We start from the raw sequence: 144,179 nt of genomic DNA, 5'->3' as shown, positions 1-144,179 counted from the left end.
TTTTCTCAGATTTGACTCAGCTTGCCTTACCTTCAAATCATTACTTGATGAGTGGATTCACCAGTCTAGCTAAATCATTGCCTACATGTGGCAAGTTTGCTGAATGAGTATTACTTTGTTTAGTACTTAAAACTTCAACTATTTACAGGAGAGAATAATACTTAAGACTCTAAAGGTTCACAAAGATGAAAACAGGAGTTGCTAAGTTGGAGGACTGATCATCCTGGTTGTTCCTTTTTTCATGTCTTCTCATCTGCTTTCTCTATTGTTCTGATCCTTATTCTTTGTTTTTTTTTTATGGGGAGGTAAAGTTTGGGATTTAAGTTTCTTTTTATTTTAAGGATCTTTTCATTGTTGTTGTGCTTGATGTAGCTGTCCTCTTCATTTATTTGTAATTCCAACTCATTGCTTCTTAGAGCTGTTTCTCTCCCTCTGGCAGTAGGCCAATGGTCTGAAGCACCATCAAAGGGATGGCATTTCAACATGGTCAGTGATTTCAAATAGCCATGTTCAACGGTGACATGCAATGAATAAAGTAAGTATGATCCAGATAAAGATTGAAGAAGATGGTCAGTGCTGCAGCACAATGAACAGATAAGTTGGATGCAGACAAAGATTACTTGAGAATGTTGAAAAGATGTTTGAAAGAGCTAAACCAATCTAGATGTTTCGGACCTTTGATAATTCTAGGGATGTTGGTTGTTATAGTTGCATGAATGCAACTCAGAGCATATTGATTTAGGTGTCTCTATTGATGATATGATGTATTTTGAGATCCAGGTAGAGATGCAGACAAATATTAAAGAAGATTATTACAGAGAGATTGAAGATATGATTGGTTTTTTAAACCCAAAGCTTGGATTAGTTGAATGTTATTTCATCACTTCTATATTTGACTACTCTACACTTCCATTACTGGAGTAAACTTAGTCAAACTGCCCCATTTTTCTGAGTTCATGACTAGCAGACTAGGTAAACTAGCCAACTTATTGAATAAGTAATAAGAATGAGATGTGTTAAGCTTTTTATCATCCTAGCGTTGAGCTATTTTTCCACAGGACCTCCCCTACAGTATCGTCACCACAGTAGAGTTTAACCACCAAGTTCGGGTTGGATTGGTTTGGTTCCTCTACGCCTAGGACACCAGAATATCAAACCATGAACGAAGAAAGGCATGAGAGAAAAGCATATTGGCTTCATTATTCCATAAACCTTAGCTTGGCCTTCTTACTCTTTGAATTGGTTATACTAATAATCAAAACTGACTTTGTACCTAGGTGGAAGTTACTGCTTTAGAATGATTTGGAAGTTGTTTTGTTATTTTTTTCTCTATTTGAATCTTGATATGATGTTTTCAATCAAATGATGGGGGGCTTCAAGTTTTCGTATATGGTGACGGTGATATGAGAGATTCTTGTTCATTTATAAAAATCTTAATTGTTTGGTAAAATGTAATATGTAATGTAGGTTGTTCTAATCTTCTTATTTCTTGGGTCTCTTAATTTTAGTTACTGATGTAAAGTTTTTCTGATTAACCACTTCTCAGGCAATCACAGGAGAGGCAATATTATCAAGATGTGAAAAAGTACGTAAGATGTTGGAGCTGAGTCTAACTCAAATACAGAATGTGGTTTCCCTGGCGTTGGCAGGACAGGTCTGTCCATCTGCATCCTTCTAAGCATTGTTTCCTCATTAGTTGGATTTGGAAGTTACACTGTTCCCCCTGCTCCACAGTAGAAAATTAAATAATTCGTGAATTAAGAGATATTAGTATAACAATTTTGTAACAAAAAAGAAAAAAAAAAAAAACTCTATCTACCCACTCATATGTATACAAAACATACACAAGGACATTCTTGTCACAAGGATCTGATTCATTTCTTTTTTTTTTTTTTTTCCCTTAAGAACAAGAATCTGGTTTTTTAATCGTCCATTATGATCTCTGTCCAACCTGCACCAAAATAAGCTCTTTCCACCTCTGGAAATTCTTGTCACTTATGCCTGGTCCATGGGATATGAACCAACAACAGAACAGATTTTAGTGATTGGACAAGTTTAACCATTTACATGCAAAGCCCATGCTTGGATTCATGGTTGGAGGTTTTGATCGAAACCGAAATCTCTAAGTTTTCTCAGTTTCGAGCTTCGCCGAAACAAAAACCAAGGAGGCCCAGGGTCGAAACCTAGTGTCGGAATCTTGAAACGAGATCCGGCACGTCTCGGTTTCAGGCCTGACCAAAACCAGCTCCGAAACAGAGATCTCGATCCTTGCTTGGATTGCATTTTAATGGAATTTCATCTGCTGAAAACCATCTCATTGAATTCTACAATCTCCTTGCTAAGGGATAGCTGGTCGTAGCTAAATTCCCATAGCCATTTCGTGATAATGCTTAATGAGCACAGATGTCAATCCTTCAACCATAAGCAATGTAAAAAAAAAGGCCATTACCCAGTGCTGGTCCTGCCTGTGCGGGATCCTGGGAGGGGTGAGTTTAGAGCAGTCCCAACTGTTGGGAGAATATCAGAATAGTCCCACACCGGTTACTAAGGATGTCAATTTGGAACCGAAAACCGAAACCAAAACCGACCGTTTAAAACTGTACTGTATTGAACTGAAGGAGAATCGGTACGGTTTTGGTATTCAGAAAAGACATCTTCTTCGGTTCGGTACAGTAAAACCATTTGGTATGTACCGAACCATACTGAATTGTCTGTATTTTAACCAAACCAAGGATACCGAACCGAAACCGTACCGATTGACACCCTTAGTGGTTACCCTTGAGTCCTTCTGTCCCTCCAAGTAGTTCGAGCTTTTGGGTTTTTTTATTTACATGGTATTAGAGCCAGTTTTCTCCAATCCTATTGCAGGTGTCTCCGGACCTGCCTCTGTTCATCCGTACCCATGTACGCAGTTCCGGGCTGCCTACCCGTGAGAGGAAGTGTTGGGAGAATAGTCCCACATCAGTTACCCCTGAGGCCTTCCGTCCCCTCATATACTTGCGAGTTCCTCCACCCATTAGTTTGAGCTTTTGGGTTGGATAGCTTTTGGCATTTTAACGCAAAGTGGTCGCCCTTAAGACTCAAACCCGGGCATTTGCCCTGGCAACCCGAACCTTTTATCATTGTTCTAAGCAATATAATTATCCCAAAAAAGAAAAGAGAGGAAGCAATATCACTGTGAGCACAGGTTAGCATGGCATTGTGTGACTGTGACAAACATTTGTGTGCATTGGATTCTTGCCACTGAGTAATTCTGCCTTGGGTATTCCTTCAGCAGAATTAAATTGAACGGGTGGTCTAGATGTCTGAGATATCCTTTTCATTGTAGTGAGTTAAATATATGTGCTGAGAACTCACAGAAAAAGTTGTTGGATGATCAGTTTTTATCCTATGTTTAGTTATCTTTAATGACTAAGGGCTATCTTAGATTACCTCACTAACTAGGGGCTATCTTGTTTTCTTTCACTATGAACCAGCTTATTGGTTGAGGTATATAACAACTTTTGGATTTTGTTGCAATACTCTGATGACTAATTTGCTTAGATTTCTGACCTATTATTCTTTAAAAGAGTCTGATAGTGAGATTTGTCATCTCTAGATATCTGGAATTGTTGACGATCTTCGGGATGCTAAATTTCTCATGGAGCCTTCTGAAGAAGAGGCTGGGAAGGTTATGCTAGCTTTGCTTCGGCGGGACCCAATCGCATCAGATCCCATAGAAACTTCAGAATTTGTGGCATTTCAAATTGCTGCATTGAAGTTGCAGCTCACATCCCCAAAGGCTCTCTTGATAGAGAAAAGATCTATTAAAATTCTTCTTGGCGAAGTCTCCGATACTGATAAGAAAAAGGAGAAGATCCTGAAGTACCTACTTTATATTTTGAGGACGTACGGAAAATCAGTTCAGAGCGAACAAAAAGATGTAGCTATTGTTCAGCATGAGGATTCAGATGCATGCACTAAATCTGCATGTAATGGTGCTGTATGTGATGAGTCTATTGAACTGGAACCACATGTTCAATATGGGTCTGATGAGGCTCAAACTGATGCACGTAGGACGCCCATTCCTCCTCAGGAGTTCAGATGCCCAATTTCTTTGAAACTTATGCATGATCCTGTCATCATTGCTTCCGGTCAAACATTTGAAAGGATGTGGATTGAGAATTGGTTCAGTGAGGGACATGATACATGTCCAAAGACCCAAGTAAAGCTGCCCCATTTGTCAATGACTCCAAACTTTGCCATGAAGGACCTCATTTCCAAGTGGTCTAGGAGGCATGGGATCCCTATTCCTGACCCATGTTCAAAGTCAACTCCTGGGTCACTTAGCTCATGGAAAACTTCATCTTGCAGTTCCATTGTTAGCTTTGGAAGTTCTCTGAATGATGTGACTTTTCCAATTGATGTCAGCGGTGTTTCACTTGATTCTTTGGATGCTAGTTATGCTTCTGATTCATCACATGTTAAGATTGTAGATGCCTCGAGTTTGGTACCCCCTCGGATGAATAGTGGTTTTCATGGATGCCAATCTTCTGTGAACTCCAATAATTGGATTGGTTCAGTATCTCTCTCTAAACTTGCTGAACTTCCATGGGAATCACAATGCAAAGTCGTGGAAGATGTTAAAAACCATTTGAAAGAAGATGATCAGGCATGGTTCTATTTGTTTTCCGATTCCTCTGTCCAATCATTGATTAGATTTATGGAGGATGCACGCAGTCTGTTTGATGTAAAAGCACAGGGAGATGGAGCTCAAGTGCTTTTGGCCTTGTTGAGTGAGTGCAGGTAAGTTTTCTTTTAAGTTTCAAACCTCAACCAGTATTGTTCCTATTACAGCGGTGTTGAATGTTTAGATTCTAACATTATGTTTTTAACCTGAAAAAGTTATGACTCATTTAGTATATATGTAGGTTGGTTTTGCTGAATCGAGGAGTGACTTGATTCAGATTGAAGGTACTAAAAGAGCTAGGGGAAGGCCTAAAATGACCCTAGGAGAAGTGGTGAGAAAAGACATGTATAGTTTAGGTCTTGTTTCTAGTATGCATCGAATAGAGCTGCTTGGAGGGCAAGGATCTGTGTAGACGACCCCAGTTAGTTGTCTTTAGACTGATTTGTAGTTGTTTTTAATGTGTTCCCCTTCTTTTATTCTTATTATTTATCCTTTCTTTTATTTTTCTGTGTGTGTGTAAGGATCCGTGTAGCCAACCCCATTTAGTTGGGATAAGGCTGAGTTGTTGTTGTTGTAGATTGGTTTTGCTTAGCTCAGACCATGCTATTTGGTGAAGATGTGAGTCAGATACGTAACCTGCACTGTTTTTAGATCTACTTTGGGATTGCAATGACTTGACTGAATCTATGCACACCGGTTTTCTATCTTTGCTCTGATTTTTCTCACAGTTTCATCTCTGTTTTGGAACTTTGCTGTATTTGATTGTCAACTGATATATAAATGTGTTTATTTCTTGCAGAAATGAAATACCATCATTGAGTGAACATGAGTTCCATTTGTTGGCGTCATTTATCGATTCCGAAATTTCTAAAGAAGCTCTTTCCATCATTGAAGTCCTGTCGGTCCACCAAGATTATAGATCCAAAATCATGGCATCTGGTGCTATTCTCCCCATCCTAAAGATCCTTGACACCCAAATCAGTGATTCCCAGGTCTTTGCTGTTAAAATACTATATAATTTGTCACTGAACAGAGACATTGGTTCCGATATTCAATCATTGGGGTGCATCACAAAGCTCGTTCCTCTCCTGGGTGATAGCTCACTTGCAGAGTATTCCATAAAAATTATCAGAAACTTATCCAACACTGTAGGTGGAAGGGTTGCCATAACTGAAAACAATGGATGTATAGCTTCCATTGCAGAACTACTTGAGACTGGCTCTCATGAAGAACAAGAACATGGAGTGGCTGTTTTCCTTTCTTTATGTTTGCAACGTACTGAATATTGTCTGTTGGTACTCAGAGAGGGCGTTATCCCACCTCTAGTGAACATCTCTGTCAATGGCAATGCACGAGGAAAGGAGAGTGCAGTGGAATTACTTCGGCTTTTGAGGGATGTCAGATCTGGTGATTCTTTAGAAAATTCACTTCCTCACCCTGGAGCTTATCTTGAATTTTCACAGGATAGCAACAGCTCTAAAGAGAAGAAACCATCTTACAAGGCTCCTGGATTTTTTAGAAGGAAATTGAAAGAACTGTCCAAACCCAGATCTTTAGCTCTCTTCTGAGCCACAGGTGACTGAATGGTTTTGTATTGTGGAGTAGATCGAGCAACTTCTGGGAATGATTTCCTGTACAAAATTCAAAGGATTCAACTAATTTATCTGCTTATCCAGGGGAGGCTGAAGAATATCTTTTTAGCAGGTACATCAGTGGGTTAGTGATCAACTTGGGCTGATAAAAATAACTTCTAGCATGCATTTTTCGTCCGTCTTGTTATTCATGTTTGTTTTGGCTGGTTTTGCTGGCTTGATTCTTAATAAATAATGTACAGTCTTGCTGTGTTTTTGTGAATAGCAGGTTTTTGACACAGTAGTCAATTTTTTGCACCTCTGATCTGTATTAGGATGCTTTTTCTGTTAAGATGTTGAATGTAACAAATTATGTTCAGATTGGCGTTGTGATTTTGATGACATGAATGTTTATAGTCATGCAGCGATGCAATATTTGAATGCCGACAGTGTGTTGAGTATGCACATATGAATCTTAGACCTCTTCAGGTACCCATATGGAGGATGGCAAGGCGTCTGCGGATGTGTATCTTTATCATGTTTGCCTTTAAGGTCTTTTGCATTCTCACTCATGTTCAATTTTAGTCCTATTAGCCTATTTTTTTCACTTTCAGGCTTTTGAAAATGTGTAGAACACTTATAGTAATCTGAAAAAGATTGTAACACCACACCCTTAAGTTATTGTGAAATGCCAACCTTACGTTTGACAACCAAGACACCTCTCTCTCTCTCTGTGCATGGGCCGGAACAATGTGGATCATATGGGACGATGAGTCACATTTCTTGTTTCTCTACCAGACCAAGTTTCTCTTCAACCAGTGAAGACTCACTGTCCATGGAATGTTATAACCTCTCTTCTCCCTCTTGCACGAAGTCTCAAAACTGCCCAAGAGTGCCCAAAGAGTCATCAACAGCAAATCAGGTGAAGAGATACTTCTTCCACCTAGATGAAGGAAAACTTTGGTCTTAAACTGCAACATCGGCGGTACAGTCACAGCTCACGCCTATCAACCCCTCTCAAAACCCTGAACAGATAAAACGATTTTCCCTCAATCTTCACGGATTTCTGCTTACCCACCCTTCTTTGATTGATCTGTTGATCGATGTCTAGATTGGTCATTGAAAGAGGTACATTGACATTTGTTTTGGTTGGTTGCCGATCTTCGTTCACCCCGCCCTAAGAATGATAGATCAAGGCAATTCAAGTTCAACTTGCTAGTTTTGAACTGAAATTGGATCCACCCTCGGATTTTTATCCTCTCAACTGCTATGAGACTTAGAGGATGAACTTTAAAGGTGCATTGGCCTAGTGCACCGTCGGATGCACAAGTGAGGTGCACCGGGCAGTGCATAACACTTGAGAGGATAAAGATCCCCCACCCCCCTCTTTACCAATATAGCGAGTTATATAATCATTTATCCTCTTATATATGTGCATACACATTGATAGTCTTGGATTTTTAAATTTTTTATTTTACCATTTGGATAATTCTGATTGAATTGATACTTGACATGTGAGTAAAGAACCTTAAATTCTACTTATCTGATCATAGAATTGATGTCAAATCCATATATTTCAATTTGTCCTCTTAGACCATGACTACTTTCCATCTCGAAGTCTATGGGAAACCATCAGTTTTTATCTCCATGAGAGATGAGATAAAAAAAAGTTTTGAAATTATCAAATTTATTTGTTTGCAATTAATTGCAGGACTAGAAGAAGATAAGCTCCCAATACAAGTGGGAGTAGATTATGCTTATGCCTTTGGGGTGGTGGTTGAATGTTACCTTCTTGCCTTTATTCGGGCATCTAAAAGCCTCTCCCAATAAATCATGGCATCCCTTTCCTGATGATTACTGGTTAGCAATTGAGACATTGGCAGCATTTAATTATTGACTGTTTTTATCAATGTTGTCCCTTATTGTGTCATGCATTTATAGGTTCTGGAGCTATAGACCCACTTTTAAAGGTTATAGGTTAAAGGGATTTTCAGTACAATCAAATCCCTTTTTAGCCCTCTGATTTAATCATACTCTTCAGAATTCTTTGATACTCATTAAGAGATATGTGAGAAATAAAGGTTGAGGCTTTATTTGAGTCTTCAACTCTTCTGAGATTTTGGCTTAAGCTTGACCTTTTTCCATGGTATGATCAAGCCGAGGCTCATTTGTGTCTTGATTTTCTGAGGATGGGCTTGGGCCTTCATGACCTTTTTCTTTTGGTTGGTATGGGCTTCATGACTGAACTTCTGGACATTGTTTTCATGTCAAATAAAACTACTTGGGAGTTGGGTACCCATTCCATCGTTCCTTTAATTAGTAGTGTTTCATTTTAATTGAGCTGGACATGTTATCCACATCATTATTAATTATGTTATTCAAATATCAGTCCAATATGAATACCATGTCTCTTTAACTCATTATAGAGTTTTGAAAAATTTGAGAGTCTGAGAAGAGAGTTCAACATGAACTCAATAGGAACCAATGAAAAATTATGGGAAAATTAAAGAACATAAAATGGTAGGGTACATAGCCAATATATGGTACCAAATCTGAGAGATGCCATATTGAGGAGACCCAAATATATTAAAAAGTTAGATTGCCAAGTCATCAGTCCACGTGGCTGAAAAGTGTAGGCACGATGGATAGGATTCTTACTCAAACCATGATTGAACCTTTTTCTTTATGGGACCTTTTTTTTTAAGATTCTGAAACAACTTACAAGGTATTAATTCTGTTGCTCTCTCTCTCTCTCTTAAAAAGTGAAGGACTGATTTTTCCCACATCCGTGGTCAAGGAAGAATCCCTTGCCCAAGGGGTTCAGATGGTGAGAGAAGGTATCATGTAACAGTAGAGGTATTATCGATTATTCGTAAATAGGGGGGCAGACATTTATGCCGTTGATGACTACATTTTTCTTGCACCCACCATGCAAGAAAACTTTCTCCAAAAATGAATATACTTTCTTTTTTTTTTTTTTTTTTTTGGGGGGGGGGGGGGGGCGGAAGCAAAAGTGAATATACTTGGATAAGCATGAGTATGCCTCTTGTTTGATCCTTAGTTAGACGCCTTAATTTTTGATTGAATCGCTTCTGAATGCTTGCCTCTCATGAACATTGGTTCCCCAGAGAGGTAAGCACATGTGAACCAACAACTCAAGCTCTTCTTGTGCGGCTACCTTCAGGTGTTGAAAAACTCATTGATTCCCGATGCCGAGCTACTACTGGTATAGTTTCCAATCCCAACCATGGTGCACGTAAGCTTAGAAAAGGTGGACAATGACCCTATCTCAAATTTAGCTGAGAATTCCCAGCTTAGCAATAACTATCTATCAATCCAAGCGGGAAATGAACCAACTCCTCGAGTCATGGTAGGGAATTGAAAAGCAAAATTCTTGGATCATCTCAATGGGTTCGAAAATCACATGTTTCTCCGCATCAAAGTTTGTGCGCTGAGTTCAGTTTCGTAATTCTGGTGAAAGATAGGTATATTACCTCATAGGAAGCCAAAATGTTACTTGGATCCTCCATTTACAGAAAATGAAACGCAGGTTAGGTCTAGTTGTAGGGCAAGTAGAGACGTGACGCTTGAAGGCAAGTCGGAAATCAAAGTAATGTTGGTTAACTGTATTTTGAAATACAAAAAAAAATAAAAAATCATTAACTTATCAAATTATCAATTGAGCCGCTAGCTTTAGCTAGCACGCCCAGTAGTTTTTCAGTCGGGCGAGACCCCTCTCTTCTTTATTATGTCAATATGGTATGTTGAATCTCTTGTGAAGTTGACTTCACTTGATCGTATCTACTTCAACTTCACCCGACAATTGGGGAGTGCGAGATATTTCTCAAAGCTGGACTTGAAAGAAGAAGAAGTCTCCCTCCCTAGCTTTGTAGCCAGGCTTCGCCGATTGAGATATAGCCTCCCCGGCGATTGAAGGGGGAATTTTTAATCCCCATGTACTTATTGGTCTGGAAGTCTTCCCACCACAATATCTCAGTAGTTCTGATAAAAAGCAATACGAAGGTCATCCAGACATTTTGCCTTCTTATCTCTAGGCAAACCTTATCTACCTCATGAAATTCCTCCCTGGTGAAGAGACGACATAGAGGTACCGAATATTTTTAAGTCAAGAAAAAGATTTTGCAACAACACTATTCAATTACATATACATGCCACTTATTAAAAATTTATTTTTGTCTTCCCCTATTATGCTCATGCCACTAATTAAAAGAGCTAGGGTGTTTCCTGCTCAGATCTCATATGGCGTGTTCGGATCATGGTTCGTAATCTCAGATCGGATCAGATCGGTATTGGTTGAGGTCGATCCCGAGATTTGACCAATACAGAAAGGTTTGATTGGATCGTTCTTTGGATCGGTCGATCCGACTAAATATTTATTTATTTTTTTATAAGTTTTTAACTTTTTTTTTTTATTTTTTATCTAGATTGATATTGCCCGATACTGACCAATACCAATCGATATTGATCGATCCGATCCGGATAATATTGGCCAATCCGATCCCGAGATCAAAACATCTACTAACTTTGGTCGATACATGACCCGATGCATAAAAAAATGATTTTGGGGGGGTTTTTTGACCAATCCGGACTGATTTGTACCGATCCGATCCCGATCAGAAAAGGTTTTGGCAATGACTGATACCGAGTCCGATACCTGGATTTTGAACCTTGGTTCGGATCAGACGCTGTGTCCTTATGAGGTTATTTTTGTGAGGTTGGCAAATGAAGTAAAATGAAATAAAATAATACTTTCATGATGTATTAAGCATATTTTTTCGTGGGAAAAAGTCTCTCAGCAAGCGGCGTACCCTACACCTCTACACAAGGTATTTTCATTAATTTTTTTGATAAGTGAGAAAAAATGAATTAATAAATTATGTGTGAGGGGTGTAAGTTACCCTTGTTCAGAGAACCTTCGAATTTGGATCCTCTACTGCCTAGGGTTGAGTGGCCATTGTGCTATGCTCAACTCATAGGCCGCCACATGGATTTTATGTCAATCCAATGGTTAGTAGACAACGATGAATTTTAAGCGGTAATTTTGAATTTTAAATTGAGTTCATCTACCAACAACAGGGTTGGCATAAAATCCACATGACGACCTGTGAATTGAACGCAGCATGAAGGCCGCAAAGGATCCAAATCCAGAATCCTCTCCCTTTCTTCATTTAGGCTTTGAATATTTTCATATAATTTGGTCCTTTTAGCATAACCTTTATTGTCCAAAAAAAAGAATAAGTTGGACAAGAGAGACTCATTACTCATATATTTTCTTTATGTTTTCTTGATTCTTGATTGAAAGAGGTTACAAAGAAGTACTAATAATTTGCTTCTTTATGAAAAAAAATAAAAAGAGAGTTTCTAGGAATCCAGCTGGTTCTCTCAAACTCATATTGACTTTGCTAAAGTGCTATGATCGATCATCATCATAACTATAGACTTTCTTCCTCCCCGCGTCTTTACAGTTGGAGAACCCAATCAACTATGTTGAGACTTCATTCCATTGAAGCACTGTAAGGGGTCCCAACAGCATCTTTAGCAGAATTTTAAAGTAAAAGTTGACAAAGAAAATGACTAAAGTTTTACCAAAAAAAAAAAGATCCCCCTTAAATCGAAATAAGTCGTGTTAGAATATCTTAAGCCACGTAGAAGATGAAGTTTGTGTATAATAGAGGATGAGAGTTAATGATAAAACTCATATGCCCAAGAATCTAATCAGGATCACATCATGGTGGATGAAGAGAATATGGGCGACGAAAAAAATTTCTCCTTTCAAAAAAACTAAGATCAATTAAATTCCTTACAAGGGAAAAACCCATGATTAGGCAATAAATGGGTTGATATTGTTTCTTTAATCTTCATCCTAACATGGTCAATTAACTTAATTTTTTTTCCCCTCACTTTGTTTTATTAGGATTAATGACAAAGTAATATGAATTTGCTCAAGCTAAGCCTTGTGCTCAACATTGTATTCTAAGTTCGTAACATGTTTTTTTTTTTTTGTCAGAATATTATCTGGGACCGGAGAAACCCCTAAATTTTATTAAGATAAAAAACCAATAAGAATAAAAGAGAGAGGGGACATAACCCGCCTTACCCCAACCTATGGAAAAAATCACTCTCAACACGAAACAAAATAAAATGTTAGTCTATTATAGTTTCAGAATATCAAATAAATCCATGGATAGGTATAATTATTGACTATTCCATTGACTAACCACAGTTTCTTAAAATAATTTAAACTTTAAGTCTACACTTAGTCAATAGATTTTTTTTATTACTCTTCATTACACACCTTAGAAAACCATCTTAAGATATATTAAAATAAATGAGCTAAGGACTAGCTGAATATTCTACTAAAGCTATGTCATAGAACCAGAGATTTTGTTTTGTTTCTGGGATCAAGTCTGAAAAGAAGAATAATTCAGGATTTTAGATACTATTACATTCTAATATTTACTTAGGGGAAAGGTTTCATACACGGTCATGTAAACCGTGTATATGAGAGGGTGGGAGTTTCAAGGCAGTAATTAATGGGTGGGGATTTATGACTTTTCCAACCGTTTGTGAGAGGAGAGACCCTCTCACAAACGGTTTACACAGTCGTGTATGAAAACTTTTCCCATTTACTTATCTAAGCTTATTTTATGAACTCCTATGCTTATTTGATATCCTTATAGTGCCATTACTAGGATGTAATTGATTTTAAAAGCAAATAATGCCCCAGTTGTTCTCCTTGCTTTCTTACTCTACAAATTGGAGACATTGTATTGTTGTTTGGACCAAATTTTCATTCACCCATAGTGAACAAAGAATCTCTTTACCCATCATTTTTATTATTAGTATTGATGTTACGATTTAGAACTCGAAAGGAAGTTTTGGATTTCATCTAGGACGGGAAATTAATTATGATCACCCTCAGAGTTTGAGAGAATCTTCTCAATGTGTGGATGAAGAAAAACTTTTTCGTTCGCCTTATTTTGAATGATAATTTATTAAATAAATTGCAGATGAAAACTGACTCCCTTTGCCATGTGGCAGATTGTAAAAGAAAAAGAGCATCTCAATGCACGAGGCTCCCGCTATCACAGGGTCTGGGAGGAGCAAATGTATACAGCCTTACCTCGTTTCACGGAGAGGTTGTTTCTTTGTTTTGAGTGTTTTGAACCCGTAACCTGATGGTTGCAATAACACAACTTAACCATTGCACCAAGATTCGCCCACTATGGGGCATGATCATATAGAAACAATGGCCCTAGCTATGCCCGGCCAGTCTTCCTAACAGCAAACATGGACACTCTTTTTTAAAGAAAATGTTTCTGATAATTAGTTTCATGCCCTAATAATATTTTGTAACTAGGACAAAACAAAGTATTAATGTAACTTAATAGACCATGTTTTAGTGTTGGAATACACACTAGACAATTGTGGAAGGGAGAAAGGGTGTTAGGAGAGGAGACAATATTCCTCCTACCAACCAGATTACAAATCAGATGCACAAAAATATAGACACCAAGTGTGTGGGGACTTCAATTAGAGTCAGTCATGCACCTTAATAGTCTTCTCCTTAACCTTTTCCTGTTCTCTTTTATGTTAATGAGTACTTCATTTCACATTTCTCTTTTCATGCAAATGGAGGAATGGAGTGTGGAAATGCCTGGCTTTTGCTTCAAGTTTAAGCACCTTGTGCCGCGGCGGCGCAAGTGCTACTGATGGAAACACATTGCATCCTCATGAAGCAAGCCCTTCATCTCTCTTACTAGCTAGAGAGGTCCAAACTGAGAAGAAGAAGAGAATAGAAGGAAGGATGGGAAGTTAATGGTTGGTACCACAAGGAATCAGGAGAAAAGGAGGGGGGAGGGGGTTGTGGGGACAAAAGGAAATGTTAAGAGAGATTGATATGAAAAATGGTCTATTGGTAGGTGAATGGTCAGCCTTCAAGACTCAAGAAATTGGGGGGACAAACCCATATGAAATTATGAGGGTGGGATTCAGATCCTCCCAACAATATCTTAATCTATGGTCTCCTGTTCCCATCACTTATCCTTTATTGTTCCTAAGCCTTCTTCAATCAAATTCCAAAATTAATATCAAATGTTATAGTTTATTAGGCAACCACATCACTTGCAAACATTTCATACCAAAATCTATTTCCAAACCTTTTTAAGTCTAATTTAATCTTGTCTCTCCTTAAGCTGATTAGTTTAATATGATCACCAACTTCTTTCCTACCAGACACACACCTACAAAAGCCAATAGTATCACATTGTGCATTAATGAGGCATCTTAAAGAGTTTATTTATATTCTCTTAATACTTTTAAGGGAATTTTTTTTTTTTTTTTGGTGGGAATTCTTTATTTTCTTCCTTTGATTGGCATATGCTGTCTTTGACTACATTTTGACTCATCCACATGCAAACTATGGAGAGCTACAATTCTTTACATACAACCCATGTCTCTTCTTAACCTAGTACTGCTTTTTATTTACTGTGGACTGTGAAGAATGAACATTAATTCTCTTTCTGCTACTCAGATTTTATTTTAAACCCCTCCACCCCCCTCCCTTTGTATCCAATTAGATTGATTAGTTTAATTGGTGTTCGGTGAGGCTTTAATTCAACCCAATTAGTGACTGAATCAATTCTAGTATTGCCAACAAATCTGATTGATGTATGTGTCTTGAATTCTTCTATCCGTTTTGAAGTTTGCCCTGCTCTGACATTTTTTCGGTGGTGACCCGAAGACAAATTTTTTGGAAGTCTGTGATGATAGCAGGGGGTTTGGGTCGATAGAGCCGACCTGACTTGGAGGAGTATTACTGTTTGTGTGTGTGTGTGAGAGAGAGAGAGAGAGAGAGATGTGACATTTGGGCATTTACGTGTTAGGTTTTTTTAGGGAGAGTTCTTAGTGTGAATTCGGTGTTCTTGAGAGATCTCCACTGTAATTTTTTTTTTTTCTTTCATTACATAGTGAATTATTTTCATCTTCGCCCGTGAACGTAGCACACCAAATTGGTGTGTGAATCACGTTAAATCTCTGTGTCATCCTTGATTGAATCTATTTCGTTTCTTCATATTTCTTGGGTGTTTGCGTTAACACTGATCTAATTAACTAGGATCAGATCCTATTAACATCACATAAACTTGTACAATATTACAGAAAAAGATCTCTCTATAGAACATGGTTTTTTTACTCAGTAGAAAGCATTCTAATGTGACAATTTTGACCATGGATAAATTGTTTATGCCTTAGATCGGCCATGGTGCAATCTAGCTTTACGAGCCTTCACAATCATACAGTACGTGCACTATGTATTGAATTTTTCTCTTTAATATATTCAATGCTCTAACTGTTTTCAAAATTATAGTTCTAACTTTTTAGGTAGCATACATGAGTAAAGCCTTTACCATTGGACAAGAAGGGATCAAAATGACCAAAACACCCATGGTTCTAAGTATCGATATCATATCGCCCGTATCAGGCAATACGTACCGGTTTTGATAGTCACCGATATTGATATCATGTTGATACCATATTGATAGTACGATACGGATAAGGGGTAAAATGGTCAAAAAACTCATTTTTTAAGAAAATTCAGGGGTATATTTATCCGACACAGCTGATCCAAGCCGATACCGTATCAATATCATATTGGTTTTGCGTATACCCATTCCGATACCGTGCACTAAAACCATGAAAACACCTCTTCCAATCCTTTTTTTTTTTTTTGTCAGAAACGTGTAAGATGGAGATATGAAGAAAAGGTTTTAAGGAGTGGTCCAGTCACATTAAGCCACGTGGAATAAAGGAGTGATAATGTGGCTATCCCAAATTGGGTGAGGCTTGAAGCCTGGAACTACAGAACTCAATCAACTGAACTGGGACTCTTTCTTTCTCTTCAGAGTTCAGTCATGCAAGCTTCCAACACATTCATTGTATTATTATGGCCAGGCCGCCAGGGATATACTGCATTAAAGAGCTTCTTCTCTAAAACTGGTAGAGGGAAGTGAACTGAAAAATGCCCATGATTGAGGGAGAACCTCCATCCATGCAGCAACCACAGCTCTTTGGTTCTCTGTTTGTGTGTGTGTGTGTGTGATCAGAGAGAGAGAGAGAGACCTGCAGCTCTTTGGTTCTCTCGAAGCTATAATATTAATGTCTGTGGGGTTGGGAGAACGAGGATTACTCTATATACCTTGGATCTGCTGCTGTGTCCTTACTCCACCCACCCCCCCACCCCCCACACCACCACCACCTGTCTTAGTTCTCCTCTCTTATCTCTATTATGATCTTCATTTATCCAAGGAAAGGATAAGAGATAAGGGTAGATATAAAAAAATAAAAAATCTAGACAAAAGATGGTTTCCAACAATATTTGCAAACAAACAAATCATTTTTCAATACTTCCAATGAGCTCAGAGTAGGGGTGTCAATGGGTCGGTTCGGTCTGGTTTCGGTTCGGATTTTTCGGTTTTAGTGTGACTTTTATAGAAATTGAAACCGAACCATTAAGAAATGTTCGATTTCGATTTTGGTGCGGTTTGGTTTCGTGTCAGTTTCGATTTATGATAACAGGTTGATATCGGTTTGGATTCGATTCGGTACCGATTTTATATAACTAATTAACTAGTAAGGTCCGGTTAGTATTATTATATTCCAAATGCAACAACTAGTATAGAGATTCCCAATTCATATCTAACTAGTAAATGAATTTAAACACAAGTTCTTACAAGGGTTGGTTCAATATTAAAACATAAACGAATATAGGAAACTAGTGCAATGGATGCTCTATAGTAATTATTACAGAAGCAAGTTTCCTGGCATTAAACCATGATCGCATATAGGATGAGAGAACATCCATAAAATTTATTTGATCTCAACAGGTCTAAACGCTTTTAAAACTGATATAGATAGGTACATAAATCCATAAAATTTATTTGATCTCAACATTTTATCGGGTTGGGTCGGTTCGATTTGGGTTCGGGTCTAACGGTTTGGGTCACCGGTGCACCGTCAGGCTAGCCCAAACCGACTGCTCTCTGGATCCACAAACCAAATCCGAACCAATAAGAGATCGGCCCGGTGTGGTCCGGGCTCGTTCAGGCCGATTTTATCGGTTCGGGTTGGATAATGACACCCCTAGCTCAGAGTATCAGAAATTTTTTCAAATTTTTGTGTTTTAAAATCTAGGTGTGTAGAAGAGATGAGATAAACTTAAAACCCCCCCATATCTAGAGTTACACTCTCTCTGATGCTAACTGATGGGTCTCCTCAGTCAAATCTATATTCAAGAAGATGGTATATAGCTTGGATGAGTTCATTCTTAAAGAGAACAAGAAGAAATGAAGTTAGAGACAGAATTTATTTCTTTCCTGTTCAAACCCACGTAGCAAATGATAGAGAAGAATTTAGGGAAGAAAGAGAGGGACCCATTTGCCTTTGATTTTTGCTTAAATCTTGTGTTCATGTATGCAATTTGGTGGAGGGAGAGAGAGAGAGAGGATAAAGTAATGGGTGGAGGTATACGGGGACCCATGAAAGGATAATGGATGTAGCATTCATCCTCTCTGGATGTGTTCCCACCAGTGGAAATTATACCTCACTCTCTGAGTTCTGGTTTCAAAGTAGTTGTATATACACAGTCACCAAAGATACATTTTAGAAGTTATAGATCTAAAGCTTGATCCCACATTGACAAGCTCATGTCATTTCTTGTCTATACCTTCTCTTTGTTATAAATAATTGGTACAACATGTCCATTTATAGATCCATTTTAAGTATTATTAACAACCTCTCTTTGGTGATTGTTTGCTTGTAAGTAACAATAACTCAAACTATGCATCAACTAATTCTCTCCAATCTCATCAACTCTCTAAGCCACATATTTTCTTATGGACCACCCTATCATGGAAGCCTATATATCTATACCATGAACTCTTTCGATCAAGCTCCCAAATTTAGGTATAATTTAAAACAACACTCTTGGCTAATACTCGAAGTCAGGCACAAATTGAAAAGAATTAAAATTTTCCTTCATCCATCTGAATCTCTTCACCATTCGTGATGTGATGCTATAATAACCTTCTATTAATAACCTTCTATTCTATAAGGTCCAAAATGATCTTTTTCAGTCTAATCAAATGATCAAATCTCATGGGTGAAGAGATTCTCATCTCACTAACTTTTCCCAATTGCATTGTATCATTGCGTATATTTGATGTCATTGTCTTCTTAAAAAAAAAATTATACCACGAAACCCAATCAAATTTGAAGATCTTTTAGGAAGAAAAACCTTGATTTCCAAGACATTTTCATATTAGTAAGTAATATTATTTTGCTGGAAAAGATTGTTCTATTTGAAAGCGTGGCTCCTACATGCTACGCTAGCACAGGGTCAATAGAAACACACGAGAAAGCATCAATAGGGGTAAAATTTCTATCTTTCTTAGGGGTAGGATGGTCATTTAACACCATCGTGGTTTGTTTTTTTTTTTTGGAACCTAAGATGTAGAACTTTATGGCATTTTTCATGGAATTGAATGCTTAGAATGCATGCAAAGCGAAGGTTTTGATGTATGAGAATTACGTACGTACCCATAGTTCCATACTATAATATACATTAATTAAAGAAAATTACAAAAGAGGAGGTTTAGAAGTAATGGTAATTAAAGAAGGGGATCTCATCTATCATTTTATTCCTTGTAAGGACCGGAGAGCGTAAACCCCTTATTTACCCGGAGAATCTTTTCGGCTTTTTCTTTCCTCTCCGCTCTGCTGCCCTTGACCTGCCCAACTTGGCAACTACTACCAGTGAAAAGACTAGTCTCCGTTTACGTCTGCCCACGTCAACTTCCACGTAATCAGATATGACATGTCAGAACTGAAGCATCAAAATCTGCCACGTGTAGAAGCCCACGTGGGTAACGACGTAAGAAATCGCCGAGCCTCCCGCCACCCTTCACGGCTTCACGGGGTGGTATTTTAAACGCCCAGATCCCAATACCCTTAATACTATATCCGTTTCTCCGTTTTCTGGACACGCCCACGTGTCAGTCATGTCAGTGGGACCCATCAACCCAGAGTGGCTCTCTGCCCTAGTCTCCCTTATATAGTCTTATCTTTCTCTCTAATTTATTCCGGCGAGTTGTGTCAGAATCCGGCGCTTTATGTCAGACGCGGAGGCGATCTTTTTTAAATTTATATATACCCCCTCAGTACTCATCTCTTACAAGTTCTTTTTTGTGTTTCTGCTTCTCTCTCTCTCTCTCTCTCTCTCTCTCTCTCTCAATCTCAATCAAGTTGACCCAGAAACGAAAGACGGTGACTGGAGCTTCAATTCCTCTTTAACAGAGATAAGGCAGAGGAGCAGTTGAAGAACTTCTGAGAGTATAACACCACCACCTCTTTGGAAGACATACGTTTGGCATGAAAGCCCGCAACCCTTCATAATCTCTTAGACTCTTACACCACGACCCTTTTTCTCGAAATCCCAATATCTCTTTCTTTCTTCCCTTTCTCATTATATGAATAGAGATTTGTTGTCGTAGATGTTACATTGCCAATACACTCCTGAGAATCTCGCCGGAAAAGTTATGGACCTCGCTATGCTGGAAAGGCAACGATCCCAACTGAAATGGCAGCAGCAGCAGCAGCAACAATCTCAATTCCCTCTGCAACAACCTCAACAGAGCTATTTAAATGAAACCCAATTCAGTGATTTCTCCCAGCAACCTCATCCGACGATGCAGCAGTTTCAGGACTTGATTGACAATGATCCAGCTCTTCGAGAACTGGTGAACCGGACGATGAAGGCCGACCCTTGTTCAGAAAATGGTTGGCCGGAATTGGGGAAATACCCAATACCCAGAACAGGGTTCGTGTCTCACTCTCCTCCTACTGAGATGGGTTACTCCATTTCCAGAACTGCGAGCTGTCCACCGTCCGTGGCAGAGGAGAAAGGGAGAGAATCTGTGTTAACGGCTTCGACAATTGGAAGAGAGAGCTTCAAGAAGAGGAAATTGGATAAGGCACACAACCCAAAGGTGTGTTTGTTCCCAATTTCTTCATCAATCTCTATTTAGCTATTTTTTCTGTTGTGGGCTTTGTGGTATTGGTTTGTTTATTAATAGAAACTTGTAGAAATGAAAGGCAAAGTTCTATTTCTACATTAAGAACAAAGGGGTATTTTCTTGTAGTAATCAATTACCCTTTCTGGCTTGGTACCCAGGTTGTTGCAGAGGAAGCAAAAGAAAAGAGGGCTAAAGGAGATGAAGAGGTGGAATCTAAGATCACAGAGCAAAACAATACTTCTACCACCACCACCACTGCTGCTGCTAACAATAACAACCGTGAAACTTCTGCTGATACTTCAAAAGAGAATTCAAAAGCATCTGAGGTTCAAAAACCAGATTACATTCATGTCCGAGCACGTCGTGGCCAAGCCACAGATAGCCACAGTTTAGCAGAAAGAGTGAGTGAAGGAACCCTCTTTGTTTGCCATTAGTATGTTTGTTTTGTAAATTCAGAGAAGGGGAAAGTTCTAAAACTACACGTTATCTTATAGGTGAGAAGGGAAAAGATCAGTGAGAGAATGAAGTATTTGCAAGATTTAGTCCCTGGATGCAACAAGATCACAGGAAAGGCTGGAATGCTTGACGAAATCATCAACTATGTTCAATCTCTCCAGAGACAAGTAGAGGTATTAGATACACCCACAACTTAATTTGTTGTTCATTGTATTCCATTTTCATTTAGAGTCTCCTTATTCATTAATTTCTTGATAATCAAATGCAGTTCTTGTCCATGAAACTTGCTGTTGTGAATCCAAGGCTTGATTTTAACATGGACAACTTATTCACTAAAGAGGTGAGTATATAGCATTCTCACTCTATTAATGTATATATATTAGAATTATTTCAATCATCTCATCTGATAATTATAATTGTATATTGATGAACAGCAGGTGTTTCCTGCTTGCACTACTAGTTTTCCTGTGGGGATGTCTTCAGAACTTGCAAATCCAGGTTACCTTCAATTTAATAATCCAGTGCAGCAAGTGGTATCATGTTGTGGGTTGGATATGGCAATAAATCCTCCGGAAATGACAATTCGAAGAACTGCTAGCGCTCCTGTGTCCACAGCACTGGAATCCTTTTTAGATTCATCTTGCTTCAATGTAATTTCTTCTTCTTCTTAGATACTTCATTCCCCTCCTTTTCTCTTCTTTTTTTACTGTACAAAACCAGCTTCTAATGTCTGAGAATCACATTTCATTACAGCAGGTTCAACCCTCTTCAACTTCTACTTGGGAGACCGATTTACAAGGCCTCTATAATGTGGAATATCAAGGGAGATCAACTCTTTTCCCATCCCAACCATTCCCAGGTAACTTTTGAACACATTCTGTTTTTTTTCTTCCATCTTTTGATTGAATTGTTGTCATTAGTTGTTTGTTTGTTTGTTTCTTTATTTCCAAGTAATAATGTCCCATTCCCTCCTTATTTGATTTGATTGAGTAAATTAAAAAGGACGAAGGATAAAAGGGTATAAAGAGAGTCGGAAGACCTAAGAAAAGCCCTCTTGTGATTAAAGATCTTCCTTCTTATTTTCTCTTCTTCATACTTAATACCGTCTAATTGGCTTTGCTGTCACGATCTACTAAGATTCAGCCTTGTGTCGCATCGATTCATCTCTCAAAAATCTTTAAAAAATAATACCATCTAATTATAATTATACTATGTTGAGATATTGAGAGTTATGGTGGTATAGTCCACTCCCATGCCATCTCCACCCAATGCCTTAAGGTTTTTAGATCGTGAATTGAACTAATATTTCGTAGGCTCTCCCACTTTATTTAACATATATATTATTTTGAGTAATGGAGGCAATAAGTTTTTCGTTTGGGATTTCGTTTCACATAACTTGCAGAGGAATAGAATCTAATGTGTGTGCATTGATGGTTTTGGCAGGCACCTTGGAAGCTGCTAACATTCTAAAGATGGAGATGTGATCTATGGATGATCATGGTAGATATTTAAGGTGGGGGAGCAGATAACATTTTATATACACTCAACCCCCCACGTGGACATCCCCTGATTCTTTTCACTCTTTTTTTCTTCTCCTTGTTTTCTTTCTTTTTTAAGATAAGCAGGATATATATGTGCCATTGTATGTATTTATGTATAATTGCAGCAGTTTAGTAATAATAAACAGCCATCTTATACGTTATTAACCATCAATGTTTCTCCTTCATGCATTTCATACCTGACATTGAACAATGAAGACATGAGAGAGAGAGGACCACAGGTACGAAAAAGGTCGATGGTGACAGAGGAGGAGAAGGTGAGGAACACTGAGAGGGATTGCAATTTGCTAATGGGTTGTGAGAGGTTAATAGATCGAACCTCTAAGGTCCCCATTTGAGGTCATACATCCAGAGTAAAAACCCGAAATTATCAAATTACTAGCAATCTAATGATCTGTGTGTAGTGAAATTCCATTTTTTTGATCCTTGATATATATAGTTGAATTCTATCAGATGTAAGGGTGAGAATTCTTGGAGGGTCTAATTCAAAACCTGACATAACTCTCATCTCCTTCATGTGTAAGTGGAATGAGGCGTCACAGTAGACGTGGAAAGATAGAAAAGAGAGCGTCCCAGTGCATGAGGCTCTTGTTACTACAAGGTCTGGGAAGGATAAATGTACGTGAAAAGATAATACGAGGAAAATATATACTCTGATACCATATTGGAATATCCATCTCAAAATCATATGTTATTAGCAGGTGAAGAGATCAAACTAGTATATAAAAAAAGCACCATAGACCTGAACAAACCAATATAAAGGAACTCTTTATCTCTCTCAACAAGAATGTGAGATCACTAAGAGTAAGAATGGACGGTGGAAGGTGGTGACCACTCAAGGGCCTCAAAGGTTGTGGGTCAGTTGAATGAGCCCAAGAGTCACGGAATTATGAGCCATCCTTGTAATATAAACAACCATAGACCCACACAACACAACTACTCTGTACTCTTACCTCTTTGTCATCTCTCATCGGTAGACAGGATAGGGACGTTTCTTGATTGAAACAGAAAATATTCCTGGTTATATATATGTGATTTGTCTCTTGGAAACTGATCAAGGATCTAATTAAGCTACCTCATTAAAATAAATTGTGCCTTCCATTATTTCAGTTCATATTCATTTCTCCTGTATTTTTCTTTTTAAAAATAATCGTGTTCCTCTTTCTAAAATTGTTGTTCATATCTCTTCTAAGAACTGGAAAAAAATATGTCATCATAAGATTTTAAAGTTGTGTTTGGTATGCATTCTTGGAATGCATTCTAGTTCGATTGTGTATTCTTGTCGCCTAAATTTCATCAGTCTCTTTGGATTCTGGAGTCTTGGACTCACCACTTCTAGTTGTTTGGAGCTGAAACTTAAACTGAGATGGACGGGGCCCAATGGATTTTTTATATTATATGGATCCATCACCTAGAGTCTACAAATAATGATTTAATTTAAGGGTAGCGGTAGGGGTGTCAAAACCTAGCCTGAACCAACGAAACCGAGTCAAATCGATTGAAACTGAACCCAAACCGAAACCAATATGAGCTTATTGGATCAGATTTCGGATTGGGGTTTCTGTGATATTGAACCGAACTTAAAAAATCGGTCAATCGATATAACCCTGTAAGAAACTAATACCAGCCCGAAATTCCAAAAAAAAAAAAATTTGTTCACATTTCTTGAATATATTTACGTGGCAAACCGAAACCAGCTCAAAACCAAAACGAAGCCGGTGCTCCCTTATTGAATCATGTTTTGGATTCATTCATTATCACATTGAAAACCGGTCCAAACCAACCGATTGACACCCCTAAGCAGAGATTTCCCATGGCGTTAAAATAGGAAATTGCACCAATTAGATAACAAGAGACCAAATCATTCATTAACGAGCCTTTATTTTGTCTAAAGAGAGAGAGTGTCAGTGTGAACACCACGACTCATTATGTATGAAAGAGTATAAAAAATAATTCACATTCTAGCATGGTGGAGAATAGAGATAATTGTCTCTTAATTTAATTAATAAGGGAGAAAGAACGCTAACTGGTGCTGTGCCTCGACGTGTACCTACGCCCATACACAACCCAACATGAAAAGACCAGTGTACACTTGGGCCTTTCCACCTTTCCACGGGAAGCACCGGTCTTTTCACACTGGGAGGTACACGCTAGCGTTCCTTTTCCCATAGATAATTTTCTCAAATGTAATTTGCTAATATAGATTAAGATTAGATAAAAAGCGAGCTGTCCCTTTCCATGCATCTTCTCCGTTGCCTCCAAATTAAGCTTTGCCTTAGTGGGGAAGAAAGGAGCTTTTCAGTTGCGGCTATGAGGGCCTTCCAGATGGCTGTTGCGCCTTCGCTGCAACTTCTCTCTTGTCCTTGGATTCTCCAAAAGAGCTTTTCTCCCTTCTTTTTCTTTACAAAGTAAGTCGTGAATTGTATTGGATTTATTTCTACCAAAACAAAAAATTTGTATTGGATTTATAAGTCCTTTCCTGCCTCATCCAAATCAAGGATATCTAAAGATTCTCTTTTCTCTGTTTGGATGGTGAGAGATGATTTGCCCTTTCCATGTCTCTCCTGGGCCCCACTTCCTTTGGTGGTAACTTTCATTATTTTCCTCCCCCCATTCATCTTTTGAAGTGTTTCATCCAAAGTTTCAAGTAAGCTCCAAACAGAATCAGTCCAAGCTCCAAAAGTGGGTATATCCTCACTCAATGCTGATTTTATTCCTGAGTCTTTATTATATTAACACTAATTACAATGGATCATAAGGTATCTGGTTAGAGCCCACCATTAACCTAAAGTGCATGGTTTGGTGTCTGATTAGGGGCCTAATGTTTCCTTAATGCTTCAAACCTAAGATATCTCTGGGGTCAATAACTAAGATTACGGACCCAAATTTGTGGGATTTCTTCTGGCCCATAACTAGATTAGCTTTGTGCGGCTAATCGCGCAAAAAGTGAGACAGATTAATGACTAACATCATTATTTATTATAGAGTTATAATTTGTTTCATATAATAGACACGGGCTGGCGAAATGACCATCCCACCCCCATTTTGGATACCTGGGCATGCTCCCATTGGCCCAGCATTGGCGTAGAGGCCATGGGACCAAGCAGCGTTCTCTCTCCCAATATTTTACGTCGGACTGTCGCTGATTTGGGCCAGGCCACCTATGAGCTAACCCAAGGCCTGCCAATGCCCAACCCAATTTATGAGCAAGTTGGGCTAGGAAATCACTGATCTCAGCTGGATCAACTGAGTTTGAATTCCCGCCCCCCCCCCCTTTTTTTTTTTTTTTTTTTTTGTCTCGCCCAACTTTTAACTGCTTCCATGCTTGTTTGAGGCTAAATTTTTTCCAGTGAGAGTGGAAGTTCACAGTCGGTTTAGGGCAGAGTTTGAGGAATCAGGATTTGATAGACCAAAGCAGCCTATTTAGATCAGAATTAGATGCAGCCCGTACTGATTCCGGCTGATCTGGAACAGTATTTCTAGGGATTTTTGGCCGATTCTTTCCGATTCAGATCGGAATCGGCATCGGCAGCCACCAATTCTGATTATTAGACCCTTGGTTTAGGGATGGTAGTGGATGGCACCAGTCCTGTTTAGTTCTATATAGGGTGAGTATGGTATTGTCCAAGCAGGTGGTGGGTGATAGGCTCATGTTATGGGCCTTGAGCATTTATGGGCTGTCCACTTCACCACCATATTATCACCTTCTGGTGTCCAATACGGTTGGCCCATAACATTCGCTGGTCCAAAACATAAGCAAAATCAAGCTCTTTGCTCCCCTTAGTTGGGCTTATGGTGAACAGTGCACTTGTTTTGAAAAGAAACATTAGACCCATAAGGGGGATTGGGGTTTGGGTTTGAATTAGAATTTGGCTCTTTGGGTTGGGGGGAGGGGGAGGGGGGTGGACTTAGGGTTAGCTAATTAGGCCAAGAATTTTTGGGCCACTGGTTGATTAATGCGCTTTGGATATGGCTTGGCCTAAATTGTCATACTTCAATGGGCAAGCCACACCAATTGATGTGCGGAATCGATTTCATCCATAGGAGACTCAAAAGGCCAAGGTAGAGAGAAAAATGTCAGAAGGAGAGAGAATGTTAGTTAAGTAAGAGGGCATCGAAAGAATCACCACATTATTTACTTGAAAATTTTCACTTCAAAAAAAAATTAGATGTAAAATTTTAAATGTTGGAAAGTGTTGCAATGTTGGTTTTTTTATGGAAACAAACATTATTAAACTTTTCAACATGTAAAATTTGCCGTGGAAAATTTTTCAGGTAAAATTTTATGCCGAAACAAACGGAGCCTAATTTTATATAGCTGGGTAAACAAGTAGTGTAAGACTTTAATTGTATGATTTTACCCTACTTTTTTTAATGGAAAGAAAATTAGATTAGCAAAACTAAAAATCATGAACACCAACCCTAACAGTAGTCATTAGCTTGTTGGTTCTAGCCTTAGTAGCCAACCTATGAGCTACTAAAATAGTTTTCTTATTCTTTTTCAATATAGAAATAGATTTAAAAGTTTTGATCAACAAAGAAACATCATAGAGTAACAAATAATTTTCCCAAAGCCATCATTCGTGTGATCCATGTATTAGCCAAGTCACCACCTCCTGACAATCTATCCAAACTTTTGTGCATGCCCATTCCTCCTCCTTCGCTTCCTATAAGCCTTGATGCAGTCCGCGAATTTCTAATTCTAGAGGACTCCCTACAAGGCCATGATTCATGTAGACTACCTCAAATGGAAAGTTTACTAAAAAAATAGAAGCCCATCCTGTTGCACCAATAAGAGGCTCGAAACTACCATCACAAATTAAGATAGAGGAACCCTCATTTGATAACTTCCGATATTGCATTTCATAAAAAATAAAAAACTTTCGATATCATAAGAGTTAAAGATGAATCATTATTGTAAGACAAGTTCATAGGTTTAACTGGGATAAAGCTTAAGATCACAAGCCATTTGTTAATCAGTTGAACAATCAACATCGGATTAGGTTTAGCCTCATGAAAAATAGCAGTGCATTACGAGCCGTCCAAACAAAATAAAAAATAATACTATAATAACAAGAACCGAAAGAAGAATATGTTTTTCAGATTTCAACATGGAAGAATCTAAGATGAAGGATTTAGCCAACTCACAAAAGAGAGAGTGAGATGAAATATTCAGCCCTTAAGCCTAAGGGTCTAGCAACCAAAATTCTTTTGGTGAAATTACAAGAGAGGAACATATGCCATTCATTTTCAAGTTCTTTATTACAAAAAACACAAAGAAGATTTTTTTTTTATACGAAAAACATAAAGAAGATTCATAGTAAGAAAACAAGCTACTTTACTTTTGGTATTTAAAGCACCAACCAAAACTTTCCATAAGAACAGTCAAATTTTTGGATGAACTTTCAAATACCATGTAAAATTCCATAGCCTACTAGAATTGAGATTCACAACAGTACCATGTTGAGTCCTAAGTAACCCATTTAGCAACTATTTTAGTTGAAAAAACATCATTTCTACCAAAAGGGCAAATCCATAAATCATTTAGATGATGTCTATTTTAAGGAATACAAAGAATAGCAGAGGCCTCATGCATTGAAAATAATGATCAAACAAGAGTAATATTCTAATTACCATTCTGAATAAGCTCATTAACATGTGAATAGAGGGGATTAATCATTTGAGATGTAGATGCTCTAAAATTATTCAAGAAAAGAAAAAGGATCAAACTAGATCAAAATATTAGAACCATCACCAACTTTTCAACAAACTAATTGTTGAGGAAAATGAAATATATAGAGAGATACCATTCCAAAATAGATAGCACTTCTTTACTAAAATAGAGGGATGCAACATACTAGTATTAAAGAAATACTTACCTTAAGTATCTTAGCCTATGATTGATTAGGGTTTGTACGGAGTTGCCATACCAACTTAAGAAGCCCTTTTTATGGACAGCTAACAGCCGAAAGCCTAAACTCCCAAAAGGACCTAGGCCTACAAAGCACATTCCATACAACAAGGATTTACTTATACCAACGATGACCAACCCTTTTCCAAAATCCAAAGTTATGGCTTAAAATATATATTAAAAGGAAGTAAAAAACAAGACATTCAATATATTGGGATAGAATTAAGTATATTTTATTAAGACATATCTCCCCGCTTGGCATAGTAAAGGAATCTGTCAATTTCTCAATTTCCTCTCCACCCTAGGAACACGATGTTGTCGAACATGGGATTTGTATCTAGGAAAAAATATAGGAGTACCTAGATAGGTAGCATTATCAGAGATAAAGACTAATCCCCATGCTACTCATGACCATATTCCCAATGTCCTCCCTGCACGATTACTAAATATCACACCATTTTTTTCGAAATTAATTTGTTATCTACAAAAGTCTTGAAAAAGATTGAGAATAGCATTCAAAGTTGATATGTCATTCTTAATAGCTCTACAAAGAAATAGAAGTATTATCAACAAATAACAAATGAGTAATTTCTAGACAACTCTTTCAATCTTAATACCTTTAAACCATTTTAGGTACTTGTATACTTTAAAAAATTCGTGACAAAACTTTCATAGAAATGATGAAGAAATAAGGGCTAATAGGGTAGGGGTGTCAATTCTAGGCCCGGCCCGTCAGGTTTGACCGAGCCCGCCCGATTAAAACCGGGCCCGATTACTAAACGTGTCGGGCTTAAGCCCGACATGTTTAGTAATCGGATGGTCCCGGTGTGGGGCCCTAGCTCGTCGGACGTCCGACCGGATCGATCGATTCCAGGCCCGACCTAGACCGTCCTGTTGCAGCCCAACCCAGCCCGACCCTTTAACTTATAAACTTCCCCTCCCCTTCCTTCCAAATTTCCTTTTTTTTTTGTTTGTTTTTTTGTTGGTCTTTGACATTTATTAATTAGATTTAGATACATTTAACGTAGGTGAGATGAGAATTAGTTTTAGTTTTTAGATCTTACTTTGTGAGATGTGTTTCTATTTGGTGTTGTGTTGCTATTTTTTTATTACCCTCTACTTAGTTTGTTAGAAGTGTTTCTATTCGGTGTTGTGCTGCTATTATTTTTTCCTTTACTTACTTTGTTAGATGTGTTTCTATTCGGTGTTCTACTGCTATTTTAGTTGGCATAAGTTTTATTTGATTTTGAGTTGAGGTGTACAGTGAGTGTCCAACGGTGTGATGGTTTGAACTTAAAATTCTGGTTGCATGTCAATTAGTAAGCCCACACCATTTAGAGACCGTTTAGAGTTAAACGGCTCATTAACCCGTTTTAGACCCGATTTAGGCCCGTTTAGCCCGAATAAGGCTGCCCGATTAAAGACCGAACACCGATCAATCGAAATGAAACCATACCATGCCCACCCAAGGCAAGCCCGAATGCCTAAACGGTCGAACACGATGCAGCCTATAAAATTGGTGAGGCCCGGCTAGGCCCGACTGAGACCGACCAAGCCCGATCGATTGACACCCCTATAATAGGGCATCCTTGTCGAAGGTCTTTAGAAAGCTTAAAAAACAAAACTACTATCTTCTAGCTTAATAGAATAGGAAATTGAAGAGACAACATAACTAATCATATCACACCAGGTTTGACTCAACCATAAAAACTTAAAAGTAACAAGTAAATACCCCCACTCAATCTTATCATAAACTTTGGACATATAAAGTTTAAAGGCGGTAGACTTCCTTTTTCCTCTATGATTTTTTTTTGTAAAAAATGAAAAATTTCATGAGTTATAATAATACCCTATTATTAAAGAAGTTTCTACTCTTAAACAAATGTTCATCTAAAACTCTCGTGGCGATTTCTGATGATGAGTGAGACCAATTGCACCCCAAAGACATGTGGTTCTTGGGATCTAGATCCTCTACTACCAAACTGTCCAGTAGGGCCCTGCTATCGAGACACAGCAAGGTGGGGGAATGATCGCTTTACCCCTGCTAGGCAGTCATTCCCCACCTCGCTGTATCTCGGCAACATGATCCTGCCGGACAACTCGGCAATAGAGGATCCAAATTGAGGGGGGAAAAAAAAAACCAGCTTCCCTGATTGGGTAGTTTACAACGGTTACTGGATATCAGAGTAATTATGGAAAGAAAATGGGGCTGACTGGGTAATATCTGTAATATGGGTACTGGTTTCAGGGTTTTAGGCTTTAGAGCAAGAGAAAAGACTCGGTTTTTCAAAACCAGCAGCTTTCTTGCAGTTAGCAGCCATGAAACTGAAGCATTTTCTGTTTTCGAAGCTTGCGAACAGCAATCTATCGAGATCCACGAGGGCATTGCACTCCGTTTCACCTTCTATTTGCAGAAATTCGACCACTACAGCAAACTCCATTGCTCTTTCCCTCCCTCCTCCAGAAGACTATGGCTTCTTCTCCCTTGTCAATAACCCTAAACCCTCAAATTCCATCCCTTTCTCCTTCAGATATCTTCATTCTGCTCAAGGATCCCAGCTCGAAGATTTGGATAGTGAATCGGATTCCAGGGAGGAGGATGGACTCATGAACGAATTCTTGTCCCGATTCGTTTGGATAATGCGCGGGAAACTCTCTGAAGTGTATCCGGATTGCGACAAACAGACCATTGACAGTATGCTTTTGATCATTGTTGAGAAGGTTGTTTCGGAGATGGAGAAGGGCGACCTCGAGACGATGCTTGGAGCCACCGCAAGCATACCATCGCTTGATTTCAGCGAGGATTTGTGGAAAACGGTCTGGGAGGTCAGCAATTCGGTCCTCAGTGACATTAAGAAGGAAATGAAGAAGGAAGAGATGAAGTGGTTTCTCCAATCCGAAGAAGTTAAAGAGATGTGCCGATTTGCTGGCGAAGTGGGCATTCGTGGAGACATGCTCAGGGAGCTCAGGTTCAAATGGGCTCGAGAGAAAATGGAGGAATATGAATTCTATCAGAATTTGGAGCATGTGCGAGAAGAAGCCCGAGCCCATGAAGAAGCAGAAAAAGAAAGCAACAAAGCCGACGGCACAGACGAGGGGATTGTTATGGATGGAGATGTGGCGCAAGAGAAACCCAAAATCGTTGCTCTTCCACGGAGACGGGGGGAGATTAAGTATAGGATTTACGGTCTTGATTTGTCAGATCCAAAGTGGGATGAAGTGGCTGATAGAATTCACGAAGCAGAGACGCTCATTACGCCTGAAGAACCCAAGCCAATTATTGGGAAATGCAAGCTCGTTACTGAGAAAATCCTCTCTCTGAAGGAGGAAGAGGATCCGTCTCCGCTGTTGGCCGAATGGGTAGAGCTTCTCCAACCAAGCAGAATTGACTGGCTTACTTTTCTTGGCAAGTTGCAGGAACGCAATATGAGTTTGTACTTCAAGGTTAGTTGCTTCATTTTCTTTTTTATTTTGAATTGTCTAAAAGGAGAAAATAAAATTCCTTTGATTTTCAATCCCGCTATCTGGATTGTCAAAATTTTGTCATGTTTTTTTTTTCACCCTTGAAGAAGCTTATACCAACATGCATGCAGAACAATTAGTTTCATGTTGTTCGATCCTTATTTTTATTGTTGGGTGCTTGTTGTTACCCTATTAGTCTACAAAATAATGTTCCTATGTGAAATTAATGCCAACTAGTTAGTGTAAACATACTTGCTATCTTACTCTGTAATTTTGTGAAATCATACAACAACAACAACAACTCAGCTTTACCTCAACTAAATGGGGTTGACTACGTGGATCCTTGCCCTCCAATCAGCTCTAATTGAGGTCATACTTGATACAAGGCCTAAGCTATGTGTGTCTTTCCTCACCACCTCTCCTAGGGTCATTTTAGGTCTGTCCCTGGCTCTTTTTGTTCCTTCAATCTGAATTAAATGAATTAAATCACTCCTCCGTACTGGGGATCCAAAGGCCTGTGTTGAACATGGCCATGCCATGTCAATCGACTTTTACTTAGCTCATCATGTATCGGAGCTACTCCCAAATCAGCTCTAATATGGTCATTCCTTATTTATCCTTCCTAATTTTGCCACTCATCCATCTCAATATCATCATCTCTGCTACATTGAGTTTAGCTATATGATGCTTCTTAATTGGCTAATATTCTGCACCATACATCATAGCCGGTCGTATAACTCTCCTTTAAACTTTTCCTTTATTTTTAAAGGAATATGTCGGTCACACAACACTCCGGGTGCACCTCTCCGCTTCATCCATCCTATTTTAATTCTCTGTAAAACATCTTCTGCTGTATCACCTTCTTTATTTATGATCATCTTTAGTCAGCATTAAGTTTTGGTCTTCTACTGAAGGCTTGATTTATATCTAGAGATGATAATTGTATTGGGAAGACATCTGTTCTTCATCTGACCTTACTTATTTTCAATTATTTCTTCTTTTAAGGGAATTTGTATCTCCGTAATCAATATTATATCTTAATCATCTGTGTCCTGATAGTCTTGATAATGCTTCCCCTGTTCTCCATATAGAAACATTTTTTTAGAACAGCCATCATTACTTCTAGCATTAGCATTATAACCGGATTAGACCTAGGAACATTAAGTGTTTATATTTTTCTGGAAACCGATGTTATTAACCCCTGTTACTTTCATGATGGCAATTTTTCTTTTCTTTGTGGCCTGTTACTAACTTTAAATGTTATATTAATAATATGGGAAGGCTTCTCTGAGAAAGCGGCATAGAGGAACACTCCAATGAGGTGCGACAAAACAGTATCATACATTGGAGGGCAGTGAGATTATTTCATGTGAGGAGGAGACAGATAGACACATAGGTGCTAGTGTGCTAGTGTATCCTGCTCTGGTGGTAATAATATTTAATTTTTGGCATGTCATGTTTTAGAATATAATCCTTTAATCATAACATTGTGAAAGTTGCAACCAGGAGCTTTGATAAAATCATTCTCATCTTTTTAAATCACTTGAAATCTGTTACTGCCATGCAAATGGGCTGCTACGTTGCACCTTTCACCAACAATCACTTATTCAGTGATTGACATTTGAATTTTGAGTTGAAGAACTATTGATGAGCCCAGAGTGAAGTTTTTCTCAGAAATAATACTTTGCACCTTTCACCAACAATCACTTATTCAGTTATTGACATTTGAATTAGAGTTGAAGAACTATTGATGAGCGAAGTTTTACTTGGCAATAATTTTTCAGCAATAAATGTATCACTGCTTTTCTTTGAAATGTGGTTTGATCACATTCAACTTTTGGTTGCATTTCTGCCCTTTTGCTTGTGGTGTTTATTCAGTTCCAGTCATAATGCAGTGCTAACCTCGAACCATTGAGATCCAGTCGGAGATCAGCTTGTGACAATTTCGCAGGGAATAAGGACAAACCGGAATTGAGAGAATTCAAATATCAGAATATCAAAGGATCTGACCTGGTCAATATACTGATTGAGCATTCTATTAGATATAGGGAACAAACAGTCAAAATTATAAAGTAATTCAACGAGCAGATTTTAAAATATGTAGAATCCTTAGATATGAAACTGAAATTTCTGATAGGGAACAAAATTCAACAGCAAGAAATTAGGGAGTTTAGAACAAAATCAGTTAAGGGACTGATATATTAAGAGGGAGGTGGGCGGGGGGTATCCAGTGCACGAGGCTCCCGCCACTGTGGGATTTGGGAAAGGTCATAATGTGCGCAGCCTTACCCCTGCTTTCGCAGAGAGGCTGTTTCTAGACTCGAACCCTTGACCACTTTGTCACAATGGAGCAACCTTACCGTTGCACCAGGGCCCCGCCCTTTTAAGTGACTGATATATTGATTAAGCAGTAAACATAATCCTTGTTGGAAATCAGAATTGAAATATAGATAAGAAAATTGGAGATTTTGAAGCTGAAACAAACTAGTTATTTTGAACATGATAGGATTTTTTTTTTGTGGTTTTGAGACTGAAACTGATACTAAATAGAATGAAAATATAGAAAGGATATGATCAGGGATCACTGCCTGATCTGCAATTAGACTCCTCCTTATAGCTGCATACAAAAATTCGAGTTGAACTTGAATGTGTAGTCTACTTGCTTCTAAATAGAAACTAAATAGAAAGAAAATATAGAAAGGATATGATCAGGGATCACTGCCTGATCTGCAATTAGACTCCTCCTTATAGGTGCATATAAAAATTCGAATTGAACTTAAATGTGTAGTCTAATTGCTTCTACCTTTCTCAGAAGTTAATGTTCTTTTGTTGTTTTTGTTATGGGTGAACAATCGCAAGATATGGATGACATGATATATTGTTTTGCAAGTTTGACTAACCAGTTGCAGAGTATAGTAAACTTGAACAGAGTTTGGATAAAAGTTTTGGGTTTTAAATTTTTTAAACCATTGATAGGAGCTTGGTGCAACGGTAAGGTTGCTCCAATGAAACAGCCTCTCCGCGAAGCGGGATAAGACTGCATGCACTATGACCCTCCCCAAACCCCGCAGTGGCGGAAGCTTCGTGAACTGGGTACGCCCTTATTGATAGGAGCTTATATGAGGCATGTTCCTGAGAAAGGGTAAGTTTCTAAGGCATGAGGCCGGTGTCCTACATGCCCGAAGTATAAATGTATGTCTCATGTGCATGAACCACAATCTTCTTATTCTTCTCTCTTTGCTGCTCCTGATCCTTTATCGAAATCATCTCCAGGAGAGGCGTTAAGTTTTTTGCACCATTTATTGCTGGTCCGGCCGCTACAAGAGGCGGTTAGTTCTGTTTTTTGAAAACCCTAAAAGGTTTTTTTCCCCTGATTCACAGTAGCTGATCAGTTATACCGGCATCTCAGGCCAGGGTTTTAATCACCGGACATTGGAGGTCGTTCGCCGGAAGTTGTGGAGCATATGGCCACTATGATTAACCACAATTTGCGGGTTTCCACCTGCAATTTTGAACCCCTGAAGCTTGAGAGAATCCTTAGCTCATGCCTGGTTGCCGCTTGGGTTTACCGGCAATGCCTGGTTGCTGCTTGGGTTTACAGGCAACTAACACTGGGATTGAGGTAGCTGGTGATCTTGAGGCCACCGGCCCTCTGTTTGAACCGCCATAAGAGGCGGCAGTCTGGTTTCATAACCCTCAATCAGAATAACCAGACCGGCCCTTCTCCATCTCTGCCACTCGCTCAGCATCTCTCAACACCGCAACAACAGCAGAAGCCCAATTTCAGGTCTCTCCTCTTTCCCTGATTGATCCAGTAAATTTTCCGGTGACGACTTCCCCTCTCCTATCCCACCACCCTGCCCCTTTTCTCCCTACTCCATTTGACTGATTCAAGGCGTTTCGGGACAACAACAACAGCAAAGGATTCTCTCTCCCCTTCTCCTCAATCAAATCCTCCTTCCCCTCTGTTTGGCCAGTGTTCGGACCCTGATCTTCTACGGCGCCACGGGCAGAGCGGCCTGAGCGGCGCACATACAGGTCGCCCTGCAATGACCACCTTGCCCGAGCGGGGGTAAGACGGTCATTGCAGGGCGCCCTGTTTGTGCGCTGCTCAGGCCGCTCTGGACAGGGCGCCGTGGACGATCTCGATTGCCAGAGTCCCTAGTTTTCCCTTTCGCCATCGCTTCAGCTTAATTCCAGCAATTTCGATTTCAATCCTCCACCACTGATCCTGGGAAACCTATTTGAGACTGACTGTGGTTCCCCTTTCTCCATGAAATTGAAGGAATTTATTTTTTCAAACTCTAAACGAAGAAGAAGAAGAAGAAGGAGAAGAAGAAGAAGAAACCAGATTGAAACCAAACCTTTTCGCAGACTTGTCATTCCGCTTTGTTTCATTCCACTCCTGCATCTCTCGAGTAGTGGAAGAATAAATGGAACTGGGTGAGTTTTCTCAGTTTCTTCTCTTTTCTGGTTCCACCCCCGCTCCCAACTTCTTTCACAGATTATTTGCTTGAGTGCTTGGAATACTATTACGATGTTACTGAAGAAGTTTATTTTGGTGTAAATTTGTATTATAATTAATTAAATTGATGCTGAAAAATTAAGAAACTTGTAATGTTGGTGCCCTTAATTGAATCTGCTCAGCTCTTTACCAGCAACTCTTAATGCTTCACAGGCATGAACCCTTTTGAGGACACGATCTTGATTCCCATTTGAATCTGGGTCGGAGGTGACTTGGCTTCTGCAGCTAACTCTGGTTTGGCCGCTGCTAAAGGCGGCATTGGGGTTTTGAAACCCTAAAATGGGTTTAGGGTTTCAGGTTTTGCGGAAACGATTTGGGGAAGATGAGGCCATTTTGGTCAATTAACACACAATTTTAACGTTTGATCTCTACAGTTGACGGACTGGATGTTTTTGTTACTTAGTTTGGAAAGCAGGGGAGGTACGTGAAATTTTCCAAACTTCAAGGGTGAAAGTGTACATAAGTCATACCTCAGGGGGGGTTACGTGAAATTTTCCCTATAATCTTTTAAATTCTCTAAACTGACTCAGTAAAGGACTCCTAATCATTCTCTTATATGGACTTAAAGTAAATAGACTCAAAACATAACTCTTAAAAGCTATTAAGTATCCTAATCTAGCTCAAACACTTAACTTTAGGTACAAGGACAATGTCTAATGCAACTGCATACTTAACTCTCATATTCGTTGTAATTTGTGGATTTTTGGACTAATGACTTATGTCCTTAGACACTAGCCCATCTTTATTTATAATAACAAAGAGAACATTCCAGAATAGGTATAAGGACAGAAATACCTTCAAAGACTAACACACCCTTGAACCCATATTACAACACTCCCCCTCAAGTTGGTGCATAAATATCAAACATGCCCAACTTGCTAACAATAGGAACACAACTTTTACTATTAATCCCTTTAGTGAAGACATCAACTAACTGGGCATTAGATTGAACAAATGGAACACAAATTATTCCTTGTCCCAGCTTCTCCTTGATGAAGTGACAATCGATCTTGACGTGCTTAGTGCGATCATGTTGAACTAGATTGTGCGCAATGCTGATTGCTGATTTGCTGTCATAGTATAGGCACATAGGCAGCTCAATAGGAATACACAAATCATGAAGAAGACCCTGGAGCCAAAGGAATTCACATATGCCATGGGCCATAGCCCGAAACTCAGCTTTTGCACTAGACCGAGCAATTATAGTTTGCTTCTTGCTCTGCCAAGTGACAAGGTTGCCTCCAACAAACGTGCAATAACCTAATGAAGATTTGCTGTCGTCTAGACATCCTGCCCAATCTACATCAGTAAAGGCTTCAACACGTAAGTGACTGTGAGGAGAGAAAAGAACTCCTTTTTCCAGGAGCAAACTTCAAATATATTAAAATTCTATATGTTGCCTCTAGATGAGTTAAGTGAGGATCATGCATATACTGACTAAACACACTAGCAACAAAGGTTATGTCAAGCCGTGTGTGGGACAGGTATATCAGTCTCCAACCAACCTCTGATAACTGCGCCTTTCAAGTTTCAACTGGTTCTCCATCCTTGTTCTTGAGATGAGAGTTAGGCGTTTACCAACCTCTGACAAACGCCTAGAGGAGGGTGACCCAACCAACGATGCCACTGTTGTAATTTTGATAATGCAGATGTAGACGAGCCAGGGAGAGAAGCCTGAGTGGCCAAAGTTGATGGAGAGCTATCAAGCAAGTAGAGACCACCAACCACCTTACCACTGCCAATCATACGACCCCATCTCCAAGTCCTGAAAAAGAGATTGATGAGGGGAAAAAAATTACTTTGTAATTTAAGTCCCTTGTAATGTAAGGCTACTAATAGAAAGAAAATTAGTAGAGAATTTAGGGACATGCAAGACAAAGTAAAGAAATAATGAAGGAGAGCACTTGATGGAGCCCTTTCCAGAAACAGTGGAGAGGGAACCATCAACTACACTAACTTTACTATTACCTGACAAAGGAAAATACTGAAATAAATGATTGGAAGATCCAGTCATATGAGCAGTGGCGCCTGAGTCGATTATCCAGGGAACAGAGACGATCGAGGCACAATGGCCGATGTGGCAGAAGCTGCAGATAGTACTGGTAAAGAGGATGAGTCCAGCTCATAGTTAGCAAAAATTGGAACGGCAGAAAAAAAAGAGAGAAGGAAACAGATGGTACGGGTTTTAAATGGTAAAAAATTGCAAACATATGGTCAAATAAAACAGTAAAAAAAGCATAGAACGGTAAAAAAGGAAAACAGACGGTACGAGTTTTAAATGTTTAATGGAAAACGACATTATTCTCATATAAATTGAGGAATTTTTATTTGAAATACATGCTTCTAATGTTCAAAACAAGTGTAACATCCAAAATTAATCCATATATATTCCACAGCCCTTTGGAAGTTCCAAGACATGTCATCTAATATCATCCATATCAATGCCTAATTCATACACCATAATGTCCAATGTTGAGCAATGTGGTTTGGCTATGGTGTTGCTCATTGTTGTCAACACAACCAACACACTCATGGAGCGATGCATGTTTAGTTGGAGTTGGGAGTCATCGCTTTAGAAACCCTTTTCAGTAGATGCATCAGGTTGTAGCTCAGTTTCGGGGTATGTGCATTGACCTTGAGTTGAAGGTTGATATCATGAGAAATGTAGCCCTTCAAGTCATCTTTACGTCGGTGAAAGAATCATGTCGATTAGAGTTTGGGAGAGAGAAATATGATTAGTTAAGTAAGGCATTGTTCAACAAGTCTAAGGTCTTCAAAAAGGCCAAAAAAAGGGAACATGTTTAAACATGTTTTAAACGCGCTTAAAACGGGTTGCCGTTTTTTCCCATATGTTTCCCAAACATACGGGAAAAGACGTGTTTAAAACGCTAAAAAACGGGAACACGTTTTTTTTGCTAACAGAGGTCAAGCCTAGTCATTAGGGGATGCAGAGTCTGTAGCTCCTCCTGAGCAAGAGATGGATTAGTAGGGGTATCCATAGTTCGAGAACTCGCGAGATCTCGCCGAGTTTCTCGGTATTTCGAAAATCCGAGACGAGATGGGGGTCCAGTCACAAAAGTACAATATCTGAGATCTCTCCGAGATCTCGGTTTGACATAGGAAAATGGCCATCTAGGTCCTTTATATGAGTGCCAGATCTCGAGATCTTGCTGGAAATTCTTGGTATACAGACATCTATCTATGCCAGGAGCCAAGACAAACAAGACAGATAGTTATTTATGCCTAACATCATTTGAGTTAAGATATTATTCATAAATAAGCAAATACCCCCCTATTTGAATCCAATAAAAATAGTTAAAAAATCAAATTCCAAAAGGAAAAAAAGTTAACCCCCCAGTTCAAGAACAAAAATTGGATTTTCGGCGGTAGGTGCAATTTTCAACTTTCTAATGTTGCGGTTTTTCTCAAATCTAAAAATTCCATAAATCTTATTATGGTAAAACATTACTAAAAATCAAAAGTGCGGTAAAATATTCATTTGTTTTGATGTCCAAAAAACTATTTTCATTCAGATCGATTTTGACAGCATTCGCACACACCGAATTAAGTTTGACCGGTACATAACTCTTTCAATATAAATCAGATTTTAGCAATAAGCTTTCCAACAAGTCCAAGATTGCTAAAATCTGATTTATATTGAAAGAGTTATGTACCGTCAAACTTAATTCTGTAGCGCGAATGTCACAAAATCGATCCAATGAAAATAGTTTTTGACATCAAAACAAATGAATATTTTACCGCACTTTTGATTTTTAGTAATGTTTTACCATATTAAGATTTATGGAATTTTTGATTTGAGAAAACCCCAAGATTAGAAAGTTGAAAATTGCACCTATCATAAAAATCCAGCTTTTGTTCTTAAACTGGGGTTGACTTTTTTCCTTTTGGAATTTGATTTTTTAACTATTTTTATTGGATTCAAATAGGGGGGTATTTGTTTATTTATGAATAATATCTTAAGTAAATGAAATACAAATACAAAAGCATTTACAAAAGCATTTACAAAAGCATTTACTTAAATGATATTAGGCATAAATAAGTGTGTTTGTCCTGGTTTCTACCGTAAGTAAATGTCTGTCCTGCTTTCCCACTAACTGAAACTCCTATTTGGACTTTGTTTTTGCAAAATTTGATAGTGCCATTGTGTTTAAATGGCCTAAAATTGGCTGAATACAATAAGTGTGTTTGTCCTGTGTCTGTCCTGGTTTCTACCGTAAGTAAATGTCTGTCCTGCTTTCCCACTAACTGAAACTCCTATTTGGACTTTGTTTTTGCAAAATTTGATAGTGCCATTGTGTTTAAATGGCCTAAAATTGGCTGAATACCAAGTTTCAGACCCAAACTAGGTCTAAAACCCACCGAGATGCTGCTTCGAGTCGAGAAAAAAAAAGTGCACCAACTCGCCGAGATCTCGACTCGACTCGGTTTTTCAAGGGTCCGAGTTGGCACCGAGACCCGAGTTTTCGAACCTTGGGGGTATCATCAGATGCAGTATGATGAGCCTTGGCCGAAGAAGAACGACCCTATCCATGATCCCGAGTATTAGTAGGTTGGCCATGCAATTTCCAACACTTGTCTCGAGTGTGTCGTTCCTTTCCACAGTAATCACACTCTACTAGTACTCTGTCAGATTTAGAATGATCATCGATACCACAAGATGAATTTGTGTGCCAGAGTATAGGGCTGATAGTTACTGTGTCTTGGGAAGAACCATAGCATAAGCTTGCTTGAGTGATGGAAAGGGATCACAATTCGGGACATGAGCTCAAATCTGAACAAACTCAATATTGAGGCCAACAAGAAAATTAAAGACATGGAGATTGCCTTCCCATTTTTTGAATGCAGTTGCATCGGCAGCACAGGTAGCAGTAAATGACCCATAGAAATCCAACTCTTGCGGTCTTGCCACATACTACGCATGGTTGAATAATACTGGGATACTGATAATTCTTGTTATTTGTTCTCATTAATTTTTTTCCGGAGTTCATAGCACTGGGCAACATTACCAACCTGAGAATAAGTGTCTTTGGCTGTCTTCCAGATCTTTGCAGCAGTGTCTAGAAGAAGATAGCCCCTGGCTATGGTGGGATCCATGGAGTTGATGAGAACCAGCAGTCGAAGGCTTAATGAATTCCCCTGTAAGGTAGCCTGAATAGCCATGTGAACCAATAGCAAGATAACAAGAACGAGATCACATCAAGTAATTGCTCCTATCTAATTTGATGGAACTATTGGGAATGAAGGAAAGTCACGCTGACTAACTCCTTCCTGTCCAGTAGATGCGGCAGAAATATCAGACTCCATGGTTGCTGGTCAAATCAGGTTCATAAAAGAATTATCAACACTGCACGAAGGATCCCAGAGAAATATTCAACCAATCCCGATCGAATAAGGGATTTAGATAATGGCATGGTGGAAGGATTTTTGGTGGAGATAACTCACCACCAAGGGTGAAGAGAGAGAAGCGACGACGTGCGGTGGAGATTTGAGGAAGGGCGACGCTAGCGGTGGAGGCTGGAGGCGCTAAAACCGAGAGCGGGAAAGAGGCGTCGGTGGTGGTGGAGTTTGCGGAGCAAAAATGGAGAGAGAGACATTAGCCCATCTTTATTTATAATAACGAAGAGAACATTCCAGAATAGGTACAAGGACAGAAATACCCTCAAAGAGTAAAGCACCATTGAACCCATATTAGAACATAATTAAAACACAAACTCTTCTTTGAGCGTTATTTCTTTCCCATTTCAACTTCTAATCTCCAAGGCTATGTTTGGTTGGCAAGCAATGGATAGAAAAGAAAAGAAAAAAAATCAATTTTTTTTTGAATTTGAGGAGAGAGATAGACACATAAATCAATCATTGTATCATGATGACACAATGATTAGTGGAGAGACATTCTTTGTCACAGGAGTAGGGTTGCGATTGAGAAGATATGCGGCAGCTGCGCATGCAGCTTCTGTCCAATACGAATTCAGCACTTTCATTTCAAGCACGCGGAGGAGCAAGTGAAGGCGCCTGATAGGGCCGCAATGCGTCAGGTTGCTTTGCCCCAACCAGCTATTGATGGATAAGGGTTGTTAGCTTATTCCCAGACGAACCAGCCCATCCATCGAAGCTTTACGAGCAAGGGAAGGTAGGTAGGGCCGGTCCCCCAGTTGATCAGGTTCTAGCTCAACGCTGCTCTAGCTCCTAATAAGGATCTTAAGCCATCATTTTGATTCCCCATCGGGTCTCCTTTTTCGGGATTGAGGGGTGTCTCAGGAAGAGATTCTCTGTTTGTTGGTAAGAGAAGCAAGCCTTGTTGAAATATGTCCCCAGCGTGACATATTCTAGCAAGTGATCTTTTTTAGCTGTATTATTCCCTATAACATAGCCTAGTCAGAGGACAGCGGAGCGGATTTATGTGTCTATCTTGGCACGATGATTGATTTATGTGTATCTCTCTCCTCAAATTAAAAAAAATTTGAAAATTTTCTTTTCTTTTCTATCCATTTATTGTCAACCAAACATAGCCTAAAAGTTGTTTTTGGAGAAAGGGGAAATCAATTATTAGCGCTTAGGGAAAGTCACATGCTTGTGCGACTGTGTATGGTAACTCAAAACTCACTTTGAATCTGGTTACTTGTGTAAGTAGCCAAATTCTTGGTAAATAATTAGAGTGGTGGTATTCATCAAAGAACAAAAGAAAAGAATCAAAAGATTATTATTGTTGTGGTCTCAGTTTGTCACAGGATTTTGTTTTCCCTTCTAAAATTAAGAGCTTGATTGGGTACTTTCTTGGTGATCATGATTTATGTTATAGAGATTGTCATATATTTATGGAGGAGACTGAGTGGATTAATGCAAACCTTTATTTATTTTAATTGCTTTTCATGGTGCAATTTCTTGTACTGTTCTGGTTCTGATGTTTGTGGCTGTGTTAACTGCAATAAAAAAACCCATTTGGGTGGTTTTGATCATTGTTCGTTCTTCCCTTGTCTATCTAGGCAACATTTCTGTGTCATGGATGCATGATATGTTACATTACATTTTCTTCGTTCTCCATGATAACTGTTTTTTGATTGAAATCAGTTTCCTCCTCATGCTTCTTTTGTAGATTGCCGAACTCGTTCTCAATGAGGAGTCTTTCCAAACAAATATCCGTGATTATTCAGAACTCATTGATGCTCATGCCAAAGAAAACAGAATGGAAGATGCTGAGAGAATTCTGAAGATAATGGCTGAAAAGGGTATCCAACCTGACATCCTAACATCTATGATCTTGGTTCACATGTACAGCAAGGCAGGCAATCTTGACCGTGCAAAGGTGGCATTTGAGAGCTTAAGGAGTCTAGGCTTCCAACCGGACATGAAAGCCTATCATTCGATGATCATGGCTTATGTGAATGCAGGCCAACCGAAATTGGGGGAGTCACTGATGAGAGAGATGGAGGCAAGAGACATCAAGCCCACCAAGGAGATATACATGGCATTGTTGAGGTCCTTTGCTGAACGAGGCCATGTTGATGGGGCTCAAAGGATTGCCACCACGATGCAGTTTGCAGGGTTCCAGCCTAGTTTGGAGTCTTGTGCATTGCTTGTTGAGGCGTACGGACAAGCAGGTAATCCTGAACAGGCCAGGAGTAACTTCGACTATATGATAAAATTAGGACACAGACCTGATGACCGGTCCACAGCTAGCATGGTTGCAGCATATGAGAAGAAGAATATGTTGGACAAGGCCTTGGATCTGCTCTTGCAGCTTGAGAAAGATGGGTATGAGCCAGGTGTTGCCACGAATACCGTCATGGTGGATTGGTTTTGTAAGTTACAGCTGGTTGATGAAGCTGAGCAGTTGCTAGACAAGATTGCTGAGAGGGGAGAAGCACCACCTTTCAAGCTTCACGTGGGCCTTTGTAATATGTATGCGAGGGCTGAAGATGAGAAGAAAGCTCTTCAAGCTTTGCGAGTTGTGGAGGCTAAGAAGGAGCTCCTGGGAGCTGAAGAGTTTGAGAGGGTCATAAATGGTCTTCTGGTTGGTGGATTAGCAGTGGATGCTAAAAGGGTGCATCAGCTGATGGAGGCTCAGGGCTTCTCTCCATCAGAGCCTCTTAAAGTGGCTCTCATGGCATCTCAAGCATTTCGGCGCCAAAGACCCCCAACAAGATGATGGATCCGGTGAAAGAATTGGTTACATTGTAATATTGGTATGCATTGCCAAATTAAGATCCCTGATATATATTAGTGGTTCCCAGAATGAAATGTTTTCTCTCTCTCTCTTTACTGCTACTACCAAGTTGGCCAAACTTTTTCAAACTTGTTACAATAGCAAAAGATGTTATGCTTGTACGGTGAAACTTGAATAACAGCCAAATTTGTGCGAACCATGGGTGTGCGAACCCACTCAACACAGCTCCACACAAAAAATCCACAGGGCACTATGGGATGGAAGGGGAAAATTATCTCATGCAATTCTTTGTCTGGTCCATTTCCCCAAGTCCCTCTAATAGGGGTGGATCCCACTCGAGGTCATTTTCGCATCTATGAGAGGAATTGTAGGAAATGGACGGGCAAGGAATTGTAAGGGATAAAGATCCAAAGCTGATTATTCCACATTCCATTTCATACTTCCTTCGGAAATATTTTGAAAAACAGTGAACACACACGTGACTATATTTCCTTTGTAGCAAGTTTAAGGCAAAAAAACAGACAGAATAGGATGAAAATTTTCAAATGGTATATTTTCATGATATTAAAGCATGTGCTACCTACCTTGCAATCACACAAGTGCCTCCCTCACGGCGAGCTATCCCAAAATAAAAAAAAGACGAAAGTTCTCTGTGCAGCACCGTAGGGCGGAAGTTCTCTGCAACATCGTAGGCTGTGCCCAGACACATGGGCTGTCCATTCAAGGGGGCAAGGTGGTCATTTCGCTCACCCTAAGAGAACATTTAACCATAAAAAAAAAATCGTCAAAATCCGACATCCGCATAGTTAGGGCCTACGGAAATATAGTTCTATAGGTAGATGGAGAGAGATCAAATCTGTGTGTGTCACACACCCAGAGTGTCCGCACTCGGAATTCAAAATATTGTGGGCCAGGCATTCTGTTGGCTTGCCTACAACGGCACATCCCTTTTTAACTTTTCAGAGTTTTTGCCTTTTTGAAGTTTTTAAAGAGGATACAAGAAGAAGAGGAGCTGAGGGAGAATGACAAAGGAGTCACGCACTCACAAGTCAGAAGAAGTGGAGTCCCGTTGGATTAACGTTATAAATTTGTAAAGAATTTTTTTTGCCCTTTTAGGAATTTTTTTGGTTGATATAAAGGGAACGAAGCGAAAAGCAGGAGTGAATGGCGACAGAGTCGTCGGAGGGAGAGGGGGAAGGGGAACTGATAGGAGGGTACCAGCAGCTGATGGTGGACGACGACCTCCGCGAGATGGCTAAGAAGGCCGCTTGGAGCGTCAGCTCCTGCAAGCCTGGCAATGGCGTCCAATGCCTCCGTGACGACAACCTCGATACCTAATGGCAGTTGGGTTCAAACTTCTTTCTCTCTCACACACGCACACACATTTTGTTTCCTTATATCATTATTTTTTCTTCTCCGTTGTTGCTGATGTTCTCCTACCTTTCTTCCTGTTCGGGTTTTGACATTCTTCTTAGGTTTACTCATTCTAATTTCTGCCATTGACATTCTTCTTAGGGTTTTCTCATTCAAATTTCTGCCATTCTCTCCCTATTTTGCTTGATATTGAATTCGATTAGATATACTTTCTCATCTTGTTTTTTTATCCGATACAATACCTTCATTCCATCAGTTCACGGGAAGAGTTAAAGATGTTTGCTTCTCTTCTATAGTATTACCAATTTCCGTCTGGTGATAGGAACCTATAAGAATTTCTTTTGATGGCTTTAGTCTTATGTGTGGCACAGTCTTCCCTTTCTTAATTATCAATCAACCTTAGAAATATTAGGCGGTTACATAAGAACTTGGTCTTTCCCTTTAATGGCGTCTCCCTTAACTCATTCCTTTCGCCCACTTCTCTTTGATTTTAAATATGGAAAACTGATTATATTATTTATGTCTTTCGTACTACCTTCTGTTATTTCAGATCAGATGGTGCACAGCCTCATTTGGTAAATATTCAATTTCAGAAGAAAGTCAAGTTGCAAGCATGCATCCCTCTCTGACTCCCCTCCGGCCCTCCCTCTCCCTTGTATCTCTTTGTTTTTATTATCGATCTTCGTGCTCAATGACACTGTTTGGACCTTGCGGCTTCAGCTAGTTGCCCTCTACGTGGATTTCAAGCTTGATGAGAGCTACACCCCCAGCAAGATCTGTATTCGGGCTGGTGATGGCTTCCACAACTTGAAGGTACGTTGCTTATTCTTTTCGTAAATATTGCATTTGTTCTTGGGATCTAAGAATTATGATTCTTTCCTAACAGAGCTTACACTGCATAGGCTATGCTTTAGATTAGTTATATTGGACTTGTAAGGCTTTGGTATACTGTAAGAAAGAGCAAACTGTATTTGTCCACCGAGATGCATTCACAGATGTCTTCTCATTCTTACCTTTTCCTCCTTTAGATAATTAATACTGTGCCTACTCATTCAGTTCTTTTATGCCGTGCAATGTGTTGATTTTAGGAGATAAAACCTGTGGAACTCGTAAAGCCAATTGGTTGGGTATATGTATCCCTATCTGGAACTGATCCTCGGTAAGTCTAAGCCCATTCTTTGCTAATGCTACATGCCTATGTTGTTCACTTGAGAGCCTATTATTTGAATATGTTTGTTTAGCCATAAAAAATGCTACTAGGCTGTGTATTTAGATTTTTCTCTCTTGTATATTAGTCCTCCTATGGAATTACTGGATACCCCAATGCATTTAATGATTAGCTGCCTTCCTCTGAAATCCCATTTTTTATTGTCGAATTGGTAACAAACTTATTCTTCATACAGCTTTTTATATTTTGCAATGAAATTGATGTGAAGCAAACAAAAATGTAGAAGTCCATAAGAGCTCAAGTATATCTTCCCATTTATGTTGACCTTTCAGAAGGAATAAGTTCTAAAATTGTTCCAGATTTATTTGCATAGGAATAATATTCTTAAACATAGAAGTCAGTTATAGAGACATAATACTGATAGTAGAATCTACACATGAATCATAACTTCTCCAATAAAATGTACATATGCAACATTTTTGTGCATGACTTTTACTCCTGTCATTTATTATGTCTTATTCAAAGCATACATCCCAAGGCACAACATACCTCAGTGAAACATTGTAAAGTCTACAATAGGGGATAAGACCTTGTTTATCCATATTCCCTCAAAGTCCCTCCCTGAGGAAGGCTTATCTTCGTCGGTGGATTTCAAATTCTCTGAAGCCCGTAGCTGCTTTCGAAGCTTATAAATAGCCTTCTCTTGTTCGATGTTGGTGTGCAAGTTTTTACTTCAAGTTATTTTCCTTTGATTGTAAGCTTTTTTCTCTGAGAGTTGTTTCCCTTTCTGCACAAGTGTTTAGTGTGAGTATTTGCAAGATGTGAGTGTACTTAAGTTTGTAAGCTTGAACTGTATGCAAGCGAATGAGAATTTTATCAGCAAGAGAAGGCTATTTTCTAATGATTTAAATTCCTCAATTAAAAATCTCTTATTGATTTTGAATGGCTTATGAATATGAAGCATATTAGTTTTAGCATCCATTTCCATATCAGATCCTGTCACTGAGACTTTATCATTGTCAATATCAGACAGTCTAGAAGATTCTTCTGTATAAGACTGAGGAATTTCTACAGTATAAGCTGGGTGCTCGATGTGTGTAGTCTTTGACCGATTTAGACTACGAAGTTGATAATTAGGATTTGAATATCTTCTTTCTCTAGCAGTCAAAGGAATCAAAGAGCAAGATTCCCTAGACGGAGATATTTTTCTTAGAGTTGGAGAAGAAGAAGATAAAGGTCTGGAGGGTCGAGAAAACTGAATCTCAACATCTCCAGATGGTAATTGGAGGATACTTTGAGGTTCAGTTCTTGCAATAGGCTGTGGTTTTCCCAAGGCTGCCAACTTCCATTTTGTAGGAAGTGTTATATCTTTCCATGGAATTATTTTGGGAACCATGGCATTAGAACTGGTAGAATTCGCTTGGAATAACATGGTCTATCCTTTAGTGTCGATGACTTTGGCGTTTTGGGCTAAAGTTGTCATGACCTTGTAATATACTCTATATATGACAGCCAAGTTTTGAGACCTTGGTTTCATATGGAACCCTTCTGTGGCTATATTTAGAGTTACAACATCACAGATATTTGGGTCAGACAAAGACATAGGGAAATTAGGATAACATTGAAAGTAAACTGGCCCTTCACTTGGGCTAGTTTCAATTTGCCTGAACATAGAATCGTTTACTAACTCATGGTGAGCGTCACAGACAATACCTAAAACAGAATTGTTTAAGCCTATAACCCCTAGTGAGAGGTTTGATGGCTATCTGAATTAATCCAACATGTAAATAATTGAAACCTTTTTCCAACTGCTTCTGTATTTGAGAAGCAGTCAGAAGCTGAAATTGTTCTTGGTAAGATATAACAGAGTGTTTTCACTAATTTTTATAGCATAATCACTAGTGAATCTGAAAGTCCCTTTATGATATATCTCTGTCTCACTAACATGTAAATAATTGAAACTTTTTTCCAACTGCTTCTGTATTTGAGAAGCAGTCAGAAGCTGAAATTGTTCTTGGTCAGATATAACAGTGTTTTCACTAATTTTTATAGCATAATCACTAGTGAATCTGAAAGTCCCTTTATGATATATCTCTGTCTCACTAACCTAGGGGATATTCCAATTTTCTATATGTTTTTCAAGATTTTTAAAAACTATTTATTCAGAATTGTGAACCATTTTGTTAGAAGAATGAAGATCATGATCAAGGTAGTCAGCTGCACCTGGAAAGTTTTTACTAATGGAAGAGGAACTGGAGGAACCTGAGCTTGTTTGGGTTTTGTTGGGGGATGCTTCATATAACAGGGGATTGGTTGAGGAATATTTGGAGTTGAGGGTGGCTGCAAAGGTGGTTCTGCTTGTTCACATATCATCGGGGCAGGAGGTTGGAATGGTGAATTTTGGTGAGGGTTGCAGCATCCTAAGGTGCATGGCTTTCTTGTACCATACTCAACAATAAACTGGTACTTGCTTGGGTCATCACCTAGGGGTCTTACGTTAGGACATCCTGCCTTGTACCGTTGCCATTAACTCGGAGGAAGTCTGCAAGCACATTGTCTTTGCCTTTGATATGGTGAATCTTGAATGACCATTGGGAAAACCACTGAGCCCATCGAAGGAGCTGAGATTCAGGAAGCTGCTTCTGCTTGAACTGTAACATCTTTGGAAAAGCTGTCATGTCCATTTCGATCAGGAAGGAATGTCCGATGAGGAAGAACTGGAATTTTTCAATACCGCGACGAACTGCAAGAATTTCCTTGAACGTGGAATGATAATGTTGTTCAGAGGGCTTGAATTCGCCACTGCGATATCCACAGATACGACGTGTCTTGTTTGGGAGTTCTTCAAGGAGAACAACACCCCATTGAGTATCACTAGCATCTGTCTGGAGGATGCGAAGACCTGTAGAAGGAATCTGCAGAGTGGGAAGATCTTGAGCCAGAGCCTTCAAATCCTTGACCGCTGTAGTATGAATAGAGGACCATGGTGGTGCAGCTTTCTTCAAAAGGCGGTGAAGATGACTAGTCATGCGGATCTGATGAGGAAGGAATTCGGCCATATAGTTGATGATTCCGAGGAACTGTTGTAATTCCTGACGAGTAAGAGGGCCGTCTGAGAATTCTAGCAGAGAGTGACCAATGTGGGGTTGTAGTTGGAATTGTCCATTGGAGATGGTGACACCCAGAAAGTCAATTGTGTTGACCGCTACGACCATCTTTGTTGGAGAGAGCATGATACCTTGGGTCACAGTAATGTCCAAGAATTGTTGAAGGAGGAGGGCATGTTCGTCCTCTGTGGTAGAAAACAGGAGGATGTCGTCAATGTAGATGAGAGCATGCTCTTGAATGGGAGCATAGATCTTAACATAGGCCTGCTGAAACAATGATGGAGCCACCTTCATCCAAAAGGGAGAACGATCCATTGGTAATGACCTCCAGAAAACGAAACCTGTCTTGGGCCGATCGTCGGGATGGATACCCAACTTGCCAAAATCTGCTTTGAGATCAAACTTGCTGAAGAATTTTGCCTTAGATAGCTGAAGGAGAAGAGCTAGCCTGGTTGGTAATGGGAACTTGTCATCAAGCAGAAACACATTCAGAGGCTGATAATTGATCACAAGTCTGAGCTTGCCGCGCCGTTGTTCTGCTCTTTTATTGACATAGAAAGCTTCGCAGGCCCAAGGGGAAGATGTCTTCTCGATGAGACCCTGGGCTTCCAAGAGGGCGATCTCTTGACGAGCACTGGTGAGATGTTCAGGGTTCATGCCTGAATGGCTGGCCTTGGTAGGATTGATATCCTCATTCTTCTTGAAAGGAAGACGGATGAAGAACTTAGCATTTTGCGAGGGGCTGGAACACTTTGTGAGGAACTCATTATGATTTATGCTATGCAACGGAGGATTAATTGGTCCTTGATACTGCATAGGAGCCATTAGTAACAAAGCGGGAATAGTGGTCCAGGGTATAAAATGCTTCTTATAGTGAGGCCGTGGATACTCCACCGAAGGTGGGGTAAGCTGGCGTAAGACGTCAAAGCGATAAGGGCATCACGACCGGGGGAGGAGGAACTAACACTATGTGAGAGATGGTAAGAGAGGGAAATAACCTCGACTTAATGGGATGTTTGGAAATGAGGTCAACCGAGAAGGTTTGACCATCGGCCTTGATAAAAACGGCGATGAGGCTTCCATAGTCGAGGAAGAACATGGGGTCTTAGGATGGTTGTAGAGCATCCATGATCAAAATAGCCAATAACCTTGATAGGGCGATCCCGTGTAGTAGGAAGGATGGAAAGAGGAGCACGTGGTAAAGGGGTTTTGGTGATAGCCAAAGCTGGTGACTTAGGAGAGCTAGGAGAGGACAAAGAAGAAGTAATCGGGTAGATGGGGTCAAATCCATCGGACTCGGGGTCGGATTCGGGGGAAAGAGTGTCCGGATCTTCGTTCCAATTTTCCAGAACGAACAGAAGATCTGGTGTAAAATCGTCGTCCACAGAGTAGAAGATTGGCGTCGCATCGAGGATCATCCGTGATGGAAAAGGCGAAACATATCATGAGCTTGGCTTCTTAGCCTTATCGAGGCGATTCGTGCGAATGTCAATCTTGCGCAGCGTAGCATTTTAGTGGAAGTCTTTTGCACGAACTCTTTACGGCAGAAGAATTTGTAAGGCGGCTTCTTTGTTGAGGTTTCCGTTTGAACCGATGAGGCGGTCGTGGCTAGAAGCGAATTTGCTGGATGGACCTTGGAGAAGTGGGACTTCTTCCTGGAAGGACATGAGCAGTCTTTATCCTTACACTTGATCTTGAGATATGAGGTGTCACACGCATCTGTGAGCTTATGAGTAGTCTTCTCCCATTGCTTGAAGAAGAGCTGTTGGTCACAAAGCTTCTGCAGGGCGCTGAGGATCTCTTGGTAGAGACGTCCAATAGGGGCCTGATCAATACGAAGACCAAACTGCTGTAAAGCCTTTGTAGCTTCCTTTCCCAGAGGCTCAGGGAAAGAGTTGAGAAAGACCTGTTTCATATTAAGATCATCCAGTCCACCAAGGATGTAGAAACGGTCCAGCATACGAGTGTAATGCTTGGCGAGATCAGCCTTTTGAAAAGAGCAGCACTTCATCTGGAAGTATTCTTCACGAGCTTTGATGCGATTATTCTCAATGGGGCCAATCATTTCATTATATAATTGGGCGATGAAAACATCGATGGGGATCTGAGTCCATTGGAGCTGTCGATAACCACCAAGGGCCATAAACCATTCTCTTAGAGTGCCGTAGGAGCGGGCGAAAACTTGGTGAGGGCAGATTGTCGATGGCGCCAAGACCAACATTTCTGCGATGAGCCAGGCATGAAACTCGGAGATGCGCTCAGGCCATTTATGGAAAGGAAGACCGTCAAAGGTAAACAGCTGTTTGGGGTCTTGATTGCGAAAAGGGCTTGGAGCTTGGAGGCTGTAAGGGGGCATCGTGAGGATCTTTGGGCACGAGGCGGATCTTTATTCTTGTAGTGCGTGTGGGGCGATATCCGGCCACCATCATGCTATGGATGATAGGTTCGATGGCACGAGGATCATGCGGTGTATTAGTCTGATAGATGGGCAAAGGACTCGAGGAAGATTGAGAGTCTGAGTCCGAAAAAGTAGTGACAGAGGAAACCTTAGAGATAGATAAAGCAGGGATGACTGGAGGGGTTAAGGTTAACTGAGTCAAATAATTGCTAAGGGTATTTGGATGGGCAGGTGTTGGAATGACAGTATAAGCGGAGTCAGGAGGCGATGGTTTAGAACTGGGAGGAACCCAGGGGACAAAACCAGGAGGTCCTGAAGGTTGCTCGGGTAAAGGTTGGAAAGTGGGTTGCACCATAGGCTTAGCAAAAGTGGTAGGAGAAGGCTGAAAAACTGGCTGGGAGGATGATGGGTATGAGGCATGAGAGCGCTTGGGTTTGGCGGATCGTGCCTTGTGTGCAGCCAGATGTCTTTGCTGATCCTGGAGCTCCTTAAACATTGCTGTAGGAAAACTGTGCGGAGCCATATAGTCATGATAAGCAGGGGTCATGACAGAGTCAGGAAACAAGGTTGGACTAGCCGGATAAGTTTGAGTTTGGGCTAGTCGGAGCTGTTCTTCCAGAAGACGCTTTTCTTTTTCTCGATCAGAAATAAGAAAAGAGGCCTGAGCGGAATCCTTCACCGTCATAGCTATAGACATAAGCTCCTGGTGGAGGGATTCAATCCGTGATTTCAAGTAACGGATGTCGCCTTCATTCTGCCGGAGAGCAAGCGTATGATGTTCTTGGTATGAGAGAAGCTTGGTAAGGTACTGATTCTGAACCAGAGCATTCTCGGCCTGCCAATTGAGTTGGGCTTCAACAGATGAATTGTGGGCCATCTGGCCATTGTTGTCAAGAACATTAGGGGGAATGATCTTCCATTTGTGACGGTGGCGATCAGCATCCTCATAATCAACTGTAGGAGGGAAATTTCTGCTGATGCCTTCGGAACTAGTAGCCATAAAGCATGGAATGGGCTGTTGCTGCCACAGCATGAGCGGAGGTTCCGCTGGTGGAGATGAAGGAGCAGGTGGTAGATCTGGCTTACAGTAAGGAGTGGACGGTGGGGGAGTCACCGGAGAGTCAGGAGGCGAACAGCAACCTACAGAACAGGGTTTGCTGTTGCCATACTCGACGATGAACTGGTATCGTCCACGATCTTCGCCAAGAGGGCCAACGTTAGGGCAGCCTGCCTGATAACGGAGCCAGAAAGAGTCCGGGCCGCGCTTCTTCTTTTTGGGTTGAAGAGGCGGCGGCGGAGGTGATCCAAAGTCATCAAGATCATCAACCTGATGAAACCAGTCATCCGAGGATGGAATTGGGAGAAGCATACCCAAATCAGTTGGTCGTGGGTAAGTGACCATGGTACGGCCGTCCTCTAGTGATTTGTAGACGGGGTTTGTTGCTGTCAACGGAGGTGTTGCAGCAGGTATGTTGTGGGTAGATTCGTAAGCCGTGATCCAGGATTCTGGGATGAGCTTGATGAGCGTTTCACGATCAATCTGTCGGGGGACATGAGTGATTGTCGGGATCCTATCTTCGCCTATCTGGACGAAGAGAGCTGCATCATTACTTTGGAGAATCGGTATTGAGATTAATAGCGTGATTTTGCGAACTGTAGCGGATCGATAATGAAGGGTGGGCTGCATTCTTTGTTTCCTTCGAGGAGCACGGTGAGTTGTATCAAGAATTGCCAGGGCATCCGTAAGATTTGGATCCTGAAGGGAAATATTGTAGTTGGGGTATACAGTATAGAAGACGGTGCCGTCGTTCAGAGTGGTCTGAACATCTGTAATGGTGGCATGAGGGAAGTTTCGGAATCGAGTGTCCAGAAAGTTGAGACGCATCGCCACTGGGAGACCTTTGCGACCATGGAAAGTAGTTGCTATCTTAACCGCACCCAAATGAAGATGGGTGTAGCCAAGATGGATCCACTGGCGGATCAAGTCTGGGCTGATACTCTTCAGAAGTATCAGCAATTCCAGCCACCCTTCATTATCAGATCTGCTACAGGTTGCAAAATCATGCTATGAATCTCAATACTGGATTCTCCAGTAATGATGCAGCTCTCTTCGTCCAGATAGGCGAAGATAGGATCCCGACAATCACTCATGTCCCCCAACAGATTGATCGTGAAACGCTCATCAAGCTCATCTCAGAATCCTGGATCACGGCTTACGAATCTACCCACAACATACCGCCGCAACACCTCCGCTGACAAAGAATAAACCCCGTCTACAAATCACTGAGGACGGCCGTACATATGGTCACTTACCCACGACCAACTGATTTGGGTATGCTTCTCCCAATTCCATCCTCGGATGACTGGTTTCATCAGGTTGATGATCTTGATGACTTTGGATCACCTCCGCCGCCGCCTCTTCAACCCAAAAAGAAGAAGCGCGGCCCGGACTCTTTCTGGCTCCGTTATCAGGCAGGCTGCCCTAACGCTGCCCTTCGCGAAGATCGTGGACGATACCAAATATCGTCGAGTATGGCACCAAGAAACCCTCGTTCTCGTAGGTTGCTTCGCCTCTCGACTCTCCGACTCCCCCACCGTCCACTCCTTACCGTAGTTTTCCGATCTACCACCTGCCTCCATCTCCACCAGCGGAACCTCCGCTCATGCTGTGGCAGCAACAGCCCATTCCATGCTTTATGGCTACTAGTTCCGAAGGCATCAGCAGAAATTTCCCTCCTACAGTTGATTATGAGGATGCTGATCGCCACCGTCACAAATGGAAGATCATTCCCCCTAATGTTCTTGACAACAATGGCCGATGGCCCACAATTCATCTCGTTGAAGCCCAACTCACCGCGCAAGCCGAGAATGCTCGTTCGAATCGCACCTTACCAAGCTTCTCTCATACCAAGAACATCATACGCTTTCTCTCGGAGAATGAAGGCGACATCCGTTACTTGAAATCACGGATTGAATCCCTCCACCAGGAGCTTATGTCTATAGCTATGCGACGGTGAAGGATTCCGCCAGCCTCTTTTCTTATTTCGATCGAGAAAAAGAAAAGCGTCTTCCTCGAAGAACAACCGACTAGCCCAAACTCAAACTTATCCTAGCTAGTCCAACCTCGTTTCGACTCGACCGCGACCCCGCTTATCATGACTATACGGCTCCGCACGCTTTTCCTACAAAGAATGTTTAAGGAGCTCCAGGATCAAGCAAAGACATCCTGCCGCACACAAGGCACGATCCGCCAAACCCAAGCGCTCTCATGCCTCATACCCATCATCCTCCCACCTGGCTTTTTCAGCCTTCTCCTACCACTTTCGCTTAGCTTACAGGTGCAACCCACTTTCCAACCTTTACCCGAGCAACCTTCAGGACCTCCCGGTTTTGTCCCCTGGGTTCCTCCCAGTTCTAAACCATCGCCTCCTGACTCCGCTTATACTGTCATTCCAACACCTGCCCATCCAAATACCCTTAGCAATTATTTGACTCAGTTAACCTTAACCCCTCCAGTCATCCCTGCTTTATCTATCTCTAAGGTTTCCTCTGTCACTACTTTTTCGGACTCAGACTCTCAATCTTCCTCGAGTCCTTTGCCCATCTATCAGACCAATACACCAGATGATCCTCAGGCTACTGAACCTATCATCCATAGCAGTGATGGTGAAGTGGATACTGCCCCACATGCACCACAGCAACAGCATCCGCCTCAGGCCCAGCATCCCATGATGCCCCCACAGCCAAGCTCCAAGCCCTTTTGCAATTAAGACCCCAAACACTGCTTACCTTTCGACGGTCTTCCTTTCCATAAATGGCCTCGAGCGCATCTCCGAGTTTCATGCGCCCGGCTCATCGCAAAATGTTGGTTGCGGTGCTATCGACAATACCGCCGTCTCACCAAGTTTTTGGCCCGTTCCCATGGCACTCTAAGAGAATGGTTTATGGCCCTTGGTGGTTATCGACAGCTCCAATGGACTCAGATCCCCATCGATGTTTTCATCGCCCAATTATATAATGAAATGATTGGCCCCATTGAGAATAATCGCATCAAAGCTCGTGAAGAATACTTCCAGATGAAGTGCTGCTCTTTTCAAAAGGCTGATCTCGCCAAGCATTACACTCGTATGCTGGACCGTTTCTACATCCTTGGTGGACTGGATGATCTTAATATGAAACAGGTCTTTCTCAACTCTTTCCCTGAGCCTCTGGGAAAGGAAGCTACAAAGGCTTTACAGCAGTTTGGTCTTCGTATTGATCAGGCCCCTATTGGACGTCTCTACCAAGAGATCCTCAGCGCCCTGCAGAAGCTTTGTGACCAACAGCTCTTCTTCAAGCAATGGGAGAAGACTACTCATAAGCTCACAGATGCGTGTGACACCTCATATCTCAAGATCAAGTGTAAGGATAAAGACTGCTCATGTCCTTCCAGGAAGAAGTCCCACTTCTCCAAGGTCCATCCAGGCAAATTCCGTTCTAGCCACGACCGGCCTCATCGGTTCAAACGGAAACCTCAACAAAGCGCCTTACAAATTCTTCTGCGTAAGAAGTTGTGCAAAAGACTTCCACTAAATGCTATGCCCGCTGCAAGATTGGACATTTGCACGTAATCGCCTCGATAAGGCTAAGCAAGCCAAGCTTCATGATATGCTTGCCTTTTTCCATCACGGATGATCCTGATGCGTACGCTGAATCTCTCTACTCGTGGGACGACGATTTTACACTGCATCTTCTTCGCTCTCGGAAAATTGGAACGAAGATCCGGACACTCTTTCCCCCGAATCCGACCCCGAGTCCGATGGATTTGACCCCATCTACCCGATTACTTCTTCTTTGTCCTCTCCTAGCTCTCCTAAGTCACCAGCTTTGGCTATCACCAAAACCCCTTTACCACAGGCTCCTCTTTCCATCCTTCCTACTACATGGGATCGTCCTATCAAGGTTATTGGCTATTTTGATACTGGATGCTCTACAACCATCCTAGCACCCCATGTTCTTCCCTCAGACTATTGGAAGCCTCATCGCCAGTTTTTTACTGCGGCTGATGGTCAAACCTTCTCGGTTGACCTCATTTCCAAACATCCCATTAAGCTGAGGTTATTTCCCTCTCTTACCATCTCTCACATAGTGTTAGGTTCCTCCCTCCCTGGTCGTGATGCCCTTATTGGCTTTGACGTCTTATGCCAGTTACCCCACCTTCGGTGGAGTATCCATGGCCTCAGCTATAAGAAGCATTTTATACCCTGGACCACTATTCCCAGTTTGTTACTAATGGCTCCTATTGCAGGTATCAAGGACCAATTAATCCTCCGTTGCAGTGCAGACAATCATAATGAGTTCCTCACAAAGTGTTCCAGCCCCCTCTGGCAAAATGCTAAGTTCTTCATCCGTCTTCCTTTCAAGAAGAATGAGGATATCAATCCTACCAAGGCCAGCCATTCAGGCATGAACCCTGAACATCTCACCAGTGCTCGTCAAGAGATCGCCCTCTTGGAAGCCCAGGGTCTCATCGAGAAGACATCTTCCCCTTGGGCCTGCGAAGCTTTCTATGTCAATAAAAGAGCAGAACAACGGCGCGGCAAGCTCAGACTTGTGATCAATTATCAGCCTCTGAATGTGTTTCTGCTTGATGACAAGTTCCCATTACCAACCAGGCCAGCTCTTCTCCTTCAGCTATCTAAGGCAAAATTCTTCAGCAAGTTTGATCTCAAAGCAGGATTTTGGCAGTTGGGTATCCATCCCGACGATCGGCCCAAGACAGGTTTCTGTTTTCCTGGAGGTCATTACCAATGGACTGTTCTCCCTTTTGGACTGAAGGTGGCTCCATCATTGTTTCAGCAGGCCATGTTACAGATCTATGCTCCCATTCAAGAGCATGCTCTCATCTACATTGACGACATCCTCCTGTTTTCTACCACAGAGGACGAACATGCCCTCCTCCTTCAACAATTCTTGGACATTACTGTGACCCAAGGTATCATGCTCTCTCCAACAAAGATGGTCGTAGCGGTCAACACAATTGACTTTCTGGGTGTCACCATCTCCAATGGACAATTCCAACTACAACCCCACATTGGTCACTCTCTGCTAGAATTCTCAGACGGCCCTCTTACTCGTCAGGAATTACAACAGTTCCTCGGAATCATCAACTATATGGCCGAATTCCTTCCTCATCAGATCCGCATGACTAGTCATCTTCACCGCCTTTTGAAGAAAGCTGCACCACCATGGTCCTCTATTCATACTACAGAGGTCAAGGATTTGAAGGCTCTGGCTCAAGATCTTCCCACTCTGCAGATTCCTTCTACAGGTCTTCGCATCCTCCAGACAGATGCTAGTGATACTCAATGGGGTGCTGTTCTCCTTGAAGAACTCCCAAACAAGACACGTCGTATCTGTGGATATCGCAGTGGCGAATTCAAGCCCTCTGAACAACATTATCATTCCACGTTCAAGGAAATTCTTGCAGTTCGTCGCGGTATTGAAAAATTCCAGTTCTTCCTCATCGGACATTCCTTCCTGATCGAAATGGACACGACAAATTTTCCAAAGATGTTACAGCTCAAGCGTAGGCGCTTCCCGAATCTCAGCTCCTTCGATGGGCTCAGTGGTTTTCCCAATGGTCATTCAAGGTTCACCGTATCAAAGGCAAAGACAATGTGCTTGCAGACTTCCTCTCTCGCACTAAGAAGAAATTACCATTATCTTCTTCCATCCCTGTCCTTTGCATGCCTCTCACTCTAGGTGCTTCCTCCTCTTCTTCTCCAGCACTTCCTCCACCTGACCCCTTGTTTCAGCTCCTGCCTATCCGTCCAGCATCTCTTTTCAGCAGTCTCTCTCTTCGCACTTTGAAAGCTTACAGTATCTCTACATACCAGTCTATCCTCCTCTCCATTGTTCACTCCAGTGGACTCCAGTTCGACTGGGTTGTTTGTCACCCAGATTATCCATTCCTTACCCCATTTGCCATCAATCCAGCTCTGTTTGATAGTGAATGTGTGGTCTTCTTCTGGCACCTTCTTGCAGTCCATAAGGTGGCTCTCACCTTTAACCGCCATACTCTCTGGCATTATCTCAGCACAGTTTCCACCATCTTCTCCAACCCAACAGGCTCAGCCTATTTTCGTCTTCAACGACCCCAGTGCTTAGCTCGTTTTCTCCGTCTCTTTGCTCCTATTCCCACTTGGCTCAATATCCTCTCCGCCCTAGATGAGCTTCCCTTTGTCACTTACATCTTCCATCGACCACCTGATTTCATTCATCATCATCTGGTTACTCCCCCCATTTTGGATCATAACCTCATTGCTTATGACCCTACTTTCACCTTCCACGAATCCAGCTCCCAGGATCTCTTCGTCCATCGTGATCAGTCAGATGAGCATAAGGCTCGATGGTTCTCTTTCATGACAACTATGTGTACCCACAATCACATTGATCCAGTCACTTTGCCCTCGTGTCTTCTACAGAGTACCAACACAGCATGGGAGGTCAACAACGTCCTTCAGCATCCATTCATCCATCGCATCATGAGCGAACACATGGAGTTAGAAGTCGACTCTGCTCTGGATCTTTTCATCCCCTACACCAGCGATACCGACTTTGATACGGATTAGTTTTTATTTTTGAATGTATGTCTGTATTGAGTATGTATTGAGTATGTATGTCTGTATGTCTGTATTGTATTCCTCTACTTGTATTTGTACAAACAGCACTCAACATCAGTTCGGTGTCGTTGTCCACCAACTATGGTTAGGTGAAGACTTTTGTCCACCAGCCATGGTTAGGTTAGGTGAAGACTTTTGTCCACCAACCATGGTTAGGTTAGTTGAAGACTTTTGTACCATACTATGGTTAGGTGAAGACTTTTTGTCCACCAACTATGGTTAGTTCAGTTTGTAATCCTCTATTTAAGCAGTTCGTCTGCTCTGTTGTAATCATCGAAGAAAATCAATGAAAAACTCTGAATATGGTATCAAAGCATAGATGGGCAATCACAGATATCAAACCATTTGTGGCCTGATGCACTTTCGAACTCATAGATGGGTTTTCCTGCGTTATCAAACGCTCTGATCGGAACATTAGGGAGGCGAGGTGATGATTCTGGTGAGGAGATTGGGACAATCATCCCCAGATTTGTCGGTCTCGGGAAAGAGACTGAAACTCTACCATCTTCATGCCTTATATAGGGGATGGAGACAAAGAGAACGTTTCTTCCAGCCATATCAAATCTGGCACCTTCGACCAGCCTCTTGTTACTCATTTCAGGAACCTTCGGTTATTTCTAATGAAATTGAAGCCGCTACCATTGCAAATCTCTTCATCCATGCAGACCAGCACTATAAGCAATCTTTAATGGCTCTACACAAAGAGACCCGTAATATTACTCTTCAGTATGGTTTACCTGCTTTTCGGTACATTGTGGCTGACGGAAGATGTATTTTTGTCACCCAATTTCCTATGGATTATGAAATCCTTGAAGAAATTACTACTCAAGAATTAGTGTTAAACTAGAGACTCACTTTATTAAACGTTCTGGCTGATCTTTTTGAGGTTGAAGAAGCTCTTGCAGAACTTGAAGCTCAGGCTGTAGCTGAAGAAGCAACTGCACCTCCTATCACGGCTTCGGACTTTCAAATGGATTCGGATGAACCTAACAACGGATCCGATTGATTTTGCTTACGTCACCATCTACGTCAGCACACATTATGCGCCACCCGAATAATTCCCAACAGTTTACTATTCACCAACAGTTAAAGCACCATGAACAGTACTCGACAAGACACTATTCATGAACAGTGTCGGCTGGTGCGCCTACTTTTACTATTCGGATTTCAAAACAAAATTTCAAATCCGGATTTCTTTATTTAAGAACAATGCTCTTCATAAGGGCATCATCTGCTCGGACGACATCGGCTCTTCTCCCATCTCTCTCTTCTCCTTTCGCCTTAGTTTGTAAAGCTTCCGCCATATTATATTTTGGTATCAGAGCCATAGTACGCTCTTAGGATTGCTCACACACAAGCTTGGGTAATTTGCTTATGTTCTAAGAATAGTAACGAGGATCTATCCCAGATCATCGCTTCTATTCTCAAGATCAGCGGCAGAATGAAAGAGGATAACTTATCTCCGACTACTTGAATTGAAAGTAAGTATTAAATTTCTTCCTTTTGCAACTTTTTGTTTTGTTTCTGTACTGTTTCCTCAAGGACGGTTCTGCCGCTAACGAGGTGTGAAGTACGTTTCATTATTGCTTTACTTTCAGTTATTTTCAGTAGTGGTTTCCACGGCCAATATTTTCTTTAGTGGTTTGATGTCCTGTTAACCTCAAGGCTAAGGTGCCAAAAGTGGTATTTGGACCATTGTCAACCTATACTATAGAACGGGTTTAGCCCCCAGGAAATCATCTTGTGATTTATCTGATTTTTAGAGTAATTATGAATCTATATCCAACCCCTTGTTATGTCGACCAAGAACATCCGTATATGCATAGTATTCATGCTACTTCTAATACAACCATTAGCAGTACGTTAAATTTTCTTGTAGATTTAAACATTTTAAACAATGAAAAAATCACAAAAAAAATTAGATTATATAGAAAAAATGCTATCGGAGTCTGTTGACACACAACCAAACAATGATATTCCTACGAGGGCCACATTCTTATGTATAAGCACTATTACTGAAGACCCTGACCCTGATGATGATTTTCTTTATTTAAAGGAAATTATGGATCATTGGAAGGATCATTATAAAGACAGTTCCAATCTCGCTGAACAAACCCGAATTTTGGGGATGATGCAACAACTCTATGCTGACGGCTGACCACCAGCAGAGTTTTTGAGGCACATCAATTCATTTGTTTTTGGATGATGATGAAGAAACGTTCTCTTTGTCTCTATCCCAATGTACTGGTAATGGTGAACTCGAGTCCTCCAGAGAATCGCCAGTTGGCAGTGGCATGTGCCACCATGGTGCGGATCATGATGGGTAACTGATCAAGGACCCGAGTACAGTCGCTTTGGAATACAAACTGTCCGACAAGTCCCCATTCAACAGCAGCAATACTCCAGGGTTCATGTCCGGGGTAGAAGATAAGTCTATGATGTTGATTATGTGTACGAAATATGCTTTTATTATATTCGTGCATAAAATTTTTTTAGACAAAGTATTGTTCTTCATCACATTGACGTTGTATCAATGGGAAGATTTCTAGGGGAAGGGTATCCCGTGCTTTTTCATATAAACATATTTTTCTAATTTTGTGAGAACTACAAAATCAGAAATTTTGAGAATGTGCACAAGGAGTAACAGTATCGTCCCAATCAATTTGTTTGAATGAATTAAGAACAATAGATTGAAATTCTAGGTGATTTTTGTAGGAAGCGCCTAGAGATTTGGAAAACTGTGATAGTGTTGTCCGGAAGGGTTTCTTTTGATCGGATAAATTGCGTTTTCCATAATTTGTTGATTAGTTCATACCATTTTGTAGGTACACCATCATGTCTGTGGAAATCAGTAGTTTGGGTAACAGACTGAGAAGAATGTGGAAAAGTAGTCATTGCTGGTAGTTGTTGTACTGCTTGTGAATAGCTAAATGGGGTCATATTCTACAGAAAATAAGGGTCTTGACTGTCCTGTTCTTTACTATTTCCTGGGTAGAAATAGGGACTGAAAGGTTGAAAATCAGATGGGGTGAATTATGCTTGGGTGGTAGGAATTCGTACATAATCAGTCCTTTGGTTAGGACAATATGATCCAAAAGCATTCCTTGGGGTAGGAGATGCAGCTACTGACTGGGGTTCTCGGATGAGAATTCCGCCAGGTCGAGGAATAAAGGGAAGTTTTCCTTTTGTTGATTTCTTCTGCTTACTCCAAAGAGGTGTTTTACCGTTGTCTGGGGGACGAGGATTCATCGCTGCTAAGATAATCAGCCAAGAGATTATCAGTGCCTTTAATATGAATAATTTCAAAGGTATATTGATTAATGATGTTGTACCAATTAATCAGTCGAGAATTCTCTTCTCGTTTTTTAGATTTAAGAAAATTTCTTACTTCCTGGTTGTCTGTGCGGATAAGAAAATTTTCAGGAATAAGGTAAATTTTGAATCGTTGTAAAGCATTTACGATTGTAAGAATTTCTTTTTTATAAATTAGATAATTAATTTGAGCAGGAGTAAATTTACCAGAATTATATCCACAGATTTGCTCATCTGCAGGATTTTTGAGTGTGCGTGTTTTTAAGACGCAGCCCCAATGTTCATTGCTAACATCGTGTCTAAAATAGGTAGATCGCCAGCAAGGGGAAAGTAAACAGTAGGGCAAGATTGTTGTATCTCATCCTTGATGGATTGAACAAGTTGAGAATCTTCAGCTGTCCAAGAAAACTCAAACATCTTTTTTTAATTTTAATAAAAGTTTCTTTTCTTTGGTAGAAAGATCTTTTATAAGTTCGGCCATAATTAAGAATTCCTAGGAATTGTTGCAAATGTTTTTTTATCAATCAGTTTGGTAGGAAAATCTTTAATTTTGACTAAAATATGATCTTGTAGTTGGAGTCCTTGATCAGATAAGATTAAACCGAGAAATTCGATTTTGGTTTGTTGTAATTCGATTTTCTTGGGTGACAGTATTATTCCATGTTGTTGGAATATAAGTCAGCAATTATCTTAAGATGTGTTTGATGTTCTTCTCGTGATTTAGAAAAGACGAGAATGTCATCAATGTATGCAACACAGAAAGGAAGATCACCAAAAATGAAATCTATCCATCTCTGAAAGATCTGTGGAGCAGTGCATAATCCAAAAGGCATAACGGTCTACTGATAATGTTTATTATAAGGAACACTGAAAGCAGTTAGCGATTTAGATTCCGCAGTTAATTTAAGTTACCAGAAACCTGATTTACAATCAAACTTACTGTAAATAGTGGCTTCTTTAGCTCTGTGTATCAAGACATATTTGCGTGGAATGAAGTATCCATCAAAGATAATATTCTGGTTTAATCTTTTGTAGTTAATAACCATTCGAGCCTTTCTGCGCTTAATTTCGGCATGGTTGCGTACCATAAATGCCGGGCAAGTGTGAGGACTAATTGAAGGTTCAATTAATCCTAAATTGAGCAGTTCGGGAATCTGTTTGTCAAATTCCTCAATATCCATCTTAAAATAAAGAATAGGTTTTACACGAATGATCTTATTTGGATGATCCAGCTTTATAGAGCAAAACCTGGGGTTTTTATCCCATAGTAACAAAGGGTTATCACTAAAATTGGTTTTGAGCTGATTATAGAGCCAATGGGTTAGTTCTATTATGGTAATTGTAATAGGTATCTGTGTAAATCCCTTATTACAAACATAAGAATGGGATGAAAGTAATTTTAAATCTACAGTGCCCGTAGGATGTTGTATCCGGAAGACACGAGGTAAGATGGTGATAGGCATATAATTAAAAAGAAAATTGGTACCTAATATGTAGTCACCATGCATTGAAGGAAAACATGTAATTTTTGGTGTTATGAATTCTTTACTGCCCAGGGTAATTGGGACATTTATAGCTTTGTACTCTAAAGTGGGAGGAGGTCCAAAGACTCCGTTTGCAAAAACGGGTTTGTTAATTTTTTATCCAGAAATGTTCAGGTATAGCATTGCGTTTGCATATACAACCTGTAGCTTCGGTATCCATAAGGACATCAAGGGTATAGGATTTAAATCCAGGAAAAACAAAGTATCCTTTAACATAAGTATAATTTTTTGAACTTTGATTAGTCGAAAAAATCATATCTGACCCTTCTGTGATGTAGTGGTTAAAAATGGTTACTACACCAAGATCTTCAGTCTCATCGTCCTGTTGATTACTTTTGTATAACCGTGTCAGAAGATAATGAGGTGGTGGCGAAGTTAAAGTTTGCTTTCCTTTGTAAAAAGAAGAGGAAGCAGGGTCAGAAACAGAACTTCTACGTTTTATGTGGAGGTTATTTCCCGAGGATTGTAGTTCAAAGGTTGAATTTTGTTCTAACCCAAGTTTTTTTTTGAGTATCAAGGATATCGTTGATTAACCATTCTTTTGGTAATTTAATATCTCTCCAATTAAGCACTCGTGGTTGAATTTCTGATTCAACAGGTCGAGGCTCAAAAAGTTCCACGGATTTTTTATCGGGAGGGGGCAGAAGTTTTGTAGAGGTGACGTTTGTCAACTCATATAAGCATTTCCAGCTAACAGCAAGATTGAATCAGCTTTCATGCCTGTCCATCCTGTCTTAATTTTTAAAACCACTGACTCACAAAGATTCGGGCCATGGATGGAGATGAAGAAATTTGGTTTGAGTTTGAACCAAACCGAACCATTAATCATATTTGATTCGATTCCACCAATTAGAGCATTTAGTGGCTCTTTGAGGAATCTTTTGTCAAAAACAGCCGCCATAATAGGTGTGTCTATTCCTTGACGGAAAAGGGCTGTGAGTTCAACCTGTATGAGACCAATATGAATATATCTTAATTTAGAATGTTTTTTAATTAACCGCTTGATTTGTTCAGGGTTAAATACGTTAATCTCAAGATTGGCATCGTCTGTTGACTGGGCCGTGGTGTTTCCACTAGCCTGATCAAAGAAACGTTTACTCCAGAGGTTAAGCTTGGATAGCTTGTATACCTCACTATGTGTGATCTCCTTTGTTTTGTCAAAGAGGTTTAAGTCAAAAGAGACATCTTCTCTAACAAGATCGTTAAGTGAGACGGAAGCAGTTTCTTCCTTCGAAATTTTTGTAATTTCGATGGCTGGGGAAGAAATAGATTCATTAGTCATAAACATGAAATCTTCAGTGTCAGAATCTTCAATTTCTGACTCAGAAACAAGTTCATATAGAAGTTCGTCAGGGTTAGTAACCTCAGAATAATGCAGAACTTCATAATCAAATTCATCAAGAAATTTAATCATTTTTCTTGCATTTTTATTTGTATTTGGACATTCATTTGCAAAATGCCCTTTTTCATTACACAAGTAGCAAGTACATTCGGAATTGTTCTTCTTTGTGTAAGGAGTTTTCTTTTTACTAATAAACCGTTTTTTGGTAAACGTTTTATCTTTTTTGTTGGATGAAAAATCCTTTGGGGTAAAGGGTTTCCATCGATATCTTTTGTTAGAAAACCGTTTGGTCTTCTGTTTATGTTTGTTATGATAAGTTGATAACTTGGCTTTATACCAAATTCAAATTCAAATTCATTTTTAAGCATATCTTTACAAAGACCAGGTGTGATCTTATGCTTGATAGCGTTGGCTGCCCGCTTTAAGGCAGTAGCCCAAATTTTTCGGAAAACAAAGTTTATCCGATTTCCCAATGTATTGCTACTTTTGGTAGTATTGATAAATTCAGGATGGGTTGTATAACATAGTTCATCCCAAGGTAGAGGTAACTTTGGAAAAAACTGATCACGCCAGTACTCAAACTTGGCCGAATCAAGCAACTGATATAGGCTCATATATTTTTTTGAAAAGGCTTCGAATTCATCAAGGTTGTTTAATTTAATCTTTGTTAAATTAAAAGTAACATCCTCGACAAGTTTATCGATGATATAATAGGAGGTTGTGGTTCAGGTTCCTGTTGTTGGAGCTCATAGGCGGAGATCCATGATTCCGGGATCAACTTGGTCCTGGACAGTTGTCTAGGGACATGAGTGACTATTGGAGTTTGATCTGATTCAATTCGGAGAAAGAGGGCATCATCCTTGCTGTGACCAGTGTTCAGATCAAATACATGGTTCTGCAATCTGTAACACATATGGTAGTGAAGCGCAGCCACGACTGAAGTAGACTTCTGGGGTGCACCAGTGATCTACACTAGAAATTTGAGAGCCTGTGGAAGTTCTGGGTCACTGAGAGTAAGATTGTAATTTGGATACAACATGAAGAATACTGTTCCTGCATTTAAAGTGGTCTGGATATTTGAAATGATAGCATGCTGGTAATACTTGAACCTGGTGTTCATATTAACCGCAAGATGTTAGGATCCGGGTTTCATATTAAAACCTTTATTAGCAATATTTAAAATAATTGCATCCATAAGGTTTATATCAGATAGAGATATAGTTAAATTAGGATAACATTGAGTATATACTGGACCTTGGCATAGGGTGGTTTCTAATTTACTGAAAATAGAATTAGTCATTAGATTGTGCCTAGCATCTCTTAGAAGAATGAGAAGAGTATTTTTTATGCCTGATCTTATTAATGGTTTAACAGCTATCTGTATACAATCTGTGTGAATATAATTATAACCTTTATTGATATGATTTTGTATTTGTTCAATGGCCAATAATTGAAATTGATCTTGATTCTCGGATATAGTTATGGTTTGCTCACAAGTTTTTATTGTATACTCTGTGTGAAGTTCAAAAGTACCTCTAGTATAGATGGTTGTTTCATTGAGTTTAGGAATGTTTCTTTGCTCTATATGTTTCTCCAGATCTTTGAATACTATTACCTCAGAATTAAAGACAGGTGGATTTGAGTTCTGTAGGTCTGTCCAAGAGTTCTTGGAACTAGTTTTGAATAACCTAGCCATACGGGCAATCTAAGCAGAGTTTCTGTATGAGACAGCAGGAGCAATTCCCTTTTCGCCTTTAACGCCTCCCTTGGCTATCACGGCTACTTCCTGGGACATGTATTCTCTTTTGGCGAAAGCTCTAGCTCTACCCCTCAGCAACCTGACGATCTTGCTTCCACTATTGCATCGATGAGTAAAGCCAATCCTAATTGGACCCTTGAGCAAATTCGTCGAAAAATCCTTGATGCTCTTTTGCCAGAAGACGACAAAATGTCTACCTCTGAAGACACAGTAGATCTTGCTTATGACTCAGAAGATACTTTTCAGTTCAGACAAAGGCAGAAGTCTCCACAACTTTATTCCATGTCATCCAACACCAAGGGATAAGGCTGCTCTGCATAATTTTGCATTTGACAAAAGAGGAAAACAAGGTCCCTCAACCCTAAGGAATGCCTCGTCAGATGTAAAATTATTGCCTTTACTCATAAAGTTAGAATGTCTTTTTCAATAATGCACTGCCGTTGGTGGATCTTATCTTCATTTGGTCACTAAAGGCGTCGGTGGATTTCATTATCTTTCAAGTCCGCGGATTTGAAGACCTCTGAAGTCCGAAGATAAAGTCTATATATGACACAGCCTTCTAAGACAAGGACATCAATTGAAGAAGTTTAGATTTCTTGTTCAGATTTCTTGTGCAAATGGATTTCATTATGTAAGGATGATACAGACATAGAAAGCAATATTTCTGAAATAGAAGCAGAATTTCAGACAAATAACAATGATATGTTTCAAATAAATAAAGCATATTTTGATAATAACTATTAAGGGTTTAAAAGAACTATGCCCGTTGCAACTACAAATATATACTACCCTAGACCATCTCCTGTTGATACCCAGTTTGAAATGGAAGACGCCCACTGGGAATTCTCAGGAACTTCCATTGTAAATCTTATAAAATCTCAACAATCTAATAAATCCAATAAATCTAAACTTCCTGAAAAGATTGATGAATATAATTTAAAAAACATTATAAAAAGAGTTCAAAATACTCAGATAAAGCCTACTTCATCTAATGAATCATCTATAGCCGATCTTCGCAAAGAGTTAAAGGACTTAAAGACAGAAGTTGTTGCCCTAAAACATCGAGTTCAGGTCCTTGAACTTACGGCCCAACAGTACCTAGAAACTCCTGCAATTGAAGCAAAAGAAGTTTTTCATAATATGTTTGCCAGCGAAGGGCAACCTTCTGAAGGGCAATCCTCCCAAGGCATTCGCTCACTTCATACTATCACCTCCCAACGATGGTATGTTTTGATAATTATAGTAGTCCATCGAGAATATACTTTTAGTGCCTTAGCTTTAGTCGACTCTGGGGCAGATTTAAACTGTCTAAAAGAAGGTCTAGTACCTTAACTATTCTTTGAAAAGACCACTTAGAGGATGACTACTGCAAGTGGATCTAAGATGAATGTTAATTATAAACTTTCTAATATCGTCATTTGTAATGATGGAATATGCTTAGATACGCCTTTCCTGATACTCTAATCCATGGTTCTATTAGGAACCCAATTTCTTCAAAAAATATACCCCTTTGTAGTTGATCACAGAGGAATCCATACTACTACAAATAATCAACAAATCACATTTGCATTTACAGATAAACCAAAAGAACATGCTATAAACTCTTTATAAAGACAAATAAAATTGAAAGAGAAATTTATTAATACCCTTCGTTCTGAAATACAACAGAAAACCATAAAGGAGAAAATTGAGAACCCTAAATTACAGATCTCCATTAGAAACTTTCGACATAAACTTGAAGATAATTTCTTCATTCTGAAATACAACAGAAAACCATAAAGTCCCCAATGCTTTTTGGAATCGAAAATCTCATATAGTAACCTTACCATATGAAGATAATTTTTTCAGATCGTCTAATACCCACAAAAGCTCGGGCTACTCAGATGCCAACATCTCAGCGAGAGACCTGTCAAAAGGAAATCTCTGACCTTCTCGCTAAGGGGCTAATCGCCCTAACAAATCCCCTTGGAGCTGCATAGCCTTTTATGTCGAAAATAATGCTGAAATAGAACGAGCACCACGCCTCGTAATCAATTATAAACCGTTGAATAAAATCCTTAAGTGGATTAGATATCTTTTACCAAATAAACGAGATCTTCTAAATAGACTCCATGCTTCATATATATTTTCAAAATTTGATATGAAATCAAGGTACTGGCAAATCTAGATTGTTGAAAAGGATAAGTATAAAACTGTGTTTGTAGTCCTTTTCGGCCAATATGAATGGAATGTTATACCATTTGGATTGAAAATTGCACCCTCTGAATATTAAAATATAATGAATCAAATCTTCAATCCTTACTCTAATTTCATAATAGTTTATATTGATGATGTCTTAATATATTCCAATTCTGTTGATAAACATTGGAAACATCTTAATATATTCTTGAAGATTGTTAAAAATACAGGATTAGTGGTTTCTGCTAAAAAGGTAAAACTTTTTCAAACCCATATTAGATTTCTGGGCTATTATATCTCTTTTGGATCTATTCTCCCCATAGAGCGAGCGATTCAATTCGCCGATAAATTTCCAGATGAATTAACTGACAAAACCCAATTACAAAGGTTCCTTGGAAGCTTGAACTACATATCTGACTTTTATAAAGACTTAGCTAAAGATGCTAAGCCCCTTTTTCTTCGGCTTCAAAAGAACCCTATTCCCTGGACGGCTGACCAGACTGAAGCAGTCCAAAGAATTAAGCTCAAAGCCAAAGAAATCTCTTGCTTATCCGTAGCCCAACCTGATCTATACAAGATAGTTGAATCAGATGCGTCTGATATAGGATACAGAGGAATTCTTAAACAACGACTTCCTTAGGGAAAAGAACAATTAGTAAGATTTACTTCTGGAACGTGGAACGCAGCTCAACAAAAATATTCCACTATTAAAAAGGAAATCTTATCTCTTGTTCATTGCATTACAAAATTTGAAAGTGACCTGCTCAATAAAAAATTCCTAGTGCGTATAGACTGTAAAGCAGTTAAAGATGTTCTTGAAAAAGATGTCAAAATTTTTGCTGCTAAACAGATTTTTGCTAGGTGGCAATCTTTACTTTCCATATTTGATTTTGATATTGAATATATTTCGGGAGAAAAGAACTCTCTATCTGACTTCTTAACTCATGATTTTTTGCAGGGACAAAAATAAACAAATTGTGCCAGCCTTTTCAGGTCTCCTTCCTACCCCCGATAAAGGCAAATCAAAGGCCATACAAGGATCACCATTTCCCCTCTCTTCAAAGACACCTCCCTCTCCTTCTCACCTAAAACACCAATTCATTGAAACAGCCACCATTCATCTTTTCCCTATAGAAGAATACTATATTCATCATAATCTAACCCCATCTCAAATAGCCGAAGCATATTTCATTGATCAAAACCCATTCATGGAGTAAAGCCTATTGAGTTTTATGAAAAAATTCTTACCGAAACCGGTTATGTCAATATTACCCATACCTTCTGTGATTCAGCCAACACCATTAAGGCATACTCCAAGTTATCCATAATAAATATAAAATCTTTTAACGACTGGGGGACCGATATATCCGCTGAAAGGTCATTTATAGATTCTTCCGCAATATCCTATACAACATATACATATTTTGACTATATTAAAGCATGGGAACAGGTACTCATATACCAGAATATATACGGAACTCATTCCTGGTATATCCAGTTCCGTTTGCAATATTCTATATTTCATATACCAATTTGGTTCAAAAATTGATTTTATATATCGGGTCCAACTAATTCGGACTTCTTTCCTTCCCCCCTCATAGAATCCATTCTTAAATTCAAAAAATATAATTCTTCTCTTGATCCCCGTGATATCACTATACAATTTCTCATCCTATATGAAATACCATGGATCATGAAGTGGAAATACACAATACTCCCAGATGATAACCTAGCGTGGGATTACCTTCCCACTCTTTATCGCCAAGTTTATATCAAATGGTGGGATAAATTCAATATCTCTCAACTCTCTCCTAGCAAAATCCCACTCAAGAAAGGAATATACTTAGACGCATTCTCTTTTGGCGAAAGCTCTAGCTCTACCTCTCAGCGACTTGATGATCTTGCTTCCACTATTGCATCGATTCGTAAAGCCAATCCTAATTGGACCCTTGAGCAAATTCGTCAAAAAATCCTTGATGCTCTTTTGCTCAAGGTTCTAAAACTCGGGTCTCGGAGGCATCTCGGCCCAGCCAAAAACCGAGACGAGTCGAGACCTCGGCGAGATCTCGACGAGTTATTGCATTTTTGTTTTTGACTCGGACCCCCAACTCGGTGGGTGTTACACATATTTTGGGTCTGAAACTTGGTATTCATCCTATTTTAGGCCATTTAAACACAATGGCATGCCCAAATTTCCCAAAAAACAAGTCCAAATATGAGTTTCACTTTGGACCATAGGTTGGTAGGGGACGAGTCGTACTAAAACAACCTACTCTACACATAATTTAGTAATACATAGCAAATTAGCAATCAAAACATTCAATTTAGTACATATCAATCAAAATAGTCAAATAAAAAGTACATTACATCAATGTTCTTTAAATTTGTTACATAAAATGTGATCGAGTAATAAATTCTTCCCCCATATTGATCCACAAAGAATTCCCATGTCATAGAATTGCTGAAGTATTGCACACTTGCGCATAGTGTGACATAGCCTCCATATAAGTGTTGTCATCAACATATACCAAACTCCCTATCCTAGGGTACATGGGAGGCTGTTGGTATGAGGTGTGAGATCCACTGCTACTGTCATATTGAGTTTGAGGCATGTATGGCTGGTTTGGGACTGGGAATATGTACCCAAAACCTGACCCAGTGCTTTGATTGTCAAACTCAACTGCTGATTGCCCATACTGACCATAGCCACTATATTCAGAACCGGTGCTCCTGGCCATAGTCATAGCCATGATGATGCTGAGATGAATGCCATGACTGATGCTCACTAGTAGTATCTATACTCATGCTTCCGAAACTTGCAAGCATGGTGTTCATACTGCTGTCATCATCTTGAGCATGTGAGTGTTTACGACCCTTCTTTCTGTTGTATGTTTTAGTGTGGCCACCATGCCCATGGTCTTGATCTTGAGTGGTATGCGTAAATTGAGACTCACTTGTGAAACGCACGGGGTCCTCCTGCGTTCACATTTCATACTAGTACTGCTCGCGCATCCCCTCATGATGATCATCATAATAACCACCACTCTGCATGCCACCACTACCACCACCATCACCATCACCACCATTACCACCATCATCATCATCAGCAGGACTTCCTACAGCAGGCTCAAAAGGTCTCGGTGAGTCTGAATGTGCACTTGCGACATATATTCTTCAACATCAGTACCGGTTACAGACGCAATGGTGGGGTTGGGCCTACCCCAAGGCTGATCAATATCTGGTGTACCATGATCCCTCACCCACTGGAATAGGGGATCCTCATCCTCATCAAAGTCCTCCTGGAAAATGTTGGACAGTTCAATGGGTTCTTTATCATTGGCTTCAATTCCTTCACGTATATGCCTCATCCTTAATCTCATATTGTAGTGCACATACACAAGCTACTCCAGTTGTTCGCTACCCAACCTGTTCCGCCTCTTTGAATGTATCAATGAGAATGTACTCCAGTTGCGCTCACATCCAGAGGATGAACAAGTTTGTGAGAGCACTCTCACTGCTACCTTCCTCAGGTTGGGTGAACTTGTACCATAAAGCACCCACCAGTCGGTTGCATTACAAATATAGAATATAAAGAATATGTACATTCTAAAAGGATAAAATTATAATTCATAAATGTAATATCATGCTACCTACCAGGGTCTGACTTTTGTCTACCCTCCACTGCAGCTTGTCGACTGAAACTTGCTGAGGCCTCTCTGAAATATTTGATCTATTTTCATTTTAAATTTCAAACATTGTTAGAAGCATTAGTATTTGCTATTTAGTAATTACATTTATAAACTAACTACCAAAGTACCAAAGTCCCATACTCTCACCTCATCATTGCAGGTAGGTAGCTTGTATCTTTGGATTGGGTTCCAACTTCTCAATAACAGTTTGAACTACCACTAACAAATCTGTGTCTAGCCCAAGATCATGGGAGTACTGATACTTTGGATTCAAATAGTATGCTGGTAAAGTAGATACCACAAATATAATTTGTTAGTGACTTAATGCCTTTGGGTTTTGAATATGTAAATGTAAAAAAATTTTAACATTTAAAGTGTAAAGTATGTTGAACTCACCAGCTTTATGCAATGGATGACTCAAGTGCTTCTCCCACCGCTCATCAATGATGTTAATGTAGGACTTTGCACTTCGAGGTATAGCAGCTCTAACCATTTCCTTCATTTTTGAATGTCAGCATAAATGTGGGCCAAGGCAAGCTTCTTCTCTGTATCAACCATCCTTAGTACTGCTACCACTGGCTCTAATATGGCAACCACTTTATGCAAGTCCTTCCAAAATCCATCGCTTGCAATGGTTTGTTGTGCTGCCTTCCCTTCTTCTGACCTAGAACCTTGCCAACCAAACCATTGTTCACTTGCAAACATAGACCTCAAACCTATCACCTTCGTCTGAAAGCTCTTCAATGCAATGTAATTGGTGGCAAATCGAATGACATCAGGCCTCACTAAATCTCCATTGCATTTGCCCCTCAACAAGGCTAAAGCATAACCATGGTTATACACAAAATTTGTTACTTGTCTTGCCCTATTTATCACACCCGCCACCAAAGTCTTTTTCCCCATGTCCTTCAGCATTAAATCAATAGAATGGGCTGCACATGGAGTCCAAAGGAGTCGGATCCTCTTACTCTTCTTATTCATCAAATTCTCTCCAGCTTTTTTAAAGTTGGAACCGTTATCCGTCACAATTTGGATAACGTTCTTTGTTCCTACCTCCACCACTTGCTTCAATTCCTTATACAAGTATGATGCATCCTTTACATGCTTTGATGCATCGACAGACTTCAAGAATATAGTCTTCCCATTGCAACTCACCATGAAATTTATGATGGATAGTCTAGTAGGTCCAGTCCAACCATCAGCCATAAGAGTAATCCCATGTCTCCCACAGTGGCTTCAAACCATCAATGTAATATTTCAGCTCCTGTACCTCTTGAGGCAAATATACATTGTATAATTCATGTGGTGAAGGCCCCTTCCATCCTGGGCCAGCCCTCCCTGCAGCATCACGGAATGTATTATAGTATGTTCCTTGTGCTACATTGGCTGGAATGCCAAGGTAAAGCATGAACTTGCTGAAGGCTTTCCGTGCTTCCTCTTGTTTACCACCAAACATTTGCGGGATGGTTGGCTGGTAGGCATCTTGTTGCCTAAAAATTGTTGGATCCTGCTAAAAAATGGGATCTGGAGAATGTGCTCGTGGTCGGGTTGGGGGTCGTGGTATATTTCTTGTCCCAGTGCTTTTCCTCCTCTCATCTTCTTGCACTGGTGCAGCTGACCCAGATCCACCAGCTCCTCTTACCTGCTCATATCTTCCTACATTCTCAAAATGTAAACTTTGTCTACTCTCTGCCAAAGTCTGCTAGTAAATTCTCCATTCAGACTCTGATTGAAACTCACCAAGTAGAGGCCTAAAGTCAGTATCATCTCCTCCACGGACCTCTACACCAGGCCTCTCTAGTATTGCCTCATCAAACTGTTGTTGCTTTCTTACCCTCTCAGCTTTCTTTATTCTTCTTCCTTTCAAGTGTTGTGCCATTGCCACTTTCACTTGGGTAGGAACATTTGGGCATGAGGCAACATCCTTGCCTGTACCAGACAAATGTTGCTTTAACCTGGTGGTTTTTCCAGATAGCAACTTTCCACAATAATTGCATTTGGACTTCATTTTGTCTTCGGACATCGGGACTCCATGTTGCCATGCTATATCAGACATTGTGTACAAAATGTCTTATATTTTACACTGTTACATAAAAAAGCATGTATTAATAACCATGGTTCAATTAAAGTAATGTATTTAAGACTTAAAGTATGCTATTCATAACTGTTAAACATAATGTCAAGCTATTAGAACTATGAAATAACTATCTCTTATTTATCCTCTAACCCTAGTATTTATTTCTTAATTAAAAATAATATTTAAAATTTTTATTAAAAATATTTATACCTTAAAGTATAAGAAAAATATAATGTAATGATGTATTTGACACCATTTGAAGTTGAACATTATGTACATATGTTGTACATAATTTTTCATAAACAACAAGCATTTTTCCTTAATATTATATATATATTTTTAATTTTAATAATATTTTTATTATATCTGAAAAATAAAATAATTTTTTTAATTGGTGAAAATAAAAAACTGATCCGTGAGACTGTAGAGCATCCCAAGTTGTTCAACATATATGAAAATCATTTTCAAACAATCACTATTCATTCTATTTTTTTCAATTTTTTTTCTTTCAAATAAATCATTTATTTTTTCAGAAATTATAATAAAACATTTAATAACTGAAAAATAATTCTGACTCCATCAAGTGATAGATCGGCTAAAGATGTTTAACATATCTCAAAACCACATGAATCTATCAAGGATTACACAAATTTTGTTGAAAAAAATAGATTTGGGGAAAACTAGAAAATGCCTTTGAAAAATCTTCAAATAGGTGATGATTCTTGGACTGTTGGAGTTGAATCTTCAATTTAGTATTTGAATCACACTTGAAACCATGCAATCCACCCAAGATTTGAAGCAAAGAGGAAGAAAATGGAGGTAGATGGGTGTTTTCCTATTTTTTAGAGGCTTTAGACAGAATTTGCCGAGATTTGTGAGTTCTATCCATGTAGCTTCTTTTATAAATTGGGGTAGATGGGTTAAAAGGGGTTAAAAAATGGGTCAAAACCATATCCAGACCCGATACTGAGATCTCGCCGAGATCAATCGGCGAGAAATTGTAAATTTATAATGTAAAAATTCAGGAAAATATCTTCAAAATAGGGGTCAGCTGCATGGGTCGAGACGATACCGAGATCTTGCCAAGAAAGTGTAAAAAATTAATGCGTATGGTGTTTCGACTACTTTTTTTGAAAGACCGAGAAACTCGGCGAGATCTCGAACCATGGACAGAACTCGCAAATCTCGGCAAGTTCTGTCCTAAGCCTCTCAAAAAATAGGAAAACACCCATCTACCTCCATTTTCTCCCTCTTTGCTTCAAATCTTGGGTGGATTGCATGGTTTCAAGTGTGATTCAAGTACTAAATTGAAGATTCAACTCCAACAGTCCAAGAATCATCACCTATTTGAAGATTTTTCAAAGGTATTTTCAAGTTTTCCCCAAATCTATTTTTTTCAACAAAATTTGTGCAATCCTTGATAGATTCATGTGGTTTTGAGATATGTTAAACATCTTTGGCGGATCTATCACTTGATGGAGTCGGAATTATTTTTCAGTTATTAAATTTTTTATTATAATTTCTGAAAAAATAAATGATTTAGTTGAAAAAAAAATTGAAAAAAATAGGATGAATAGTGATTGTTTAAAAATGATTTTCATATATGTTGAACAACTTGGGATGCTATACAGCCTCGTGGATCAGTTTTTCATTTTCACCCATTAAAAAAATTATTTTATTTTTCAGATTTAATAAAAATATTATTGAAATAAAAAAATATATATAATATTAAGGAAAAATACTTGTTTATGGAAATTATGTACAACATATGTACATAATGTTCAACTTCAAATGGTGTCAAATACATCATTACATTATATTTTTCTTATACTTTAAGGTATAAATATTTTTAATAAAAATTCTAAATATTATTTTTAATTAAGAAATAAATATTAGGGTTAGGGGATAAATAAGAGATAGTTATAAATAGCATACTTTAAGTCTTAAATACATTATCTTAAGTGAACCATGGTTAGTAATACATGTTTTTTTATGTAACAGTGTAAAATATAAGACATTTAGTACACAATGTCTGATATAGCATGGCAACATGGAGTTCCGATGTCCGAAGACAAAAAGAAGTCCAAATGCAATTATTGTGGAAAGTTGCTATCTGGAGGAGCTACCAGGTTAAAGCAACATTTGTCTGGTACAGGCAAGGATGTTGCCTCATGCCCAAATGTTCCTACCCAAGTGAAAGTGGCAATGGCACAATACTTGAAAGGAGGAAGAATAAAGACAGCTGAGAGGGAAAGAATGCAACAACAGTTTGATGAGGCCGCACCAGAGAAGCCTGGTGTAAAGGTTCGTGGAGGAGATGATACTGGCTTTAGGCCTCCACCTGGTAACTTTCAATCAAAGGCTGAATGGAGAATTTACCAGCAGACTTTGGCAGCGAGTAGACAAAGTTTGCATTTTGAGAATGTAAGAAAATATGAGCAGTGCAAGAGGTCGCCGTGGATCTGCTCACTGCACTCAAAGCAAGAAGATGAGAGGAGGAAAAGCACTCGGGACAAGAAATATACCACGACCCCCAACCCGACCACGAGCACATTCTCCGCATCCCATTTTTGAGTAGGATCCAACAATTTTTAGGCAACAAGATGCCTACCATCCCGCAAATGTTTAGTGGTAAACAAGAGGAAGCACGAAAAGCCTTCAGCAAGTTTATGCTTTACCATGGCATTCCAGCCAATGTAGCACAAGGAACATGCTATAATACATTCCTTGATATTGCAGGGAGGGCTGACCCAGGATGGAAGGGGCCACATGAATTATACAATGTATATTTGCCTCAGGAGGTACAGGAGCTGAAATATTACATTAATGGTTTAAAGCCAATGTGGGAGACATATGGGATTACTCTTATGGCTGATGGTTGGACTGGACCTACTAGATTGTCCATCATAAATTTCATGGTGAGTTGCAATGGGAAGACTGTATTCTTGAAGTCTGTCGATGCATCAAAGCATGTAAAGGATGCATCATACTTGTATAAGGAAAGCAAATGGTGAAGGAGGTAGGATCCGGCTCTTTTGGACTCCATGTGCAGCCCATTCTATTGATTTAATGCTGAAGGACATGGGGAAAAAGACTTTGATGGCGGGTGTGGTAAATAGGGCAAGACAAGTGACAAATTTTGTGTATAACCATGGTTATGCTTTAGCCTTGTTGAGGGGCAAATGCAATAGAGATTTAGTGGGGCCTGGTGTCACTCGATTTGCCACCAATTACATTGCATTAAAGAGCTTTCAGACGAAGGTGATAAGTCTGAGGTCTATGTTTGCAAGTGAACAATGGTTTGGTTGGCAAGGTTCTAAGTCAGAAGAAGGGAAGGCAGCACAACAAACCATTGCAAGTGATGGATATTGGAAGGACTTGCATAAAGTGGTTGCCATATTAGAGCCAGTGGTGGCAGTACTGAGGATGGTTGATACAGAGAAGAAGCTTACCTTGGCCCACATTTATGCTGCCATTCAAAAAATGAAGGAAATGGTTAGAGCTGCTATACCTCGAAGTGCAAAGTCCTACATTAACATCATTGATGAGCAGTGGGAGAAGCACTTGAGTCATCCATTGCATAAAGCTGGTGAGTTCAACATACTTTACACTTTAAATGTTAAAACTTTTTTACATTTACATATTCAAAACCCAAAGGCATTAAGTCACTAACAAATTATATTTGTGGTGTCTACTTTACCAACATACTATTTGAATCCAAAGTATTAGTACTCCCATGATCTTGGGCTAGACACAGATTTGTTAGTGGCAGTTCAAGCTGTTATTGAGAAGTTGGAGCCCAATCCAAAGATACAAGCTACCTGCAATGATGAGGTGAGAGTATGGGACTTTGGTAGTTAGTTTATGAATGTAATTATTAAATAGCAAATAGTAATGCCTCTGACAATGTTTGAAATTTAAAATGAAAAATAGATCAAATACTTCAGAGAGGCCTCAGCAAGTTTTGATCGACAAGCTGCAGTGGAGGGTAGACAAAAGTCAGACCCTGGTAGGTGGCATGATATTACATTTATGAATTATAATTTTATCCCTTTAGAATGTATATATTCTTAATATTCTATAATTGTAATGCAGCCGACTGGTGGGTGCTTTATGGTACAAGTTCACCCAACCTAAGGAAGGTAGCAGTGAGAGTGCTCTCACAAACTTGTTCATCCTTCGGATGTGAGCGCAACTGGAGTACATTCTCATTGATACATTCAAAGAGGCGGAACAGGTTGGGTAGCGAACGATTGGAGCAGCTTGTGTATGTACACTACAATATGAGATTAAGGATGAGCCACATACGTGAAGGAATTGAACTGTCCAACATTTTCTAGGATTCTGATGAGGATGACGATCCCCTATTCCAGTGGGTGAGGGATCGTGGTACACTCGATATGTATCAGTCTGAGGTTAGGCCCGACCCCACCATTGCGTCTGTAACCGGTACTGATGTTGAAGAATATATGTCGTAAAAGGGGCGTGCACATTCAGACTCCTCGAGACCTTTTAAGCCTGCTGATGATGATGATGGTGGTGATGATGACAGTGGTGGTGGTGGCGGCATACAGAATGGTGGTTATTATGATGATCGTCATGAGGGGATGCGTGAGCAGTACCAGTATGAAGTGGGAATGCAGGAGGACCCTGTGCGTTTCACAGGTGAGTCTCAGTTTACGCATGCCACTCAAGATCAAGACTATGGGCATGGTGGCCACACTAAAACAATGCAACAGAAAGAAGGGTCGCAAACACTTACATGCTCAGGATGATGACAGCAATATGAACACCATGCTTGCAAGTTTCGAAAGCATGAGTATAGATACTACTAGTAAGCATCAGTCATGACATTCATCTCAGCATCATCATGGCTATGACTATGGCTAGGAGAGCACCGGTTCTGAAATAGTGGCTATGGGCAGTCAGCAGTTGAGTTTGACAATCAAAGCACTGGGTCAGGTTTTGGGTACATATTCCCAGTCCCAAACCAGCCATACATGCCTCAAACTCAATATGACAGTAGCAGTGGATCTCACACCTCATACCAACAGCCTCCCATGTACCCTAGAATAGGGAGTTTGGTATATGTTGATGACAACACTTATATGGAGGCTGTGTCACACTATGCACAACACTTCAGCAATTCTATGACATGGGAATTCTTTGTGGTACAATATGGGGAAGAATTTATTACTCGATCACATTTTATGTAACAAATTCAGTGAACATTGATGTAATGTACTTTTTATTTGAATTTTTTGATTGATATGTACTAAATTGAATGTTTTGATTGCTAATTTGCTATGTATTACTAAATTATGTGTAGAGTAGGTTGTTTTAGTACGACTCGTCACCTACCAACCTATGGTCCAAAGTGAAACTCATATTTGGACTTGTTTTTTGGGAAATCTGGGCATGCCATTGTGTTTAAATGGCCTGAAATAGGATGAATACCAAGTTTCAGACCCAAAATATGTGTAAAACCCACCGAGTTGGGGGTCCGAGTCAAAAAAAAAAAAATGTAATAACTCGCCGAGATTGCGAGATCTTGACTCGTCTCTGTTTTTGGCTGGGCTGAGATTCCCCCGGGACCCGAGTTTTAGAACCTTGGTTCTGTCCATGTAGCTTCTTTTTTATAAATTGGGGTAGATGGGTTAAAAGGGGTTAAAAAATGGGTCAAAACCATACCCAAACCCGATACCGAGATCTCGCCAAGATTTTGGCGAGAAATTGTAAATTTATAATGTAAAAATTCAGGAAAATATCTTCAAATTAGGGGTCAGCTGCATGGGTTGAGATGATACCGAGATCTCGCCGAGAAAGTGTAAAAAATTAATGCATATGGTGTTTCGACTCGGTTTTTTGAAATACCGAGAAACTCGGCGAGATCTCGCGAGTTCTCGAACCATGCTTTTGCTAGAAGACGACAAAACGTCTACCTCTGGAGACACAGTGGATCTTGCTCATGACTCAGAAGATACTTTTCAGTTTGGACAAAGGTAGGAGTTTCCACAACTTTATTCCACGTCATCCAACACTAAGGGATAAGGCTGCTCTGCATAATTCTGCATTTGACAAAAGAGGAAAACAATGTCCCTCAAACCTGTGGAATGCCTCGTCATATGTAAAATTATTGCCTCTACTCATAAAGTTAGAATGTCTTTTTCAATAATGCACTGCGTCGGTGGATCTTACCTTCATTTGGTCACTAAATGCGTCGGTGGATTTCATTATGTTTTAAGTCCGCGGATTTGAAGACCTCTAAAGTCCAAAGATAAAGTCTATATATGACACAGCCTTCTAAGACAAGGGCATCGATTGAAGAAGTTCAGATTTCTTGTGCAAGTGTGATTTATATGATGTATTTTTTTATTGAGTGTTTTGAAAGTTTTTCCTATGTGTAAGAGTGATATGTATGCTATCTCAAGAGATCTTTGATATTATCTCTGAGATTTACGATCAGTTCTCTGGTTCTATATTGTTCAACGACAAGTTCACCGTCGGGTTTCCGGAGAGTTTCTGGTCAGCTTGTTATTGTCTGTCTCCTCATCTAGACAAATACTGTAAGATACATATGTAAGTGTAATCTTTATTTCGTATATTTTATTAATGTTGTGTGTAAGAATTGAAGTTTGATTTACAACTAATAGTAGAAGATATTCATTTTACTTCTATTAATATAGATAGATTATTTACTTTATATTCTTGTTCTCGTCCTTCTGATACTGTAGCTGTGCTGTTATATATTATTAGCTGGTAAATATATTTGCAAATGATATTTGAAGATAAAAGAGAGATTACTCGAAAGTTTAATCTACTACTTCTATGAGACTAGAAATTTTTAAACGGATTAGGTCACTTGAAAGAATTATTGCCATCGAAAAGGAAGATATAGAACTTATTCAGCGAAACATTAATAATATTGATATCTTTAATAGACAAATCTCGTATCTCCGTAGCAACGGACAGTCTGTCTCATCCTTCGAGGCTGATACTGGTAAACCAATAGACTAGCTGGGAACTATATATTCCTTGAATCCCATCTAGAGAATCTTTTGGAATTTGAATTCGAGCTTGACAATCTAAGGCTGGGATAAGAGTCTCTGTTTCTTGCTGCTAGATCATATAGATATATATCTATACCAGAGCGGTCCAAAAACTTAGTTTGTCCCCAAACTACTTAGTTTGTCCTAAGATTTTCCAATTGGTTCTCGAATTCGAGCTTCAATTTCTACCTTTATGGCTTCTTCTGAAGATAATCGTTCAAGCACATATGGTATGACATGATTTAGACCATGATTTCGAAGAAAGTCAACTCTATAAGTCCAATGGGCTATTCTTGACTTGGTATCAGCCAAGTCCTGATCAAGGTTGGAGAGAATGATATTAAGGACCCTTATTTGATTCCTGACTCTATGCATATTATCCCAACATCCTAAAGTTCAGCTGCTCTGTATAGTCAAAGAGCTGATCTTTAGAGATATAAAGTGTTATGACACAGAGGTCGTGTTGCAGAAGCAGAGGGGCTATTTCAGAAGGGCTGACCCGAGGGGCTTTAGATAGAATAAGGCGTTTCAAATGTGAAAGCCACCTGTCCCAATAACCAATTTCCTGCTTTTGCTTTTACACCATTGATGGAACCGGATGCCGTTCTTAATATGAAGATTCATAAAAGTAACATATTAAGCTTTTGAGTTATCTCTTTCCTTTCCTCACGAAGGACTTCTAAATGAATTTGCCAACTGATAATTCGAATAGAAAAATAGAAAATATCATGAGTATGACAAGAAGGAATTCTAGCTAGCATAAAATTAATAGAATTCAGAATCATAATAATATTTTCATTTATCAATTCTAAATCTTCGTTAATATAACGCAAATAAAGCATATCATTAGAAGTAAGAAGAATGCTTACATATGAATATTGCAATTCTGACCCGGGAACGGAGATAGGTAATAGCAAGAGGACCAGAAGAAATTCGGGAGTCCTGGCTGGAAGTAGTCCGTTAAAAAGGTAAACGTCGGATGGCGATCATAATCTCAGAGATGATATTCGAGATCTCGTGAGATTGCATAAAGCTACATAGCACACCACACTAAAAACTACAAAGCACACCACACTGAAAATGAAAAATATTACAATTTTCTTCGATGGTTTCAAAGAGAAGAGAAAGCCTTATTTATAGAAGTTTGGACGGACTTCACAGAGCTACAAATCCGTGGACTTCAATGGCCTTCGAATCCACCGACGTAGGGGCCAACTACTTTTAATGAGGTATTCCACTGGTCGAAACCCTATTTTCCTCATTGTCAAAAGTAAGAGAATAAGATATCATTTCTATTTAGCTTTAGAGGAAGAGCTCGAAAAAAGTGGCGGAGAATCCGGCTTTTGTGCATCTTAAAGAAAAGCTTCTACGTCACGACCCAATTCCACAGTATCTTTTGAGGTGGACATCTTGTCATCTTCTGGACAAAAAAATCTCTAATATCTTTTGTCGAATTTTTTGCATCGTCCAGTTGGGATGCTTTTGTCGAATAGTCGCGATCATAGAAGATAGGTCGTCAGACTTTTGGGGAATGGAACTAGAGCTTTCACCACAAGAAAAAGCATCAGAACAGATTCCCCTTTTTACTATGATCTTAGCTGGGATAAGTCTGGAAATATTAAATCGATCCCACCATTTGATGTAAATCTGACGGTGCAGACAAGGAAGAAAATCCCAAAATTGATCTTCATCTTCTGGAAGAATGTATTTCCACCTCATGACCCATGGAATCTCATAGAGAATGATAAACTGGAGCATGATATCCTGAGGATCAATAGAACTATTAAATTTTTTGAATTTATTCATAGATTCGATGAGAGGAGGGAAGAAGTCCTTATTAGTGGGACCCCATATAAAGAACCAATATTTGAACCAATTTGGTATACGAGATGTCGAATATTGAAGACGAAATTGTATATACCAGGAGTGAGTGCCTGATTTATTTTTATAAAGTCTGTGGCATCTTCTCCGTCCCCCGTTTCCTCTCGTGTCCCACATTCATCTTCCATCCTGAAGTCTCAATTTACTAAAACCTCTACTATTCTCCTATCTCCAATAGAAGCCTACCATGTTCAGCATCACCTTTCTCCTGCCACTATCGCAGAAACCTATTATATTGATCATCCTACCTCCTAGCATGAACTGAAAAGTACTGACTATTATGAGCGTATTTTGTCTGAAACAGGTTGCGTTAATATAAGCCATACACACTCCGATGCAGCAAATATTCACAAAGCCTACTCTAAATATTTTATTCTTCAAATAAAGTCTTTCAATGACTGGGGTACCCTTATATCTACCCCTAGGCCATTTCAGGACTCTTCTGGATTATTATGCTCTTCATATACCTATATAGACTATATAAAAGCCTGGGACCAGGTACTCATATATCAAAATAAATCAAGCACTCATTCCTGGTATATACAATTTCGTCTTCGATATCTCATATACCAAATTGGTTCAAATATTAGTTCTTTATATGGGGTCCCTCTAATAAGGACTTCTTCCCTCCTCTCATCGAATCTATGAATAAATTCAAAAAATTTAATAGTTCTATTGATCCTCGTGATATCACGCTCTAGTTTATCATTCTCTATGAGATTCCATGGATCATGAGGTGGCAATACATTCTTTCAGAAGATGAAGATCAATCTTAGGATTTTCTTCCATGTCTGCACTGTCAGATTTACATCAAATGGTGGGATCGATTTAATATTTCCAGACTTATCCCATCTAAGATCATAATAAAAAGGGGAATCTATTCAGATGCTTTTTCTTGTGGTGAAAGCTTTGGCTCCGTTTACCAAAAGTCTGACGACCTATCTTCTATGATCGCGTCTATTCGACAAAAGCATCCCAACTGGACGATGGAAAAAATTTGACAAAAGATATCAGAGATTTTCTGTCCAAAAGACAATTAGATGTCCACCTCAGAAGATACTGTGGAATTGGGTCGTGACGCATAAGCTTTTCTTCAAGATGCGCAAAAGCCGGATTCTCCGCCACTTTTTTTGGGCTCTTCCTCTAAAGCTAAATAGAAATGATATCTTATTCTCTTACTTTTGACAATGAGGAGAACAGGGTTTCGACCCGTGGAATGCCTCGTTAAAAGTAGTTGACCCCTGCGTCGGTGGATTTGAAGGCCATTGTCCGCAGATTTGTAGCTCTGTGAAGTCCGTCCAAACTTCTGTAAATAAGGCTTTCTCTTCTCTTCGAAATCATCGAAGAAAATTGTAATATTTTTCATTTTGAGTGTGGTGTGCTTTGTAGCTTTTAGTATGGTGTGCTATGTAGCTTTATGCAATCTCACGAGATCTCGAATATCATCTCTGAGATTTATGATCGCCATCCGGTGTTTACCTTTGTAACGGACTACTTCTAACTAGGACTCCCGAACTTCTTCTGGTCCTCTTGCTATTGCCTATCTCCATTCCCAGGTCAGAATTGCAATATTCATATGTAAGCATTCTTCTTACTTCCAATGATATGCTTTGTTTGCGTTATATTAACGAAGATTTAGAATTGGTAAATGAAAATATTATTATGATTATGAATTCTATTAATTTTATGAAAGCTAGAATTCCTTCTTGTCGTACTCATGATATTTCCTATCTGTCTATTCGAATTATCAGTTGGCAAATTCATTTAGAAGTCCTTCGTGAGAAAAGGAAAGAGATAACTCAAAAGCTTAATATGTTACTTTTCTGAATCTTCATATTAAGAACGACAATCGGTTCCTCCAATGGTGTATACAAGAGCAAAAGAAGGAAATTGGTTATTGGGACAGGTGGCTTTTCACATTTGAAACGCCTTATTCTATCTAAAGCCCCTCGGGCCAGCCCTTCTGAAATAGCCCCTCTGCTTCGACAACACGACCTCTGTGTCATAACATTTGATATCTCTAACGATTAGCTCCTTGACTATACAGAGCGGCTGAACTTTAGGATGTTGGGATAATATGCATAGAGTCAGGAATCAAATAAGAGTCCTTAATATCATTCTCTCCAACCTTGATCAAGACTTGGCTGATACCAAGTCAAGAATTGCCCATTGGATGACTTTCTTTGAAATCATGGTCTAAACCAGTATTTAACTTTGAAGTAATAGTATTTAAAAACTTAGAGAAACATATAGCTCAAGGAACAATTCCTAAAATAAATGAAACCCAGATATATATATATACTAAAGGAACATTTGAATTTCATACTGATTATAATATAAAAACCTGTGAATAATATATATAGCTCAGTATTAAAGGTAGATGAAAATGGTAAACCTTGCTTTTGAAGATGATTAAATTGTCTATCAAGAACTTCATTATTCTTTTCAATATTATAAATATTAATTAGTCTGAATATGTTTTATATCTTCCTTTTCTAAGGCTATAACTTTTTTAAGTATTTGAAGTTTCATAAAAGTAGCAGATTAATTTTTTGAGTTATCTCCCTTCTCTCTTCAAATATCAACTGTAAATCTATTTGCCAATCAATAACATATAACAAAATGTTTATAGCATCAAAAGAAGTAGAACGAGAGTATTTTGCAAATAATCTGTCAATATTAATAGAGGTGAAGTGAATATCTTCTTCTACTAATTGTAAATCAAACTTTAATTCTTGCACACAAAACATAAAGAAAACAAACTTACATATGGATATTACAGTGTTGGTCTAGGTATGGAGACAGACAATAGCACGCGGACCAAAAGTACTTTGGCAATCCGGTGGAGAATTTGTCGCTTATAAAAGAGAATCCAAGGAACTGGTTATACACCTCAGAGATTATATCCAAGATCTCTGCAGATTGCATACACACTTACAAACACTCAACTAAAACTTACACAACATTCAAAGGATTCACTCAAATACATTCAAAACTTATACAACACTCAAAGGAATCACAAGCATTCTTCAGTAAGGGAGCTAAATTTCTTCTCACGATGATCTCAATGTTTGAAGTGGCTTCATTAAATAGACACTTGAGGATTTCAAGTGATTTGGAATCCGGAAAGCATTCTGCATAATTGCGAGTGAGTGTGCTCCTTGATTGACGTGTTGAGACATAACTGACGAAGGAAATTATTGCAAGAGGACGAAAATAGAAAGCAAGTGGAGGCAATAATAGAGCTTGGCAAGTGGAGGTAATAATAGAGCCTAATGACGAGGCATTCCAAGGGTTCGGACCCAGTTTTCCTCTTTGTCAAAAAGCCAATTATTTCAACAGGATTAGGTCTTAGATGAAGATGAATATGGGGACTCTGGCTTTTGGCCGAAGTGAACGTCCGAATCTCGAGCTAGATCAACAGTATTGCTTGAGGATGACATTCTATCATCATCTGGCTAGAAAGCATCAGTAATACGCTGGCAAATTTGTTCCAACGTCCAATTTGGATGAGAATTTCGTATTGATGATATAATTGCCACTAGTTCGTCAGACTGCTGATGTGGAGAAGTGTTGCTTGGACCAGAAGAATCATTATTAGAATAGATTCCCCTTTTGATGATTATCTTGCTAGGAATGAGACGTGAGATATTTAATTTTTCCCACCATTTAATGTAGATTTGTCGATACAGAGTAGGAAGATAATCCCAGACAAGATTGGTATTAGGAAGGATAGTATATATCCATTTCATTATCCAAGGGATCTCATATATAATCAGAAATTGTATATTGATATCACGGGGATAAAGAGAAGAATTATATTTTTTGAATTTAAAAAGGGATTCTCTTAGGGGGAGAGGGAAGAAATCCGAATTGGTCGGACCCCATATAAAAAACCAATATTTGAACCATATTGGTATATGAGATATGTTATGTTGCAAATGGAACTGGATATACCAGGAGCGAGTTCCGTATATATTTTGATAAATAAGTACCTGTTCCCACGCTTTGATATAATCAAAGTATGTATATGTTGTATAGGATATATCAGAAGAATCTAGAAATGACCTGTTGGTGGATATATGGGTCCCCCAGTCATTAAAAGATTTTATATTGATGATAGAGAATTTTGAATATGCCTTGATGGTATTAGCGGAATCAGAAAAGGTATGGGTAATGTTAACGCACCCGGTTTCAGAGAGGATGAGCTCATAGAATTCAATAGGTTTTATTCCCTAAATAGGGTGATCAATGAAGTATGCTTAAGCTATTTGGGATGGGGTGAGTTTATGATGAATGTAATATTCTTCAATAGGGAAGAGGTGAATAGTGGCGGTTTCAGAAAACTGTGCTTTAGGATAAGATGAATTATATTTTTTGAATTTAAGAAGGGATTCTCTTAGGGGGAGAGGGAAGAAATCCGAATTGGTCGGACCCCATATAAGAAACCAATATTTGAACCATATTGGGAGATATGTTATGTTGCAAATGGAACTAGATATACCAGGAGTGAGTTCCGCATATATTTTGATAAATAAGTACCTGTTCCCACGCTTTGATATAATCAAAGTATGTATATGTTGTATAGGATATACTAGAAGAATCTAGAAATGACCTGTTGGTGGATATATGGGTCACCCAGTCATTAAAAGATTTTATATTGATGATGGAGAATTTTGAATATGCCTTGATGGTATTAGCGGAATCAGAAAAGGTATGGGTAATGTTAACGCACCCGGTTTCAGAGAGGATGCGCTCATAGAATTCAATAGGTTTTATTCCCTGAATAGGGTGATCAATGAAGTATGCTTCAACTATTTGGGATGGTGTGAGTTTATGATGAATGTAATATTCTTCAATAGGGAAGAGGTGAATAGTGGTGGTTTCAGAAAACTGTGCTTTAGGATAAGAAGAATTATATTTTTTGAATTTAAGAAGGGATTCTCTTAGGGGGAGAGGGAAGAAATCCAAATTGGTCAGACCCCATATAAAAAACCAATATTTAAACCATACTGGTATATGAGATATGTTATGTTGCAAATGTAACTGGATATACCAGGAGTGAGTTTCGTATATATTTTGATAAATAAGTACCTGTTCCCACGCTTTGATATAATCAAAGTATGTATATGTTGTATATGATATAACAGGAGAATCTAGAAATGACCTGTTGGTGGATATATGGGTCCCCCAGTCATTAAAAGATTTTATATTGATGATGGAGAATTTTGAATATGCCTTTATGATGCTTTGATGGTATTAGTGGAATCAGAAAAGGTATGGGTAATGTTAACGCATCCGGTTTTAGAGAGGATGCGCTCATAGAATTCAATAGGTTTTATTCCCTGAATAGGGTGATCAATAAAGTATGCTTCAGCTATTTGAGATGGGGTGAATTTATGATGAATGTAATATTCTTCAATAGGGAAGAGGTGAATAGTGGCGGTTTTAGAAAACTATGCTTTAGGATAAGAAGGAGACGGAGGGGTTTTTGAAGAGCTAGGAGAAGGTGTTTCTTGTATAGCTTTGGACTTGCCTTTGTCAGGGGCGGAGAGGATTCCTGAAAAGACTGGTACTAACTGCTTATTTTTGTCCCTAAAAAAACTCACATGTTAAAAAATCAGGCAAGGAGTTTTTCTCTCCTAAAATAAATTCAATATCAAAATCAAATATAGAAAGTAGTGACTGCCATCTGGAGAATATTTGTTTAGCAGCAAGGTTTTTGACGTCCTTTTCCAACACATCCTCTGTCGCTTTACAATCAATTCACACTAAAAAAATTTTATTCAACAAGTCACTCTCAAATTTGGTAATACAGTGAACAAGAGATAGGATTTCCTTTTTGATGGTGGAACACTTTTGCTGAGTTGGATTCCACGTTCTAGAAGTAAACCTCACTAATTGTTCTTTGCCTAAAGAAAGTCTCTGTTTGAGAATTCCTCCATATCCTGTATCAGACGCATCTGATTCGACTATCTTGTATTAGATCAGGTTGGGCTAAGGATAGGCAGGGAATCTCTTTGGCTTTAAGTTTGATTTTTCGGATTGCTTTAGTCTGTTCATCCGTCCATGGTATCGGAGTTTTTTGGAGCCGAAGGAAGAGGGGTTTAGCGTCTTTGGCTAAGTCTTTATAAAAATCAGATATATAGTTCAGGCTCCCGAGGAACCTTTGTAGCTGAGTTTTGTCGGTTATTTCATCGGGTAATTTGTCGGCGAATTGAATTGCACGCTCAATTGGGACTATGGATCCAAAAGATATATAATGCCCAAGGAATCTAATGTGGGTTTGGAAAAGTTTTACCTTCTTGGCAAAAACCACTAAACCTACAACTTTGACAACCTTTAAAAATATATTGAGATGCTTCCAGTGCTTATCGATAGTATTGGAGAATATCAAGACGTCATCAATATAAATTATTATGAAATTAGAGTACGGATTGAAAATTTGATTCATTATGTTTTGCTATTCAGATGGTGCATTTTTTAATCCAAATGACATTACATTCCATTCATATTGTCCGAAAGGAACAACAAATGCCGTTTTATACTTATCCTTTTCAGCAATCTGAATTTGCCAATACCCAGATTTCATATCAAATTTTGAAAATATGTATGAAGCATAAAGTCTATTGAGAAGATCACGTTTATTTGGCAAAGGATATCTAATCCATTTAAGGACTTTATTCAAAGGTTTATAATTGATTACGAGTCTAGGTGCTCCTCTTTCTATTTTAGCATTATTTTCTACATAAAAAGCTGTACAGCTCCATGGGAATTTGCTAGGGCATATTAAACCTTTGGCCAATAAGTCAGCGATTTCCTTTTGACAAGTTTCGCGTTGAGTTGTTGGCATTTGAGCAGCTTGAGCTTTGGTAGGAATCATTCAATCCGAAAAATTATCCTCATATGGAAGGGTAACTATATGAGACTTTCGATTCCAGAAAGCATTAGGGACTTCTGCACAGATTTCGCTTTCAAGCTTTTGTTGAAAATTCTTTATAGTTATTTGCATTTTAGGGTTCTCAATTTTCTCTTTTATTGTCTTCTTCTGTATCTCAGAGTGAAGAGTATTAATGAATTTTTCTTTATATTTTATTTGCCTTTGTAAAGAATTTATAGCATGTTCTTTTGGTTGTAGGCAAATGCGAATGTTATTTTTTGATTGTTTATGGTGGTATGAATGCCCCTGTGGTCAACTACAAATGGATATATCATTTGAAGAAATGGGGTTCCTAAAAGAACTAAGGATGATATTTTTTTAATCATCAAGAATGGGGTATCTAAACATATTCCATTATTATAGATAACCGTATTAGTAAGCTTATAGTTGGCATTCATCTTTGAGCCACTTGCGGTGGTCATTCTCTGTGTGGTTGTTTCAAAATACTGTGAAGGTACTAAACCTTCTTTTAAACAGTTTAAATCTGCTCCAGAGTCAACTAAAGCTAAGGTACTAACAGTGTATTCTTGGTGCACTATTATATTGATAAGAACATACCATCGCTGGGATGTGATAGTATGGACTAGACGAATGCCTTAGGAAGAAGTTCCTTTATTGGCAAACATATTGTGAAAATCTTCCTCTTCTTCCTCAACAGTAGGATTTTCTAAGTATTGTTGGGCAGTGAGTTCAAGAATCTAGACATGTTGTTTTAGAACAACAACTTCACTTTTTAGATCTTTTAACTCTTTGCGAAGATCAGCTATAGATGACTAATTAGGAAAGGCAGGTTTTACCTGAGTATTCTGAAGTCTTTTTATGATATTTTTAAAATTATATTCATCAATTTTTTCAGGTAGTTTATTTGTTTTATTAAGCTGTTGTGTTTTTATAAGATTTATATAGTCAGTCAGCATTTTGGACTTGACCTGAGGATCAGTAATTTGATCAATGGTTTTTATAAATGTGTCTTCCTCCGCGGTTAGGGTATTGATACTTAGTCCATTCATACGGAGAGAGGCTCTATAGGGGTTGCACTGACAATCGGAATCAGAGCTAGAATCGACAGACATGAATAATTCTTCATCATGCCTGACCTGATTAATTTCTTTATCAGAATCTTCATTTTCTGATTTAGAAGTATTTAAGAAAATATTACACAAATTTTGTTTTTGAGTTTCATCAATCTCTAAAGCATTAATTTTTTCTTTAACTCGACATTGACTTTTGAAGTGGCCGACTTTACCACATTTGTAGCAGATGGGAGGCTTATTTGACCTTAGGGGATTTGTATAGAATTTTTTTGTTTTATTTGGAATAGTATTATCGTTTGAATTATGCTTGGGGAAATATTTATTATATTTTATATTTCGTTTAGTTTTTGGCCTGAAAGGTTGTTTATATGTTTAAATATTTTCAAGATCATGTGCAAGTCATTCAGGAATGAATGCTGACCACTTCCTCCTTGCAAGAAAAGAGGTAACACAACTCCAAAGTCAAGGACTTATTGAACATACCTCTTCTCAGTGGGCATGTGAAGCTTTCTATGTCAACAAAAGAGCCGAACAAGACCGAGGAAAAATGCGTCTGGTTATCAATTACCAACCCCTTAACGCATTCCTTGCTGATGATAAATTCCCCTTGCCTACCAGACCATCACTGATGTTGCAGCTTTCAGAAGCTACCATCTTCAGCAAATTTGATTTGAAAGCAGGATTTTGGCAATTGGGAATTCATCCGGAAGATAGGGCCAAGACAGCTTTTTGCATCCCAGGATACCACTTCCATTGGACAGTGATGCCTTTTGGATTGAAGGTCGCTCCCTCACTCTTTCAGAAAGCGATGATGAAAATTTATGAGCCAATTCAATCTCAGGCTTTGATTTACATCGATGACATCTTATTGTTCTCCAAAACAGAAGAAGAGCATCAACAATTACTCCATCAGTTCCATGAAATCACTCTGAAATATGGAATCATGCTCTCTCCCTCAAAGATGCAAGTTGGGGTCCCCAAAATAGACTTTCTCGGTGTCACCATTGACCAAGGAAAATATGAGCTCCAACCTCATATTGGAAAGTCTTTGTTACAATTCTCTGATGGACCATTTACCGTTCAATAACTCCAGCAATTTCTTGGGATCATAAATTATTTGATTGAATTCATCTCCAATCAAACTTAGTATACAGGCCCTCTGAATGCCCTCCTCAAGAAAAACCCTCCAACATGGTCATCACAGCATACAGCAACAGTTAAATATCTCAAAGCTATTGCTCAGAAGCTTCCTCCTCTTCAGATCCCTTCAACAGGTCTTCGGGTTCTCCAAACTGACGCCAGTGATACACATTAGGCGGCAGTCCTGCTTGAAGAAAAACATGGAAAGCGACATGTTTGTGGATACCGTAGTGCCAAATTCAAACCTTCTGAACAGCACTACTACTCCACATTCAAAGAAATTCTTGCAGTCCGGAGAGGCATCGAAAAGTTCCAGTTCTACCTTATTGGTCACACCTTCCAAGTGGAAATGGATATGTCATCATTCCCCCGAATGCTTCAATTCAAACAGAACACTCTCTCAGAACCACAACTTCTCAGGTGGGCGGATTGGTTTTCCAAATGGTCATTTAAGGTCAAACATATCAAAGGAAAATATAATGTGCTAGTAGATTTCCTATCCCGACCCAAAAAATTAATCCAATCCATTATCCCTATCATTCCCCTCTGCATGCCCCTCACTCCTGGAGTATCCTCATCCTCCTCTTTTCCCCCTGATGATGAAGATCCAAAACCCAATCCAGCTCCCTTCCTACCTACACTTCCCCCAGAAGTTTATAGCGATATTTCTGGTTGCACCATGATTGAATACAGTAGACAAACCTACCAGGACCTCCTCCCTCTTTTAGTATACCAATACAGCATACAATACAAATGGATGGTATGTCACGCTTCTTATCCATACCTCACCCTCTTCACCATCAACCGGTTTTATCTCTTTGAAAAAGAATTTTATGTCTTCTTTTGGCACCTCCTTGTTGTTCACCACATAGCATTGTACCTTCCCATTTCTATCCTTCATCACTACATAGTAAGGTCCAATTGTAGTCTGCTTCCCCCTGGCTGTAGAGACTACCTTGGTCTCCAGGTATCTCCTTATTTTGCTAAGCTTCTTACTTTATTTGCTCTTATCCCCCAGTGGATTAATATCCTATCTACCCTCTCCGATGATGACACCTTTGTCATCATCCTTTTTCACAGACCCCTAGATCATATTCACCCAACCTTTGTTGAGCCTAATATCTCCTCAAATCATTACATGGCTTTCTCCCCCACTTTCCAGTTGCTATGCACCACGACATATGACCTGTTTGACCAGCGCACAGAACGAAAAGAAGAATGGCTTCAATTCATGCACAACATGTGTTCTCACAGTCAGGTGGACTCCAATTGCCTGCCGGAATGCCTCATTACCACCACGTTCAATGCATGGGAGACTAATGATATTCTCCAAGATCCTAATATCCACCGCATCATGGAGAACCACGAGGATTTCCAAACACCATTATCTTGATGGGTCCTACGATAGTGACACCGGTCCAGATACTTATTAAGATGGTTTGGTTTGGTTTGTAAAAGTAACTATGGTTTGTAAAAGTAACTACGGTTTGTAAAAGTAACTATGTGGTAGTTGTAATAGTAACTATAGTTGGTGGTTGTGTGGTTGTAATTGTTACTATGATGGTTGTAATAGTGTTCAGGTATTTGGATAATTATAGCCATCTTTCCTTCATTGTGATGAAATATTGCACTTTCAACTTGATGCTCACTCCTTCGATTTGCTGGATTATATAGAAGACAAAGAAGACAGAGGACTGGTGAGAGACCCGGACTTGAAAGGCTTTCGAATCCACCGACACCTGAATAATTGAGGCGTTGCATGATGGAAGGTATCTTTATCAAAGCTGCTTGATAAGATGCTTCTTTTTTAAATATATTCTTGCTTTTGATGAGGCATTCCACAGATCAGGGATCTTATTTTCCTCTTTGTCAAAAGTAAGATTTACTTTATTTTGTCGTTTCTTGAGATGCAGAGTAAATCGGAGTCTCTGGCTTTTGAGCAAAATCTTCAGCATAGGGATCTTCGTCACGGGCTAGATCAACAGTATCATCAGACACAAACATTTTGTCGTTTTCAACATCAGGCTTTAAAGCATCAAATATCTTCTAACCAATCTTTTCCAGAGACCAACGAGGGTTTTTCTTTTGGATAGAAACAAGCATTTATGTCAAGTCGTCAGATGTCTGAGAGATTGAATTAGTGCCTTCGCCAAATGTGAAGGAGTCCGAATAGATTCCTTTCTTGAGAATAATCTTAGTAGGGATGAGACGAGATATCTTGAATTTATCCCACCATTTTATGTATGTTTGTCTAGTTATTATAGGAATATAATCCCATTGCTGTCATTGGGATTATATTCCAACAATAAATAGACAGAATATATTCAGATTCCTCCACATATAGCGATCGATTTCTCAGTCCTCTGACGACCTAACAGACATGCTTGTTTCTCTCCAAAAGAAGCATCCTCATTGATCCCTTGAAAAAATTCGTCAGAAGATTCTTGATGCTTTGAAGCCTGATGATGAAACCGACAAAATGTCAATTTCAGAAGATGCAGTTGATTTAGCTCATGACGAAGACCCGTATGTAGAAGATTTTGCACAAAGGCCCGAAACTCCGGCTTTCTCACCGTCCCAAGATAAAACAAACAAATAAAGAATTCTTTACTTTTGACAAAGAGGAAAACATGATCTTTAATCCATGGATTGCCTTGTCAAAAGCAAGGTATATCTTGCTTTTATAAAGAAGAATCTTTTAAAGCTACTTTGGACAAACGGACAATTATTCAAGCATCGGTGGATTCAAACACCTCTTAAGTCCGTGAAACAACTTCTATAAAATCCAACTCTTGGCATCCAGGGGAGCATGGAAGAAAATTGTGCAAGCATTACAAGTTGGAGCAATTTTTCTGTTTTGAGTGTAAGTTTGTTTTCAAGAGTTTTTTGAGTGTTATTAGAATAAAATGAGTGTATGAACTCTCGTGAGATCAACCATATTATCTCCGAGATTTATGATAATCATCATGGCTTCCGGTTTGTAAGCGACGAATTCAAACTTGGATTTCCATCGTATTTCTGGTCTTCTTGTTTCTGTCTCTCTCCTCATCCAGACGGGCACTGTAATATCCATATGTAAGTATTATTTATGATAAATATTAACATTTTGTATGCTTTGTTTGCTTTATTTAAAAGAAGATTTAGAGTTTATTGAGGAAGACATTTTCTTTACATTAAGAAATTTGAAAAGATTGTTTATTGCCAATAAAAATTGTCATGAATATGAATGAAGCTCCTAATATTCTTGCTTGCATAATAGCTTGGCAAATAGATTTAAATATATTAAAAGAAGATAAAAAAGAGATGGCAAGCTTTATTATCTATTTTCGATTTTGAGATAGAATATATAAAAGGAGAACAAAATTCCCTCCTTGACTTTCTTGTGAATTTTTGTAGGGACCGAAAGGGCAAGAACCATCAGGACAAAGATAAGTAGATGACTCCAACCTATTCTGGTCTAGAGTTATCTTTCTCCTCTTCATCCAAAGGTCTTTCTTTTGTCTGTTCCATCTCCCATTTCTTCAGTTTCTCCCTCTCAACCCAAATCCCCTTTTTTAGAAACATCTACTATTCACATAATGCCAATTGATCAATACTATGTTCATCATCGAAAAACTCCCTCTGAAATTGCTACAGAAACTCTTAAAGATCATCTCCTTCCCAGTCTTGGTGACAAAACCTGAGAACACTATGAGCAAATTCTGAACGAAAGTGGTTCTGTTAATATTCATCATACGTTTCGAAATAATTCTGAAACAATAAAAGCTTATTCTAAGCTTTCAATATTCAATATTATCAATATTCATAATTGGGGACTTATTCCTTCAGCCCCCCGTAATTTGTCAAATAGAACAGGACTTAAAGTCAGCTCCTACACATTTTATGATTATATGAATGCTTGGGATCAAGTCCTCTTATATCAGAATGACTTCGAGACCCACAGCTGGTTTATTCAATTTTGGATTCAAGGTAGCTTAAAGGAGTTACCCAATTGGTTTAAATATTGGTTATTTATTTGGGGTCCTAACCAGGATATATTACCCCTCTCTCTCAAAGAATCTGTTATAAAATTCAATAATACTCTCAATTCGAGATATCTTTAATCAATTTATGATCTTATATGAGATCCTCTGGATTGTTAGATGGACTTGTACAGTTCCCCATGGGATTATATTCCGATCCTTTATTGTCAAATTTTCATCAAATTGTGGGATAAGTTCAATTTTTCTAAGCTTATTCCAGCTAAGATCAGCCTAAAAGAGGCATATATTCTGACTCTTTCTCTTTCGGCGAAAGTTCTTCCCAGCCAGATCCAGACGATTTTGTGGCGCTCTTAGCCTCCTTCAAAAAGAAGTACCCATCCTTATCTACAGAAGCTTTGAAGAAGCGCATTTCTGATGCCCTTACTAACGAAGAAGACGCCATGTCTCTTTTGACAGACGAAATGGTGGACCTATCCTCAGAGACTTGTCTTACTGGCTATGGTCAAAAGTCAGATTCTCCGCACTAAGATAACGCATCAAGCATCAAAACAGTATAAAGTAATAAATAATTTTACTTTCTACTGTTCATGAGGAATCTACTTTTCTTAAAGACAAAAGATGCGATGTCTTACCTGCCTCTACTTTTATAAAGATGATGCGACCTCTTACCTGTTGGCCATCTTCAATTATTCTCCTGAAGTGTCGGTGGAGTTAACTTTGTTTCAAGTCCGCAGATCCGGAAGCTTCCCCAACTATTATATAAGGCAACCTTGCCATCTCTTCAGGGCAAAGGTTGAAGTGTGCTTGAAGCTTGTGTTTAGTTGTGTGCTTAGACTCTTAAGCTTTCTTTTTGCAAGAGTGTTTTGTGAGTATTTATAAGTGGTGTAACTTGTTTTGTAAGCTTGCATTGTATGCTGCAAGCACTTGAGGATTGTACCAGCAACTTTGCTTGCGATTTCCTGTACTTCCTCCTGTCAGTCTGTTTTTGTGTCTCTCCTCATCCAGGAGCGTACTGTTGATTGCATATGTAGTTTTCTGTAAGCTTGTACTATTTGCACTGTTTACTTGTACTGTTTAAGCTTATTTATAATCTGAAAGCATAGAGCTGTAATACAGATTAGATATATTATTCTGTTTCTTACTAATTTAGATCAAAGGTGGCCGATACCCAATCTCAAATAGAATATAGAATTAATTATCTTCAATCTCAAGGTCTTACTCCCCCTCCTTTCTTAATTCAAGAATTAAATTTAGAATAATCCATATTACCCCCAATCGAAGAAGAATCAGATGATTAGAGCTTAGGCTTGAAAGTCTAAGGACAAATTAAGTCCTATTAGTTAGTCTTGGATTATTCTTGCGCCGTGTTTGGTGTATGTATATATATATATATATATATATATATATATATATATATATAGATAGATAGATAGATAGATAGATAGATAGATATTAATAACAAGGTTACTTCTTTATTGTCTTGTTTGATTCCAAGTTTTGATGTTATAATTTGGTTGACGAAGTCCTGCACTATCTTTGTGCTTCTGAAGCATTCCAAACCAAAGGGATGTAACATATTTTTGGAAGTAGGTTGAATAACAACAACAACAAACTCAGCCTTATCCCAACTGAATGGGGTCGACTACATGGATCTTTTCAAAAAAAAAAAAAAAAAAGAGGCACAACCCAAGAAGTCAGGAAAATCTCAACTAGATCGGGTCTGCAACATGGATCCTTGCCCTCCAATAGGCTCTATCCGAGGTCATACTTGGTACAAGACCCAGACTACTCGTCATTCCTCACAACCTCTCCTATGGTCATTTTAGGCTTGCCGCCCCTAGCTCTTCTAGCTCCTTCAATCGGGATCAGATCACTCCTCCACACTTAGGCATCCTTAGGTCGCCGTTGAACATGTCCATACCACCTCAAACGACATTCTTGAAGCTTGTCATTGATCGGGGCAACTCCCAAATCAGCTCTTATTACGATTATTCCTTACTTTACCCGTCCTAGTTTTTTCTCACATCCATCTTAACATCCTCATTTCTGCTACACATAGCTTCTTTATATGATACTTCTTAACTGCCCAACACTCCGCCCCATACATTATAGCCAGTTGAACAACAGTCCTATAGAACTTTCCTTTAAGTTTTAAAGGAATACGTCGGTCACACAGTACTCCGGTCGCGCTTCTCTACTTCATCCATCCCACTTTAATTCTCTGTGAAACATCATCATCTATGTCACCTGCCTTGTTTATGATTGATCCTAGATATCTAAAATAGTCACTTTGCGGTATTTCTCTCTCAATTTTCACCATGTCATTTTTCATCGTAGTGTGACTAAAGTTACATCTCATATACTCCGTCTTTGATTTACTAGTCTAGAAGCCTCTTATTTCCAGGGTTGATCTCCACAACTCTAACTTAGCATTTATCCCTGCTTTTGTCTCATTCACCAAAACGATATCATCTGCAAAGAGCATACACCATGGGACCTCGTCTTGAATGCTCTTGGTTAATTCATCCATGATAAGTGCAAATAGATAAGGCTTAGTCCTGATCCTTTATGTAATCCAATCGTAATTGGGAATTACTTGCCCTGGCCTTTGACAGATCTCACACTAGTCACCACGCCCTCATACATATCTTTAATAACATGTATATAATTACAGGGTAGCCCTCACTTCACAAGTACATGCCGGATTAAGTCTTTAGGGACTCTATCATAGGCTTTTTCCAGGTCAATAAAGACCAAATGGAGATCCTTCTTGCTAGCTCTACATCTTTCCATGAGCCTCCTCAATAGGTAGATAGCTTCTGTTGTGGATCTTCTTGGCATAAAACCAAATTGGTTCTTCGAGATATGAGTCTCTCTTCTCAGACGACTTCAATAACCTTCTCCCATAATTTCATAGTATGACTCATTAGTTTTGTGCTTCTATAGTTATTGCAGCTCTGAATATCACCTTTATTTTTGTAGATCGGGACTACAATGCTTCTTCTCCATTCATCTGGCATTTTCCTTGTGTTCATAATCTTGTTAAACAGGTTGGTTAACCAATAAACCCCACATACTAATAGGGTGTTCCACACTTCTATTGGAATCTCATCTGGGTCCGGTGTCTTGCCTACTTTCATCTTTCTTAGGCTTCTTTAACTTCCCCTACACCAATCTTTCGTACATATCTATGATCTATAGTCTCTTGATGAATAATGCAATCATCTGAGTCGTAATCATTTGAATTATCTCTCTATTTAGTAGTTTACAAATGTACTCATCCCATCTCCTCACAATGTCCTCATCCCTTACCAACATTCTTCCATCCTCACCTTTGATACATCTCACATGGTCGAAATCTCTACTCTTCCTTTCTTTCATTTTAGCTATCTCCCCTTCCTTTATGTTTAGGTTAACATAGAGGTCTTCATATTTCTTCGCCCTAGCCATCCTCATAATCTTCTTAGCCTCGTTTTTTGCCTCACTATACCTCTTTTTATCTTCTGTTTCTTGTGTCCGTTGCCATGTCTTAAAGCACTCTTTCTTGGTCTTGATGGCTGCTTGGACCTCAACATTCCACCACCAAGTCTCCCTAGGGGTGTTACTACCCTTTGCTTCTTCTAGAACTTCTTTGTCAACTCTTAATGCAAGTCATCATCTCCTTCCACATCACAATAGTGTCTCCCTCCAAGTCCCATTTTCCTTGTTTGACCACATTATCAGTAAATGTGCATATGGACTCCCCTTTTAATCTCCACCACCTTATCTTAGGATTCATAGGTTCCCTCCTCATACTCTTCTGTGCACTAAGGCACATATCCAGGACCACCAGTCTATGTTGGGTAGTTAGCTCTCCCCAAGAATAACCCTACAGTCCTTACAAAACATCCTGTTTGCCCCCCTAGTTAGGAAGAAATCAATTTGACTGGCATGATTCCCACTTTTGTAGGTAACTAAGTGTACCTTTCTTTTTTCAAAGAAAGTGTTCACAATGGATAAATCATAAGTTACCACAAAGTCTAAGATTGAGGTCCCCTCCTCATTCCTCTCTCCAACCCCGAATCCTCCATGGATACCTTCATAGCTTCTACGATCACTCTCACCATGTCCATTCAGGTCACCTCCAATAAGAATCAATTCATCCTGGCCAAAACCTTGTACTAAATCATCCATGTTATCCCAAAATTGGCGCTTACTACTATCATCCAATCCTATTTGGGGTGCAGAAGTGCAAACAATATTGACAACCTCTTTCTCCAACACAAGTTTGATGTACATAATCCTATCACCCAATCTTTTGACATCCACAACATCATTCATTAGGTCTTTGTCCAATATTATACCCACTCTGTTTCTATTACTTTGATCTCCCGAATACTAAAGTTTGAAGTCATCCAACATCTTAGCTTTGTCACCCTTCCATCTCGTCTCTTGGATACATGCGATATAAATCCTTTGTCTCCTCATCACATCTACCAACTCTAGACTCTTACCCATTAAGGATCCAATGTTCCACGAAGTTAATCTAATCCTATGTTTTTGGGCTGTTAAAATTTAAATAAAGGAAAAATGAAACCTGCAAATCATGTTGCCGTAGCTGTGAGATAATTTTTAAGTTTTTCTAGCTGCTTAGAAGTTAATGAGCTACAATATTAATCAGATGCTGAAGGGAAGCACATGAGAGCCTTTGCAAGGTGCTTGGTGCAACAGTGATTTGTGAGGTTGGGAAAAGGGGCCATCATACATAGATGCTGTGCATCTCGAGGATCCAAAAAGATGTGTAATAGAATTAGAGTTAGGCAGTGTATGCTGTGCATCTCGAGGATGCAAAAAGATGTGTAATAGAGTTACAGCTAGGTAGCTGGCTAATTCTGAGTGTCTGGATAGCTTTGCCATGCAAAAGAAAATGCCTTGCAACGTATTTAAGAGTGTGAACAACATGAGATAGTACAAGACATAAAGGCTGCATGGGCCAGATGGAGTGGTACCATGGATTCAGCCAAGAAATACTCTTTCTTTCAGGCTATGCCCAGAAACCCATGACAAAATTGAGGTGTCTTAGCATTAGAAAAGAAAATGGCAATTAAATAACTGATAATATATCAGGACAGCAGGGCCAATCTTCACCACAGTAAGGGGGATAAGGTTTGGGAAACTAAGTAGATATTAACTTCTCCACTGAATGGATTGCCCTGGCTTTTATAGCGCAGGGATAGGGTGGATAAAGAGTGAACCCAATGATTACCCCATCCTGGTGTCAACAAGATGACCGACAGCTACTGGCTGTTGAAACATAATTTCATCTATAACGTGATCGGGAGCCTCCCCAACCTGTAGTTTTTTTGTTTTTTCCCCTTTTTTATTATGGGAGGAGGGGGTTGGTGGGGTAAGGTGGTTGTGAAGGTTACACTCTTCCAGGTCTTAATTTCTCCCTCTTCCCTTTCCTGGGGGACTCCATTGGCAGGCTTGTTCGCTAATCTAAGCATCTGGTCAGGTTTATTCAATGAGTGACTCATTGGAGTATAATATATTTAAGTTTTTGATTAGCTTGAACATTATCCATAATTTACCTTTTTTGTATACATTTGTACAAGGAACCCAAGTTGGCAATGTCTTCAATTATGTATTTCAATATCTGTTGCAGAGAAACATTTATCAACACTTTCATCCTTCAAATTGCTGTGTTGTCCAATCACCTTAATGGGAGGGATACCCATGTGGGCCAGATCAAAATTTATGGGCCCCGTCTGTACGTAAAGATGTATGATTTTTCTGGTTCATTCGCAGCAAGTTGATGTAGTTAAGATTTTTTTTGTTATATTCTTTGGCAGGAACCCTATTCCTTGGCAGGAACCCTATTCCTCACCAACCATTTCAGTTCACTTCAAGGGAGTTCATTGTATTCATGTGTGAGATGAGATTTATGAGAACCATGGGATCATATGCTTACTGAGATTAACTGGTACAGGATCAAGTGGCCAAAAGTTGAAAACTACCAGTACCAATTACCTGAGAATCAAGAGAAGATTCTGCTGTGGATTGGAGATCCTTATTTACTTATTCCCTTTTTTCGCTTGGCTCAACAGAAGATTGACCAATTTTATAGCTTGGAAGAATGGTCTATCTTATCTAAAACTTCTCATGAAGCCAGTCCTTTACAATTGGCCATACATTTAAGAAAGCAATGTCAATGTTTGGAAAAAAATGTGTGAGTAGCATTGTTGCTCTGTATTTATTTGATCTATTGCTTTTGATTAATATGCTTTTACAGTATCAAGGCAGGTATATGCTACTTCACCTTGGACTTAGTGGTATATGCTCAACCACTGCCTGAACAACTACAACGGAAATCGTCATGCCCACTATCTTTCCATTTATCATGGGCACATGCATTATTTGATCTCTGGGAATACCAAGAACTATCATTAATTTTCTTTAGGTTTTCCATTCATTCTAGCAATGGAGTTGGCAGTTTGAAAAGTCCAGGTAGCAGCAGTTTGTCAATCGTAATCTTAATCTTTTACCAACCTGTCATCAATTGCATTACTTGGAGAATGTTTGTATCAGAGCTTACTGTAACCAACTTACTCTGTGAAGGGGAGCTGATGAAAACATGTTAGAAGAATAATTAAAGAGCTGCAAGGAGTATAGGAAAATAACCTCATTGCCTCATTGGTCATGATTTCTCCAACCCTAGTCTATTTGGATGATCTTCCAAATGCGATTATCTTCCTCAGGTACTCTGTTTTGCCAACCCGAACAACTAAGCAGCAGAATAATTTGATGGTCATTTTTCACATTTTTTAGTGTTATAGGCTCAGTTGATTATGGCCTTAATATTTCATGACGAAGCTCCTATGCATCTTAAAAACTTTATCTCACTTTTAACTCAATCAAATGTTGATTTTGACCTGGTGTGCTTTGAGCTAGTAAACCTTTCTTGCTAATGTTGTTCTAAGTTGCAGGGGTAGGTAGGGCAGAGTGGTGGAGGTTACTGTGAAAGTTAGAAAAATGATCCAACTGTATGTTTTCATTTTTATTTATAGCCTGAATTGTTAACATAAATAGTGACAATTTCTGATTTGATTGCCTTCTAATTATTGGACTATTTATGGATGAACGAATTGCTTTACTTGGTTTTGAGTGGAATTGGAGGCAAACATCAGATTATGAAATGTCAAATAGTTACAACTTGATGTGAACTATGAAACGGGAGGGATTTAAGAACCAAGAATCACTTGATAATTTGATCATTTGTATCTGATTTGTCTCAGAGCGATCATGGAGTTAGATATTGAAAGATATCCAGGGCATTATAAAAGATTCTTTAGTTTTGAAAGAAAACTCCTGGAGAGATGACATACCTGAGCCAAAAGGAGAATTTGAGGCACAGGTCTTCTAAAGGCAATGTGTTGTGTGTGTTTTGAATTCTTTGTACCCGTTTTGAAGATTGCCCCACTGACATTTTTTGTGGCAACCCGAAGGTGAAATTTTGTGAGGTCTGTAATGGTAGCAGAGGGCTTGGGCCCTATGGATCCCATCACTGATCTTGTATGGGGGTACGGGGTGAAGCCCTTGCGGTTCGGTCCGACCCAACACCCGACTTGGAGAAGTATTACCTTGTTTTATTGTCTTGTTGTGTAAGCAAGAGATTGAAGTGGGATTTAGGTATTTTTGTGTTAAGGTTTTCTAAGGAGAGTTCTCGCTACAAGTTTTGGGTGTTCTTGAGTTCTCGCTCGGAACTTCTTCTTCTTCCTCCTAACCTTAAATTGCCGGCAATGAAACCAACTCTGATGACCTGAATCGTATTGCACCGAGAGAAAAGATCATGGACCCTCATCGGGCCTCATTGGAAGACCTACAAGGACTCTCTTCCCTTCGAGTCCTGATTTGTCCTTCGACTACAACTGCTTCGTCTGCGTTAGAACTCCCTCTTTCATCTGCTGCTCCGCTTTCAATCAATCTCCCATCCTCTTCTTCATTGTCAGCATCGACTTCAGCATCCACATCGTCTCAAACTGTGTCTTCAGAAGGCGATGATGACCCAACTCATCAACTGGATTCTTGATGCCAATGTCCCTGGATCAAGCAATCTCGATAAAAGATTTTCAGTTTGTATTATTTACTGGAAATTACCATTTTAAAGAAATAATAGTTGATTGGTAAGCTAGTATCAGTAAGTTAAAACTTTATAGCACTGATTTAGTGGCTGATTGAAAGAGAATTGTTGATGGATGAAATGAAATGATAGAGCTGAAATAGAATCTGAAATTTTCTTTTTCAATTGTTTGATAATGGTGGGTCTAAATGGAAGTGCCTTCTTCATATGTATCTATATAAATTCAGATGCATAAATTTCATTATCAATACAGGTTTGCCATGTTTCGCGATACCTAAAGTCCCAAATATTGAAGAAGTTTCGAATGTTACATTGTTACAAACTGCAAAACATGCTTTTTGGCTCTGGTGCAGGGAGATTCAATCTGGTGTTCCTTTGTGGCCGATCTAACTTGCACTGGAGAACAGAATAAAGCAAGGAAGTACCAGCCTGAACCAGTTAAGAGATGCTTAAGTTAGACCTCTCGCAACAAATAATACTCAAATCCAGAAATAGGAAATGAAAGAGTCCCTATACCTGAGCTACGGTATGTAAATCTTTCTATAATGGATGGAATGGAGCGTCCTATATCTGGAATTCTGGATAGGTGGAACTTCTCAAGCTAGACACTTGTCGGGTAGGAAATCATGAAGAAAGCATGATCCCAACCAGGCTGGGCTCTGGTCAGATTAGTTTAGCGTGAAGGTTTAGTTGCTTGTTAGTGAAAGTTGTGTCTACCGAGTGTGAGTGACATGGAAACGTGTGTTGACTAGCAAATGAGTCTGAGTTGGCTGATTAGTCTGGGCCGACCACCCTGATCGATCTACTGCCCGACCAGAAATAGTCCAAGGCGGTTCTCGCCCAGGCCAACGTCAGATGTCTGACCCATACGGTTGGGTTGGTTTCCGATCCATAGGTAATTAGTCAGATGTCTGACCCATACGGTTGGCTCGGTTCGGTCAGGTATGTAGTCTGAATGTTTTGCTTACCTTACCATGTGTCGCCCGTTGATTGGTTGGTGATAATTTGGCTCATCAAACTTCATTTGTAAAATCCCGGATTGTACTATTTACCTCCAAACATTTCTCGTCATCCTTTTGCTCTTTTCCTCATGTGGTGGTTGAGTTCAAGGTTTTAAAACTCAGAATTGGCCACACAGGATTCCAATTCAAATCAGCCAGAATCAATTCAGAAGTCAGTAATTAGTCCAAAATGTTTCATATTAAATTAAAGGAAAAAAGATCTCTACCAAAGTGTGACCTCGCCAACTCTCTCTTGAATCTATCTCTCTCCTCCCCATATGCAAAAACACCTCCAACACTCACCTAGGTATATCTCTCTCCTCTCCATATGCTGACATAGACTACTCAAAAACTACTTAAATCAATTTAGAACTCTACCCAAGAGTGCCATCTATGTCAACACTCCCATAAGTCCATCTCTCTCTTCCCATATGAAAAGACATCTAGACCTTCTTATTTTGATCTCTTAGGGGGTAGATGCTGCTCTCTCCCCTTCAGTCGGGCAATTCAGGCAATACCGTTGAGGGTTGCTACCCAGACTTGCACGAGCAGTGTAAGTCAAAGCAACTCTTGCTGGATTATTGGCCTATCAAACCCATGGACCATGCAATGGATTCGCCGGAATACATTTATTGTATACTTCAATTGCAGCGGCAGTTGGAATGATATTCCAGAATTGGGGGATCAGAAGAGAGGTTGCCCATCAGATGCCCGAGTGCAATGAGAATTTTGATTATATGACCCATTCGAGAATGGATTGATTATATGTATGCTCCATTTGCTGCTGCTTACCACTACTTTGATTTTTGTTTCTGTTTCCTTGCATATTTTCCTTTTTAACAGATTAGTGGGTTTGAGTTGAGAGTTAAGATTGTATTCAAACTTCACATTCATCGTTCTTAAAGACTTGCATCGCATCAGAAATAAATCCAACTCTTGAAGAACTTTACGTTTAGTCTCCAGAAATTCTCGTGAAGTTGTGAGAAGGGATTTCCACCAAAATGTGTGCCAGGAGGGAGAGACGCAGAGGACAAAGCTCAGCCATGTCCAGGGGCGACAGGAGTGGCGAGAGTAAGGGAACACAGAAGAGTGTTACGGAAGGGTGGGCGGCGAAAGGGTTACAGCGGAAGGGATTTGCAGAAGAGGATAGCAGATTGCAAGAGGGGAGTCAGCAGAAGCGCGGAAAGAGGGGGCTGAAGGCAGGAGAGGATTGTGGCAGTGGCCAGTAAATTAAGTTACCCTTTAACTCGAAATCGATCGAAAGCCAACAAAGAGAGCCCAAATACTGTAATCTTACTTCTTCGTAGCAGTATACTAAATTTATGCTAAAATCAAACCATAACACTCTAAGAAATGAAGTCACACTCAAACACGAAATCAAAATCGAAATCGAAATTGAAATCTAAATAAGAAAGCCCAAGTATTGTAATCACACTTAGACGAAATATACAGTTCATCCTTCTGGTTTCTTCAATAGATGCAAGCACATCCTAAGAAACAATAAAGAAAATAAGAAAGGAGAGCTCAGAATCTCTTAATGAATGGATAAGAATAGTGTCTTCATTAACACTTGTTCAGATTAACGAGATATTAAGCTTCATCATAGCACCTTCCTTTCTCCTTTTTCAACCTCAGGATCAAAACACCACCACTCAAGACTTCATAATTCTTATAAACAGATACAATCAAAATCAAAAGAATTCGAGAATCAATTTTGCAAGCGATTATGAAATAACAGGTAAACAGATTATAAAAATCACCACTTGTTGGACCCAATAAAGATCGAAATTAGGTAAATGAATAGTATGGAGAAGGAAGAAGAGGGAGGAACAATGGGAAACCCACGGTATGGGAGGTGTAGGAAAGGTCTTCTTCCTCAAAGCCTTAGTGACTGAGAAAATTCCATTTTTAGAGAGAAAAATATCTTTCCCACCCTACCACACACCCAGTGTTTCACAAAGCTCTTCCCCCTTTCACCGTCTCCGGCTCAAGAGTTTCCGACTTCATTGATAGAGAGAGATAGAGAGAGACAGAGAGAGAGAGAATTGACGTAAACACAGAAAACTGAATAGAAATAGTATGGGAGAGCACATCAGTTAGTAGCCTAAGGCGGCTAACCCTAATAAATGATTTCGAGTTGGGGAATTAGGGTTAGGGTTAGGGTTTATCTTCGCTCCCATTATTGACTTGAGAAGACGGAAATACCCTTTCAGTCTTCTTATCAGAACAAGCACGAGTAGGCTACGCAGCGTTTATCCACATGTAGGTTTTTTTTTTCCGGGGTAACACATCCAGGGTTATAGTACGACCATACCCATTGGCCCAAAGGTTCTCTTGTAGGTTTCATCCAAGAAAAAAAAAATTTATATCTTAATTATATAGGGGTGTAAATGAATAGTCAAAATCCATTTCTGTATCGTGTTCATATCTGTTTAGTATTATTCGAATAAGTCCGAAAGCTAAATGGATGCAAATACAGATAGGCTATAGCTATCTAAAAAGCTATATTAACATGTAAACGAATAAAATATCTGATTCGCATCCGTGTCTGTATCCGTTTAGCACTATCTGAATCTATCCGAAAGCTAATCGGATGCATATGCAGATATAGCACTATCCAAGCCGAATCTGATCCGTTTACATCCTTAAATTATATAGGTAAGAGAGTAAATTACATTGACCTCCTCTGAACCTTTCTGACAATTATGTGAACCTCCCATGTGTTTCTGACATCTACTTACGTATCCCTAAAGCTAACAGTATTAGTAAAAAACATGTTGTGATTAAAATGCCTTTATATATAAAAGGACCAGCATCAACGCACCCTCTTCTTTGTCTTTTTCTTCTTCTTCTTATTCTTCTTCCTCCTGCAAACCCACCTACCCCCACCCCTTTGCAACCCCATCCATGTAGGCCGCAACCCCAATTCTCCTCTTATTTTTCTTCTTTCATTTTCTTGCAATCTCACCTACCCTCACCCCTCTACAACCTCGCAATATAAACCCTAACCAATACAAACCCTAATCTGCTAATCTAAACCCCCTCTACAAATCTAAACCCTAATAACTCGGGATCTGGCTCCTCTCCTAGGAGTGAAGAGTCCAATGAGGTATCCGACGGCTGGGTTGGGCTGCACACATCTCAATGCATGCCAAGTCAACTATTGGGATGTATGTGGCACAGCCCAGCCGTCAGATGCCTCAGTGGAGAGGAGCCCAATCCAATAACCCGCCCTCACCTCTTTGCAACCCCGCAATCTAAACCCTAACCAATAAAAACTCTAATATGCCAATCTAAACCCTTCTACAAATCTAAACCCTAATCACCTGCCCTCCTCCGCAACCCCTCTGCAATGGGGATAAGCTCCATTGGATAACATCAGCCGTTAATTTCAAGCGTTAAATGCTAAAAATAATTTGGGTCCATTTTCGGGGGTATGCGTATTTAATCCTATTTTCAATGAAGTTTTTATTTCACCCAAAAAAGAAAGAAAAAGGAAACACTCCAAAACAAGGAGACAATCCTACAACGTTAATTGTCGCCCAAATACAGGTAGGTGTGTGGGGCTGGGCTTGGGCTGAGGTCAGCCCAACCTGATATTGGGCCACCAAGGCCAAGATAGCGGGTCTGGGCCATATCCTCGCAGTAGGCCTTTTGATAACTCATGTACTATAATTTCAATCCTGGGAAAAGATGATGACTAGTCTAAACCGTTGCTTCAATTGAAATCTAGGTATTTACTATTTTAGTAATCATAACCATAGAGAATTGAAGCAAATCATAACCACAGTACATCATTATACAAGCAAACCATTGTATGGGCTAATTTATAACTAGTGTTTCCCATTGGCACCTAAAATCAATTTTCAATGAAAACTCTGTTAAAACAAACACCAACAAACACGAACAGAAAACAAAAAACAAAGCAAGACAACATATAGATTTAACGTGTTCACACACCAATATGATGTGCTACGTCCACAGGCAAAGTTGAAGATGTTTCACTATGCAATGGAAAAAAGTTACAATGTGGAGATCTCTCAAGTACACCCAAAATGGCGTTGCAAGCTCTTACATAGAAACCCTAAGTCGAAATACCCCAAATCTCACTTTCTTTACAACAAGACGGATTAGGCATATAAATACTCCTCCATCGGGTAGGCTTGAACCATAGCCCCCGCATCCCTAACAAGATTAGTGATGGGTTCTAGGCTTGGACTGATCTGCTACCATCATAGATCTCAGAAAAAATCTCATTTAGATCGCCACCAAGATATGTTGGAGCGGGTCAATCTTCGAAATGGGTACAAGAATTCGAGACACATATAACAAACTTCTTAACTATAGAGTAACTTGAAGTAGAGAAATTGTTTGACATTTTTGTCAAACCTTATGAAGATAAGTTCATATGTTTTATAACTGAATACGTTCTCTTACAATTGTCAGCCTATTGTTCTCCTGAGTTGGGAGAAATAGCATGTTAATAAAGGAAAAAATAACCGTATTTCATCTTTCAATGAGTATGAATACAAAAGCTATTAGGGAATATGAATATTATTAAATACGATATTTTATACTAGGTTTTTTATCGGTTTTATTAGGGCGTGTTTGGTTCGGTGAATCAATTGGTGGTTGCATTGATATTGGTGTTGAACCAATTGATGCTGCACCAATGGATCCATTGTCTTGACAGATTAAATTGTTTGGTTACCCTGAGTCTGTTAAAGTTCGAGGTAATCCAATTTTCCGCCGATTACGTCAGACCCCAATCCAAAAACCAATCCGAGTTTTTTTTTATCTGTTTGACTGATTCGAGCTCGGTTTTGACATCCCTATTTTCATGTATTGACATGCATTCTATGTATGTTCACGCAAACCTATGATACTATGAACAATTACTATGCATTCTCCCATAATCTTGGATATAAAAACTATGTTTTCCCATATTTTGCCATGTGACAAACTCCAACAAGATTTGAATTTGACATGTGAATATGAGACTTGGGATCTACCTATCTACAAAATTTTATACCCGATCTGATCTTTCTATGTAACAGTTGTTGGCTTTTAAGGCCTGCATGTAGCAACCAACCTTCCCAACCCAATTTCTTCTTTATACAAGTTTTCCAATCAATGTAGTTACGCTCACATTCATGGGTTTTGCCATGCCAAGCACCAAGTTCTCTAACCATTAGGGGCAACAAAGCGGGTCTTGGGATTTTACCAGCCCCATTTCCATCCCTTTTATGCTGAGGTCTGAGGGCAATATTAGAAAGCAAATAATAGATAATCCGATAAAGAGATCTTGAGATGTTAGAGAATGGAACTACAGAAATGTGAATTATTGAAACTTGAAAGAGAAATGAAATCTTTGAAAGCATCCTTCTTCAAAAAGAGAGATGGAAGAATCAGGTAAAAAAAAGATAGTTGTTCATAAAACCACGACAAGAATCCATGCTTTACCCTACTCAAAAAATAATGCTCAGAAAGCCACGTAAAGAATCCATGCTTACCCTACTCTAAAAATAATGCTCAGTGAATTGTGTCCCCAAAAGAGCATTCACATATGCTGAAAAGAAAGAAGCAACCATTGCCTTGAGGTTAAAAAAGAAAGATGCCAATAACTGAAAAACATCTAGCAGAATTCAAGGTATCGAATGCAAAGCTATTTATGTAAACCTCATGACTGAACAAACCACCACCCACCGGCAAAATTTTAGACAGCAAACAAATCATGGCTGAACAGAGGCAGCCCTTCCGCTTCCGGCTCCCTTGGTTGGTGACCCAAGCACAAGCACCAGCACGAGCACCACCAGTACCAACACGAGCACCAGCACCTGCCCCTGCCCCTGCCCCTCCCCCTCCCCCTCCCCCTCCCCCTCCAAGACCCCCAAATCAGCAGACCACTGCAATAAAAATTCAGCTACCACCTCCTGGAACAGCCTCTGAACGGCGCCCTCCTTCCCCTCCCGAACCCCAAGCCCAACCAAAGACTGTTTCTCAGCCCCCCTCACCATCTACCATTGCTCCATCACGATTACCTGCACAGCCTCCATCACCATCTCGTAATGTCCCACAACCATCACCTCGATCACAAACAGTATCTCAGCTTCCCTCACCATCTACTATTGCTCCATCACAATTACCATCACAGCCTCCATCACCATCTCGTAATGTCCCACCACCATCACCTCGATCACAAAAAGCATCTCAGCTTCCCTCACCATCTATCTTTCCACCATCACCCCGATCACAAAAAGCATCTCAGCTTCCCTCACCGTCTATCTTTGCTCCATCACGATTACCTTCACAGCCTTCATCACCATCTCATAAGATTCCACCATCACCTCGATCCCAAACAGCATCTCAGACCTCCTCACCATCCCGCACACTTCAACCCCAACCAGTTACCCAGAAAGCCTCATCCCCCCCATCACCATCTCATACAGCCTCTCAAACAGCCACCAAGCCTCCATCTCCATCCCGTGTTGCTTCCCAACAAACACTTGGAACAACCCCAAAACCTCCATCTCCATCTCGTACATCCCTCATGGAGCAGCTAAAGGCTCGAGCTGCCTCCCAGCCCCCATCACCAATGCAGCGAGCTCCCCCATCACTACCACCAACTCAAGCAAGCTCCTCCCCTCCATCTCTTACAGCCCCTATGGAGCAGCCAAAGGCTCGAGCTGCCTCACAGCCCTCATCACCAACGCAGCAAGCCCCACCATCACTACCACCAACTCAAGCAAGCTCCTCCCCTCCATCTCGTACAGCCCCTATGGAGCAGCCAAAGGCTCGAGCTGCCTCCCAGCCCCCATCACCAACGCAGCAAGCCCCACCATCACTACCAACAACTCAAGCAAGCTCCCCTCCTCCGTCACCATTTCAGAAAGCCCCTCAACCCCCATCACCATTAATGTTACCTCCTGCCCAAGATGAACCTGCATTGCCCCAGCCACCATCCCAAAAACCTGTGTCTTTGGTAGAAGCCTCATCTACATCCCTCTCCCCCTCCCAAAATCAAAACCTGATAAAAGCTACCAAAGAGCCAGATGAGGCTGCAAAATACCCACCCCAAGCATCAAGCCAAGCTGTGGCAGGTATGGATTCCAGGGAAGTTCGAGAGACAACTTTTGGGCAACAGACATCTCCAAAGGCAGAAGAAATTAAAGCAGAGCAGAAAACAAGCAAAGAACCAAAGAGAGAGGAGAAGCCCAACCCCCCAGCTGACGAGGAACCAAAGCAAAAGACAATCACTGAACTCATCAGCATGGATTCAGGATTAAGCATGGAAACAAAAGGACAGCCAAGTACCAAACCTCAATTAGGACAAAAGCAGCTGGAGAAGCAAGCAGCCCCACATGGAAAGGAAATCACAGAAACAGCAGCAAAAGAACAAGAGAGCAAAGTGGTTATCGCACACCCAAAAGAAAAGAGAATGGGCAGGGAATCTCACCCAAAATCTTCAACATTTCTTAGTGAACAAGGCTCCCTGCACAGAGAGATCAGGGAAGACATTTCAAAGTTCTTCCACAAACTGGCCATGGGAGATCCAAAACAGTCCACAGATGAAAAACCAGCAACTGTTATAACCCTGTCAGGTGAAAATAGAGGAGCAACCATGCAAATGGGTTCTGAGTCAGCAAAACGAGAAGGATCAGTCCACTTTCTTAGTGGCAATATACTCAACCAGTTTGATGACGACGAAACAACTACAAATGGAGAAGGTAGCTCCAAGAGGAGGATGGAGGATCCAAAGACACAGGAGGACACTGCAACCTTGGCATTCCTTAATAGCAATGTGCAGAGTATCAACAATTCAATGATTTTAAACAGTTCCTTTAGCGAAAGGAATCCTGGAGTTCATCTTGTTCTTTCTCACTATCCAAAAGAACCAATCAACATGAAAGAGGAGACAGAGAGTATTGAGGTAAGCAAAGCAGAGTTCAACATAACCCCAGCTCAGAAGCTCACTTATGAACCCAGAAGCCTTTTTGTTGAATCCAGTGGCACTGACCAAAACAACACTCAGAAGCCTCGCCGTCACGGTTGCAACTGCAACTGTGAGAAGGAAAAGGACAATGACAAGCAAACTGGAGATTCTTTGACTAAGTAGGGTGTGAATGTGTGATTACCTAATCATACAGCTTATATTGATAAATTGCAACCTGCAATACAGAAAGTAGAAATGATAATAATCATAATAAGAAGGGTGCTAACATCCTTCCCCTCTAGCATGTATTGTCTTTTTTCCAGCTGCTGTAGCTGGTGCGGGCATGAAAATTATAATGGTAGTGTGTAGTGAAAGTACTATCTGAACATTTAGATCTATTACAACAAGGTATACAATGGTATCACAAACAAGACAGCTTAGTGCAATTAAACGGGTATAACCAAATTTCTGCAAAATTAGATATCAAATATTTGGTAGTGATGGAATACAAAACTTCAGAAAGAACATTACATTATAACTCCCATCCATAGATAAAATAGGACTGCAGCTTACAAGGCATGTTTTATGGGCATTGCCGCCAAGAGACTAACTACTTCCTGCACCGCTAAGAGACTAAATGATGATTAACGGCAAATTTTACTGAGCCTTCGTTTAAAAATATTTACAACCAACTTTTCTATGGACAAACCATATTCAAGATCATTGGAGAAAAAAAAGTCATTCACATGCTGGCTTGGTGTCAAAGCTGCTAAGGCAGATTGCAAAGGCTTGGAAGGCAGAGAGAGGGTAACGATAATCCATGGTAAATATGTCCTTCCCTATTTTTCCAAACTGCAGTATCACCTTTTCTTGCTCTGCCACCGAAACTTGGTGAGAAGGCTCCACAGCTGCAACAAGCTGGAAGTTCTTAACTGAGGCCACGGTAACACGTCCCCTAAAATTTAGGCACCAGCATTGCAGCTGCTCATGCCATCTAGGTGCTTTGTTCTTTAGAACCAGCGGCTCCCCGGTTCCATGGACTAAAGCTGGTCGCTCTGAGAGGCTACTGGAGCTGATATCCGCAACTAGATTCTTGGGTTTAGAAACTGATAAGAAAGAAAATTGCTCCTCAAGGGAGTGTGAGAATTCAGTTGGTGTTGGAGCAGATCCCCCTTCTTGAATTGCAGAGACAGGGATGAAATGCATGGTGCATTTCATTCTCCTTGGGCCTCTAGTACGAAGAACATTAAGCTCATAGGAGACTGTGGCAACATTGTAATTACCAGCAGGGACCCTTGGTGACACCTTCTTAGCATGAATTCTTCGATTGGACCGACTATTTGACTGGACTGCAGTGTCATATGGAGGCTGGCTATCATAAATGGTGAACTTGGTCCCTAGAAAATTTGACCTGGAAAGATTTTGTATTAATTGTTGCGATCATGATAAAGAATGTAGTAGCCAAGAAGGTACCAATAATAATATATCAAACTTGCCTCATTTTTCCGACATATGTATTGCTTACACGGGAGAAATCATTAGCATCCAAGGATATCACAAAATCTGTACTAGTTGCCCTTCTGATCTTTCTTGCTGCAAACAACAATTTCCCATTCTCACCCAACAGAGCTGAGAGATTTCACTCAAATCATCAGTAACACAGAAGTTAGATGACCAGCTGCATTTTCATCTCAACAAAGATTTTTTGAAACTCCATCACAAGCATACTTGGTATTACCATATTACAATTCCTATACTTCAAGCATCAACCAAGAGGAACACCTACAGTATGGTGTCACTAGTCTTCCTCTCATCTAATCTAGAAATACTATCAATTTAAAACACACAGTCCAGGAACTTCTTTGGCTTGACACTATCAGGAAATACAGAAATGCATCCTTGAGTCTAGCACATCTCTCTCTCTCTCTTTCTCTCTCTCTCTCTCTCACACACACACACACACCCACATCCACAATTCGAACAACAATCAAATGGAAAAAACAAGCATAACAAATAAACGCCACCAAAAGAATAATTAAAAATACTAACCAGGGGTTAGACCAAGATACAGTCGATAAGTAGAAGTTGCTCTCTCCCTCCTTATAAAGCATTGTATGGGAGAATCACGCGGGCCCGGCTGCCAAAAGTTCAACCACAAAGAAAATCAGCAGGGAATCGGGATGACGGAAATAAAATCAAGGAAGTAGTAAGCAGGAGGCGGAGGAGTGGAAACAAACAAAAGCTACCTGTTTCAATGATATAGGGAATGTGAGCCTCCCACTTTTTTCTGGGTTCTTCACAACCTCTTTTGTAATCTCTCTCCATGACCTGCAAACAGAGGCACAAGCAACCACATGCCTCCGTGCAGGCCATGTCGTCTCGCTCGTTTCCAACCTCTGGATAACATCTAGAAGCAGCTCCGGCGGCAGATTCGCCCAACGGCTCTGTAGGGATCCAGCAGGAAACCTAGACACATCGGAGCTGATATGCGATCTGGTGCGGCTGTGCACATGCTTCCCTTCTACCCCTCTCCACGACATGTTCCCTATCCCATCTCTCATCTCTTTCAGCTCACGAACAATACTTTTTAACGACATTGAAGCCACACAGATTGTTTCCTTTAAATATCCCAGAAAACACATATAAGTAAATAAAGAGATGAGGTAAAAGTAAAGCTATCAAAGAGATTTGGTAGATCTAAAATCACGTAAACAGAGTTCTGAAGAGGATGAAACTCTCAAGTTTTCTTTTCCCTGAATTACCTAATGGTGATGGGACTATCGTATTAAATCTAAACGGGGACCCGCGAAGTTTCAAACTTATCGGAGAAATCCAGTGACCGAAGAAGAACCGTTGGATCAGTGCAAAGTGGAAAAAACTTGCAATTTTACACCTCAGAGAGCCCGTCACCGAGCAGAGTTCTCAAAAAATGGCATTAATGCGAGATCTACGTTACGATTCCTTCTTCATCTGCCAGAGGAAAACGAAAACCCTTTCTCGTCCGATGAAATCATTATCCTCGAAAGATCACGGACTCTTTAGCATAAGAGCTCACCGGAGAAAGAAGACAGATGTGAACGCCGATCAATGCCGGCAGGAATTTGTCGAAATCGATTCAGATGTTCTACCAGCAAGAAATGTATGAAGTGAAAACAGATTTTTCCTTACTTGTTGAAACTTGCCGATAATCTCAAATCACTTAAATGCAGATTGAACAACCAGAATTTCTTATCCACCAATTAATTCCCAAATCTCTCTGATTTGCTTGGACCACCCAAGAAATTCGAGCGAGTGAATACGTAAGAATCACCGATCAGAAACTCAAAATGCAGTATGCGAGAATGCTTAGAACCAGAAAACACCTAATATCTTCGATGAAGAACAGAACGACCGTCGGAATAAACTAGCAAGAAAGCTTGGAACTACAGGATAACTTGAAAGTTGAAGATCAGAGAAGATAGATCGAAGTATTCAAGCTTCGGATTCCTGAAATAAAAAAAGTTGCAGATCGGAGAAACAAGACCGAAACTCAAGAAGGCCGACCGTGTCCTCCGCTACGCTTTTGTTCCTTTATTTCGAAACCCTAAGCAGTCCCAATTCTTCCTCAGCTAACCGCCACTACCACTACCACTACCACCACCACCACCACCACCACCGCCAGCAACACAGTTCCCCACAGCTGCAGTCACTGCACCAAGACCTTTACTCGGATCCCAACCTCTTCTTCCCCTCTTAAACTGCTCCCTCTTAACACGTATTCAGCTCCTCCTTTTCCTACCATTTTTTAAAAATTAAGATTAAGAAAAATTCAGTTTAAAAACTGAAATTCATCGATTTTCGTTCATTTCTGTCTTTTTCTTAACAATTCCTTCGCCACCGTGGCAGCTTGATCTTAGAGATTCCCATTCCCCCAAGGGATTTCCGATTTCTTCTGCATTCCTAGTAAGCTTCGCAGAAAAAAAAAACTCCTTTTTCTAATGAAATTTTTGATGAAAAATAGTTTTAAAAACACTCGTTCTAGGAGAGCAAGAGAAGGAGAAGGGGGAGAAAAAGAGAATAAGACTGCGATAGTGATTGATGAAGAAAAAGGAAATAAAAACTATAAACGTTATCTGCAACGCTTTGGCTCTTTTTCACTGACAGCTTTTTCACTCCTTTTTCTCCTTCTTTTCTGAAAGCTCATGTGGTTGGGAAAGGTGTCGCTTTTGAGAATGGATCAGAGATGAAGAACCTTAGATGAGCGAGCTCCGTCGCCTGAGAAAAGAGCTTTTGAGGTTTTTCTGGATTGAAACTCATAGTCTTCCAACTCATCCATCCATCAGGCCAGAGGTTCAGAGATTCCTAACCTTCATTTCTGTTCAGAAAGAGAGAGAGAGAGAGAGAGAGAGAGAAGAGCACGTCCCGCTGTAGCAGACGAAGAAGCCATTGACACTAAAGAAGCAAGTGTAGAGGAAAACTGCGATTATAACAAGGGTGGGTAAAACCGTAAATGTGCCTTTGGGAGTCGAGGGAGTAGGACTCGACTAGGGACAGGAGTTGAAGTTAATAAAGACTGACCACATTGTCTGCCATGTGGCAGCTTTTTTTTATTTTTTATTTTTTGGTAGAGTGGCAGCTTAATTGGCATTCTGAATTTTGTATCTATTGCCCACGTCATTTTTTGTCCAGTTGGTACATTTAATCGATACACATTGTTTCATTTCATTCTCTATAAACCCATTATATTTTGCCACGTGGAATGATGATTATGATCATTTATTTATGCTATATTTGGATGCCAAGAAAGAAAAAAAAATATGTTTTCCTAATTTTATTTAGGGAAGCAGTAAAATTAAGAAAACAATTTTTTGTACAGGCCCGTGTAGGGCTGCAACAGGGTCTGGTTGGGGCCGGGTTTTATAGAACCTAGCCCAACCCTAAGTCCCTATAGCTGAGCCCAGGCCCGACCCGACCCTGACTCAGGGCCAGAAAAATCTAACCCTGACCCGCCCTCAGGGCCGGCCGGGTTGACCCTGATTGGTCCTAATCTTGGGGAGGGAGAAAGAAATGCATGGACTGGAATGGACCGGGGAAAACATTATCAATTTTATATAAAATAATACTATAATAAAATATATTATATCACTTAATGTCTTCATATATAATATATTATATAAAAAAAAAATGTGGGTGATGTTTAAAGTTTATAATGTATATATTATTTCAATATATATTTTATAGTACAACTTAAATTAGGGGCGGGCTGGGCCGAGCCAAGCTTAGCCCGATACCTCAACCCTAACCCGACCCGACCCAGACTCAAGGTCAAAAATTTCCAGCCCTAACCTGCCCTCAAGGCCAAATATCTCAGCCCAGGCCCTGTTCGGGCTCAAGGCGGGCCAGGGCGGGTTTGGGCTACCAAGGCCAAACTTGCACCCCTAGGCCCATGTGTCTATCTCTCTTCTCTTTAAAACAAGGGGGGAAAAGTGTCTTTTCATATGGGAAGGAGAGAGATAAACTCATGGCCTTGGGAGTGCTGGCGTAGGACCTAGGCCACACTCCCGAACAAAGAATTTTTTCCCTTTTATTCATGGGTAAAGTACACGTACCTCCCTAGAATGCATCCAATATTCCTCGTATCCCCTTAAGCGGCTCAATATTTCATGTACCACCCCTGGTTTACACCCCAAATACCAGATAGGTCCAATTCGTTAAATTCCACCGTTAGATGACAATATTTTGACCATTTTACCCTTTGCTTCATTTTCTTAAATCTGAAAAGACTTAAATACCCTCACTTATTTGTTGCCCAAACCTAATTGAAAATGACCAATTTACCCTTTGTTTTATTTTCATAAATGAAAAGACCTAAGTACCCTCACTTATGTATTACCCTAACCTAAATCAAAAAGACTATTTTACCCCTAAACATTTGTTCCTAAAAACCAACCCAATCTAACCTTTGAGGAAACGAAAGCTTGGGAGGAACTGCTGCTCCGGCAAGGCGTCCATTAGTGGTGCTCCGGCGACTTCCTTTCTTCTCCGGCTACGATCTAACCAAGATAACTCTTCTCAGCTTCTCCTTCTTCTACTTCTTCTAAGCTCTTTCTTCTTTGAACGATCTCTGTCTCTTCTTCTGCTTCGACTTCTTCCCCTTCTTCTGATTTCGTTGTTGAACCTAAAATAAGTAAGCAACTCTACAATGGGATGTTGCAGCAATTAAAACAATGGGATGTTGCAGCCTGAATTTAATCGAACCCTAATCAAAAGGGTTTTCGAATTGGGGTTTTCGAACCCTAAAACGAGCTGGATCTCAAGCCAGGTTCTGCAAATTTTTTTTTTTGATAAGTTTAAACTTCATCAGTGAGGCTGTCTACTCTAGTATACAGAAACGTTAGTTTAAATTGGCAGATATTAGTTTTCATTGGCATTCATACTTCTATATCTCACTTCAATTCCTTACTTTCTTTTGATTGAGAGCAAGAAGATATAGAGAGGAGAGAAGAGTTTATTGTTTATAATGATCATCTGGACTTCTTGGCCATTGTCTCTGTACTGTCTGTATAACCATTCTCTTTTAGCTTTTACACAAGGATGGCATGGCATGGCATGAGCAGGGAAGGCGAACTATTTCATGGGTAGAATTTTAATGATGTTAGTGGGTTGGAATACGGTTCTTTGTATACAAAATAGTTCTGTATTATGCTGTATTGTTGCAGCCTTTATTTTGTGCTTCAGTTTAAAGGCAAGCATAACCAAGGATCTTTCGGCCAGTGCAAGAGCTCTCTGATCTCATCATTTCCTTCCTTTCTCTGTTTTTTGAGGACCCCTCCCCTGTTTCATAATATCCCTGACTGCCCAAGTGAGCACAACCGTATGTAGTTTACTTGTGTGGCCTCTTCTGCTTTGCCTTCCTTCTCATTTTAATGGGTCCATTTGGCAAAGCAGAAGTGAAACAACCACAAGACTATTGACTTAATGGAAGTCGGAGAAGAAAGATCGTAGCCGGAGAAGAAAGGAAGCCGCCGGACCACCACTAATGGACGCCTTGCCGGAGCAGCAGTTCCTCCCAAGCTTTCGTTTCCTCAAAGGTTAGATTGGGTTGGTTTTTAGGAACAAATGTTTAGGGGTAAAATAGTATTTTCAACTTAGGTTAGGGTAATACATAAGTGAGGGTACTTAGGTCTTTTCATTTATGAAAATAAAACAAAGGGTAAATTGGTCATTTTCGATTAGGTTTGGGCAACAAATAAGTGAGAGTATTTAAGTCTTTTCAGATTTAAGAAAATGAAGCAAAGGGTAAAATGGTCAAAATATTGTCATCTAACGGTGGAATTTAACGGATTCGACCTATCTGGCATTTGGGGTGCAAACCAAGGGCGGTACGTAGAATATTGAGGGGTGGTACGTGGAATATTGAGCTGCTTAGGGGGGGTATGAGGAATATTGGGTGCATTCTAGGGGGGGTACGTGTACTTTACCCTTTATTCATTTAGAAAAACATCTTAAAGACTCATAATAAACAGATGAGAAAGAGAACGCCACCGAGTCGTGCAACACATGGTACCCATGCGCCCTGACAAAGGGCATGCAAAATGGCCACGACATCCTTTAGAACCTCGAAAATACCAAGGGTGCAACGATCATTTCTTGTGTCCCTATGTTACGGTGTAAGGGGTGGCGTGTCTGGCACAACCAGGTGGTGTTCTTTCTCTCATAAAGGATTTATGGAAAGTGATTCTCTGTCTGGGAACGCAGTCTACGCCAGCATTCCTCAAAATAAGTGGATAGAGGTGTTTTTTCACATGGAGAGGAGAGAGATAGACACATGGGAGCACTACCATAGCTCACACTTCCGAACAAAATTCTTATTCCAGAATTTATATCTACGAATCCCAAGTTCATCTATATCTCCAAAATCCAAAATTACAAAAATGCTATCATTTCTTTTCTTTTCTTGGCTTCCAAACATAGGCTTAAGAGCTCGTTCTCATATGCGTTTTATTATTATTTTCTCTCTCTTGACCTGACCATGTAAGTTTCATGTAGATGATATCATTCTCTGTGCCGTCATTATATAGCATGAGAGATTCCCCTACTCATCGATGTCATGAGAAACCCTGTCCCAAAAATTAAATAAAAAGTTTTTTTCTGATAAGAATAATTTTTTGTAAGGCATTTGTAAGAGAATTTCCCTTGTTTAAATTTATATGTAAGCATCATCTATGCTAGCCAATGACCCTTAAACTTTTACCCAAAAAAGAAAAATGACCCTGATACCAATCTATAGTTACTATATTTTACAAAATTGGGAATATTTCCTGGGGACCAAAAAGTATCACATTTTAATGCTATTGCATTGATCATTTCAAAACTTATACAACCCTTACTTTCCTTCTCATATAATGGAAGAAATAATTGTGGTTGTCATACCCATAGATAAACAAAGAGAGGAGAATAGGAGATAGTGATAGTTCGGAGTATTCATAATCAATTCCATTAAAAATGCATAAAAGATATACATATCGATTTCAGTATAAGATTACCCGAAACCATCGAATCATAAAGAATGACATAATAAAAAGGAACGCAGAACATCTTTTAATGGTGGAAAGGTCTGTCACTCTGTCCTCTCTTCCAATGACTTGAAATGGACCACTAGGAAATGCCTCACTATTCCACCGGCCAGTAGTAGATGGAGGCCACCCTAGTAAAGCCTGAAAGAGAAAACTCGGAAGAGTCTGAAGCAACCCCTAGTATTGGGGATCAAGATCGTCTTCAGGGAGCCCAGCGCCCAGGATGCTGTCAAGGGACATCCAACAGTTGAGCTGTGCCGTATACATTTTGGTGCACGCCTAGGGATGTGTGCGGCATAGCCCAACGACTGACAGCACCCTGGGCATGCCAGGCTCCCTAGAGACGAGCTAAATACCTAGTATTGAGGGATATTTTTCTTGGGCCCATAAATAAACTTCACATTTTATTGGCACACTTTATATTCAATGTGGGAGAAAGTTTTCTTTCACCGAGCGGAAAGGGTTCAGCCATCATTCTAAGGTACTAAAACATCTCCCTATTAGATGAAGTCAAAAAATACCCTCCCTAGTCCCCCTATTGCATGATACTCTCTCCTACTGATCTGAAGTCTGCGGTCAAAGGATTTTCCTTCTCTTTGGCTTGATACTTTAATGTGAGGCAAAAATGGACCAAAACTACATTCACTATTTTTAAGCTCATATTGCCTTATTTTGAGAGAGAGGTTCCTAAATAACCTCTCCTAGCAACTTAGAGAACATTTTTCCTATTTAGAATTATAATTTAACATCTAAGGGAACTCAGTTCCTACATGTCCGTAGAAGGAACTTCCCACACACTTATTTTGAAATTCGATTTGGGTTTTTTTTAGGTTAAAATGTTTAAGGGGTAAGTTGGTTAATTTAACTTCATAAGTTTTGGTTGAATAACTCGTAAGGGCAAAATGAATTTTTTTATTCAATCACTAATGGTAGACTAACACCGTCAGGTTTCATAGGGCTTCAAGTAATAGTTTCAAACATTGGGGGTGTCAAAGTACAGGGGGTGTACAAATAATTTACCCTTTTTTTTGTGTAATAGATAATCTACTACTCAATTAAAGAAGCAGTCAAAAGTCTTCAAAATCAACCAAACCCTGATAGGTACATAGGAGTCAGATCTTTTATCTTATCCATCAGATTAGGATCTGATCATGATTTGAGGTATCGGTATTAGATCACACGATACTGTACGGTTTTGAAGGTGACCAATATCTCTGTATCGGTGAAACGGAACGGACAAGGAGTAAAATCATTAAAAAAAAAAATTTTCAATTTTTAAAGAAAACCAGAGGTAAACTTGTCCGATAGGTCAATCTGTATCGATACCGTATCAATTTTAAAGGATGACCAATACCCAATCCAATACCGTACACTAAAACCATGGATCCAATCTATGTAGCTGGAGCATGTTAAACCTGTTTCTTAAAGTTTTTGTCATGAAAACGATTGGGAATATGACAGTTTAACAAAATGGGATTTGGTCCCAATAATAATAATATCAGTAGAACTGTAGAAAGCAGAAACAAAACCAGGAAATCAATGCTGCAACCACAACTGAGAAGGATCGATCATCGCTCAGTAGTACTAGTTTTAATTATAATCGTTTTGTCGTTGTACCAACAATATGGGAACTACTAAATGTCACGTCTACCGTGAAGCGACAAAGGTAAATGGTGAAGACTTCATCAAGGCATTAATGTACATGTGAATTAAGATAAAAATATGATGAGATAAAAGTTCTTAGGTTAAAGTTTCCTTCCAACCATAGAGGACAGTTAAAAATCTCTCCCCCATGCTACTTTTCTCATGTCTGATAAATTCGAGGGGTTGAAAGAGAAACCCTAATCGCTATGAGCCCTGCAACCTCCCTCGCCGCCACTTGCACCCCTTCTGCCCCTGTTGGCGTGTCTTCTCTCCGCCCCTATGGCGTGTAAGCTCTCTGTCCCAGTGGCGTGTCTCCTCCTTGTGAGGTTCATCAGTCCATCAGCCATGATCCTGGGTGTCGTCGACGAAGCTGTCGAAGCCAACGCCGCCGCCGACGATCCTCCACCTCGCCCACCACCACCTCTCTCACCCCCACCCCTCTCACCGCCACCTTCATCGCCCTCACCGACGCCCCCCTCCTCACTGCCTCCATCCTCCACGCCATCGCCCTCACTGTTCACATCCTCCACGCCACTGCCCTCACTGCTCCCATCCCCCTCGCCATTGCCCTCAGCGCCACCTCCCTCACTCTCACTGACACCCCCATCCTCCACGTCATCGCCCTCTCTGTCCGCACCCACCACGGCTTAGCCCTAAACGTACCCCTGCCCATTTCACATTTTCTCACCGCCACGGCCTCCTCCTCCACTCTCATCACCACTACCCCCTCCCCCTCCCATTTTTCCGGCCCATTTCCCCTCCCCCTTCCCTTTTCCAGCCCCCCTGCCCCCCATCACCCATTTCCTTTTCTTTTTCTTTTTTTGTTTGTTGTTTTGCAGGTTATGCTAGTTCTGGCATTGATGTCGCCATGGTCATGGCCAGCTCCAAAGCCCCTCCCGCCATGCAGACTTGGTGGCCTTATCATCGTTCATCGAAGCTCCTCTCAGCGCGGCAGAGTGCCGGCTCTGTGGGCATGATGGCACTGATCTTTGCAGCACTTATGGGGTCCTTTCTATTGGCACGAAAGTGCATGCGCTTATCGGTTGCTGTGTCAACAGTTCTTTTCATAAGGAAATGGCTTTTAGCCATCCCCTTCTCTGGATGGCTCAGTCTATGGCATGCGAGACCGGGTCGCTTTCCGCTCAGTGGTTCTGGGTTCTGTATACCCAAACTACCTATTTGTCATGCTACCTATCATTTTTTCGTATCTTTTAATGTATCCTGTTTTTCTGTTGGCGTTGGGCACGCGTGAATGAATAGCCCTGCTATCTACCAAAAAAAATTAATAATAAGAGAACAGTTCAACCACCATTCTAGGGTTTTAGTATGTTCCAAAATATCCTTCCAATTCCCATTCCTGCCCTGTCCCGCCCCTAGGTGAATGAGATCCCATTCACTATGGGTGGAGGGAAACTCGGTCCGAAAACTAATTAGTAACCAGGAAGTTGCTGGAATAAGGATGGTTCTATCAGTTACAAGGAAGTGAATCAACTCTTATGAAACTTATATTTTCGTAATTATCTAGTGGATAACTGCAACAATAATATTGATTTTTTTCTTGTGCAAACCCGCTCATGGGGTGAAATTTTATTCATCAACAAGGGGATTTTTTTTTTTTTTTTTTCAATAGGGATGAGCTATCCTGGAAAAGAAGACTAAAAAACCTAACCTTTGATAGCCTAAGGCTCACCAAGCTAAACCATGATCATGAGAGTTAACCTCTCTACAAACAAAACTTTGAGGGGGAGTATACTGTCCATGCCTAGATACAGTGGGGGGCAAAATGACTACCCCACCCCTATGAAATGCGGAAATCCTACCTCTAAGATGCTTTTGCATGTGCACAGGGACCACGCTTCCCCAAGAAATTATTGCAGATTGGATGTCATTAATGACAACAGAAACATCCCTCACCAGTTGAATAGATTTGTCAACAAGTTATCGAACAAGTGCTTGAGAATCATAATGAATAGAAACAACACTAATTCTAGCAAGTTCTTCAATGCCCAACTTATAGTTAAAATTCAACCTTTAAATAAAATGTTAGGACGACGACAACTACTAGTGTGACTGACTTGAGGTTAGTGCAGTAGAGCTTAGCCCCCAAGAGATTTCGAGTTAGCGACCACTTTACCCTCATCAAGTCTAGAATCTCCCCATCATCCCCCAAAAAAATTTAAATAACATATTAAGACTTGGAGTTCTTAAAGTTAGGTTTTTCCTTATAATTTGTTGCAGACCAAATCTTTTGTATCATCATTATACTGTAAAGATATAAAGTGGACTGACAATTTAAAAAGTAAAGAAGATCTAATGATTCATATATTTTTTTGCTTGTAGATATGAAATCCATGATTAAGCAAGCAATGGAAAAAAGAATCATTACCTTTTAGAGGCTTTCTTGTTGGTGGTTGTTGTCCTTGTTGTTCATGCTTTTACTTTCTTTTATCTTATTGTACTAGTTGTTCTTGTCTTTTAGTTTCTTCATGGGTTCTTCTAAACAACTTAATAATGATAGATCACTTATAAATTTCTCAAAAGATTGGATATGATCAAAGTATGGACTACAAGGAAAAGATGAGAAGAAAGAACAAAAGGTCTAAGTATGAGTACTAAACATGTCAAAATGCTAAGGAACTTTGATAAATAGACAGGGAGTCAGTGACAAACAAATCATAATCATAATACATATTGGCGAAAGTTTTTCGTCATTTAGGGTAAACCGGCGAAGAGAAAATCTCTTGATCCATGGTGTTTCGATGATATGATTTGACTCCTAGAACAGTGAGTACATCAATAACTCCCGCCTTCTATTGGCGAATGTCTAAAATACTCTTTCTCCTGTGGTTGAAAAGATTCTTTCTTCGTCATAGATGAAGGAAAAGTCGGTCCTTACATAATTACACCTTCCATTTTCTTAAATAGCTTTTAGATGGCTAAACAACTTTTGGTTAGCTTGATGATATTAGACTTATTAGGTGTGCAAGTGTTTTACAGTTGCAGGCTCCCTAGAATGACCCGTGAGCTAAAAATCCCAGCCCGGAAAAGCACTAGGCTGTGGCCAAGCCCATGGGCCTCTTAGTGCCAATTTGTGAGACAGCCTCATCTAAAATATTAACAACTTGACCATCAAACTTTTCTTCTTTTGTAATTACAAAAAAGTTAAAAAAAAGAAAAAGAAAAAAAGAAGATTATGCATTCGAAACCATTGAAAACGGATCACTGATCCAATGGCCCCTCTTTGATGAGTGAGCAACCATGGTGGGCCTCGAGAGGTCGAGTCAGGTTCACTCTTCAACTCTTGATCAACTTTTCAAGGTGAGCTGGTACTAAGGCAGTAGTTGATATGCAACTGTTTTTATCGTTCAAGAATGCAAAATCGACCTAAAATGCATTCCAAAAATGCATACCAAACACACCCTAACACTTTGGTTAGGTAATCAGAGAATTACAAGGCAATTTAAGTAGGAGTATTTTCCAAGTCTCAATTCACACAAAATATATAAATATTTGAAACACTTTAGGTGCTAAAATAAGGGGCAGCCACATGTAGTTGAAGCAAAGCATTCAAATTCAATTCAACCATTTGATTCTTGGACCACAAGCCACTAACCAACCATCAACATACGCAACTCTCTCTCTCTCTCTCTCTCTCTGGTACCCACAGATACACCCCCCACCTTTATTGTTGGAGTAGTTTGTGTTGGAGGGCGTCTCTCTCAAACCTGGATAATAGTTGGTGTATTAGGATGGTGTATTAGGACCCAGGACCGTCTCCCTTCTGCTTCTAGATACTAGATATGGTAGTTCAATATTTTGACAGATAATGGAGGTGGACCCCACTCTGGGCGATGTGTTCGGGCAGGGGGTAGAGTGGTCATTTTTGCCCTCCTATTAGATAGAATTGAAGAAATTGAGGGATAGGCAAATTGAAGGGATAAAGATCCGTGATTCAGTCAGTCAATAGACCAAAAATTTCACCTAGTTCATTAATTGATGAGAGGAATTTCCCCAGCTCGGCGCTCCAATCTCAGTCCTCCTACCCCCAACTTTCTTGAAATTGCAGTAGTATAGTATAGGAGTGTAGTAATAAGTGTGGCCTAGTGGGGCCCCTTGCTGGTCCCTTAATTGGGAGTCCCTGTCTAGCCCCCAATGCATCCTTGTCTACCCTCCTTGTAGGACCTAGCATACCCTTGATACTCCACAGCTGAAAGAACCTTTTCCCCAACATTTTATGACATATTCTACATTTTATTTATGTATCAAATAAACAAAATCATACCCAAAAAAGAAAAGAAGAAGAAAAAAACCTTTCTATGGATATTGGCACATGCAGGACTTTTTTTTTTGTAATTTATTTATCCTACACAATCAAATAGGCCACCCTAGAATTAATTACCCACGTTCAAATTTCTTATATCATCTCAATCGCAAAATCCATCATGTATTAAATTTTTGTGAAGAGTTTTCTGTCCGGAGCATGGCCTTACACCAATGGAGAGGCCAATGGGAGTATTTGCGGAAGCATTAGCAAGATTAAGATTTTCACCTTTTATGAGGGTAGAGCGGTCATTTTGCCTCATCCAGTGTCTGAGTTTAGGAGCCACACTCTCAAATAGAATCTTTTTTCCCTTAACTTTTTTTATTCGTGACAATTCATTTATGAAAGTTTACTGTGATAATTCCAATCATTGGATAGATATAGCCTTGTGGATCGATCATTGTGGCTCGTGAATTGAGCATGTGGTATATGCTTTTGGGTTAAAATTTACTAAATTAGTGGTGACTAGAAACAAACTCACAAGGTACTTACTACTAATTGATGTCATTTGCCAGCTGGTCTAAAAATATATCTGAAGGCATCCACATAGAGTGTTGAAAATTATAACAATATACAATAAAAAAGACTTTAAGAAAAGGGAAATAGAACGCTACCTGGTCGGGTGGACCTTATCGCACAAAATGACAGCCCCATCCCATGGAAAGACGAAAATCCCGCCCTCATGATGCTTGCACACATGCTATCATTGGTCTCGTGTTGGTGCAGGGCCATGCGACCATGCAGCATTCTCTTGCTTGAAAAAGAAAAATAGAACGGATTTATGCCTTTTTCCACCATAGATCAAGAAAGATTAATAAATGGACAAATGCTATCTGATCAGCCCATACTAAGAGAGGTTTATCGGGTTGACACATAATATCTGCCATGTGGAATGTTGGATGGGATCAAATTTTATAGACAAGTAGAACCTAAAATCCTTTGCTCAAGTGGCAAAATATGGCAAAATCCAAGGCTATCCACTAAAAAAAGGGTGCACACAAGATTTGGACTAAGCAGCAAAGAAAGGAAAAGCAATACAAAAATATAGGATTTTACTTCTTGTTTCCTTTTACTTGTTTTTGACCTGGAAATAAATGAAGTCTTAATATTAACTAACTGTAAATGACATCTAAGGTACCTAACATTTTGTGAAATTGTGGCAAAAATGTGTTTAACGTTTCCCATATTGTGTTTGAGGTATCTAAACCAAGATAACACTAATCAAATTAATAGTTTTTGTTTTTAATTTTCAAATCGATCCTTGATATAACCTAACTATTTATTCTTCTTCTTGTAAACTAATAAATGACATTATTCATCTTCCTCTTCCATTATGCAACTCCTCACTCCCCTGTCCCGCCCCATCTCTCACCTCAATGATTCTTATCCCCCCCCCCTTATCTCCAATCTCTGCTACCCTTCTTCCCCACCCCCATCACTACCCTATATCGCCCCCACCCCCGGCCAAATTTTTTTTCTATCCTATTCCCTGACAGTACAGTGGTCCAATTCCTCTCATAGGGAGGCAAAAATGACGTTTTAACCTCCCTCGGACAGTGTATTCGGGCAAGGGGTTAGGTCGTCATTTCTTGCCCCCTATGAGAGGAACTGGACCACTATACCGGTCAGGAAACAGGAGACGATAATGATCCCCCCCAACCTACCTCTACCTTTTTTTCTTCCCCAACCTATATCTCTACTATTTTTGTAATAATGAATATTACAAAAATTTCTTCTCTAAGCTTGAAAATTTTTCACATCCTTTCCCTTTAATTTCCCTTACCACCACGTGTAACCCTAATTTGACTCGTCTGGGGAATATAGGAAAAAAGACAACCACCCTTATCAGAGGTTCACAATTGTACGTAATGAAGCCATGGCACTTCGCCGCGTCTTTTCCATAATTGTCAATCCATCCACTACAACCTTACGTACAATGCTTTGATGGCTATAGAGAAAGTGTCATTACAGCTTCCAAAAACCAAAATCCATGCCACATTATGCGCTTACGCGATGAGAGTTTACTAAGCCATAATTTCCCAACAAAGTCTCTATTCATCCAATCCAACGGTTTCCTCATCATTAACTCATAAAACAAGTAAGGAGTTCTAAAAGTCTTTCTTCCTAAATTGAACTTCTCTAACTATGAACATTTTGATCAAGAATCCAATTCAAGTATTGCTTACAGTAGCTAAGAAGTCACCACCTGGTTATCTTCTTTTAAAATTAGGGTTGACCTTGTGCGAGGTGGCCATATAATAAGGTCTCAACTTTCTCGTTCTCTGTGTTTCTTTCTTTCATTTCATGTGTTGTTGATGTGCTAGGGTATAGCTTACCTTCCCTTCCCTCCCCTGCATTCTCTCCCATCTAATCAAAATTTAATAAAGTAGTTTTTTCTAATTTTCTGCACTACCATCGAGACAAAAGATGGTACAAATACACATGGGTGGTGCAACAATAGGGATTCAAACTCTTGCTTGCATTCTTCTCTTTGTTGCCATGGCTTCTTCTTCTTCTTCTCTCATAGCTACTACTCATGCAGTTTCCACAGATTGGTCTACTGCACTTCTTGTTAAGGTTGATCAATCAGGAAATGGTGATTTTAAGAAGATACAAGATGCTATTGATGCCATCCCATCAAATAACGTCGATAACGTCTTCATATGGATTAAGCCGGGGACATACAGGTATCTCTTTCTCTCTATCTCTCTTGTTGGGGTTCCATGTGGAAGGCGAAAGTAATAATTTCACATTGCATGTAAGTAGTCTGATGTAGAGATTTATAGGTACTTGGGCACCCTCTCCTTAATAGCTAGGTTTTAAGAATAAGTTCTACCCAAATCCCTAACACCTCTCTCTTTCCCGATAATAAGAATAAATCAAATCTTAACAATTTAAAAGAAGCAAAATTAGAGCTAATTTATTCTTTTTATAGTATTTAATGTATATATTGTGATATTTGCAGAGAAAAAGTAGTGGTTCCAGCAGATAAGCCTTTCATAACATTGAGTGGGTCGAAGGCGAGTACCACAATAATAACAGGGAGTGACCATGGCAATATATTTGAGTGTCCTACACTGTCTGTATTGGCTACTGACTTTGTGGCCCGATATCTCACAATACAGGTACTTAGAACTAATGTAACCTGATACTTTTGGGTAAGGGGGGTCAATTTGGAACCAAAATTGAAAATCGAAACCGGCCATTTAAAATTGGGCTGAATCAAACTAAAGAAGAATTAGTTAGCTTTTGATTTCAAAACAAGGATTTTTTTTTTTTGGTTCAATTTGGTGAATCAAATTTTCTCTAAATTGTATTAGCAATTTAGAATTAGGGTTTGTGGGCTGCCACCAAAAGTACTCTAAAAACCACTTATGCACAAAGGAAAATTTTATATGGAACAAACCTATTTACAACTTGTTTGACTATGGTGAAAGAAAGAAATCAGGCTCCTCTCCCCTGCGGGTAACTACCCCTCTCCATCTTACACCATCAATGGGGTGTGGTCCCCACACCACATGAATGGTGTGAGATGGGGTTAGGTTGTTGCCCACTAGGGAGGGGATCTTGACTAGAAAGTAAAAAATCATTTGAATTTTCAAAGATATATAAAGGCATAAAGCACAGGCAAATTTGGGACATTTGATGAATATTCATCTTTATAATCCAAGTGATTAAATATGCACCGCTAACTATGAACTATAATTTTTTTGATTCTTCCTGAAACAAGATACTAGAATCTTATATATATTTTTTCTAATGTTGATTGTGCATTGTATTCAAGTCAATTTGTGTTAGTAATTGAAGGCTCAATTCTATATTATTTATTGATGAAATGTCTTTGTGAGTGATAGGACCTAAATTGAATATGAAACTAAACCAAACTGAATCAATTCAATTTTGAAAATATGTTCTGATTCTTGGTTTGGTTTGATTTTAGTTTCTACATTCGGTGTCTTGGACTGAATCAAAATTGAACTGAATAACCAAAACCTAATGGATTGTCATTATCCCCTCCAGTTCCATGCCCGACCCACTTCTCCAGTCCCCCTAATAAGGGAGGCGCAATGACCACCCTACCCCTGCCTGAACACTCTGCCCGAGTGGGGTCCACCCCCCTTATTAGAAGGACTGGGGAACTAGGGCCGGCAGGGAACTTGAGGAGATAATTTTTCCTTTCGGGGACCTATGTGCCATATTTGTGCTGTTTAATTGTCACTAATCATGATTTGCTTTGGAATAATCTGTACTACCCTGGGGTGTGTACGTACTAGCTAAGTACAGCCAGGAAAATGTACAGATAAGTATGTTTCATAATCTATATATGTTCAATAAATGAGTGATTCAAATGGGTTGTGGTTGAATATTAATGGTTACAGAACACGTTTGGGGCGGGCGACAAAGGAGTTGCATTGAGGGTTTCAGAAGACAGAGCAGCATTTTACATGTGCAGAATAATCTCTTATCAGGATACCCTCCTTGATGACACAGGAAGGCACTATTACAACAACTGTTACATTGAAGGTGCCACTGACTTCATCTGTGGAAATGCAGCTTCTCTCTTCGAAGTAAGTATTGTCTCTCTCTCTCTCTCTCTCTTATAGAAAAATGAAAACTTAAAATGATACAGAAAAGTATGAAAATCGCAAACAACACACAGTTGCACTGTTGCACACAAAGATTTACGTTCACGATGAGATTCACTATCAATGGAGAAAGGGTTACAGACGCTCGTCCTCACATCTCTCTTTGGTTGAATTATAGAGAAAGAATCCTCATTACACATTTATAACAAAATCCTACACAAGAAATTTATCAAAATATCCATAACACTGAATATGTTAGATACTTTGACTGAGACGCTAAAGCTCTTGAGCTGATGAAACACATTAAATCAAACACTTTAATCTATCCCAGACTCGGCTAGCCCAATCTAACGCCCATACACTAGAGTGGGCCCCATTAGACACATAACAAAATACAAGAAACCAAACCCCAACATCTCTCTCTCTCTCTCTCTCTCTCTCTCTCTTTTCTATGACACAATAAAATTGCCTTATGTTGCTGGGTTTGATGCTCCTATACAGAAATGCCATCTGCATTCGACATCGGAAGGAACAGGTGCAATCACAGCACAAAGAAGAGAATCACCCTCAGAGAACACCGGCTACACATTCCTTGGTTGCAAGATCACAGGAGTGGGAACTTGCGTCTTAGGAAGGCCATGGGGGTCTTACTCTAGGGTGGTGTTTGCCATGACTTTCATGTCTAGTGCAGTACTGCCTCAAGGATGGGATGATTGGGGTCGTCCGTCCACACATAGGTACTCTTACATCATATCCATCACCTTTATATGATTTCTCACTCTTAAAGTCTCAACCCCCAACCCCGACATCTCACGCTCTCAACCTGTTTGTTGTTTTGATTGTGTGACTATGTACAGCACTGCTTATTATGGAGAGTACAAGTGTTACGGACCAGGAGCGGCTTCTTCAGGAAGAGTTAAATGGTCGAAAACGCTCTCAGATGCAGAGGCCAAGCCATTCTTGTCTAAAGACATGATCGGTGGCCGAGCGTGGCTCAGGCCTGCACCTACTCGTTTCCGAAGACCTTCTTGGATCATTGGGAATAAGTAGTCAAGCTTCCTCCTCGGATGCAAATTTTATTATTTATTTGTTTAATTATTAAACACATTATTGTATTCATTAATGTTTCTCTTGAAAAGGAGATGGTTTATATTTGTTTATGTCTATATGAATAATTGGAACTTCCAGCATTTCCAACTTCTCCTTTACTTCCCTTCTAATATTTTTAATTGAGCTTAAGAAATAGGAATGGGCAAAGTTTTTTCATTACGTTAGTGTAGTCTTTGACAATCACGTATTCCTCTTGATTGGTTGGGGACCGTATGTACAGTTGCCTTGTCCACGTCTATGTGACTATATTTTTTTGGTGAATAAAAAGGAGAAAGGTTTTCTCCACCCATAAAAGATGGTTCACCCACCATCCTAGGGTTCACAACCCCCTATATGATTTTAGTATCTTTTCAAAATACCTTCTCAATGTCCTCTCCCGCCCCCACAGAGATCCCATTCACCGTGGCTGACAGAAATCTCTTGTTTGTTGGCTTGCCTTTTCGCCTGTTGATGACAATGCCGTAGGTGGGGGTTGAGGTGTAGCATGTTCTTAGTTTTTTCATCTTGGTGTTTTCCTTTTTAATTCTTACGTTCTTTTTAATATAATTGACCATTTGGCAGGGAATACAAAAAGGGGCAAGACAGCCAGTAGAATCACACGATAGAGTTCCCATTAAAGTGGGATAAAACCCAACCCCGTTCCTAATCAAAAGACCCTACCAACCTAAGAACGAACTTGGAAAGAACATCCACCGAAATCTTTCTAGAAAACGGACAAGAAAAAAAATAAATGATCAATTCACTTTAAGGGCATTCCAACACAGACAACAATTAAGGATACTTATGGATCTGGATCAAAAATAAAGGAAAACCTGAGCATGAATGATGCAAGTGATAGTTCTTCAAGAGATGAAACTATGTCGGAGGATAGATCCTTTAAATCAAATCACCTTGACCTAAGGAATGGAGAGCATTTTTTACTTCTAGATAGAGGAGGTAGAGAACCTTTTGGATTGACAAGGGTCCACTAGATAGAAAAAGATTCTGTCAATCCGGACAGCGTGTAGCCATGTGCAGCGTCTGAGATGAGGCGGGCGCGTTGACTGCCTTACCCCTGCTCGGGCAAGGCGTTTGGGCAGGGATAAGACGGTAAATGCACATTGCCTCATCTCAAATGTTGCACATGCAGCACTGCTGCGACAGGAGCTGAGTCCATCACTACTACCCATGTTATGCATTTGAATTGTTATAATATTGTTATTGAAACATATAAGACAAAGGGTAATAAGGAAAGATTTTTTTTCCATGAAAATTGACATCATTGTTTTTCTGTACTATAATTTTATTTACTGTTTACAAAACAAAGAAGGTGAATGGTTTAGGTTCTCGTACGAGAACCTTTTTCGTATGTATGCCGAATGACGCATAGACGGAATTTAAGAGAGTGGATTCCATCCGTGCGCCATCTGGCATACGAGAACTTGATCCAGCCTCACAAAGTAGACCAACCTATTGTACGAAGAAGGCAACCTATTGTAAAATATGAAATATAAATATTCTACCACGCCTTACTTATGGGCAATGTGTTTGCAATGGAAGTTCAAGTATTAAATGAAAAAAGAGTCCATGGTAACAATGGTAGATAGTCTAAAAGCTATTCCTTTCCCTTAACGGCAAAGCCCAGCCTGATTAGGTTGGCCTGATGTACCTCTCTTGCTGAAACCCTCTAATATTTTAAAGTTGCAGTTGCTTCTCAACCCTAGCTTCTTCTTGGCTTGTCTTGTCTCCTTCCCTAGCCTCTAAGTCAATTTGCTCAAACAAGTCCCCATCAATTTTTGCTTGCAAGCTTAGACATGAGCTGAGCCCTTCACATCCAATACCTAATCAACTACACCATCTCCCTTCTTCTAACAAACTGATAGCCAACCCTAACCTCTTCAAACATATAAATATCTTACACCTTCAACCCATATCTCTCATCCACATACACAATTTACTTGGGTTTCAAACATTTTGACCTAAAATGGCACCACAAGGCATTTTCTACTCATCATCTCTCTTTCTTTTCTTGCTCTTCTTTGCCCTCTTTTCCTTATCTGCTGAAGCTGCATTGAAGAAGTATCAGTTTGATGTGAGTGGTTTTGAATTATATTTCGCGCTTCTCATCATTTTTATGATTTAAACTTAAAATGGGTTTCCCATCATTAATCTTCTTCTTCTTCATTGTTTACAGATTCAAGTGAAGAATGTGAGCAGATTGTGCCATGCCAAGCCTATTGTAACTGTAAATGGAATGCTCCCAGGACCTACTATTTATGTTAGAGAAGGAGATAGAGTTCTTGTTAATGTTACTAACTCTGCTAAATATAACATGTCTATCCATTGGTAATGTGATATGTTGCAGATCAATTTCATATTTTATTAACTTATGGTAATCTCACACTAAACATGTACTCCTTGGCTCTTGTAGGCATGGATTGAAGCAATTTCGCAATGGTTGGGCAGATGGACCAGCTTATATAACACAATGTCCAATCAAGACAGGGCATAGCTATACTTATGATTTCAATGTCACAGGCCAAAGAGGAACCCTATGGTGGCATGCACATATTTTTTGGTTAAGGGCAACAGTTTATGGTGCCATTGTAATTATGCCTAAACAAGGAACCCCATTTCCATTTCCACAGCCTCACATGGAGTCTAATATAATCTTGGGTTAGTAGTAAACCTAGTAGGTATTGTGAAGATCATAGAAAGACTGTACACATGAAATTGTTTTTTTACTGTAAATCTTGCTTTTCATGCAGGAGAATGGTGGAACACAGATGTTGAAGATGAAGTGAAGAAGGGTAACAAGTTGGGTTTGCCACCTAGAGCATCAGATGCTCATACCATCAATGGGAAGCCAGGACCACTCTTTCCATGTTCTGAGAAATGTAAGAAAGTGTTCAACCTTGGAATTTGGCTCTCCTCCATCCATGGTGGGAGCTGGAGCATCGAGCCCAGCAAAAACAGGGGTGTTTGGGTCATTTCACAGGCGGGTCTCCCCTATGAAATGACCAACCCCCCCCCCCTGTTTTTGAGGAGAGCCAGGTCCTCAACCTGGAATCTGGATCCTCTACCCATGTGGGGTGGCATCCCGAAGGGCCAATGAAATGGAATCTCGACCCATCTGTCCCCCTCTGACCCCTTTGTCAGATGGGTACGTGGAGATTTCACTTCATTGGCCCTTAACATTTGGGACTATTCAATTTGGGCCCAAATGGGAGAAAGTATGGTTTAAATTGAAGAATAAGGCTTGTGCTTTGCTTATAAATCTTCATCCTAATTACTCATTCCCTTCCCTTTGCTTTAGATACTTATGCAATGGAGGTAGAGCAAGGAAAGACCTATCTCTTGAGAATCATCAATGCTGCACTGAACGACGAGCTTTTCTTCGTGATTGCCGGACACAATATGACTGTTGTGGAGATTGATGCAGTGTATACCAAGCCCTTCACAACCCAAACTATACTTCTTGGACCTGGGCAGACCACAAATGTCCTTGTTCAGGCTAACCAAATACCAAACAGATACTTCATGGCTGCTAGGCCTTTCATGGATGCTCCACTTACAATAGACAACAGAACTGTCACTGCAATCCTACAATACAAAGGCATTCCAAATACTGTAATTCCAAGCTTACCTCATTTGCCTGCTCCAAATGATACTTCCTTTGCCATGAACTACACTGGAAAGCTTAGGAGTCTAAACTCTGCTAACTTCCCTGCAAATGTTCCCCTCAATGTGGACAGACATCTTTTCTATACAATTGGTTTGGGAATGAACCCATGTCCTACTTGCCAGAATGGAACCCAACTCACTGCTTCCTTAAACAATATCACTTTCGTGATGCCCAAAATTGGGCTTCTTCAATCTCATTATTTTAACATCAAGGGAGTGTTTAGGACAGATTTCCCTGACCGTCCTCCCACTCCATTTAATTTCACTGGTGCACCACTTACAGCAAACCTTGGAACTTCTTTGGGGACTAGACTCAGTAAGATTGCCTTCAATTCTACTGTGGAGTTGGTTCTTCAAGATACTAATCTTCTTACTGTTGAGTCCCATCCATTCCATCTCCATGGTTACAACTTCTTCGTGGTTGGAACGGGAATCGGAAACTTCAACCCTGCGAAAGATCCGGCTAAATATAACTTGGTGGATCCTCCTGAGAGAAATACAGTTGGGGTTCCCACTGGAGGTTGGACTGCAATAAGGTTCAGGGCTGACAATCCAGGTATGTTATTTATTAGGGACTTTACAGGGTAGAAATCATCTTCAAAAGCTAGCTATGAAGGAAAGGGTGCCCAAGTCCTTATAAACTCCATATTACCCATTCCTATCCGGTGCCAGACTATTTTTTGCCTTATGAACATTCCATCAACCTCCCCTCCACGCGAAAGGGAAGCTTGGAGCCTCAGATCTTAATCTCCCCCTCTACGCAGGTGCTAGTTTGAGATCAAATCCGAGAATCCTCCAAATAAGAATTTCCATACATCAGCTGTAATTCCACTTGTTAGGACTTGAGTATTAGTAATGCAGGAAAATTGCACACAAGCAAATTAAAACATGGTGACACTTAGGGGTGCAAGTTTGGCCCTGACGGCTCGAGCTTGCAATGCCCATAGTTGAGGGCTTGGGCTGAGCCCAGTCTGGTCCAACTCGACCCTGTCTTGTTCATGTTCTTTATTCTTCTTCCTCGCCTTTCTTCTTTCTTCTTCTTCCCAGCCTGGCCAGCCCATGCATTCCCTCCCCCCCTCCCCATGGTTAGAGCCAATCAAGGACAGCCCAGCCCGACCTTGATGGTGGGTCAGGGTTGGATTTTTTTGGCCTTGAGTCCGGGCTGGGCCTGAGCCTAGCTTAGGAAATTCAGGATTGGACTGAAGTTTTAAAAGACCCGACCCAACACGACACTGTTGCAGCCCTAGTGACACTTATCTATGTTTCTTATGACTTATCTTCTTAATTGTGACTGTTATCAGGTGTATGGTTCATGCATTGCCATTTGGAACTCCACACGAGTTGGGGATTGAAGACAGCTTTCGTGGTAGAAGATGGACAAGGCCCAGAGCAATCCATATTACCACCACCAAAAGATCTTCCTCCTTGTTAAATTCCTCACAATTGTGAATAATTCATGAGAGCCATTTGTTTGTGCAAGGCTCTTCTTGTTGGAGCTAACTTTTTCTTGTATTTTTTTTTTTAATCTATTATCCCCTGCAAAATTTGCAGGTCAAAGAAAGTAGAAAATATAAATTGCAAATTCTGGCAACCACCACAACCCAACTGAAAATAAGTTTGAAAATCTGTTTTTTTTTTTTTTTTTTTGGTTCTGATTGTTTTGTTGTCTTTAAATGGACCCTTGTATAATAAGCTCCAACATGTAATTATGAATTATTGAGGGGTTTTTCTTTTTCTCCAAATATTTTGGATTACATTAGTTCTGTGTTTTCCCCCAACAAAATGGGGACCCAATAAGCAATTCTTATTTCTTAATATGCATGGTTTTACATCCAATCTCAATTTACTCAGAGAGGATAAGTCAATCTCAATTGTACTAATCAATTGGAACCAAATTTTGCTTTCAGCACCTTCATAAGCTACAACAATCACCAAGGAATGAAGAATCTATTATACCCACCTTTTTTATTTTTCATTTGGGTGCAACCTCCACCCTCCGCCCCACCTTGAGAATATTTAGTCTAAGAATTTTCTTTGGTAGACAATGTCTATTAAGCTTGGAACCACATGAGGGACCCTTATTAGTGCAAATTAAGCTTATAGTATCACAGTTAGATGGAAATAGGATATATATAAGGGTAAATTACATATCACCCCTGATTTTCAAACGAAACTCAAATCACCCCCGGCCCTGGTTTTTGAAAATGCTCATCTGTCCCCCTTTACAATAACAGTGTTAGTCTGCTGTTAGTTATTGATGCGAAAGGACTATTTTACCCTTGTATTAAAACATTAGAATTAAATTTACAATACTACCCTTCAAATCTATGTTCGGATGTCAAGGGTAGTTTAAGGATTTAAATTTATTTAATTGGATGACATCATCACTTAACAGCATAAAATTAACGGTAGGGACTAATTTGTCATATTGGTGTCCAATACAGAGGGTGATTTAAGTATTTTCAAAAACCAGGAGGTGATTTGAGTTTCATTTAAAAACCAGGGGGTGACGTATAATTTATCCTATATAAATATAATATCCTATTATTTTCTCCCCTTATTCCCACCCCTTAAGAAAAATTTAATGAAGAAGAACGAAATACTTCCCTTGTTCTTCCTTTAATTATCATGTTTCAGCAACTACAAGAATCCAAATGATGACTACCAAAAACCAATTTTGCATTCAACACCCATGTAATTAAGCTGCAAACTGTAAGAATTGAATAATACACGCAATTAAAAATTTTCGACATTGATAAAAATGCCCTTTGAAATATTTTTTTTTAAATGTAAGAAAGACCTATTCATATGCAATCTTAATTTGGTCATTCGTATAATTTGTTGAACAAAGTCGATCTCCAAAGTTGTAAGGATGGTACATAATGCTAGGGGCAACATATGTTCTCTGTACCGCAACATACAGGGGCATAGGATGCGCCCAAACACATGGGGCGAAGCAGTCGTTTCGCCCACCCCATAATAACTTTTTCCATCCGAATTAAAATTCTACTTCCACATTCTCTCCACCATGATCTACAGTCCTTTAGACTTCCCATTCTTCAATTTGGTTTAGATAGAAAGTGACTGATGTTGTTTATTTAATTAATGGGCGGGAGATTGCTGTCTGGTCGTGTAGCACCTGCACGAGCATGGGGACTAATGAGAACATGCATAGGAAAATCAACATATATGGGGTTTTTTATTTCACAAGGGTGCAACGGTAATTCACGAGCTCTTGTATTAAGACGCAAGGTCATGCGACCAGTTAGCATTCTATTTCTCTACATTTTTTTTAATTGTTGTTTGATATATATGTTTCAACTTATTATTAGTGAGTCAAAGCTTTGATTAACATTTTAAGATGCCACCTATTAGCAAATTCAATAAAGTAGATATTAAAATGGAAACAACTCGGGTTAGAGCATTACCTTGTTGATGTTTCCCATGCAGCGGAAAGGATCTGGCCTGGTTGTCCTACACGTTGATCATACAAACATTGACGATGAAGTTTCAACGATCTATGTACACATTAGGTTTCTCCAATGGATATTCCACACTCGATAATCCAAGGGAACGTGATGGATTCCCTAACGATATATACACACACAAAACGTAATCAAAAGGAAAGAGAGCAAGATAGAAAATGAGGGAGTGAGGAAGAGAGAACGAGTGTCAATGGGGGAGGAGAGGTTGCCGCTATCTCACTTATTCGGCTGCCTCACCTTCCCCATAATACGCCTACCACCTATTGGCCCCCTCAAAACCCTAATGGGCCATGGTGTTAAGAAACAACGCCCAGAATGGCGATTTGCAGAAGAAAAACAAAAACAGAGAAGCACAAGCAACAAACAACACTAAAAATTTACGTGGTTCACCCCCAAGATCGGAAACTACATCCACGGTCGAGCAATTGAACGAATATCACTATTCTCTGGAAATGTTACAAAACCTCTCTTATAGTCCTCTCAGAGATAAGAACATTATATAGAGAAGCCCTAACCCGAAGAAGTACAAGAATACCCTTGGACCCAGAAATTGCCAAACTGGACAGGGTCAGACCAAAACATAACTTATATCCCATAATATACCATTTTGAAGATCTCGACGAGCCCAACACAACACCTAGCCTTTAGCAAGGATGTTCGCCATTTTTCGGCAATCCGAGATCGTTTCGAGGCCGAAATGGTCCTCCGAAGATCTCAACTGCACATTCTGGACCAAAAATCAAGCTTCACCATTAACACATGGGCCCCACAGCTGTTCCAAGTGGGTGCATGGATCGGGTTTTACCCGATCTAGTAAAAGTAGGATTTCAATGAGAGTGATTTTGATTGGAGAATTATCATGAAACTACACAGATTTTCTCAAAACCCTCAAAGAAATGTTTCTTTACAATCCCCTAGTTTCTTGAGTAAATGAATTTCGATTTGTCTTTTTGAAATATCAAGTATGTTTAATATTTAAAAAAATAATATATCTTATAATTTTTTAACAAAACTAGGAAAGTATGGAATTATGAAGTAATTGGAAAAAATGGGTACAAGGTAATAAAATAGAAGAGTTTATTTTAATAAAAACAAAAAATAAGAGGATAAATATTTAAGAACATGAAAACTCTACTTCTTTTATTTGTTTTAAATTTAAGTCTAACAGGGTTCCTACCATGGCTTTAATACTATAAATCTTATAATAAAGAGTCCTCCAACGTTTCACTATTTACCACGTGGCCACACTCATATATTGCCATGTGGGAGATAGTGAAGCATAACACTTCACTTGCTATAATGAATTGTAGTTCTTCCATAGGGTCCTTCCTAGGCTTCACTATGCAATTAGTTTTTCCTTTGTAATAAAAGAAATGTGGATATGCATAATTTATATATTAAAATTTAAGGGAAAAGATTACAACACAACTCTCACAATCTCACATAGAAAGTAAACCATCACACCTTGTATTTTTTGCCATGTGGAAGGATGATCTAAAAATTTTGACCTTCGAATGTTTAGAAATTGATATAAATTTTCTGCATGGCTAAGCTCAAATCGGCATTTATGTTGACCTTTGAATGTTTAGAAATCAAAAATCACATCTATGTTGCCCATGTGCACTCATTGGCCCTCACACTGCTGCAGGTGCTATACGATTAGACAATGATCTCTTGCCCTAAAAAGTTATTATT

The 144,179-nt window shown here is 39.6% G+C and overlaps 7 protein-coding genes, 1 non-coding gene and 1 pseudogene across 11 annotated transcripts in view; 7 read left to right on the top strand and 2 right to left on the bottom strand.

The window, feature by feature from the left end:
• Positions 1 to 6,681, top strand: part of LOC122661701 (U-box domain-containing protein 5-like) — a 24,324-nt gene extending 17,643 nt beyond the window's left edge. For both annotated transcript variants that reach the window (XM_043857195.1, XM_043857196.1), the window contains exons 5-7: positions 1,547 to 1,654; positions 3,599 to 4,785; positions 5,469 to 6,681. In XM_043857195.1, the coding sequence (XP_043713130.1) occupies positions 1,547 to 1,654; positions 3,599 to 4,785; positions 5,469 to 6,237 (2,064 nt within the window). In that variant the 3' untranslated portion in view covers positions 6,238 to 6,681. The remainder of the gene's footprint in view (positions 1 to 1,546; positions 1,655 to 3,598; positions 4,786 to 5,468) is intronic.
• Positions 6,682 to 19,766: 13,085 nt separating this feature from the next.
• Positions 19,767 to 22,318, top strand: LOC122661018 (transcription factor bHLH63-like). 3 transcript variants are annotated; one of them, XM_043856313.1, is made up of 7 exons: positions 19,767 to 20,303; positions 20,489 to 20,731; positions 20,825 to 20,959; positions 21,055 to 21,126; positions 21,221 to 21,436; positions 21,543 to 21,645; positions 22,230 to 22,318. In XM_043856313.1, exons 1-7 carry the CDS (start codon positions 19,809 to 19,811, stop codon positions 22,268 to 22,270), a joined length of 1,305 nt encoding a protein of 434 aa, XP_043712248.1. In that variant the 5' UTR covers positions 19,767 to 19,808; the 3' UTR covers positions 22,271 to 22,318. The 3 variants fall into 3 exon arrangements, with proteins under 3 accessions (XP_043712248.1, XP_043712247.1, XP_043712246.1); XM_043856312.1 differs by having other exon boundaries at positions 19,768 to 20,303; positions 21,224 to 21,436; positions 21,540 to 21,645; XM_043856311.1 differs by having other exon boundaries at positions 19,768 to 20,303; positions 21,540 to 21,645.
• Positions 22,319 to 30,564: 8,246 nt separating this feature from the next.
• On the top strand, positions 30,565 to 44,562 carry LOC122662584 (pentatricopeptide repeat-containing protein At2g32630-like). Its single transcript, XM_043858249.1, has 2 exons — positions 30,565 to 31,700; positions 43,358 to 44,562. The coding sequence occupies exons 1-2, from the start codon at positions 30,576 to 30,578 to the stop codon at positions 44,408 to 44,410; spliced, it is 2,178 nt and encodes a 725-aa protein (XP_043714184.1). The 5' UTR covers positions 30,565 to 30,575; the 3' UTR covers positions 44,411 to 44,562.
• Positions 44,563 to 45,512: 950 nt separating this feature from the next.
• On the top strand, positions 45,513 to 104,298 carry LOC122661454 (annotated as a pseudogene).
• A 4,411-nt stretch (positions 104,299 to 108,709) lies between these two features.
• On the bottom strand, positions 108,710 to 108,795 carry LOC122663473. The gene has a single exon (XR_006333143.1). It is a non-coding gene; the product is annotated as a small nucleolar RNA U30 (small nucleolar RNA).
• Positions 108,796 to 112,921: 4,126 nt separating this feature from the next.
• LOC122661830 (formin-like protein 5) lies at positions 112,922 to 115,571 on the top strand. Its single transcript, XM_043857342.1, has 2 exons — positions 112,922 to 114,842; positions 114,915 to 115,571. The coding sequence occupies exons 1-2, from the start codon at positions 112,922 to 112,924 to the stop codon at positions 115,301 to 115,303; spliced, it is 2,310 nt and encodes a 769-aa protein (XP_043713277.1). The 3' UTR covers positions 115,304 to 115,571.
• Positions 115,572 to 115,637: 66 nt separating this feature from the next.
• On the bottom strand, positions 115,638 to 118,091 carry LOC122661453 (tubby-like F-box protein 5). The gene is made up of 5 exons (XM_043856840.1): positions 117,882 to 118,091; positions 117,367 to 117,736; positions 117,170 to 117,257; positions 116,617 to 116,749; positions 115,638 to 116,531 (listed from the first exon to the last, which is right to left on the bottom strand). The coding sequence occupies exons 2-5, from the start codon at positions 117,715 to 117,717 to the stop codon at positions 115,859 to 115,861; spliced, it is 1,245 nt and encodes a 414-aa protein (XP_043712775.1). The 5' UTR covers positions 117,718 to 117,736; positions 117,882 to 118,091; the 3' UTR covers positions 115,638 to 115,858.
• Positions 118,092 to 132,082: 13,991 nt separating this feature from the next.
• LOC122661829 (putative pectinesterase 11) lies at positions 132,083 to 135,276 on the top strand. The gene is made up of 5 exons (XM_043857341.1): positions 132,083 to 132,327; positions 132,606 to 132,765; positions 134,020 to 134,208; positions 134,728 to 134,963; positions 135,084 to 135,276. Exons 1-5 carry the CDS (start codon positions 132,083 to 132,085, stop codon positions 135,274 to 135,276), a joined length of 1,023 nt encoding a protein of 340 aa, XP_043713276.1.
• A 1,977-nt stretch (positions 135,277 to 137,253) lies between these two features.
• LOC122660979 (laccase-11-like) lies at positions 137,254 to 140,519 on the top strand. The gene is made up of 6 exons (XM_043856254.1): positions 137,254 to 137,407; positions 137,510 to 137,661; positions 137,747 to 137,991; positions 138,084 to 138,212; positions 138,632 to 139,555; positions 140,301 to 140,519. Exons 1-6 carry the CDS (start codon positions 137,300 to 137,302, stop codon positions 140,429 to 140,431), a joined length of 1,689 nt encoding a protein of 562 aa, XP_043712189.1. The 5' UTR covers positions 137,254 to 137,299; the 3' UTR covers positions 140,432 to 140,519.
• Positions 140,520 to 144,179: the final 3,660 nt, after the last annotated feature.

The sequence above is a fragment of the Telopea speciosissima genome, chromosome 5 (genome assembly GCF_018873765.1).
Source record: "Telopea speciosissima isolate NSW1024214 ecotype Mountain lineage chromosome 5, Tspe_v1, whole genome shotgun sequence".
In the NCBI taxonomy this organism is placed as follows: Eukaryota; Viridiplantae; Streptophyta; class Magnoliopsida; order Proteales; family Proteaceae; genus Telopea; species Telopea speciosissima.
The sequence above is the reverse complement of the archived record's forward strand: the minus strand, read 5'-3'. Positions and strand labels throughout refer to the sequence as shown.

Excerpts from the sequence above, each read along its gene's own strand:
- LOC122661018 (XM_043856311.1), top strand. The coding sequence starts at position 19,809 with ATGTTACATTGCCAATACACTCCTGAGAATCTCGCCGGAAAAGTTATG. Across the intron at positions 20,304-20,488 it reads ATAAGGCACACAACCCAAAG|GTTGTTGCAGAGGAAGCAAA; the intron begins GTGTGTTTGTTC and ends CTTGGTACCCAG. Across the intron at positions 21,127-21,220 it reads ACAACTTATTCACTAAAGAG|CAGGTGTTTCCTGCTTGCAC; the intron begins GTGAGTATATAG and ends ATTGATGAACAG.
- LOC122662584 (XM_043858249.1), top strand. The coding sequence starts at position 30,576 with ATGAAACTGAAGCATTTTCTGTTTTCGAAGCTTGCGAACAGCAATCTA. Across the intron at positions 31,701-43,357 it reads ATATGAGTTTGTACTTCAAG|ATTGCCGAACTCGTTCTCAA; the intron begins GTTAGTTGCTTC and ends CTTCTTTTGTAG.
- LOC122661830 (XM_043857342.1), top strand. The coding sequence starts at position 112,922 with ATGGCTGAACAGAGGCAGCCCTTCCGCTTCCGGCTCCCTTGGTTGGTG. Across the intron at positions 114,843-114,914 it reads TGAGTCAGCAAAACGAGAAG|GTAGCTCCAAGAGGAGGATG; the intron begins GATCAGTCCACT and ends CAAATGGAGAAG.
- LOC122661453 (XM_043856840.1), bottom strand. The coding sequence starts at position 117,717 with ATGTCGTTAAAAAGTATTGTTCGTGAGCTGAAAGAGATGAGAGATGGG. Across the intron at positions 117,258-117,366 it reads TCCCTATATCATTGAAACAG|CCGGGCCCGCGTGATTCTCC; the intron begins GTAGCTTTTGTT and ends AACTTTTGGCAG. Across the intron at positions 116,532-116,616 it reads ACATATGTCGGAAAAATGAG|GTCAAATTTTCTAGGGACCA; the intron begins GCAAGTTTGATA and ends AAATCTTTCCAG.
- LOC122661829 (XM_043857341.1), top strand. The coding sequence starts at position 132,083 with ATGGGTGGTGCAACAATAGGGATTCAAACTCTTGCTTGCATTCTTCTC. Across the intron at positions 132,328-132,605 it reads ATTAAGCCGGGGACATACAG|AGAAAAAGTAGTGGTTCCAG; the intron begins GTATCTCTTTCT and ends TGATATTTGCAG. Across the intron at positions 132,766-134,019 it reads CCCGATATCTCACAATACAG|AACACGTTTGGGGCGGGCGA; the intron begins GTACTTAGAACT and ends TAATGGTTACAG.
- LOC122660979 (XM_043856254.1), top strand. The coding sequence starts at position 137,300 with ATGGCACCACAAGGCATTTTCTACTCATCATCTCTCTTTCTTTTCTTG. Across the intron at positions 137,408-137,509 it reads TGAAGAAGTATCAGTTTGAT|ATTCAAGTGAAGAATGTGAG; the intron begins GTGAGTGGTTTT and ends CATTGTTTACAG. Across the intron at positions 137,662-137,746 it reads TATAACATGTCTATCCATTG|GCATGGATTGAAGCAATTTC; the intron begins GTAATGTGATAT and ends TGGCTCTTGTAG.